This window comes from Cupressus sempervirens, chromosome 10 (assembly GCF_028749045.1).
Source record: "Cupressus sempervirens isolate cs-2001-9-10 chromosome 10, ASM2874904v1, whole genome shotgun sequence".
Classification (NCBI taxonomy): Eukaryota; Viridiplantae; Streptophyta; class Pinopsida; order Cupressales; family Cupressaceae; genus Cupressus; species Cupressus sempervirens.
This window is the reverse complement of record NC_143127.1, coordinates 845,732,633-845,876,811: the sequence shown is the minus strand read 5'-3', so window position 1 is coordinate 845,876,811 and position 144,179 is coordinate 845,732,633. Positions and strand designations below refer to the sequence as shown.

Below are 144,179 nucleotides of genomic sequence, written 5' to 3'. Positions count from 1 at the left end.
ATATATATTTTATGTGTTTTGATTTTACAAATAGGAGCATAGATATCATACTCATCCATACAGGCCTCGATATAGTCTATTTTTGACTCCATCTTATGATTATCGTGCTAGCATACCTGTAGATACATCTGTGACATTAGCTACCACTCAAGTATGATATATAAATTATATATACATGTTTAATTTATAGTGTATAAAATATTTAGTGTACAAATTATGTACTTTGTAATTATATTCATGTATATTTCATTTTGACTAAACGTTTATGTATCCATAATTTTAGGACTACGTCACCATGAGTGTTGCTGAGAGCATAGGACTTAGCTAGATGGAGGTACCTACATCGTCATTTGAAGTCAGTATTGTGATTTATGTACATAATGTATAGTTCATTATGCTCTAAAATCAAATTAAAAAAATGTATGTATTGTAAATTACAGGACCTCACCACTTCTGCATTTGGTAGTTTTGACAGTGCGCCTCCTCCCATTATTGAGGGACACCCATCTCATGTGGTATAATTTATTTTATTATGTAGTGAATATTTAATTTATTTGCAAGCTAGATTTTGAGACCCATTTCAATTAAGAAAGTACACGATGAGACGTGCCTCATGTTACACAGGGTGATACATCTACCTCACAGGGTGTCCGACATGACAAGATGACTCATATTACACATGATGATCCATCTGAGTCCTCTTCGCGTGGAGCAAAGAGGACATTTGATCAGATAAATTAGGTCTTGTTGGCACCTATAGATTGTGTTTTTATGATGTATATATATATTATTTATGATGTATGTACACTTTGTGTTAGGATAGTTGAAATTGTATGTTAGACCATGTATTTTTTCACTTCATAGATCATGTTATGATGTATGTTAGACCATGTACTATTTTTTTATGATTTCTTATCATGCTTGCGCATGTAGTACATATATTACTATGTTTCACCATGTTTTAAGTATATTCAAACCATTTTCTTTATTTTGACATATTTTATTCATGAACATATGACACATTTTGTAAGTATATATGCAAGATGAACAATAATTTTAACTATCTATAGAGCATTATTGGATAAATATCACATCAAATTTATGCATTGAGATAATTCATACAAATAAAATTGACCTACATGATTAAAAAATGTATTGATAACGTACCTAACAATGTATCGTAAGTGATCTTAATGTGTTGTTTGGTAATGTAAGACTCATTATCACCTAATAAGACCTATTATGTGGTAGTAAACATATAAATACCTATCATTGTGTATAATAGACATAATGACTTATTAGGACTCCCATGTCCCCTTAAGACACACATGAATGGATAACATACCTAACAATGTACATTATAAGTAATCTTAATGTGTTGTTTGGTAATAAAAGATATAATCAATACAATGAATACAATGAGTAATGATCTTTAAATTATCATGTGTAGGTGACTTGTTTTTAATATTACAATCACTAGTAATTTGAAACTTCAAAAAAAAATTAATTTAGACATGCTTGAACGTAAAAGTAATAGAACAAAATAGGAGGTTATTACTTAAATTGACAATTAATTTATAATAATTTATCAAGTGCATATACCTTTAAATTTCAAATAGAAGTAAACTCTCATTTTTGAATTAGTTTGTACAACATATTTCACAATATATGTAAGACAATGTCAATGATATATTTATAGTTCATTGAACTCATTTGAAACATAAAATTGGTTGAACGCATCTCTTCAAATGAGGTCCTATAAAATAAAAATGTAAAACAAAAACACACATGTTAATAAACACATAAATTAATATTCAAGGTATCTGAATTATGTAAATATATATGTGTAATTTGTATGTACTTACTATGTGAAATTGCACAAGATGTTGATGTTCGATCCACTTTAACGTTTAAATTTGCATAAATTGTAATTGAGACCTAAATAAGAGGTATATAAGTTCTCTAAATTGGTATTGACAAGACAAACATACATGTAATTAAATTATATAAGTACATATATATAAAAATAATACAATAATGAAAAAACTTACATGTGTTTGATTTAAATGTAGGCATCCCACAGTACTATCTACATCCTCTCTCTTTTGCAATGCATCTATGATTGTCTCGTGCTCGTCCATTGAAATTGTCCATAATACCTTATTGGCGGGTCTCCCTTTGTATCTTTCTAATTTGATATTTGTTTCCACAACCAAATGAGAATAGTGTAAAATCTTCTTTTTGGTTTGGTAGTCTTCAAATGTTGGCAAACCATTTCTTCTTGTTAGGTATCTATGTAGCCAAGTGCTAGCTACAACAACAGACCCGATTGGATACTCAAAACCATCATCGTCTACTTGATGACATGTCATTTTTTTCTTAGGTTCCACACATCTAGCTAGCCAATACTCAGTCTATTCATCATTATCACTAGGTGCAATAACAACATAAACATGTCCTACAAGATAAGATAAAGTATAGAAACACTTTAATCACTCATGTACATATGAAAATTATATAAATTGAAGCATGAGATCGTAAAAAAATCTAATTAAATTATTCATACTAGGTTCTATGAGGTCTAAAATACAATCATAGTCTTCTAATGCAAAAGTAACATTCTGGCCTTCATTTACTATATCATCTTCAAAATGCGTGTCAGTAGGTGCTAATGATCTTTGTTGCCAATCTTCAACCCATTCTGTATTCTCACATTCTTCCCATTCACCTGCAAGAAAAAATTGACAAAAAAAAGCAAGCTCCCTAATCCATATAGTCCAAGTTTTAGAATTTGAACTCCTAAATGAATGCCATTTAGCTGAACCACTAATTGTATCACAATCATATCTTGAAGGGATATTATTTTCTTCAACTAGGTAGAAGAAATGTTTGATTGTAGAGTTTTGACTTGATCCCGTGTATAAATATTTGTTACACCATTCAACAATCTCATTTGCATTTTTGAATTTAGCTCTTTCTTCAAATTTTAATTGCTCTTTACTAAGGGCTCTCTTCACACATGCACCAACACCATCATGTTCTCCTTTACCATGTCTAGCCTCAAAAAAACTCCACACATGTTGGATGCTAGTTTTCTTATGTGTCTTACTCAACCAATAGAACATTCTACCATTCTTGAATTGTCCTGTACAATTATCTAACCATATCCAATGCTGTGTCATTTGAATTTGTCTCTCTTTTAAATTATCATAAAAGACCTTGAAACAATATTGGACAAACTCAGATGAATATAGTTTATTATCACTTAAATAAATATGGTACTCTCTCAATATTTTTTGATCCTCCTCTGTACTATCAGGTGCATGCCTATAAACTATATGAACATAAATTGTTACTTGCACTGAATAGTAATATTGTGGTTGTACCTCTTCTTGCGGTGCAAGCATGTAGTTTTCTGCAAAGTCAACAATTGAAAGTATATTACCAATTGGAAATGTATTCTTACATATGTGAAATTGTCCATCAAGCCATCTAGAATATTGAGAGTGTTTAATATATTTTGGTATGATCAAACTCTTACACTCATCCATAAATGCATGACAACTAACTTTATCTGTAACTAGATCACACCTTCTTCCAAACTTCGCATCCTTCAATGGATATTCAATAGTTTTGAATCTTTTTACCTCAACTAATTGTTGTCCAAAAGTAGTCAAATCATTTTCATGCAAACATTCATCTAACAAAGAAAGATTGCCGCACATATCACATGTACTAGAAAGACATGCATTGAAAAGAAAGTATTAATCATTAGGTGGCTTGCAAAACAAACCTGATATGAAATCTTTTATAGTTTGAGGTGGTATTTTTATACCACATTCTTCCAACATTTCTTTACTATGCATGGTACCACATATAGATTGAAATACATCATAATGGTAATGAAATTGAATATGAGTTTTACAACAACATGTGATTCTTTCCTTGTTAATCCTTACATACCATGTTTTACACTATTCAAAAGATCTTTGACTAATGGTAATATTTAATACCTTACCATCTACAAATTTTTTAAACAATTCAGTTTGAGTCATGTCCAAAAGGTGTTTAGGATGTAGATCATGTATTTTTTACCCAATTCTCAATTTAAGAACATCTCTTGAATTAGGTGATACTCTTGTATTATCATGCCAAAATTTTTCAATCAAACTTTTGATTTCATTAGTAAGTGTCATATCACATCTCGAGAGTCTACCACTAGAAGTCCATAAAATATTTGTTGGATTACATTCAAAGTTAACCCTTCTCTTTATAGCTCTTTCTAAAGTCTTATGAGTCACATTAAGATATCCACTTATGTTGGTAATCAATCTTTTGTCAGATGTTGATTTGTTAACTAAACCCAAATTTCTTATTATAAAAAAAATGCCTATACAATCTATTAGCATGTGTCCTAATTTGTCTCCATGAAACCAATCCCTCAAGATTATCTAACACATCATTAGGAATATGAAAATTATGTTCAGACACTTTACTATCATTCTGAAATGTTTGTTCAGTAGTTGGTGTTTCTATGTCTACATTCATGCAATTTTTATTTTCAGACACTTTACTATTTTCACTATTATTTGGGATTTGAATATCATTTTCAAATTTTCTTGGCATTTCTTTTGGGGCAGGCATTTCAATTGGAGTGTTTTGTGCATGATTGTTTGACAATTACTTCTCATGAAGAAAATCTAAATCATTTAAATTATAACCTGCTTCTAAAACATCACCAATTTCATCACGAGAGAAAATTTGAGGGTTTGGAGACACACCTATATTGAATGCATAATTAGAATGTGCACCTGAATTTTCTTGTATTGGGTTCTCTTCTTTGACTTCTTCATCCATCGTGGTATCTTCAATGTCTTTCTCCTTTGAAACATTGTTCAAGTCTCTAATTCTCTGTCTTCTCACTCATTGACGTTGTGCTTCATTCTCCTTATTTGCTGCAACCTCCTCATCTGTCAGAACTCTTGCTTTCTTCTTTCTTTGTTGTTTTGATCCCATGTTTGCACCATTTTGAATTTGAATCAATAGCCTACAAATTGTATAAGAGGACAAGAAAATAGAATAAGCGTGATGAAATTCGATGTTGCAGGTCGTGTAATGTCCCCTTTTTGGACATTTCCTTACTCATTCTGAATTTGATAAGTTTTTGATAATAATCTGTATATGATATAATTTAGTCTATCAATTGCTCTCGTGTTTATATATGTTATTACAAGTGAATGGTCATAGATGGTTGCAACCCTTCAAATAATTAACTACTTGTTATGGTTAGGATTTAATAATGATTATTAACATATAATTAATAATATACATTAATATATATTATATATGTATAACATTTATTAATTATTTAAACTTCCATATTCATAGTGTATCCTTGGGCTTATGGATAATATAAGCCATCTATATAACATAATAATGTTGTCACCCTTATTACAATCCTTATTTATTATATATATATATCATATTGTATTTATATTAATTCTTTTATCCTTATTATATTGATTAATCAATTTATTATTATTAGTTATTAATATTACATAAATTAAATATATTATAATCTTTTATTATTTTAATATTTATTTATATATGTAATGAAATTACTATCGGCTAGATATATATTGCATAATAAATTTATTCATTAACGTATATTACTAATAATGTTTATATTTACTATTATTATGAATTATGACTAATATTTATTCATATAGTGTATCAATATTATTTCTTTGTGAACAATTGATAATAGCGTATGAACTATTATTATATTTTATCCAATTATAGGATTCCCTCTTAAAGTATGATATAAGAATAAGGTAATATATATGTATTAAGGTACATACATACAAAGGCCTGATATTAATACATTTGATATAATTACGTAATATTGAAGAATCATTCTAATCAATGAAATGTCGACTTGTTTGATTTTGAATATCAACTCATTTAATATTAGAATGGAGGTCGATGAATAATAATCTACAAATGATGTGATAGATATCCTTTCTCTTGGAGACAAGGACATATTAATATGTTAACTTAATGACAAATTATATCATTATTATTAATAATTAATTTATCATTAGATCTTATAAATATGGGGACAGGACAGTCCACCCTTCCTCAAATTGCTTGTCCTCAAGCAATTATTGTTTACACTAAACCTTTATTAATTCAATATACAAGTTATACACTTGAATGAAAGAACACATAAAGTATGCATGTAGTTAATGTCATAATGCATGAAGACACGAAGTATACACAATGCAGACACATGATGCATGAAGGCACAAAGCATACACTATGCAGACACATCATACATTCTTTGTTAATTTTCACAATGAAGTAGAGTAAAAGGAATGAAAAATATACTTCCCCAATACTCCTTTTGATCATGGATCCTACAAACACAAATAATTATTAGTATATAATAGCTCTAAAGAAAGATGAGTCTTGTGATGATTCCTTCCCTTCTTATTATTATCATCTTGAGATGGTAGATTTATGGTGCAAAGGGCATGTGAAACAAACTACAAGTGGTTCCCTGGAGGATATCCATCATGTGCTCAAATTTACTCCGCCTCTCCCTCCACCCACTCCCTACCTTAGTATATCATAATGTCATTGAGAACATTTATCTAATGAACATAATTATTTTACACTATAATCATTCTCTCTCCTTATTATGATCATCTCGAGATGGTAGATTGACGGTGCAAAGGGTGCGTGAAACAAGCTACAAGCGGTTCCCTAGAGGATATCCGTTAGGTGCTCAAATTTTCTCCGCCTCTCCCTCCACCCACTCCCTATCTTAAGAGATCATAATGTGGATGAGAAAATGAATGTTAATCTAATGAATAGGAATCTTGCTCTCTCCTTATTATGATCATCTTGAGATGGTAGATTGACGGTGCAAAGGACGCATGAAACAAGCTACAATCGGTTCCCTGGAGGATATCCGTCAGGTGCTCGAATTTACTCTGCCTCTCCCTCCACCCACTCCCTATCTTAAGAGATCATAATTTGGATGAGAAATATAACCATATGTACTATCTAATCACATTTCTTTCCCATCTATCATAATTGGTTAAATTCTTTCCTTTTTGGAATATTCACTTCTTTATGGACATGTATTTACTATTTTGTAATGTTAGGTGTAAAACCAATAGTCACTAAACTATGATAGGTCACTTGTTCCTTATTTCATATATTTCTAGGGTGTTTAATTCTTTGCTATTTATTTATATTTCATTTTTCATATATTTTGATTTCATTTCTTTGTAACTAGAATCATTGATTGATTATTCAATATTCTTCACAATAACAAATGTGTTAGTAATAAGAAAGATAGCATCAATTATTTCATCATGATATATGCACAAAATATATATCTTACCTCATTACCCTTATGTGTTGAAGTGGTGATTATAGGATATTTATCCATTATTGACTCTTAACTACCTTAAAGATCCTTGTAGATTCAACCACCTTTGTTGAATAGTTCCCCACTTCTATATGAATTAAGTGCTTGGGAGAATAGGTCAATCATGGAGATGTTTTGAAATACTTTTGCACTAATGATTTTTCCTTTCTTTACGAGCTTGCCTCTAATGAAATGTTTAGGCTCTTTTGCCTTGGAAGTGTCAAACTCCCTTTGAATCTAATATCAATATCCCTTTTTCTGCAAGACATACTCAAAAGAAAGATCAAAGAAAGTGCTTGTAGAGAAATACAAGAAATAAGAAAAAGATTTATATCATACTCAAGAATAAATAATTTTGCACAATAAATGATTCCAATAATATATATAATAATCTAATTGAAATATATACTTTAATACATATCTTTCCAACATTTTGTTTCCTTATCAAATAACTAACTATGAAATTCTGATTCATAATATCAAATTATCATTTCATGAAAAATATTCTTCTCATCAATTACCATATATATATACAATTATATATCATATAATTATATAAGAAACTTAAATTATATATTTCATAACAATATGAAAAGAAAAATTAAATAACGTACCATGTATATCCTTTAAGAGGATTTTTACTCCAAGTCCCTAATCATTCCCTCGACATTTTAAAAAAAAAAAACATGGCTACCTTTACTCTTGTGTATGTCCTCACTCCTCTTCATTGTGTGACTGACATGAGTTTTGAATTTTACTAGAGATATATTTGAACAATTAAGAAAAGTCCTTTTGTTTTGCGAGAATTGTGAGTGGACTGTGTTCGAAGAGAAATCAATTCAAAGCTGCCATATCCATCACATCTGTCTTATGAAATTGCATAGCACAATACTAAGTCTGACCACATAACTATAGGCATGTTGACTTCCATACAAGCTTCTAGCTGTGTGTGTATATATATAACTTGTTTGATATTTCCTAATGTACTGGCTATCTTGTATTGAGTTTTGGTTGGGAAAATGCTTTTTCATTCCTCTAACCTCATCATTGATTATTCCTTGAATCTATTTTATCTTTTCCTTGTTATGATTTTCCATGTACACGTTGTTATATCTATTTTTGGCATAAGATGGGAACATTTCTTTTCTCTTCCCTATTACGCATCTTGTCTAGTCTCTTGATTGTATTTCTTATTCTTCTATCATTTCATATTAAACCACTAATCTTCATACTTGTCAATTCTTATCAATGGTTGACTTTATCAAGATGTATACGAGTTGTTGGGACCTTCTTCAATTTTATTTCTCTCATTGTGAGTGATTCCTTAATATTTACCTTTATATTTCTTCATGCTTCTGATATTTAATAACCATTCTTCTTGGCCCATCTAAATGTTATAAATCGATTCATATTTCCTTTGTAAAATATATAATGTATTGCATGTATGAATCCTGCAATAGATTATTTCACTCGATAATAAAATTGCAGAACTTTATCAAATGCTCCCTAATATTTTCTTCCAAACTTTAGTATAAAACATCACTAATGGGATACTCAGTCATGCAGATATCATAGTTCATAGTGAATAAATAACCAACATCGCTTGATGCATAGTTTGGAGGTTTCAATCACATCGCAATATATCTTGGTGTCCAAGCGGTTACACCATCTGATAGCGTGTGAGGGTTTTATTAAGTTTCTTTTTAGCCAAAGAGAATACTATCGATTTCCTTGTAGGCAATATCATAAACTTTGTTTCCATCTTTAGCTATATATTTTCTCCTTGTTTGATTTCCTTTCAACCTACTGTCAGGCTCAATATTGAACATGAAAATGTAGGTTTAAGCTACTGCATGTGTATTATTATTTTTATTTTTAATAATAATACTTTGTTCATGGACGATCTTTGTTGTTAGTGGTGATGATTTTCAGTCTTGTGATCAACCCATTATTATTTACCAGAGAATTCTCTTGTTACATCAATAGTAGTGGACTTTCCCAATACTCGATTGATTTTTCACTGTAGCAATGAATGGCTTATTGATGGCAGTCACAATCTTATTGAACCTTATTTGAAAATTTTTCAACTTACTAGGTTCGTAGGTTGGTAATCATATTCTTCACAATGATATATCATTTTCTTAACAACAATGGCACTACTATTTCTTCCTCTAGGGTTTTGTGGTTCACAATAAGTTCCAAGTTCATAGATGCCATATCTTGTAAATTCCATTAAAGCTATCATTAAGGAGTTTGACATTTTCATAAATTTTGATACTTAATGTATTTTGTTCCACAAGATGGCAAGATCATGCTCTCATACCCATTGTAATGTCCCCTTTTTGGACATTTCCTTACTCGTTACGAATTTGATAAGTTTTTGATAATAATCCGTATATGATATAATTTAGTCTATCATTTGCTCTCATGTTTATATATGTTATTACAAGTGAATGGTCATAGATGGTTGCAACCCTTCAAATAATTAACTACTTGTTATGGTTAGGGATTAATAATGATTATTAACATATAATTAATAATATACATTGATATATATTATATATGTATAACATTTATTAATTATTTAAACTTCCATATTTGTAGTGTATCCTTGGGCTTATGGACAATATAAGCCATCTATATAACATAATAATGTTGTCACCCTTATTACAATCCTTATTTATTATATATGTATCATATTGTATTTATATTAATTATTTTATATTCATTATATTGATTAATCAATTTATTATTATTAGTTATTAATATTACATAAATTAAATATATTATAATCTTTTATTATTTTAATATTTATTTATATATGTAATGCAATTACTATCGGCTAGATATATATTGCACAATACATTTATTCATTAACATATATTACTAATAATATTTATATTTACTATTATTATGAATTATGACTAATATTTATTCATATAGTGTATCAATATTATTTCTTTGTGAACAATCGATAATAGCGTATGAACTATTATTATATTTTATCCAATTATAGGATTCCCTCTTAAAGTATGATATAAGAATAAGGTAATATATATGTATTAAGGTACATACATACAAAGACCTAATATTAATACATTTGATATAATTACGTAATATTGAAGAATCATTCTAATCAATGAAATGTCGACTTGTTTGATTTTGAATATCAACTCATTTAATATTAGAATGGAGGTCAATGAATAATAATCTACAAATGATGTGATAGATATCCTTTCTCTTAGAGACGAGGACATATTAATATGTTAACTTAATGAAAAATTATATCATTATTATTAATAATTAATTTATCATTAGATCTTATAAATATGGGGACATGATAGTTGAAACTGTTGTTCAATCATATCAATCATTGAAATTGGGTTGGTGGGGTAGCTTTTGGGACCGAATGGGTACATCAGAAACAGGTACCCGATTTCTTAAAAATCGGGTATCCGTTTACAAATCGGGTACCCGATTTTTAAAACAATTGGGTGTCCAATTTTTAAAAATTCGGTATAACAGTTCAAAGAAATCAGGCACCCGATTTGTGAATTACAAATCGAGTGCTTGATTCGTGAGATATGAGCAGGAATTTGGCATGGCTCCCGACTTTTGCATGGGGTTTTGCCTTGGGGAAAGGCATGGCATAGGCTTGGTCCCACTAAGCCATGCCTTTGTGCTCCTTTTTTTTCTAAGGCATTTAATCAACAATTTCTAGTATTTTCGTAAGTTTTTTATAGTCATTCCTATTGAATTTTTTGACGAGACAAAAACCCATTATAGGTCTTACTATTCTGATTTCAAAAATGTAAATTTTATAGTGTTATTAGTTTTTTTTCTATTTTTCCATTAATTATTAATCAAAACTATCTCCTAAACGTTAAAAAGTGACATTCACTAAAACTTTAATAACTTTTTTATTTTATAATTTTTCTTAAATTAATTTATATGTCATCAATCTACATACAATTCTTTTGATGTTAAAAAAAAAAAAATTGAAAAAAGTGAGATTTTGATCAAATTATGTTGTCCATACACGAGAGGTTTTAAAATTTACCTTTATAGCCAATTAATAATTAATAATAAAAAAATTATTCAATAAAAAATTAAGAAAAAATATTTTCATCAATCTTAGGTGTATTAGGTAACTCCCTTTAAAAGGATTTGCAAAAAATCATTTATTTGTGTCAAATTATGGTGTCTGTACATGAGCATGGTATGGTCCTGAAACAGGCATTTTGAAAAAGTGGTTTTTAAAGATCCATATCAAAATAATAATCTATCATATGGGTGCACAAATAAATTACATATTCAAAAACTAGATTCTGAACACTAAAAATTTTATTTCTAGAGTTTTTTAATATTCAATCTCTAAATACCTCAAATTTTGACATCAATTAAAAAGAAATTTCAAAAATAGGAGAAACACTTCCACTTTTTGGCCAAAAGTGAGACCCAACTTCTTGCACTGACCCTAATACATTTTCCTACCCTTCCAAACAACCTTCCTTTCTAGATATGCTTAAGGAGCTAAGGAAGTAGTTGGGTGTACTACTATTGGTCTTTGTACGGGTCAATGCTAGTGGGTCCCTATTGTGTGGTGGTATTTCGTGTATGTTTTGGTTTTGGGTCTATTACTATTTCATGTTTTATGGTTGTCAGTTCATTTATCCAATTTGTTTCTCTTTGTTTTTGTCTATTTTTTCACTTAAGTTTTTATGCTTGTATTTTTCCTATTATTGTAAGGTGTCATGACTTGTGAACCTTTTTCCTTCCATCTACTGGACTTGATGTTTAGTTTTGTTAATAGTTTGGATCCTCTATCTTTTTACTTAATCAAAACTATATCCTACTAATAACTATTGTGTGTACAGTAAGTGCACCAAGTTGTGGTGCCAAAAATATGACACCCATTTTTTTTTTCTAACTTTGAATAGTGCATACACACTTTTCAAAACCCAAAAATATTATAAATGGGTTGCAAGCCCGCAACCCATTCATTTTTTCATCATTTTGCAACTTCCTCTCATCACATCACATATGTGAATTCAAAAAATTAAAGATTTTTGCCACTCGCCTTGTCAATATGCCTCCTCATCATCGAAGTTCAAGATAGCGATCACGCCGTATGTTGTATAGCCTTATTTTTGCATTGTTTGATATGTTTTTGTATTGTTTTGTAGGTTTTTTCAATTTTTCTTTAAATTTCTTTATTTATTTAGATTGCAATTGGTTTCTTATCAGGAAATGTGAATAATGAACTGACAAATCCCCAACAAGGTGAAAACCAAAACCCTCAACAAGATCCAAAGGAGAACCCTCAACAAGATGAGAATCAAAACCCTCCACAACAAGAACAAGAAATTCTGCAACCTACACAAATTAGAAGACCTCCTCCTAGCACACAAGGCAACATAATAAATGAAATAGAAAAAGGAAAAAATGAATTAGAAACACTCATTGGTAGGTTGAAAGCTTGTGGACAAACCAATCCAATGAGAGCTCAATTGGCATCCTCCCTTGAGTCCATTATGACCCACATAATTTCTGTTAGTGGTGAGTTGAATATTTGGCAGGCTAAGAGGGATGAACAAAAAATATATTATGCAAAAAAATTATCATATAAAGATGTTAAAGAAAATAAAAATTTAAATACCAAAAGGTCGAATTTGTGCATTGTTTAGAAAGCCTAGTGAACAAAATACTGTTAGAGAGACAACTAAACATTTTCCCATCCATTGGTGCATACACAATGGTATTAGAAATAATTTTTGGGATAGATGGTGGATGGATTTTGATGCCCCTCTCTGTAATAATCATGAGGTCCCAATGTATTTCTTAAAGAAATTGTATTGTGAGTTTGTCCTTGGGGAGATCCCCAATCATTTTGATATATTAGAATATCAAAGTAGAGGTAGTGGGTCATCATTTGAGAGACTGGGGGCATGTAATGACCCTAATGTAGTTAGAGCACTTGTGGTCAAGCCACAGAGTGAGCATGTGACTATTCCTTTAGTTGTGAAGGAACATGTAAAGGCCAACACTCTAGGGACTATTAATGCTTTGACATAGACCCTCATTCATTGCACAAGTCCATTAGTTGAGGAGGAGCCTTCTATGTGTCACAGTCACATGTGCACATCATGCAGATCCTTATGGACATTTGGCAGTCATGTTGGAGATAGTGCGGCTGATGGGCTAGTCATTGATCAGTTCCTGAATGAGACATTTGGCATTGACACACAGGTAAATTACAATTATAATAAACTAATTTGATCACATTTCATATGTATAGTGAATGACTAATTAATTAGCATTTATTAACATTGTTCAAAATTTATGGTCAGAGTGTTGGTGGCCCTAGTAGCGATCCCTCGACCCCATTTTTTGTCCCATCGACGAGTCTAGAGGTATGTATTGATTTAATCGTTTAAATTAATACATATATTTATTAAGTAATCATATGAAGGATTGACAAACAAATTTTTGCATATGCATCAGTTCTCTATAGGACCGTCAACATTCACTACGAACTTTGAGCCTAGATGTGATACGAGCTTCATAGAAGTACATTTATTTCATGTTAATTTAATTCATTTGATTATATTTGTTTCAAGTTCCATGTTACATGTAACATGTATTGTATGACCTGCAACTCTTGACATCTGAGACTCCTCCTCATCTTCGGTAGTCCATCGATCATGGAGTGGCTGCAGTTGTGGCTAGTTCACAACCATTGACTTGGGTATAAAAGAATTTTCTTGGTTTTAGTTGTTGTTTATAATAGTTAGTATCAAAATTTCTAATGTTATTTATAAGTGATTATATTGATTGAATTGTTGTAGGGTCTTTTTACACTCGATCATCCATGAGCCTTTGAGGTGGACTTGCAGAGCGACTATTGATGGTGGTAAGAAAATAATTAATTTTGTGTGTACATATATTTGATTTCAATGTATAATAATTATTGATTCATATCTACTTTATTTGTATCAACTCGATTTAGAGAAGAGCCTCAACAAGAGGATGAGAAAGCGTGTGAGAAGACCCCATTATCCCCATCATCTCCCTCCACATGACGACCAAAGACCTCTAGAGATTTGTTTTCTTCCCCTCATTGGAAGGAGAAGATATTGTTGATAAAAACACATGTATAGGCATCAACAGACATTTATTTGATGCATGCCATTATTAGACTTATGACATTATTGGTTAATATATGATATGTTTGTTCATGTATGACATTATTAGTTATCATAATATATTATGTGTTTGTTAATGTATGACATTATTGGTTATCATTTTATATTATATGTTTGCTCATGTATGACATTAAATTGGTTATCATAATATATTATATGTTCCTTCATGTATGACATTATTGGTTAACATAATATATAATATATTCATTCATGTATGACATTATTGGTTAACATGATATATTATATGTTCATTCATGTATGACATTATTGGTTATCATAATATATTATGAGCTTGCATGGGTACTTGTACCCACACCCCTAGTACTTGTACCCATGTACCCAAGTACTAGGCACAACTATCCCAAGTACCAAGTACTAAGTGGAGAGGATCATGGCTAAGGACCTTGATTGAGATTTTAGATTTGTTTTTCAATTTTTTGTTTATGTATCAGCTTGTTATTTTTCAAGCTTAATTCAATACCTAATCAATTCAAAACTTTAATAGAATATTGATTAACAATAAAATTTATCACTATTCAAGCACAAGTTTATCATTTCTGATATGTCATTATCACATGATTTATGATCTTGTTCATGTTTAAATTTTTCCTTCTCTATTACTTGTTTATCAAGCTTGATTCAATACCTAATCAGTTTGAAACTTTGATACAATATTGATCAACAATAAACTTTATCAGTGTTAAAGCTAGAAATTTATGATTTGCAATGTCATTGTCATATGATTTATGATCTTCTTCTTCATGTTTAAAGCCTTCCTTCTATGTTATGCATCTAAACATTTATCATAAATTATTATTATGAACATATAACAAATCTGAGACTAAAAAGAATTAGTTACATTTACAAACTTTATCATTGTTCTTGATTTGAAAATCATTGTCATGACTCATAAATCCAAGCTTTCTATAAATATAAAAGTATAATTAAAATTAAAGTTTGACATACCAAAATACCCCCATCCCTTATTATAAAAAGTAGCTATACCTGTATCCATACCTTAAGAACCCCAAGTACCCCCATCCCTATGCAACCTTGTATATTATATGTGGATCTTGGTGTTTTATCTACACCTATGTGGTTTGTAGGCTCTCTTGCTACTTAGAACATCCCTTGACCTTGCCCAACCTCCTCACTAGGTTAACTGATCTAAACTTGCAGCACTCTTCTAGGAACAATATCCCTCCAAAGGTTTTATGGGTCTACTAGGGTACCATACCACTCCCTAGTCCAACCAAGTTTTTCATGATGTTTTTATTGGAAAACTTGTACTATGCTTGAATGGATAACAACAATGGGTTTGTACCTGATTTCAAAATTTCTTCACAAAAGGGCTACAAGGAGAGCCCCTAATTAGGCCTCCACTTGAATTTCTAGGGCCAATAGCTCCTTTGTCTTAGAGTTTCAACACATCTAGCCTTAAGAAAAATTGATACATAGGACCCATTCTTAAGGATTTTTTTAGGTCTCAGGGTGCATACAAGCTGTACAACAAAAATAGCAAAATTGAGGGTTTGGTATGATTTTCTTTGCTTCATGTTGTTCCCACTTTTAAGAAACATTCCACACTTCATCAAGACTCCTCCACCACAACTTAGAACATCCTCATACCCCTCTTCAATCCCTCAAGATGGGAAGTCTTCATCCTTCAAGCTTTTCTCTTGAGAGCTCTTTCTTTGCTGATAGTCCCTAGTTGGGCATTGCCTAGCTTACCTAGGGCTTGGTCAAAGAATTCTTTGCACTCACTTTCAAGGCCCTTGCTTTCATAATATAATACATTAGGGTCTGTAGCCTTGAAATCCAAAAGATCATGGAATTTCCACAGCATGCCCTTTCATGATATACAACTCCAAAACTGGTAGTAGACATGTATCTTTGAAGAAATTTACAAAACCTTTCAAAACTTGATCACAAACTATAAATAATGCATGGAAAATATATAAAACACAATAATAAAACTACAACATGCAACAAAATGATAATAGCCATGTGATTTGCCTCCAAACAAGATTAAAAAATAGTAAAATCTATGCTAAAACAATCACAGTCTACTGCATACATTTCAATAGTACAGATTCATACAAGAAATGAGTTGCCAACCCTTGATTAGGGTTCCTCCAAGCATAAATAGGTTGCTCCTTGGGTTAGAAATAAAATTATGGCTTTTTCAAAGCTTCTTTACAAAGTACATGAAAATATTATACCTATGTTAGAACCCAATATTGGTTTTCATAACAAGAAAAAAGATATTCTTAGTCAATTAAATATTCTTGCTTGGCAGTCTAGGAGAACTTGAGAAGATTAGCATAGAAATATTAGAGTTCTCATGGAGGAAGAGGATATAGATGATGTTCTTAGACAACTACAACAACAAAGACAAAGAAAAAACTGAATAACCTCTAGAAACTGAGAATCCCAAATATCTTAGTTTGTGAACCGTTGTTGGGAAAATTGGAGTTTGTATTCTCTAGACAATATAATAGATATAAAAAAAGGGAAGGTATCCTTGATTCTATATTTCAATAATTACAAGACCTTAACTTCTCACCAAACCTTACAGGGTCTAGGAGAAAAGCAAAAAGTAGACCTTCATCTCTTTTGAAGGAAACCCAGTCAACTTCCACCCTACTACTTGGAAAACTTAAAATTTACATGGGACAAATCTTCCCCCTAAGGTCACTATCTCAACTCTAATTTCTGCAGTGGCTCAACCATGGGGAGCTTCCACCTCTTAAGTGTTAATCTAAAAAACCTAACCAAAGGAGCTAAGGAAATCTTGCCCAAGTTCAATGGTAATTCCTATCAAGAGATTGTTGAAAATGTAGGAAATCCTTAAATGTCTTAGACTTTGTAAATTGTCATCTTGAATATAAATTTGATGTTAAAAAATAGGGCAATATCTTAGTAATGCTAGAATATCCTTCATGCACTATTCCAACAAGAAGCCAACAAATCCTTAAGACTCAGGGAAATACATTGTGCCCAAAGTAGTTGAACAAAGGTAAACATCATTTTTTTCAAACCTTTGGTTCAAAATTTCAAAGTTCAATGACTCCAAAATGTCATTTTCTTAAAAAATCCACACATTTTGAATTCATCCAAAAGTTAAAAAAATTCCCCCCTATAAGTACCTTTGATTGAACCCTAAAAAATTGGATAAGTTGATTGAATATGTCATAGGTCATCAATTTGTGCCTAAAGTTGTTGATAAATAATTAACTAATATTTTATCTTTAGAAATTGGTCAAATTTATGTAGTTCATTCCTCCATTGTTAAATTTGAGGCTAAAGTTGGTTCATATGACAAATATGTCTCATTAAGTATGAAGATCAAACCATTCTATATTTCTATGTTCATACACAACCATAAGATCAATAATTGTATAATTGACTCTAGGGCCTCTCACAACACAATGCCTTGTATGTTCTGAAATCCTTAGATCCACCCCCCTCCCCCCTAACTAAAATCTTTGGTAAATGGTCTTTTATGGATTATAAGAAGGCTCCCTAGTACAACAAATAAAAAATTCTCAATTTGCATTAGTCACTCATCCAAGCAAGACACTAAAGATAACTATTTTGGTTCTTATATCCTAGTTAGTAATGATATGTCAAGAAAGAGATTTTGTAGGGACCTAGGAGGAAAAGTTAAATTGGATTGGTCCCAAGATACTATACTAGTGGGTAAGGAAATTGTGACACTCCAACCAAATGGAAAGTCTATGTATATTCCTTTCATTAGAAGATCCCTAAGCCCAAATTCTATACACTGGGTGTTAAATTTCTAACTACATTATTTTAAGAGGGGGAAAGCTTCTTGAATCTAAAATTAATAATAAGGATTCCCTATACGATATTGAGTTCAATGATATCTATTCATCCAATAGTATAGGAGTTGGTGTAGTGTTCATATCACCACAAGCTAATAAATTCCCTTATTCTTTTAAATTAGAATAAAACAACACAAATACAACAATGGAGTACGAAGCCTTGTTGGTAGGAATTTTTGAACCTTGTTGTTAAGGGAATATTAAATTTTAAAAACCCAAGGTTGAAGAAGTATCAAAATAGGGCATGGGATGAAGTAGAAAAATTTGAGGATTACCTTATTACCATAAAAAATAACATGTTCAAAATGATGTGTATGATAACCCCTTTACCTTCTATCATGAGTCTCCATCATTGAATGAGATGACATATCCAATTGCCATAGTCAAAGATCACTGCCCTATGGCATTTAGTAACCCTTAGGGATGTTTTACTTTAGCATGCCCAAGAACATTTGAGCACTCAATAGGATGGAATGAGCTTGAGGCTAGTGTTTACCTAGCCACCCAAAGCTAACAAAATAGACTGTTCGATCCCACGATGAAAGGTGAGAGAGATTTGGTAGTTGGCAACTTTGTATTGGCCAACACTACAAGTTTCAGCATCACCCAAGATAGCATCACAAAATCAAAATCGATTAAGATCACCAAAAATAAAGAGAGGTTATTGTAGGTCTCTGCAACACAATCCTATAGGACCTAGAATCACATCCATACATCACACAAGCTCCAAGACATGCCCCATCAAAGATCACTACCCTATGGCATTTAGTGACCCTTAGGGATGTTTCGGTTTGGCATGCCTGAGAATGTTTGAGTACTCAACAAGATGGGACAATCTTGGAGGTAGTGTTTACCTAGCCACTCGAAGCTAATGGAATAGATAATTCAATCCCATCATGAAAGGTGAGAGAGATTTGGTAGTTGGCAACTCTATACTAGCCAGCACTACAAGTTTCAACATCGCCCAAGATGGCATTGCAAAATTAAAATAGAGTAAGATATCTAAAAAGTGAGAGAGGTTATTGTAGGTCTCTATAGCATGGTCCTATAAGACCTAGAATTGCATCCATACCTCACATGAGCTCTGAGATATGCCCTGTTAAATATTGATGCCCTATGGCATTTAGTGACCCTTAAGGACGTTTCAGTTTGACATGCCCAAGAATGTTTGACCGTTCAACAAGATGGGATGAGCTTGGAGCTACAATTTACCTAGCCACCTAGAGTTAATTTACTTGGCCACCTAGAGTTAACAAAATAGACAATTTGGTCCCACGACGAATGGTGAGGGAGATTTGGCGGTTGACAACTTTGTACTGGCCAACACTACAAATTTTAGCATCACCCGAGATGGTGTCACAAAATCAAAATGGAGTAAGATCTCCAAAAAGTGAGAGAAGTTATTGTAGTTCTTTGCAACACGGTCCTATAGGACCTAGAATTGCATCCATACCTCACATGAGATCTGAAATATGCCCCATCAAAGATCGCTACCCTATGGCATTTAGTGACCCTTAGGGATGTTTCGATTTGGCATGCCCGAGAACATTTGAGCAGTCAATGGGATGGGATGAGCTTGAGGCTAGGGTTTACCTGGCCACCTAGAGCTAACAAAATGGATAGTTCAATCTCATGATGAATGATGAGGGAGATTTGGTAGTTGGCAACTTTGTATTGGCCAACACTATGAGTTTTAGCATCACCCAAGATGGTGTCACAAAATCAAAACAGAGTAAGATCTTCAAAAGTGAGAGAGGTTATTGTATGTCTCTACAACATGGTCCTATAAGATCTAGAATCACATCTATATCTTGCACGAGCTCCAAGATATTCCCCATCAAAGATCATTGCCCTATGGCATTTAGTGATCATTAGGGATGTTTCGGTTCAGCATGCCCAAGAATGTTTGAGTGCTCAACAAGATGGGACAAGCTTGGTGCTAGGTTTTACCTAGCCACCTGGAGCTAACATAATAGATAGTTCGATCCCATGATGAATAGTGAGGGAGATTTGGCAGTTGGCAACTTTTTACAAGCCAAAACTACAACTTTCAACATCACTTGAGATGGCATTGCAAAATCAAAACAGAGTAAGATCTCCAAAAATCAAGAGAGGTTGTTGTAGATCTCCACAACATGGTCTTATAGGACCAAGAATCACATCCATATCTTGTATGAGCTCATGACCTTTAGGGACATTTCGGTTCGATGTGCCTGAAAAAGTTCAAGTGCTCAACAAGATGAACTTGGGGCTAGGGTTTACCAAACCACCTAGAGCTAATAGAATAGATATTTTGATCCCACAATGAATGGTGAGGGAGATTTGGCAATTTGCAACTTTGTACTGGCCAACACTATGAGTTTCAACATCACCTGAGATGGAGTCACAAAATCAAAATGGAGTAAGATCTCCAAAAAGTGAGAGACGTTATTGTAGGTCTTTGAAACATGGTATAGGACCTAGAATTGCATCCATACCTTCTATGAGCTCTGAGATATGCCCCATCAAAGATTTCTGCCCTATGGCATTTAGTGACCCTTAGGGACGTTTCGGTTCGGCATGCCAAAAAATGTTTGAGTGCTCAATGGGTTGGGACAAGCTTGGGGCTAGGGTCTACCTAGCCACCCAAAGCTAATGGAATAGACAGTTCGATCACATGACTCTTTCCCCACTAAGTTTTAAATTTGAGCAACTTTTACAACTTTAAAAAATCCAACTTTGCACAAAAAGTTCAATTTAAATATTTTTTACTTGATTCTACTTCTATGACTTGGAAAAGGTTTAGAAACACTAAAATAACTTATTTCCAAATGCTTATCACTTCACCAATTCCCAAACTCTTGCCATTCACAAATCAACACGCTACAAGAGGTCAAATCGTTCATGGTACTTGACCTAGGGATTGCTTGGAAAAATCACAAAACAAATCCTCCAATCTTGAAACCCTAGAATCTTAAAAAGGACCCTACTAAATACCATTTTCCAAGTGGGAATGAAATTTCAACCAAGGAAATTGTAGTTAGAGGCCCATTTTTGTTGTGTGCACCAAAATGATGTCCTAAAAACCTAGTTTCACTAAAAATGCAATAACTTGAGTTAGAAAACATGTAGAATGATGAGACTAGAAGCAAAAGAAAGGTGATTCAAAGATCTATCTCAAAATTTCATCACATATATTCCAAAAAATTTTAAATTTCATTAGTGTGCAAACAACAGTAAAAATGACTTGAAAACTAAATTTCTTTCTTTGCAACTTCTTTCAATCCATATATTAATGCCCTATAGACCTCACAAATGAGGTTTATATATCTCCTAGATATATTTTAATGGTTAAAACCAATATTTTAATTTATATTATCCTCACCATGCCAATAGTCCATTCCACCCTTCACCTAGGTCATTACAAAAAGTTTGAGAGTTTTACGCTAATTTCTCTTCAAAATCGAGCTAAACACATGATGATGTTCATCCTAGGGTCTGCAAGAAAAAATAGTAAAAAAAATTTTGTGCCCCTAAAACTCTAATATATGTAGGAATACAACCATTACTTTCTTCCCACCAAATGGAATCAAGATCTCGTTATTGGCTTGCATGTTAGAGGGCCATAAGTGCAATCTAGTCAATTTACAGGCTTACCCAGGCAACCCTCAATAAAATGATAATACCTTACACAAATGAATAGATCAAAAACTAAAACCAAATGAAAATGAAATTTAATTAAATACCTATCCAACCATATCAAATTTTTACATGTTCCAATCTATACACATCTGTACAACAGTAAAACATAGGAAAAATGACAGAAATTTAGGTTTTTATTGCTTCAAAAGACATCAAATCCATACAACCATCACCCAATGAGGCATGTACAGTCATCTCATAAATATATACTTCCATTACAATTATTATAAGCACATTTCAATTTTTTTTTATAACATACACTTGATTTTTCAACAAAATTGCAAAGTTGTCAGCATTTTTGCAATTTTGCTTTGACAACTTTTGCAATTTTTGACATCTTAACTCCTAGACACTTGAAACTTAATCCAATGACCCTAAGGACCTTAATAAGATTCTAATAAATATAAAAATCCTTTTTGCCTTGAAAAATCACCTATATTTCTCATTTTTTACCCCTTGGTTCAGTTTGGCACTCTTGCTTATAATGGCACCTAGAGTCCAATTGATCTTACATCTTGGGTCTTATTACATCATTTTGAAATATTTTCCCTAATTCAAAACTAGGATGACACCTATCCACTTTCCTTGGTTCCCTGCACCAATGATCATCCAACTAGACAAGTTTGGAGTGGTTGGTTGCATGAAAATGTATTAAATTTGATGCCATAGGTATAGAAACACGAGATCTACCTAAAGGATGACATGGTTTTATGAAAAAGATTCAAACTAATCATCATAAAAAATTTTTAGGATCAACTAATAGGTCTTGGAGTAATTTCTTGGTCAGATTTGAAAAGGCCTTAGTTTTTGGCCTTATTTGGTGGGGGTTTCATAAAAAGCACATATAAAGAGTTGATGGGTTCAATACAATTGAATAATCCTCACTTTAGGATCATATTAAGATATTTTACCAAGTTTTATAGTTGGGGGATAATTATTCCATATAGTTCCTTTTTAAATGGGGGGTTTTTTATGTCTAAAAAGTGGCCCATAGTGTAATAGTAGAGACTTGGTCCAAAAAAACCACACCTCATCTTTTGATATGTCATAGAGAAGCCAAATGGGAATCCTAATATTCAATTTATTTTCTTGATATTATGTATAAATGTAGAGAAAAATGCAAGAGGACAACATTTGAGGGCTAGTTGGGGCTTGTAGGCCCAGTAGGTTGGGATGATTGTTTTACCATAGACATAGGCTCTTTTTGTTTATTAAAATATTTATTTGGGGTGTATTAAGGTATTCAAAACTATTATATTTTTAAGAAGTCTTTGGATAAGTCATTTACCTGATTTGGGAAACTCAAGCCTTAAGGTTGCATTTAGAAATAAGTACCTTTAGGTAGATATTTCTTGATGTGTCTTCAAATTGTGCTAGAACTATGAAAATTTATTAAATATACACATGATGGTATTATAGGGATTACACCTTTGAGACTTCACATATATATGTATCTTTCAAGGTTTCTTTGTCCCTTGTGAGATTGTTTGAAGACTACTTCTCACATCACAATTTTTCTTGAATAAATGTTTTTTGAAAAAGTTCTTTTTGTTATTGAACTCAAACATTGTCATATTTTCAAACATTATTTAATTAATCAAAATAGTGAGTCAAGCTATTTCTTTTAGGTCAAACTCTAGGGCATCTTGCACTTTCAATTTCTTTTGTCAAATGTAGTTATGAGTTTGATTGCATAATTCATCATTTCATAACCTGCCAATCTTCCAGACTATCACTTGTCTTCTATTGATTTGTCAACATAGTTCACCATTAATATGATTTCTAAAAAGTCTAGTACCTATCTTCTAGTGATTTATTATGTTGTTGTCATTTTGTCAGCTAGTTCACAGATAATCATTGAATGATAGTTGTTCCAAGCCTCTAAAACTTCAAACTTGTTCTTGGTTGGTTAGGGCAACCTATACTTGGTGTTTCTAATTTTTGGTCTATGCTAGTAAGTTAGTGGGGTATTCACTTGTACATCTTTCTTAGCATAACTTTTATTTCTTTTTAATCTTATTTTTGCTTGCTTCACAAGTTCTGTACATAGGGCATTTACCCATGACTTCAACACCTTTGGACAAGTTATCTTTTCTCTTTTTACATCATTACTTTGGAAAAGTAGAAATATCACTAACCTAGTTTAAAAATCAAGTCTATTCTAGTTATCCTATTGAATTATTGTATCTTCTTTCATGCTAGTTACAACTAGATATAAGATTTGCCAAGGAAAGTGACCTAAGGCTATCTTTGACATATCACCTAGAAGAGAGTTAGAATTTTTGGGTTTTAATCCATTTTCTACTACCTTTAGTAGGTATACACCCTCTTTACCTAGATTTGAAAATAGTGTCTCATTGACATTATCTAGGGAAGAGCATGAAAATAGGATTGACAAACTCCTATCTAGGATGGTAAACAAATGGTTAGAGCGTATAGAATGAGGAAAACAATCTTATATGGAAGAAGCATGACAATTTTCTCAAGGGTTTACCAATTAAATTTCTAGACATTGTTCACTTTCACCCCAAAGGTCAAAACATACAAGACATTGTTCACAAGATAATGATCCAGATCCAAAAATCACTAAGGAAGAGATTTTACAATTTCAACAAGATAAATATTAACAAAAGTTCATGAAATTGAACTTAGATCAAGGAAAAGATAAATGCTTGATGCACTTATTCTCTCGAGTAAAATTTCCACAAATCTCAATGTTGACAACTTGATTCAAAAGAAGGAACCTTCACCTTTAGAAGTTGTTATGAAACAAATGGAAGAAATGAGGAAGGATATGTTACACATGAAAAACAAGGAAGAGAAACCTAAGCCATCTTTTTCACTTCAGTCTATATGTCTATTTCCTTTTGACAAATACTTATAAATGTATCCTTTTACTTGTAAGGTTGAATTTTTTAAGTATGAAAAATATGATGGTAGTGGAGATCTTCGTGATCACATTAGGGATTTTTGTGCACTAAGTATGAAATTCTTACATGAACTCACTTATCTCATAAGCCTTTTTTTTATAGAACTCTTAGTGGGCAAGGTATGGAATGGTTCAAAAAATTCTCTCCTCCACTTATGTCATTTGATAAAATGGAAAAAGGTATTTCCAACATTATTCTTACAGTATTCAACATGTGATCACTATGCTAGACTTATGCAACATCAAACAAGACCAAGGAAAATATTCTATTTCCTTTCTTCAATGATGGAGGAAGCTTTATTCATGATATCCAAGGAAAATTCCTAAAGCTGAAAAGATTGATATATTTATCAACAACCTTGTGCCTTAATTGCAACATGAACTTAGGAAACAACTATTTTTCAATTCCTTAAAAATTGATGATGTTTCAGTTAAAAAGGGTGAACTCAATTGATAAAGGAAAAAACCAACAACAATGATCAAAACAACAATAATGTAAAGGGTAAATCATACTCATGGAACAAGAAAAATAATGTGGTAAATGATAGTATAGTGGACACACCCAAACCTAAGGAGCCTAATGTGATCAACTTGACCAATGAAATTTAAACTACAAAACAATATGCTTCTCCAAGAATATTGACTCAAACAAATCTTATGACTCTAGTAGAGGTAAACCATCATGGGTTTCTAAATCTAAGCACACTTGTACAACTATAGGATACTCACTTGAATTGGTGTTGAATACTTTGATATCAAATAAGATCATTACACTACCATATAACTATAAGCCTTATGAACCCAAGGTTAAGCCTAAATTTTGGAATGACAATCACTATTTCATCTATGATAGGAATAAGGGTTATAAGACTAAAAAAATATGAAACTTAAATACCTAATTCAAGATCTCATTGATGATAAGAAATTTGGGGTGGATGGACTCATGAAAAATACTGATCATAAGGTTTTCAATGAGCTCCTACCCAAGCATGAACAAGAAGAAAGTTCTAGGAAGAAAAATAGGATGCAAAGATCAACTACATATGATTGAGCCAACTGGTGAGGACATAAATATGAATAGGTCTAATGGGAAAAAGGAAGGCTACAAATAAAACATTGATGAACCACCTATGATTATCCTTAAGGGTGTGGATTCTTCCACATAATCACAACCTTACAATCTTGAGACTAAGAGCGAACAAACATAACAACCTATGGTCATCCTTGAGGATTTGACCCTTGAACCCATTAATATGCTAAAAACTTGAATCTTGTGACTAGGAGTGAACCAAAGATCATACACTTTGGTCTTAATGCTTCCAAATAGACATCTAAAAAATTTATAAGATGGGTTTTATAAGTTTATGATTCAAAAAATAAATTTGTTTTGGAGTTTATCTAAAATAATTATAGATGAGAAAAAAATAAAAGATAAAAGCATGTTAGTCATAATATCATTATTGGTAACAATGTTCCAAATGCATAGAATTATTTGTTTGAGCTTCTAGCAATGATAAAGTGGCTTATTGAATGGCTTGATGAGTCTTGGAAACTTCTCCCATTATATCCTTGCTTTCATTAGTTTCAAGTTTCTGGTTACATGCAAAAAATCATGACTTTACATCACAAAGCATTCACATTCTAACAATTTTCATGTTCTTTCATTACATTTTGATCTAAACAAAAAATTATAAACTTTCACTTATTCAAATGACTAATCTGAAAATGGGTCTGATTAAAGAATCTAATATAAATTCAAATAATGTATCTAGATTCTAAACAAATCAAAACATAAAATCTATGATTTAAACTTATCTCATCACTTACACATAATAAAAATACTCACCTTATCACTTGGATAGTCTTGGGGGAGAGGTTGCAACATTGTATTGGGATCTAATTGATCACTCTCTCTCTCTCTCTCTCTCTCTCTCTCTCTCTCTCTCTCTCTCTCTCTCTCCCTCTCCCTCTCTTCCTATTCAATCTAATGAACCAACTAGATCTGCTCTACATTTTAATGTCTCAAGTATTGCCTCATGGTTTGACTCACAAACTTTCCAAAGAATCTTATTATGTGGTTTTCCACTATATTTTATCAAGTGGACATTTGATGCGACAACAAGGTTTGAATAATGAAGAATCTTCTTCTCTATTTGCCAATCTTCGAATAACCACAAGTTAGGGTTCTTCATAGAGTATCATCTAAGATATGTGCCTATTACAACCACCACACCAATATGGTACTATAAACCTTCACCATCTATAACTGAGTGATCCAAAAAAAATTGGCTTGGACACAATGAGACAAATAATAATCTCTCCCCTCTTCATTATCTTTAGGTGCAATAACAACAAAAACATGGCCTGTAGTGACAAATGTACAAAATGCAATCATTAATTTAGAAAATACTTAGGTAAAAGTTATAAAGTTATATATTGAAATTACAAAGATATATAAATATATATTTCCATGTTGCACTAGATCAAAAAAGTGGTAAAAGTCGATAGGTGAATCCATCTCTACTATTTCTAGTGCTTGTGGGGGACTATAGGTGTTAATTGGGTCTAACACCCATATATCCCATTTGTCCACCCACTCAGTTGACCTATAGTCATCCCAATTTTCCTCGACACATGATAGACAATAGCATGCCATTTTTCATGTGCAGATACTCCATGAACCTGCATTAGAGCTTCTAAAAGACTGCAACTCATTGGATCATTTTAGTGTACAATAATCCTCATAGGGTGCAATGTTAATATTATCTATCAACCAAAAAAATCTATGAACCATAGACTCACCTTCCTTACCTAGACCCATTGTAGCATTACACCACTGGACGATGGATTTTGCATATGTCAATATTGCTCCATCTTTGTACATTAGTTCTTCATGAGCTAAGGCTCTTTTGATGCATGCACTTACACCATCATGCTTTCCCTTTCCATGACCAACCCCTCTGAAATTTCACACATATTGAATTCTACACAACCTGTGCATCTTGCTCAACCAATAGAACATCTGTGCATTCTTGAATTGAGATGTGCAATTGTTTGACCAAATAATGTTTTGATGATATGTTATGCCCCTATTAGCCAAATCTCCATAAAATAGTTGAAAACAACCATGTACAAACTCTATAGAATGTGATCAATCATTGCTAACATAAAAATGGCACTCCCTCAAAATCTTCCTGTCATCCTCTGTACTTGTAAGTGAATGCATGAATGTTATGTGAACAAATATGGAAACCTATTGAGAAGTATAATACTTTGCTTGCACCTCATTTTGTTGTTGTAGTGTGTAGTTCTCTGCAAAGTCTACAACTAAAACAATGGTATCCAATGGAAATGTATCCTTGCATAACTTGAATTGCAAATCTAGCCATCAAGCTCTATGTGTATGCCTTGCATACCTGTAAATAATCTTTTCATGAAAAATTTTCATGAACTCATACACTAGAATATTTTTAATGACTAAATCACATCTTTTACCCTATTTCCCATCTTTTCGAGCATATGTCACTATCCTAAATTCTCTGTAATCTACTATTTCATTTTCGATTTCATGTATACTATCCATATGTTCACAAGTTGATAAAAGTTGCAAAGAACCACAAAATAAGCATGTACCATCCAAGCATGATGTCATGTAAAAATTTTGGTCGTCCCCTATTTCACATAAAATGTTGGATATGAATTCCCTTGAAGATCTTGCCAGCTCATTCATGTCACAATCTTACGAAACAAACTCAGAATGCAAAAACACACATATATGCCTAAAAACATCAGAATGGTTAGAAAATTCAATATGTATCCTACAAAAAAAAGTTGTGCGTGTGTGATTTATCTTCACATGAAAAGGTTTAACCATCTCAAAAAATCTTTGACTTATTCAAATTTGAGGATAGATACCAATAAATTTTGCAAAAAATTGTGTTTGAGTTGAGTCCAAAAAATGTTTTGCATGTGGGTTGTGATTTTGGCTACCAATCCTCCTTCTTACAAAATCTCTTTGATTAGGGGAAACATGTGTGTTATTTTTCCAAAAATATTTGATCAATGATTTCAAAGCTTCACTAATTTTTTTATCCTTTCATGATAGTCTACCACTAAATGTCCATAACTCATTTTTTGTTGGATCTTCCAATCTCTCAAACCTTAGCATGACTCTCCTTAGAGTACCTCTACCAATTTTCAATATTTTTCTTTTCTTTTTAATTAGTCGAGCTTTCTTCATTTGGGTACTTACTAATGTTGATGTAAGTACTCGTCTTGTGATATTACTATCTTTGGTGCGTGATTTAGAACCCACTTTGTCATAAGAACTCATTAGATTCTTTACAATGTTTTTTTCATTTAAATTATCCATCATTCTTAGCCTAAGAATCTTCATGATGGGCCTAAATTTATAATTCCTCATCATTTCAACAAATAATTGACATTGACCTGTAATTTTTAATTCTTCAAAGAATAATCTCCACATACAATTAACTTTTCTTTGACAAGTACGTTTGCTAATCTTGTCAAGTATTGATTTCAAAATGTTAGTATCAATATCAATCAAATATTTTGGTCTTCTAAAATGAATTATTGAAGGTGTTATAATCTCTTTCATTCCCTCAACATTTTGAATATCAACATAAGGTCGAGTGTTTTGTGTACCTTGAACTGAAGATGATGTGCCCTAGCAATAAGATGCAAAAGATGGAATATCACCTACTTGATATGTTGATGTTGTGCCTTCAACATGACATGATGGAGTGCGTACATCGTCGGATCTATAAATTAGTGTCTGTTCAACATGAGAGGATGATATGACTCTAATATTGGAAGATGGTGTAGCTTTACAATTCAATTGTCTTCTTGAGCGTAACAGTCTCATTCTTTCTCTTTGTCTTTCAATTTCTTCCTCTTTGTTTATTTGTATTAGTGGTTCTTATTCCTCTTCAAAAGTCAATTCTTCATTATTGCTTTGCAATTTTCTTTGTTCGTGTAGTAGTTTCATTTTATCTCTTTTAATTGCCAAATCTTTCTCCCTCTCTTCATTTGTTTGAGTTTTTGGTTTCTTCCTTGGCATGATGATGTTTTCTACATGTCAAATTATTCAAACATCTGAATTACTTACAATTTTTAAATTACAAATCATTCAAATACATATAAAAATTACAATTATTTCAATTAATACACAATATATATCAAACAACTTGCCAAATTTCTAACCATTTCCAAATAACAATTCATTCAAACATACAAATTTTAATGAATTCACTATATATTGAACAACATGTCAAATTATAATAAAATTTGTCTCTATATATCAACAAACAATATTTAAAAACGACTACACTAACCTTTTCTATAGAAATAATATTCACAAAGCCATCAAAATAGTGTATCTAATAATTGAATTTGGTGTTTTCTAGCTTCAAAAAGTCTTCAAATAGTGTTTGCTAACTTCCAATAGCTTGAAACCCATGTTTTCTGTCAGAATAACATAATGCACAATAGACAAAAAGCAGAATATGGATCAAAAGGGACCCAAACTTTTTTTGTGACCATTTTTTGGTGATTTCACATAGTGCGTATAAACTATAAAGTGTGTATGCACTACGTGAAAATACATCTCTCCCTATACCACCATTCCCCATCCCCTACTCTCTCTCTCCCCCTACTCTCTCTCTCCTCTTCCATCCCCTACTCTCTCTCAGTCTCTCTCTCCTCTCCCATCCCCTACTCTCTCTCTCTCTCCCTCTCCTACTCCCACTCCAATTACCTACTCTCTCACTCTCTCTCTCCCATCCCCTACTCTCTCACTCTCTATCCTCTCCTATCCCCTACTCTCTCTCTCTCTCTCTCTCTCTCGCTCTCTCTCTCTCTCTCTATCTCTCTCTCTCCTCTCCCACCCCCTAATCTCTCTCACTCTCTCTCCTCTTCCATCCCCTACTCTCTCTCACTCTCCCTCTCCCACTACCTACTCTCTCACCCTCTCTCCTCTCCCATCCCCTCCTCTCTCTGTCTCAGACATGCTCATCCCCTCCTCTCTCTTTCTTGAGCTACTCTCTCTCTCCCCTCTCCCCTCCCCTACTCTCTCTCTCCCTACTCTCTCCCCTCTACCATCCCCTACTCTCTCTCTCTCTCTCTCTCTCTCCTAGCTACTACTCTCTCTCACTCTCCCTCTCCCACCACCTACTCTCTCTCTCTCTCTCCCATCCCCTACTCTCTCTCTCTCTCTCTCTCTCTCTCTCTCTCTCTCTCTTTCCCCTCTCCCATCTGCTACTCTCTCTCTCACTCTCCCTCTCCCACCACCTACTCTCTCTCTCTCCCATCCCCTACTCTCTCTCTCTCTCACTCTCTCTCTCTCCCTCTCGCATTGCCTACTCTCTCTCCCATCCCCTACTCTCTCTCTCTCTCCCTCTCGCATTGCCTACTCTCTCTCCCATCCCCTACTCTCTCTCTCTCTCCCATCCCCTACTCTCTCTCACTCCCCGTCTCCTACTCCCTCTCCCATTGCCTACTCTCTCTCTCTCTCTCTCTCTCTCTCTCTCTCCCATCCCCTAATCTCTCTCACTTGCTCTCTCCTCTCCCATCCCCTAATCTCTAGATCTCTCACAGACACTCCCATCCTCCCCCTCTCTCCCTCTCCCACTCCCTTCCCCACCACCTACTATCTCTCTCTCTCTCACTCTCTCTCTCTCCCTCTCTACTCTCTCTCCCATCCCCTACTCTCATTCTCTCTCTCTCACACTCCCTCCCATCCCATACTCTCTCTGCCACCCCCTACTCTCTCTCACACTCTCACACTCTCTCCCATCCCCTACTCTCTCTATCTTACACACATTCCCATTCCCCCCTCTCTCTCCCTCTCCCACTCCCTCTCCCATTGCCTATTCTCTCTCCCCCATCCCCTACTCTCTCTCTCTCCCCCTCTCCCCTCTCCTATCTTCTACTCTCTCTCTTCTCTCCCATCCCCTACTCTCTAGATGTCTAACAAACACTCCCATTCCCCCTATCTCTTCATCTCCCACTCCCTCTCCCACTATCTACTATCTTCCTCTCTCTCACTCTCTCTCTCTCTCCCATCCTATTCTCTCTCTGTCACCTCCTACTCTCTCTCACTCTCTCACACTCTCTCTCTCCCATCCCCCTCTCTCTCTCCCTCTCCCACTCCCTCTCTCACCACCTTCTCTCTCTCTCTCTTTCACACACACATACCCATCCCCCCACCACTCTCTCTATCCTCTCCCATCCCCTACTCTCTAGATCTCTCACACACACTCCCATCCCCCCTCTCCCTCCCTTTCCCACTCCCTTTCCCACCACCTACTGTCTCTCTCTCACTCTCTCCCTCTCACTCTCTCTCCCATCCCCTACTCTCTCTACCACCTCTAATCTCTCTCTCACACTTTCACAACCTCCTTCTTACACTATGCACTAATACTTGGCATCCCACTTGGTCCTCTAATCCAAGTTCTCTTACAAGAAAGGAAAATAACTTTCCTTTATACTATATCTTCATAATAATTCCTTGAGCTGGCCTTGAGGTTTTCCCAATTAATTAAAATAAGAAAATTAACTAATTCACAATTACAATAGCACTATCAACTCATAGTCTATAGAAAACTTCACATGTGTGAAACCATGTCTTGTGCACATGCTAGTGTCATGACACAATTTTTCTCTATCATTGTGTAATTGCACATCTCTTCATTATATCTTAGATGAAAAATAGTGATAGATCATCACAACTCTATTTTCTAATTCTCTATTTCTGCACTACTTCTAGTAAATCAAGCATAACTTCTATATACCATTGACATAGACTTAGTCCTCTTAACCAAGTCATTAGGAAAAACATAGAAACATGCACTCCAATATAGCACCAGAATTGAGAAGAGCTAAATTTTTTATTTATAAAGTCAATTTGTGCACAGGTATCCATCGGTTTGAGATATAAGCCAATTTTTTATTCCCAAGGCATTGATGGTAGAATAGGAAAATTTGATCATTAAGCATCAAAGTTTGTTAAAGAGAAGATTTGAAGACCTTTTGAAGCTTGAATGTGGTAAAGATAAGCTGGAAAAGATTATTATGCATTCTTGAGGCCATTTTCAACTTATTTGTTACTTTTACCTTGCGTTCAATTTTGACATTAGAAATTAGTTATTTCTTCCAATCAAAATATCTAAGATTCTTTATGCCTTGTATGTTAGAATTCTTTAGAATAACTGAGAGGGGGGGGGGGGGGGTGGTGAATCAGTTATTCAAGGTCCAAATGCCCTATTAATACTTTTAATAATGAATCCATACTCTTTTCATCTGTTCAAACTTAAATCAGTCATATAAGCAAATTACTATAAATCAACATGCAAAGATAAAACATTCAAGATCAACACATGACACAATGATTTACATGGAAACCCAATTTGGGAAAAACCACCAGTAATATGCTACTTGATTCTCACTCTTCTGAAGTGATGCCCTATTAAAAGCCTTCCCTGTTAAAGGCTTACAACACACTGTTAAATGTGACCTTGTTAGAGGATTTCACCAAACTGTTAGGAATGGGCCTGGTTAAAGGTCTTTAGAACATTCACTTGGAATGCCACCCTGTTAAAGGATTTATCTAATGGCTATTAAACCAACCTAAGTCCATAGGATTTATCTTACTATTACAATTGCTAGAAAGTAACGATAATGGTCTTTTGATCTGACATAACTTACAACATACTTTGCAGATTTCAGATCACTCTTTCAGTTCAATCCTTATACTTGGCTTCAATCACTTCAGCTCCGACTGCTTGTCTCCCTCTCAAGCTTCATCTCCTTGAGTCTTCTTACTCATTCTACCAATACAATCATCCTTGTGGTCATCAATTCAAACAGAGTTCCTGTGTAATCTTCTCCTTAGCACATTCTTCAGCATTTCATGCTTTTTATGCTTGATTGCTGCTCTTTATCTCACTATCCCCTCTATTCCACTCTATTTCTTCATTAACTTATGTCTTCTTATATACAAGTCTGATTTGCCTTTGCCATTCAATTCTCCCTCTCCAATTTTAGGGTTTCAAAATGGATTAGGTAGGATACAATGTATCTACCCCATATCTTGTTCTTTTCTTGAAACTTCGCTAGTTGTATCTTAAAAATGTTCTACATGGTGTTCTATGCCACCAACTCATCATTATTATCTTCCTTTTTAATTCACAGATTTCTAGATAACAACTTTGTCGGCTTAGATCTGATGAATGTTCGATTTCCTAAATAATGCAACAACTTGACATTATTTAGTTACTAGTGCTCGGCACCTCTGTGTTACTCAGCACTTGATTCTGCTCGGCACTTGAACTTACTCGGCACTTGAACTTGCTTGGCACTTGAACTTGCTCGGCACTTGCTAGCTAGCTTGGCTCTTACTAGCTTGCTCGGCACTTGAACTTAGTTTGAGCTTTTACAAAAGACTTAGCTAAAACCTTAGATCTTTGATATGTTTCAGTGTGTTCATTCTTTGTATCTTTTAGTATGTCATCCAATACATTGTTTCATCAATGGCTTAACTGATCCTTGTACTTCATTACAACATCATAACTTCAACCTTTCTCTAGGTGTTCTAGTTACATCTTATTGATTGCCTCCACCTTGACAATCAACTAATTGATAGTATTTGGATCACTAAAGCAATTGTCATCCCTACAAGTAGCAAGTTTGACATCAATGACAAAATAATGATTGAGGACATTCTTTACCAGTTCCATAAATTATTCCAACAACTTTTCTTATGATCATTTCAATCATTTCCAACATTATAGAGGCCAAATGATGGGATTTGATGTGCAGTTATAGAGAGAAGGTAGAGAGAGGCTTTTTTTATTTTCTGGGAAGGAATTCTGAAGGGACACATGTCAGTCATAGATTCAATCTGAAAATTTCTTATTTTCTATATATTTCTTCCTTCTTCTCTTTTGTGAGTGTTGTTGGCAGTTTTCTTTTGGTAATACTAGCAAGGTTCCAGTGTTTTACTATCAAACCATTCTTTTAGCACATTCTCTCTTGTATGAATAGCATTAGGAAGGATAATACTGATAGTTTAGATCTGTTAGCTATTTTTTGTGTTGTCATTTCATGCATATGAATGTATAATTTCAAGGAAATTAATACAAAGAACAATAGATGGTTGAGTTTCATCTTAAATCTTATCTCCTTCATCAGTGATTGTCAATGTTTTATAATCTTTGACATAGAGCTTAGGTTGTAGTTGTAGTCCCTTAAGGCTATATGTTATTTCATTGTTGCCTATGACACAAAGGGTTATGTAAATGCTTTAGAGAATTCAACAGGGTTGCAAGTTTACTAATGGGGATATCATGTAAGAATGAGGTTTAGATTGAGCACAGATGTTTATTTACAAGGTAAATAGATAGATAGATAGATTGTATATCTAAATATATAAATAAGTATTAGATATCCATATGCATGCATTTGATTCATGAATTTTCATAATGGATTAGGCACTGGTCAACTACAGGGTCATTAAAGTCTTACTAGGTTTTTTGAATTCAACATTATTAATCAAACGTTCTTTCCCTTTTATGTTGAAGAACTAAAATGTGATGCCCTCACTCAGCTTGTGCATTCCATAGAGTTTTAATTTGCTACAACACTTCTTTGTTATTGCATAGGTTATTAGGAGAAATAAGGGCTTTATCTACATAATTAGGTTCAGATTTATGTTTTAAATGTACTGGTACCATATCTTAGAACCTCAAGGTTAACCTACCTAGGTCTTGCAAAGCCTAAAGTGAAGAAGGGTCTAGCCCAAGTGCATTAATCATAGAAATTTTCTAGCCTTAGATGCATTTTTTTGATTTCTTGGTTGTTTGTAAAACTGTTAAATTAGGAGCCAACAAAATGGCAACTCTACTGAGGAAGCTGTGAAGTAATTCATTGTTAAAAGGACAAGAATCTTTGGTGCAAGTTGAATATTTCAGTCCTACTCTCAGTTGGGTTTTGCCCATTCGAGTCACCAAAAAAATGGTGACTTTATTGGGGAGTCTATGAAAGAATTCATTGATAAGGAGCTGAAAATATTTGATACATTGTGCATATTCAGTTTTGTATGCAAGGTTTCATGCACCCCAGTAAGTTTTATCCCTTTATGGCAGTATGTTGTGAGACTTGGATTTAAATTGTGTTTTATGAATGCCATAAGTTTGTATTCAATTAGTGCAGTCTCTACAAGTGTTGTTATAAAGTTTTAGAGTCAAAGGATTGATCAATATCTTGTTCTCTTTTCAAAATATTTGAGGATCTACAAGTTTGTTTCATGTTGGAAGTCTGGTTCAAAATTAGATCAGCAATAATTTGTGTTTCAAAATCTTTTCTCACAATTGTGAGTGGCAACTCCATCTCTGTAACTAGTGGCATTTATTTGTTTGTGTATTTTGGTGAGGGCTTTCAACACATTGTGAGGCAGATCTGAATTTTTTGTTGAAATTCTTGTTTGAAATGAGAAGTGTAGTCCTAATTTGATGATCATTGAGAGAGTTATGTTTCAGCTTTGCTTAGAAGTTTCAAATTCAAGATAAATTTGAAGAAGGTTTCTTCTATTTGTTGTTGTTTCAAATCAGTTTGTAGTTCTATTCAAATTTAATACAATTCATGTCTCACTTAATGTGAGTGGCGACTTGAAGTTAATCTATGTACCAGTGCAGTATTATACATGAATTGTGATTAGTTGTTGCAAGAGAAGAACATATTTGAAGAGGTTGAAACATTTAAATGGTTGCAAGATTTGTGACGTGTTGATTCAAAAGGTTTAGTAAGGACTTGATAAGATTTTGGGTCTAATCTTGTAAATGGTAGGTAGAGAACTTTTAGCCATCTGAATCTTGAGGTATTCTTACTTTCATGTCTTCTCATTTCATGAAAATTGATTGTGAAAAGTGTTCTCCATCAAGTGAGCTTCAACACTAAGAGGAGGAGAATAGTTTGAAAAGTTTTATACATTTCATGAGAATAAGTTTCAGCTTGTTGTATTAAGTTTGTGAAGTGTACTTGAAAAGAGTTATTTGGTAGAAGGTGTTATAGATCTACTGCAAATTACAAATCATAATTTGTTATGGGTGAAAGAGTTTTGTATCTTTGAATAATGTTAAGCTTCATTTCACCTGAGATGCAGTCGATTAGTGTAGTTTCTAGGTCTATTTTTACCAAGAGGTATATGCCATTATGTTTTGATGGTATTTATGGTTTCTCGAATGTTATTCCTAATGATATTAGAAAATGTTTGCCTAAGTTTAGTGGGAACCATCTTGTTTCAGCTAGTCATCATGTTGAGTTGTTTAGTGATTTGATGGGTGATTATGAGATTGCTCATGAGGACATGCACATGAAGTTATTTGTTCAAACCTGGGAAGGTGATGCTAGAGACTGGTTTGCTTTTTTACCAGCATGTTCTATTTCAGCTTGGGGTCAGTTGCATTTCACTTTCATGGAGCAATTTCGAGAAAGGGTAAGCATATCTAATTCTTATGATAAGTTCTTGAAGATTCACATTGAGTGTGATGAAATAGTTCCTCAATTTAATATCAAATTTGCAAAGTTTCTGAATGAAATCCCTAAGAGTTATAGACCCAATGATCAAATGTGTTTAGTAGTGTATTTTGATGCATTTGACAAGAAAATGAATTATCTACCAAGGGATAAAGAACCACAGACATTATATCAGGCTTTTATGATAGCTAGGGATATTGAGAATAGTATGAAGTATGGATTGATTAGAGGTCATTTTTCTATGAATGATTGCCAGTATAATGTGTTTGAAAGAAAAATGGAATATATCGTTGATTCTTCTGTTTGAAATAAGAATATCAACACCCCTATTGTAGGTTTTAATCAAGTGGAAAATTCATATCAGAATATGTGTATAAGTAAGGTTAGTTTGGTTACAAATGACGACACACATGTTCATGATGTTACAACAATAAGATGTATTTCAGACTTTGATAAGGATCAACATTGTGGTGATTTTATAAATCAAGGTTTAGTTACAATAGTAAGTTCTTCTCATGATAATTATATGTATGATGATGTAACTAATGCTTCTAATTTTGAGGTTGTTGCACCTATATCTCAATCTTGTACAAGTGAGGAGGTTGAGAGTTATCTCTCTGATTATGAATTTGGTATCATTGATTTGACATGCTATGAAAAGATAACACAAGACAAAGAGTGTGAATCACATGTATCCCAGTCACAGTCAGAAGAACAAAGTTCACATCTTTGTAATGTTTCAGCAATAGCTGATAAGATGGATTCACTTGACCAATCAGATATGCAGGAAATGAATTCTCTTATTGAGAGATTGCATTATGTTGAGAATGTTATAAAGGTTGAAGTTGAAAGATATGCATCTCAATATAAGTACAAAGAAGATGAAAGTTATCTTCCAAGTGATGATAATGAAATTGTTGATCCAGTGTATTGTGAAGAAGCATCATGTGAAGATAATGATGATAGTGGTTGCTCAAGTCAAGAAGAGGACAATGCTAGTACATGTTCATCTTTATGTGAATTAGATGCCAATTGGGAAGAAGAAAGTAATGACAGAAGTGAGTATTCTTATGTCAGTAAAGGTATGAGTTCTATTTCTAAATCTGAAAGTGAAGTTTCATTTCAAAATTATACAAGTCAGCTAGATGTTGAAAGTTATGAAGAGTTGTTTACACAATGCGAGGATAAATAAATTGTTTATAAGGACATATTACCTAATTGTGTAAATGAATGTCTTGAGAATGAGTGTAGTGATGATCAGTATATGAGTGATCCTAAGATTGATGCATCAACACCTATTCTTAAGATAAATGATGATTTTCTTGCAAGATAATTGAATCACCTACATGAAGACAATGAAAGTAACTTTGATTTATATTCTACATGCTTTGTTGATGAAGTAGAAAGCGAGTCTACATGTAGTCTTGATTTTTCTTCACATGCTAAAAGCCTCCATGAAGAAAAAATGGGTAATGGTTTTAAAGTGTATATTGATGCTTTATATGATGAGAATCCTGATGATGAACAACCCATGTTTTGTCAAGATGTTCAACAAGGATCACTACATGGAGTTATTAACCCATTGTTTGAAGAAGACATAGAAATTTTAGATTTGATTAAGGATGGATTTAATGATGATACCTTGTCTTACTACTGTAAGAGGTCAAATGATTTTTCTTCTAAGTATGACAGAGAAAATGATTATGATGTTGCATCTTACGAGATAGATGACAAGGTGTTTGACAAAGTTGTTTTTGAAAATTAGCATGCACCTTGTACTAAGTTTTATGGTGAATAATTTAATGCAAACACTAATCTATTTCTTGATTATGAAGAATCATTTGAAGATTGTGGATTAGCTTCAGATTCTGACATTGATGACATGTGTGAATACTAGTCAAATTGTTCCTCAGAATACCATCCGGATATGCATAAGGAAACACAATTTCAAGGTGTGTGTGATCTTTTTCCCTATGTTGAATATGAAGCCTTCATATTCAAGAATGATAGCATGCATGATTTCTCTAATAAAGAAGAGTTTCAGTTTCAATCTAATATGTTTGAGCATGCTAATCAATATTTTCATAATGAGCAAATGGTTGAGAATGAAGCAAGTTTTTATATGCATTATGGAAGTAAGAATGAAGATTCAGTTTTACTAAGTGTTGAGTTTTAGAATGCTGATCTAATTGGTGAAACTAATAGGAGAATTATTTTTAGTTTACCTCATGCATGTTCAAATGAGATTCAGGTTTATGAAAAAGGTAAAGGTTTTTGTTGAAGTTTGGTGGCTCGGCGCCATTGTTTGTACATAATCTTAGGAGAAGATTTCTTGCTAGAAATAAAGCTATTCAAGAGAAGTTCTACTATCAAGTGTGTGGTCTGCTTCTCCTAGAGATGTAAAATCTTGCCATGCTCGCAAGGGGCATGCATCACCAAATAGAGCCACTGTTGGCACTCAAAATTGAAGGCTCAATTTTGAGCACTGTTGAGAAAATCAAGCCCTATAAATGCTTTTGATTTGATTGTACCTGGCTGTACCTTTGAGGCCTAAGAGGTGTTCAATGCTTCTAACACCTTGCATTTAGTGCATCTACTTGTTACATGAAGTTAAATCACCATTCTGAACCATTCTATGAAGTCTCATTTAGAGAAAATTTCAAATCTACATTTTACCCAAGTGTCAAATAGCGACAGGAAGCTGTGTTTGCCATTGAATATCTTGCACCCAAAAATGTTTTTTTATTTTCCACTTTGGGATTATGTAGTGTCTATACTTGAGAACCTGTGTTTTAGATTTCGAGTCGTTTCGAAATTGTTTGATTAGGTTTTGAATCCCTCAAAGTTGGTCAGTTATTGTTTCATGCTTTTGTGTAATTGTGCAAATTTTTGGGAAGCCCTGTTTGATGTGTTATAAATTTTTACCAGTTGACCAAAATACTAAAATTCCTTTTGTGTTGCATTGTAAATGGCAGAGGCTTGTTATGTTTCAAGTTTCAGCTCACAATGAATCTATTTGATCAATTTTTAAATGGGATTCCAAATGCAATTTTTATCTTTTTACTGGTGTCATGAAGTGCAGATTTGTTGGAACCATTGTTCGTGATGTCATAATTCCTGATCTGAGATAGGTGAGATCAAATGGATTGTACCACTGTGTTGTCCTCTAAAAATACTTCAAGTGTGCTAGTTTTCAAGTCATGACGAATCCATTTGCACACTTTTCCAGGTCAATTCCATTTGCAAAAAATGTTTTTTGTCAGTGTTTCCAGTTTACAAATTTCAAGTAGCCTACTTTGACTACCCACCAAATGCACCCCGTGATTCCTCATGAGCCCAAATTATAGACTTATACTCTCCTCATGACAGAAAACCGATGTCCTAGTTTTCATCTTCCCAATTGTTAGTCTGCCCAGTTTTTTAAGCCAATTCCGAACCCAATTTAGTGTTTTCTAACATGTTTATCTGTAGGTGATTTTGAGAGGTCAACTTTGACAAAAACTATCCTTTTACCCCAAATTTTTCATGAGATGAGATTTGAGGGGTAAAAATATGTGGAACAAAGAGTTAGTGTGCTAGCTTTCAGAGCTCAGTCAGGTGTTTGGATCAATTTTTAAGGCCAGTCAATGGACCTCTTGGTGCAAATTTGATAGTTTGACAAAAAGTGATAAATTAAGTTTTAAATGATTAGTCAGGGATCAAATTTAATTCTAATCAGTATGATGGGTTCAATAGATCAGTTTAACAGTTCAGTTGTTTAAAAATGAATTTTTTTTTACCCCAGCCCACTTTGGGGTCTGACTAGTCCTATTAGATTGATAGGGTACTAACCTTTCATTAGAAAAAGCTAAGTTGGGTCTAGCAGCTACATGAAGTTCTCACAGTGAAATAGATGGGAAATCAAATTTTATGTTTTCTCCATTTCAAACTAATTTCATTTCAACTTGGAGCTTTTACTCAATGGTGAAGGTAATAAATGTTGTAAAATCAGAACTTTCAAATGGGGATCTTATTCTTGCTTCTAGAGCATCACTAATAGGATTGGCATCACCTTCTTCATATCTAGTTGAGATCGTTAAAATGGAAAGGTTGTTCAAACTAAGCATAGACGATGCAGTTGGTTTTCTTGAAAATATTTCTAAAATGAGTCCAGATTCTAGTGGGCATGTCAACGTGGATAATTTTCTAGCTGTGTTGGGCATGCCGAGAACTACATTTTCAGAGCAAATATTTTGCTTCTTTAATGTAGAAACCCATCATTCAATTAATTTCAGTGAGTTCCTATATGGTTCAGTGTCAATCTTGAAACAACAAAGATTTCCTCCTGTTTGTGAGTTTGCATTTAAATGTTGTGACATAAATGACAACAACTTTCTTTTGAAGGAACAGGTGGGATTAATATTTGAACTAGTCTTCCCATGTATTTTATATAACACTATATATCAAATTTTTAAACTTTTTTGATGTTGGAAGCATTAAAGAAGAGCAAGGGTCTACGTGACAACACTCATGTATCATAGAGAGGAAGGCACCAGTCAGAGTTTAAAACAAGCACATAGCATACTACATATTTCCCAACATTACTCATTTAGTGCCTGATATGAAGGGTTCATATAGAACCAAGACAATGCAGGCATAGCCACACGACCAAGTTTTTATAATTGCACCACCCAAAATGAAGTTAAAGAAGAAAAAAGTGGTAAAATGTGTAAGAGAGGGGTGAACATCTCATAGTAGTGACAGAGGATTCTCACGCCAATAAACAAGAAGCTGCAGCCTATAGGGAGCCACCATAAACAAAGACAGAAGCCGCCCTCAACAGTTATAAACATTGAAATGGAAGTGCAGATGTGAAGACCAAATGAGCAGAAAATTTGTATTCAAAGGCATTATTTGTAGCAGAAGAAGATGCTGAGCTCAAAGAATGAGCTCACGCCTGACGTCAAAGCACTCCACATGAAGAAAAGTCCACACAAGGCATTTTTTGAGTAAAAGAGGACATCATGGATGAATGTGTTCTTCAATTTAAAGGTGCTGATGACAATGAAAACTCCCAATCCTCCTATGTATGTGTTTTTAGCTTTTCTCAATTAGTGTTTTTCCAGCGTGAAAATAGACTAAGGTCCATAATGAAAGATGGAAAGGAGATGAAGCTTGTGGGAGATGTGACTCATTCAAGCCAACCTTCTACAAGTATAGTGCAAACTGTAAATTTGAAGAGCTTTAAATATAATTGAGGGGGAGTCACATCTAATGGCTTTTGAGTTTAAATTTGAACAAGTCCTTCACCTGTTGAATGACCCTGCTTGCGCCTGTCATTGCTGTTGTTGGTATGGGTAGCATTGGGAAGACTTTTTTGATGCAAAATCTTTTCAGCAAATAAAGATTCTCGCGCTTGAAGAGTAAGCACCATTTAAGGTGCAGGTCAATGACATAGCAAGAAGTCTTAAAGAGCAAAGGTGTCAGGAATAGGAAACCATTACATGAAATAGTTAAAAACTCTTATCCCACATTAGCTACACGAGAGTATTTTCAATTCTTTAAATACAATCGCACATACCCATATAGTGTCTTGAAAAGAGACGCTTTTTGTGAGGCATGTACTCGTAAGTGGGGCCCGTGGTCTATTAGGTCGAAGAATATATTTTGAACAAAAATCCATTGAAAAATTGGTGATGTTAGCATGTTCAAGGTTGCCAAAAAACTCAAAAATTTGGTGCCTCACTACCTTAATAGCTAAAAAATCTAGGATTTTCAGCTAGCGACATAGCGAGTCGTTGGAAAAACTTAGAAATACGGCGAAGCCTATGAGAGAGTCGTGGGCCCATGTGGCAGTGATGTGGCACCATTAATGAATTAGGTAGTGCCAAGTGGTAGTTAGCAAGATAATGAACGATGACATGGAACTTGAATGCTGAGATTGTGCCACGTGGCAAATCGTGCAGCCATCGCTATCTCACCAAGGATAAGTTGCTTACCTATTAGTATAGCAACATAGTGAGTAGGACATGGCACGATGAGGCGATGATGTGACACCCAATTGTATAAGCTCGAGCCAATTACGTGATGACATGTGGCAGGATGGTCAAACTAAGTTTGACTCGGATGGAGAATGGTGGAAAAATTTTGAGAAAACATAAATTTTAATATTTTATTGTTTTCTAAACATGCAAGTCATTTAAATCATTTCTAAACTTTAATATAGTTTGAACTTTATGAAAAGTTTAAATTTTTGCAAAATGTGTGCAAACCTGTGAATAGGAGCCTGAAACTTCAAAGGACCATAACCTGAGCATTTTTTATCAAAAATTAGCACTCCAATATACCACTGGAACTGGGAAGAGCTGAATTTTTCATTTATAAAGTCAATTTGTGCACAAGTATCCACCTGTTCAAGATATAAGCACATTTTTTATTCCCAAGGCATTGGCGGCAGAACAAGCAAATTTGATCAATGAGCATTAGAGTTTGTTAAAAAGCAGATTTGAAGACCTTTTGAAGCCAGAATGTGGTAAAGATAAGTTGGAAAAGATTATTTTGCTTTCTTGGGCCATGTGGTAAAGATAAGCTGAAGTGAAGAAGGGTAAAGCCTTATAGTTGGCCCAAGACTGTAGTCGGGTGCATTCATCATAGGAATTTGCTAGCCCTAGATGCATTTTTTTTGTTTCTTGCTTGTTTGTAAAATTGTTAAATCAGAAGCCTTTGCAAAATAATCTTTTCTAGCTTATCTTTACCACATTTAGGCTTCAAAAGGTCTTCAAATCTGCTCTTTAACAAACTCGGATGCTCAATGATGAAATTTTCCTATTCTATTGCCAATGCCTTGGGAATCAAAAATTGGTTTATATCTCAAATCGATGGATACGTGCACAAAAAGACTTTATAAATGAAAAATTCAGCTCTTCCCAGTTCCGGTGGTATATTGGAGTGCCAATTTTCGATGAAAAATGGTCAGGTTATGGTCCTCTAAAGTTTTAGGCTCTCATTCATAGGTTTGCACACATTTTGCAAAAAAAAAAAACTTTTCATTAAGATCAAACTATATTAAAGTTCAGACATGATTTAAATGACCTGCACGTTTAGAAAACAACAAAATATTAAAATTTATGTTTTCTCAAATATTTTCCACCATTCTCCATCTGGTCGCCACATGTCATCACATGATTGGCTTAGTCTTATACCACTAGGTGTCACATCATCACCTCCTCATCATGCCACATCATACTCACTATGTCACTATACTAACGGGTGAGCAACTTATCCTTGACGAGATAGTGATGGCAACATGATTTGCCACATGGCATGATCTCAACACTCGGGTTCCATGTCATCGTTCATCATCTTGCTTGCTGCCACTTGGCACTACCTGATTCGCTGATGGTGCCACATCATGGCCACACAGGCCCATGACTATCTCACAAACTTCGCAAGATTCCTAAGTTTTTCTAGCGACTCATTATGTCGCTAGCCAAAAATCCTAGATTTGCTAGCCGAAAACCCTAGATTTCTTAGCTAGTGAGACGTCAAATCTGTCAAATCAAATTTTTGAGTTTTTCGGCAACCTCGAATAGGCTGACGTCACAAAATTTTGCCTGTGTTTTTGTTCAAATTATGTGCTTTGACCTGGCTGACCACGGCCCCCACCTACAAGTACATGGCTCACAAAAAACGTCTCTTTGTAAGACACTATATGGAAATGTGCGATTGTATTTAAACACTTGAAAGTACTCCCACGCAACCAATGTGGGATAACAGTTTTTTTAACTATTTCATGGCATGGTTTCCTATTCCTGACGCCTTTGCTCTTTAAGACTTCTTGCTATGCCACTGACTTGCACCTTAAATGGTGCTTACTCTTCAAGCACGGGAATCTTTATTTGCTGAAAACATTTTGCATCAGAAAAGTCTTCCCAATGCTACCCATACCAACAACGACAATGACAGGCGTAGGCAGGGTCATTCAGCAAGTGAAGGACTTGTTAACTTTAAACTCAAAAGCCACTGGATGTGACTCCCCCTCAATTATATTTAAACCTCTTGAAATTTATAATCTGCGCTCTACTTGTAGAAGGTTGGCCTGAATGAGTCACATCTCCCACAAGCTTCATCTCCTTTCCATCTTTCATTATGGACCTTAGTCTATTTTTCACGTCAGCAAAAAACTAATTGAGAAAAGCTAAAAACACATACATAGGAGGATTGGGAGTTTTCATTGTCATCAGCACCTTTAAATTGAAGAACACAGTCGTCCATGATGTCCTCTTTTACTCAAACACTGCCTTGCGTGGACTTTTCTTCATGTGGAGTGCTTTGACGTCAGGCGTGAGCTCCTTCTTTGAGCTTGGCATCTTCTTCTGCTGCAAATAACACCTTTGAATGCAAAATTTCTCCTCATTTGGTCTTCACATCTGCACTTCCATTTCAATGTTTATAACTACTGAGGGCGGCTTCTGTCTTTGTTTATGGTGGCTCCCTGCAGGCTGCAGCTTCCTGCTTATTGGCGTGAGAATCCTCTATCGCTGCTATGAGATGTTCACCCCTCTCTTATAGATTTTGACACGTGTTTCTTCTTTAACTTCATTTTGGGTGGTGCAATTATAAAAACTTGGTCGTGTGGCTATGCCTTCATTGTCTTGGTGCTGTATGAACCCTTCATATCAGGTACTAAATGAGTAATGTTGGGAAATATGTAGTATGCCATGTGCTTTTCTTTAAACTCTAACTAGTGGCTTCCTCTCTAAGATACATGAGAAAATGGCTTCCTCTCTATGATACATGAGTTTTCTCATGTAGACCCTTGCTCTTCTTTAATGCCTCCAACATCAAAAAAGCTTAAAAATTTGATATACATTATTATAAAAAATACATGGGAAGACTAGTTCCAATATTCGTTCCACCTCTTCCTTCAAAAGATAGTTGTTGTCATTTATGTCACAACATTTAAATGCAAACTCACAAACAAGAGGAAATCTTCGTTGTTTCAAGATTAACATTGAAACATATAGGAACTCAATGAAATTAATTGAATAATGGGTTTCTACATCAAAGAAGCAAAATATCTGCTCAGAAAATGTAGTTCTCGGCATGCCCAACACAGCTAGAAAATTATCCATGTTGACATGCCCACTAGAATCTGGACTCATTTCAGTAAATTTTTCAAGAAAACCAACTGCATCCTCTATGCTTAGTTTGAACAACCTTTCCATTTTAACCATCTCAACTAGATAGGAAGATGGTTATGCCAATCCTATTTGTGATGCTCTAGAAGCAAGAATAAGATCCCCATGTGAAAGTTCTAATTTTACAACATTTATTACCTTCACCATTGAGTAAAAGCTCCAAGCTGAAATGAAATTAGTTTGAAATGGGGAAAACATAAAATCTGATTTCCCATCTATTTAACAGTGAGAACTTCATGTAGCCGCTAGAACCAACTTATCTTTTTCCAATAAAAGGTTAGTACCCTATCAATCTATTAGGACTAGTCAGATCCCAAAGCGGGTCCAACTAAAAAAAAATTCATTTTCATACAACTGAACTATTAAACTAATCTATTAAAACCATAATACTAATTGGAATCAAAATTGATCCATGATTGATCATTTAAAACTCACTTTATCACTTTCTATCAAACTATCAAATGTGTGCCAGGAGGTCCATTGACTGTCCTTAGAAACTAATCCAAACACCTGATCAGGCTCTAAAAACTGGCACACTAACTCTTTGTTCCGTATTTTTTACCCCATTGAATCTCGTCTAATCATGAATTTGGGGTCAAAAGATATTTGTTGTCAAAGTTGACCTCTGAGAATCACCTGTAGATAAACATGTCAGAAAACACTAAATTGGGTTCGGAATTGGCTTCAAAAATAGATGGACTGACACTTGGGAAGACATAAAATGGGACATCGGTTGTCATGAGGAGAGTATAAATCTATGACTTGGGCTCATGAAAAATAATAGGGTGCCTTTGGTGGGAAGTCAAAGTAGGCTACTCGGAATTTGTAAACTAGAAACACTGACAGAAAACATGTTTTGCAAATGGAATTGAATTGGAAAAGTGTGCAAATGGATTCGTCATGACTTGTAAACTGGCACACTCAAAGTATTTTTAGAGGAAAACACAGTGGTACAATCCATTTGATCTCACCTATCATGGATTAGAAGTTATGACATCACGAACAGGGGTTTCAACAAATCTGCACTTCATGAGACCAGTAAAAAGATAGAAATTGTGTTTGGAATCGCATTTGAAAACTAATCAAATGGATTCCTCATGAGTTGAAACTTGAAATATAACAATTATTTGACATCTAAAATGCAACGCAAAAGGAATTTAAGCATTTTGGTCAACTGGTAAAAATTTATAACACGTCAAACAGGGCTTCCCAGAAATTTGCACACTCGAAATGACTCAAAATCTAAAACATAGGTTCTTGGGTATAGACACTAGATACTCCCAAAGTAGAAAATCGAAAAACATTTCTGGGTGCAAGATATTCAATGGCAAACATAATTTCCTGTCGCTGTTTGACACTTTGGGTAAAATGCAGATTTGAAATTTGCTCAAAATGAGACTTCACAGAATGGCTCAGAATGGCAATTTAACTTCATGGAATAGGTAGATTCACTAAATGGAATATGTTAGAAGCATTGAACACCTCTTAGGCCTCAAAGGTACAACTAGGTACAGTCACATCAAAAGCATTTATAGGGCTTGATTTTCTCAACAGTGCTCAAAATTGGGCCTTCAATTTTGAGTGCCAACACAAACAATCAACTATTTTCCTTAAATATGGATTACCATTTTTTTTAACCTTTAATAAGTCCAAGCTTAGAGAAATACCTGTCCAACCTTGCATACTAGGGTCTAGGTGCTTGCTTTAGAACATATGTAGTGGTTTCTTTAGTCTACATACAAACTCATTTTCTTCTGTCAGAGGGAATCCATCAGGTTGCTCAATGTAGACTTCTTTTTCAAGTTCTCCATTCAAAAAAGTTGACTTGACATCCATTTGATAAACCTTGAAATTCCTGCTTGCTACATAAACCAAGAACATCCTTACCACTTCTATTTTTGCCACAAGTGCATATGTCTCTTCATAATCTATGCCTTCTTGTTGTGAGAAACCTTTGCAAGCAAGTCTGGCATTGTTTCTCATAACTTATCCTCATTCATTCATCTTATTTATGAATACCCATTTTGTTCCTATCACATTCTTGTCTTTAGGTCTAATAACTAATTCCCATGTTTCATTCTTCACAATATGATCTAAGTCTTCTTTCATTTCTTGCATCCAATGATTATCCTTACATGCCTCATCTATTTTTTTAGGTTCTACTTGAGGAAATAGACAGAATTCCTCATTTACTCAGTTCCTTGTCATCACACCATTATCCTTGCTCCCAATTATCTTCTCTAAAGAGGGATTCCTTTTCATGTTTCTACTAGAAGTAGGAGTTGACATCTCAACTCTTATCTCTTCTCTAGATTCAAATCTCTATTCTTCTCTATGGTCAATAGATACATCATTCTGCAAGCCATGGTTAGTATCAAAAAGAACTTCAACATTCTGTCTAACAATTCCAAAATTATCCTCTTCTTCATTAGAATTATAATCTACGCTCTTCTCTTTAGTACCAAACTTTTCATCAATCCTTACATTTGCACACTTAACTATTGTTTTAGTTCTATAGTTGAAACATCTATATGATTTACTTTTCAATGAGTAACTAAGAAACATACCTTCATCACTTTTAGGATCAAACTTACCAATATTATCATCTCTCTTTACGTAACACTTACTTCCAAATATTTTAAAATACTTGACTAATGGTGAATGACCAAATCATAACTCATAGGTTTTCCTACTCATGCCTTTTTTGATCTATACTTTATTTAGAGTACATACTATAATGTTAACTACTTCTTTCCAAAATGTCTTTGAGACATCATTCTATAATTAACATCACTCTCGATGCTTTTGCTATTGACTTGTTCCTTCTTTCACATTCTATTTAGGTGTTCTAGGTGAAGATAACTATCTTTTGATTCCATTATCTTCATAGAACCTTTTGAACTCTTTAGAGGTGAATTCTCCTCCTCTGTCTAATCTCAAACATTTAATCTTGACACGAAATTAATTTTCAACTCTATTCTTAAATATCTTAAATATCTCAAAAGGTTTAGACTTCTCTTTAAGAAATGCTACCCACATCATCCTACTGAAATCATCAACAAAAATCATAAAGTACCTTTCAACATAGAATCGTTTGGTTTTTGTAGGACCACTTAGATTTGTATTAATAATCTCTAGTTTCTCTGTAGTAAAGAACTTCTTGCTAGGAAAAGATGCTTTCCTCTACTTAGCCAAAATATATTCCTTGCAGATAACATTTGTAGGATTAATAATCTTAGGAAAATCTCTCACTGCAAATGTACTGCTAACTTTCACAATATTTTCAAAATTTATATGAAACAAAATTCTATGCCATAACCAACTACTATCAACCTTTGCAAACAAACATGTTATTTGAGTAGGATTCAACTGAAATACATTACCTCTAGATTTGGTTCCAATACCAATTATCTTACCATCTTTTTCTTTGATAATGCAAGTCTTCTTTGTGAATTGCAATAGATATCCCTTGTCTACCAACTATCCAACACTTAACAAATTATGTTTCAAACCATCAATAATGTAAACATCATCAGCCTTAGTTTTACCATCAAGAGTAATAAATCCAACCCCTATAATATGATAGGTTACATGGTTACCAACTCTAACAATACCTTCATCATGATTTATGAACTTAACAAATTTGTTCATATCACTAGTCATGCTGTGTGAACATCCACTATCATTTGTCTAATCTGATTTGTTCTCAACTTGGGTAACTAGAGTTCTTTCTTTTCTAATTTCTCTATCAAGATTATCTTCCTTGATAGTGACAAATCCTAATTCATCATCACTTTCACTTTGACCTATTTCATCATATTCTTCATCCTCATTGGCATATAAATAATTTCTTTCCTTGTGTCTTCTAAACTTAATTTTTTCTCTATACTTTTTCTCTCTTTTAGGATATTTAGATGCATAATGACCATATTTAGCACAAGTCCAACATTTAAAGATTTTCTTACCATATTTATCTCTTCTTACCAGAAGGTTTATTCCTTCTTCATTCTTCTTATCTTCTTCAGATACACTACTACTGACAAAGTTTCCTCTTGCACTTATAATTCTTGATAGATTAGGTTGAATGTTTAGAGCATTGAAAGCTGTCTAAACTCTAGCTAATTCTCCAGACTATCTAATTTCTTCTTCTATAGATTCTAATATTCCAATCAATGTTTCCTTTGTGAAATCTTTGGCTCACGATACTACTAGCCTAAATCATCTGAGTTGTTTGCTTGAATGGTTGTGTTAAAATTTTCAAGATCTTCCATATAAGCTAATCATCTTCTTTACTTCCACCAAGGGACCAGATTCCTGATTGTATCAATTCTCTAAAAGTGTTGATAGTAGGGCTTCTCTGGCTCTCATGTTGCACATGAATAGATCTCTTTCTTCCTTGCTACATTCCTCAAACTTTGATTCTTCAATAATTATCTTCTTAGCTTTTGTTAAAAGGCAATATCTTGGACATAATGAGTCTTCATCTTTTCCTTCCAACTATAATAGTTGGCCACATTGAATTTTGGACTATCCTTCCTGAATATATTCACCATCAATCTCCCAAAGTTATTAGGCCTTATCTTCAAGGACCTAATGCTCTAATACCAATTATCTGAATATATAGTCCACTGATATAACTTGGGGGGGGGGAGGGGTTGAATCTTTTAACCAACTACTATCACAATCATTAACCTTAAAAAAACTTAACCATGTGATTAATATAAATTGAAACCACAACAAGATACTCATTCACAAAATTTAGTACATATGGATCCTTGTTAGGAGACTTTGAATCCCTATTAGGAAATTCTAACCTTGTTAGGTGTTGTACGAACCCTACTAAGAGTTGTGGAAGACAACTAGATCCACTGCCCAAACCACTTCAAGGTTAAGATCAACAAACCCAATATCCAAATGATCTCTATATTATTCCTTGCAGAATAATAAAATTGAAACGTACTTCTTTTCTTTGTTTCTATCTTGTCATTTAGAATTTTTCTCCTTCAGATCTTGTAACTAGACCTCATCTTGCACATCCAATGATCACTTGGAATGCTTACAAATATTCAATAAGCATTATGATCCTTCTCGCATTGTGCACCAATACTTCACATCCCACTTGGTCCTCTAATCTAAGTTCTCTTAGAGGAGAGGAAAACAACTTTCCTTTATACTATATCTTCATAATAGTTCCTTGAGTTAGCCTTGAGACTTTGCCAATTAACTAAAATAAGATAATTAATTGGTTCACAATTACAATAGCATTGCCAGCTCATAGTCTATATAAAACTTCACACGTGTGAAACCACATTTTTCAAACACACTGGCATCACCACAGAATTGTCCTCTATCACTACATATGTATGCATCTCTTCATTACATCTTAGATGAAATATAGTGATAGATCATCAATAACTCTATTTTCCAATGCTTTGTTTCTAAATTGTTTGGACCAGCAAATCAAGTGTAACCTCTCTATACCATCGACGCAGACTTAGTCCTCTTAACCATATCATTAGGAAAACCTTAGAAACATGTCCTCCACTATGCATTATAAGATTACTAACTACTATTCTTCCATTCTTTATAGAATTACTACTATGTTGAAAAATACATTCATGAATGCAACATATCAATACTCTCCAATGCTTAGGGTATTCCCCTAATGTAATATCATCAATATTCATACTAACATTTTATTGTCCACCATCACAAGATCCCCTATTTGAAACTAAACATCCCTTTTTGCTGCATCCACCTTTTGTTTTAGTTTGTCAACATTTTTAGATAGTGTCCTCCTCACATTCTGATGGACTTCCCTCATGGAGTGCAAAAATTCCTCAGGATAGCCATTACCTTGTGCTCCATCGTTCAACTCTCTCAACTCAAAAAAATCCTCTAAGATGCAAACCATACACTATTTCGAAGAGACTTTTTCCTGTGGATCTTTTCACTGTGTCATTGTAGGCATATTCAACCTACCCAATGTGTTGGTCCCATGTCTAACCATACTGCTTTGTGAGATACCTTAGTACATTTCCAAGACTCCTATTAGTCATCTCTATTTGGCCATCAATCTATGGGTGATAGGAAGATCAAAAAGACAAACTAGTCCCAAACCTTCTCTAGAGGGTCTTCCAAAAGTGGCTCATGAATTTAGTGTCCCTATCTAAAACAATGCTCATAGGTAGTTCATGGATCCAAACCACCTCTTGGAGAAAAAATGAGCAATCTAACAAGCATCATGTATGGTCTTGCAAGGTACAAAATGGGTCATCTTACTATCCACAATCACATAAATGCTATCATACCCCTCCCTTGTCATTGGTAGACCAACTATAGAATCCATAATTATACATTCCCATGACTTGCTAGGGATTGTAAGTGTTTGGTAAAGACCAACATTTGAGGATTTTCCCTTGGCTTTTTGGCACACTATGTAACTCTCAACATAGTTAGTAATGTCTTTAGTCATCCTAGGCCAAAAATAGAACCTAGTTGCTAACTCTTGAGTCTTATTGACTCCAAAATGACCACTAAGTGCCCCATTATACTTTTCTTGGACTAAATTTTCACTCATTAACCCTCTAGGAACACGAATTTGACTTCTTTTAAATAATTAAAAAAATCTACAAAGTATAATTAGAAAACTCACCATGGAAGTTATTTTAAAACTCCTTGCATACCTTGTAGATTTGAGCAAAATCTTTGTCATCCTCCTATAGGTCTTTGAAGCTTTCAATGCCTATTATTTTTATTTTAACTTCTTGGGCTATGAGTAATATCCTACTCAGTGCATCAACTATCTTATTCTACACCCACTTCTTGTCTTTGATGGTAAATGTGTAGGCTTGTAGATATGACCCATTTCATATGCTTGCTGCTAAGTTTGTCTTGGGAGTTAAGGAAGTTGAGAGCTTGGTTAGCTGAGTACACAAAAAATTCCTTTGGAAGAAAATAATTCCTCCACTTCCTCAGGGATTGGACGAGAGCATACAAATCTAATTCATAAGAGTAGTACTTCCTCTTTGCATCATTGAGTTTCTCACTATGAAAAGGCACTGGCCTTCCATCTTGGCATAGAACAACCCCAATGCCTACATTTTTGGCATCACACTCCACTTCGAAGAGTCTATAAAAAAAAGGAAGTACTAGTGTAGGTAGTTCTACTATCTTCTTTTTGAGTGTCTCAAAACCATGATCAGCTTGTAGGATCCAAAGGAGCTTTGTTTTCATTCCTCCCTTGATTGTATCCAATATAAGAGCACATATTCCACTAAAATGTCCGATGAACTTTCTATAATATTGTGCCAAACCATGAAAAATTCTTACATCTGATGTAGTCTTGGGAGTATGCCAACTTCGAATGGTATCCACCTTATCTCGAGATCCATTTTGAGGTTACCTTGAGATAAAAAAAAAAGCCAAGATAAACTAGCTCTTCTTTCACCAAGTCACACTTCTCCAAGTTTATCATTATCCTTTCTTCATGCAATTTCTTAAAAAAAATTTGCAATTTCTTGATAGGCTCCTCTTTAGTTTTTCTAAAAATTAAGATGTCATCTAAATACCCAACAACCAACTTACCAATGTAATCTGTCAATACCTCATGCATTTCCCTCATACAAGTAGATGCAGCATTGGATAAGCCAAATGGAATTACAATATACAAGCCTTCCGTAGTCTTGAATGTTGTTTTCCATTCACCCTCTTCATTTAATCTGATTTGATGGTAGCCACCTTTTAAGTCTATCTTAGTGAAATACATTGCTTGCCCTAAATAGTCCATTAGGTCTTCAATTCTAAGTATTGGGACCTTATATGTAATGGTGATTGTATTAATGGCTCTATAATTAGTACAAAGTCTCCAAGTCCCTCTTTTCTCAGGTGCTAAAATAATAGGGACAAAACATGGGCTAATTATTTTCCTAATTAGACCTTGGTTTAGAAGCTATTGGATTTGTTTGGAAATTTCTTCATTTTGTTGAAGGGTCATCTTATTGGAAGCTTTGTTGGGTAGGGTAGCTCCTTGATTAAAGTCTATTTGTTGGCTAACAAGTCTCTTAGGAGGTATGGTGCTAGGTTGTTCGTCACTAACAATAGTTTTATACTCCTCAAGTAATTCTTGTACCTCCCTTGGGATCTTCGATTTCTTGGTAGTAGTTTCATTTTTAGGTTTCAAAACCAATGAAAACTCAACTCTATCTCCTTCCTATAGGGTCTTTAGGAACTCCTCCTCACCAACCATGAATACATGTGGACCTAAGGCCTTCCACTCTCCTTCTTCTAGGAAGGATTGGATCTTGAAAGTTACCTCATCCTTCTTGAATGAGTAGGCATTTTTAGTTCCATCATGTATGGCTTGGTTATCAAATTGCCATGACCCTCCAAGTAGAAGGTGGCATGCATCCATGGGAAGAATATCACATATCACTCTTGTTGGATACAATTGATTAATTGTGTGTCATCTTTGATGTTACACAAATGTCATATCAGTTTCAGTCATTGCTTGTTGAGCTCACTTGGGCAGTGAAGACAATTTTGTATGTTTACTGAGCATTCCTGTATTTTCCAAGTTCAAAAGGTAGTGTCTATCGAGCAATGTCAGTGTCTACCAAGTTCACTTAGGAGATAAAGGAAAGTGTGTTGAAGATGAGTGTTAACCAAGCTCACTTGGTTAATGAAGGAAAATTGGATGAAACTAGTGTTGAGCGAGCTATGTCACATGAATCATGTTTCACAGTATTTGTTGAGTCGCCAGTGCAGGCTAAGTTTGAGACTACTTGAAGGTGATCAGTATGGATCGAGCCTCTATGTCTACCGAGTGCATGATGATACTGAGTATTGACAATGGATACTATGTATCAGAACCTCATCAAGCTAGTCTTCAAAACCTGAGTGTCTACACTTTGGCCCACCTTGTAATTTTGTGTAAACTTGTATTCTAGCCAACTAAGGTGATAAATGTATATTATTATAAGTTATATTTGAGCTTAATTGACAATGTGGATGATATAAGTAAATATTTAAGTTGAGATTTCTAGTGTGTGCAAGTGTGTTGATTGAATTGATAAGAAAAAGAGGGTGCAAACTTGAAGGATAAGCAGGGATCCTTATGGAGCAGAAAAGTAATATTTGATCAGGAAGGATCAAGTTTGAGTAGAAAAGAGATCTATATTCAGCAATTTAGTTGCATCACAATTAGGTCATTTCATTTTTACTCTCTAACCATTTTAGTAATGATCGAAAATCTCTTAACAGAGTTGGCTTAACAGCTATTTGTAAATCCTCTAACAAGGTGACAGTTCTATTGAATTGTTTCATGACCTCTAACAAGGCCACTCCTAATAGGGTGATTAAATCCTCTAAGAGGGTCAAACCTAATAGTGTGTTTTGTAACATTTAACAAGGTTGGCTCGTAATAGGGCTCACTTCAGAAGAGTGAAAAATAGTAACTAGTTGCAATTGGTGGGTTTTCCCAAATTGGGTGTCCATGTTAAATCTTGGTGTCAAATGTGTTCATGCTATTTACTTTTATGTGTTTGCAACTATGTTAAAGTAATCGTAATCATAGATAATATCTAAAGACATGCATGTTAGTGTTTACTGAGCAAACATAGTGTTTACTGAGTTACAACATTTTATTTGTTTACCAAGCATCAATAGTATTCAGTTTTCAGAATTTGTGTTTGTACTAACATCTAAGGGATCTAGGATTTATTTTAGTGGTAACTGATTCACCCCTCCCCTCTCAATTACTGCTCTTATATTTCCAACAACTCTATCCTTGTATCTCCCTATGGTGAACTCTACCCATGCTTGTTCTCCAACAAGAATATGTTGTCCTTTATTGAGCCATGTGACCTTATATGGGTTGGGATGTGGAATTCTCTTTAGCTTTAACTTTCCAACTACCTCTCCATTAATTATGTCATTAGTTGAGCCTGAATCAATGGTGACTCTACACACCTTCCCCATAAATTTGCATTTGATCCTAAAGAGTTTCCTTCTTTGACTTGGTTCTTCTTTTATGGGTTCCTTGATCAAGGTCCTCTTGATCATTAGGTTTTCCCCATCTTTTGATTCTAGGGGTACCTCAGAATTCTTATTATTGCTACTAGATTCTTCTTGCATATAGTTAACCCTTTTTGTACTTCCTTGGGAAGTTGAGCCCTTTTTAGGGCACCTATATTGAGGTTGTCCTAACTAACTACAATGTTAAGACTTCATGGTGGAAAAATAGGATCCCCTACCTTGGTTGTTGCTCCTTCCTCTCCAACTAGGTCTAGAGCACCTACCTATGTTAGCATTCCCTCTTCCTGAATCTCCTTCTTGTTGTTCAATCAACTTGTTGTCTTCTTGTAACCTCGAATCTAATCCTCTTCCACCATAGCCTCTTTGACCTCTTCCATCTATTCCCTTACCTCTACCTCTAAAGGTTGAGTCTCCCTTCTTCTTTTTCTTGTCTTCCACATTCAAAGCAAGTTAGAAGCACTTATGGACTATGGTAGGAGTCCATAGGTTGATATCTTCTTACGTGTTCCATCTTAAGCATCCTAGATACTTGGCCACTTTGATAAGTTCATTTTCTTGTTGTCTTGATCTTAAACACAACTTTTGATACTCTTCAGTATATGTTGCCACATCCATGTCTTTTTTTTTTCAAATCTTCCATCTTCTTGTGTAATTGAACCTCATAGTCCTCTAATAAATGTGTTCCTTCATCTTTGTTAGCATGATTTTCATATTTGCAATGGGCTTCTTTTCCACTTTCTCCCTCTCTTCTTGGAGATACTTCTACCATGTTAGGGCTGACCCCCTTAGCCTAGATTTGGCCACCTTTTCTTCACTTACCCCTTCACACTCAAAGGGATTCACCATTCCTTCAATCCATTCCATCACTAGTTTAGGGTCCATACTCCCACTGCACAAAGGATCTCCTTCTAGGGCCTTTCCACCTAAAGGTCTGATAGCTTTTAGGAATGACTCTTCATTTATAGGAGGGTTTTGTTTAGGGATAAGGTCTTCTTCATCAACCCTCTCTTTACCCTTACTGCTACTTTCACCTTCTTGATTTTTCTTCTTAGCTACCTCAACAACTTCTTCCAACTTGGTCTTCATTTCTTCTAAGACTTCTTTAAGGATCCTATTCCTCTCCTTTTATTTACCCATTTATTTTTTCAACTCTTCATTGGTGACCATGATTTTTTCTCCAACTGATTCTTTTGTTTGAAACATCTAAGCACAAACCCAAATCTTCTATCTCTGACACCACTATGATGTAATGCTATGTAGGTAGCTTGCTTTGTCCCTAGATTCTCAAGTATTGGGTTAAGCTTTCTCTTAGCCTCTTAGGATTTCCTTTGAAACCCAAAATTCTAGAGGATCTCTATTCAATCCTCCTAACTACTCCCTACCCAGATACACCCTTTGGATTACCTCTTGCAATCTTCCTTGTCTCTTCAAGCAGATTTGCCAACTTCAATTTTTGAACCTTCTTCACCACTCCTACCACTAGAAGGGGTGAGGGGTTCACTTGTGAATTTTTAGATTCCATCCAACCTTCTAGATTCAACATCAATAAGTGATCTTACTAATTCTTGCAAAACTATAACAACTGCACTAAATAGGCCTAATTGTATTAGCCCTCCTACTTGGGTTTTTGGACTTTAATTGAAAATTTTTCAAAACAAGGTGGAAAAAAAATCATGGAACCAAATATAATTTTGGGAAACCCATAATATTCTATGGGTCTTAGGTCTTCAAGTCATCTGTAAACCTAAAAGCAACTTTTAAGCCTAAAATCAAGGGTTTCATAATATGAATGACATTGCTAAATAGGGTCTGATCATTTCCTTAAAAAAAATGTTTTGAATTTGTCTCCTCTAGAATATAGGAACCTCACTTACCCCTCTCCATTCCATAGCTCCTGGTTTGAAGTCTCTAGCACATTCAAACCACCTTTAGCCACTTGCAAACACTAAATTTGCCTAGCCAAGTGTTGAAGACTCACCTCGGGCATCAATTTTAAATTTTTTAACAAAATTTCCAAGGCCCCAAAAATTGTGTACAATATATAAACTAGATCCACTCCCATTTCCCTTAAATCCATGAAGAACTCATGATAGGAATTCATGAGGGAGTCATTCTTGCAAAAATGGTCAAAACTAGACTAGCTCATAGAGTCTTCATAAATGAATTTCAAAACCTATATAAATGAACACCTAAAAACTTGCATTATGAATGGAAAAGTAATCTAATTGCATGAAAAATAAGGATTCAAAAAAATAATCAATTTTTCAATCCATTATTCTGTATATGAAACCAAGAAACCTTAAAACTGTTAAAAACTGAATTGAAATTCATTGATCCACTTGCACAAAATTGTTGATTACAATTCCCAACCCTTGGGATGGGTTTACCTCGTAGTTTTTTAAGTTTCCCAAGAGGTTTTAGGTAGTTTTAATAACTATCCACCTCTTTCTTGCGCTATGCAACTTCCCTATCAAAAAGTTATCGAGCAACATGTCAAAAATTGCCGACAACTTTGACAACTTTTTGCATTTTTAAGCACCTTTTCTTTCCTTCACTTGGGAACTTCCAAACCTATCCATTGTGATCTATTAATGATGTCTAGGCATGATTTGCCTTCAGGGCATCAACTTACATGATTTTTTTTTCCATTTTTTGCCTATTTGACAACTTTTGCACATTGGACATCTTTTTGACATCTTCTCACTTTCTTGCTCCAAATAACATGTGGGATCGCCAATTCAAATAATAGGATGTAAAAGCATCAAAAAGGACAAGATAGGTTAAAACCTACATCTTCCTCATGCTTTATTGTCTTAGACCCACAACTCAAAACACAAGCAACCCTAAACAAGCACACCAAAATCTCCTAGAATGGAAACTTCACTTAGGAACAAAGTCAAACAAAGAGATGACCTAGTAAGGTCCAGCCTAACCCTCCTAACTTGGATAGAGTCAATACAAGCCAAAAAATATATAGAAACCAAAAAAACGAACTTATTGACTGAGTTCTCCTACACCACACACTAACCATTTGGCTATAGGAATAAGAATATGTGAATAGGAATATGTATTCTAGAATAGAAAAATAAGAATATGTATTCCTATTCTTGTTTGGTTCAAGTAGAATTTGATGGGGAACTCATAGACCCAAAAATTTATGTTTTCTAAAATAAATAAAACTGGAATAGGAATATGTATTCTAGTTCTACCTATTTAGGTGGAATTGCGAGAGCTCATTTTTGGGCCAAAATTGGAATACATATTCTTGATCGCAATTCTGATTTGGTGCACCCAAATGGAAGATTTGAAATTTTAAAAATTAACATTTTCCTACTCCACTCATATTCCCACTGCGAAATGGGAAAGGCAGAAGCTTTGGTGCTTTCGCCCACTGTTTAAATCGTTTTATAGGAACAGACCAATTTATTTTTATTCATTTTTAATTACTGATGACGACAGCATTTTTATTACTGTTAAGCTGACCGTTTACATTATGAAGGCACATAAGTTTCCAAATTTGAATAGAAAAATGTTGCAAATGGATAAAATATTGAATAGGTCAATTTTTTGGTTGATGATTGACTGTAGACTTTTCGGATAAGTGTTGACTTAACTGCTTACTTTCTCTCGTATTATTGAGTTTATATTATTCTATAGAAAATGTTGGCATGAGGTGATAGCTCATTCAAAACAAAATAAGATTCTATAGCATGCAGACCCATTTGGATAACCATAGCTGCGCTGCATTTTTAGTACTTGCCGGTAGGCAAATGCTATTAATCAAATTAGTTTAAGTGTCTATTATTTGAATTTTTTTAAACCAAACACTGAAAATTAAATTTCATATCTGTAAATTATTTATTTGCATACTAATGTTTACTGACTCATTTTAAAAAAATTTCAATTTATTTTAATGATTTCCTATCTTTTCATTGGACAATAGGGCCTGCATCTTATACACAAATTTTACAAATTTTACGGGGTGCTTCCATAGTGCTAGGGATAATTATTTTAGTTCCTTGGATCAAGTGGATAATGGATGAAAATGTGCCTGCCCTACTCTTCTCACATTTATACGGAGTTCTCATAGCTATACGGAGTTATCTTAATATATTTGATTTTTTTTTCTTTAATTCAAGATTTGATTCACATAACAATCTCTGTCAAAAAAATCTCTAGGTATGTATATACTTTTTTCAATTGTTTTTGGCACTCTATTTAATGGTTTTGCATGTTTTTCAGTCTTTGTTTTCTCTTTCATTCATTTGCGTGTAATTAAAAACTTCATATCTCTAATACTAAATTATAGTTTTACCTCTTTGTACATTTACATATTTTAATATACAAAACTATGTGGTTACCAAAAAAATTAGTAATATCTTTTCTTTATACCATTTGTAGGAATAGATTTACAGGCTCCCCAAATAATGTACTCTTCTTAATTGAGAAAAGAAAATAATTTAGATTTTGTCAAAGTATGTTTTCTTTTCTTTCTTTTCGAAAAACAAAAGAATTGCAGTTGACATGTGTCTGAAGTAGGAACGTATTAGTTTAGAAAGATGTTTTTGTTGTTACTTTGATTTAGTTTTCTGTGTGGTGATACTGCTACGTAGACTTTTTTTTTTTACAGTTTTTTGTTGTTTGATTGAATTCATTGATGAAAAATTCAATCAATCCTCTTCCTATAATCTCATCAATGAATAATGTAGAGCGAGGCACTCAACCTTCCATTTCATCTTCTGTTTAAGTCTATAATTATTGATCTAGATCAGTTTCCACCGATTTATGAGCACAAAGCAACTACCATTGAAAATTCATAATTTTCATTGAGTACTCCAATTTTTAATCATCGTAATGCACAATCATATTAGATTTCACTTTGTTTTATAATTTCTGCTAGTGTACGACGAAACCCTAAAAAATTTCCTTTATTCATTTTTTCGTTATTTCCATTCTTTCCCTGCTAACGCCAAAATTCACAGATTAATAGTTTTTAGTACTTACGCGTAGGCAAATACTATTGTAATAAAAAACAATACTAGATTGATCCATTGACTGTAGCAATTTCCTCAGACATATAATTACAATTTAATTTTAATTTAAAAATAATTATTAAAGTTTTGTATATTATATTTTATAATTTAATATATTAAAATAGTAAAATATGTCAAATACAATATGTTATTTTAGAAGTAAATAAAAATTCGATTATAATTGTTAATGACTTAGAAATTTTTTATAAATGACATAATAGCCTTTATTTTTAGTAATATTAGATATAGGTTCAAATCTAATAATTAAGTTTTTCTTAATTAATCAATCATAATACATATAATTTAAAGAAACTAATTTAAAATATATATATTTATGACAATTATTATTACTAAACAAGTTACTATACTGCTAAAACGACAAGTAATAATTTATTTAGTTTAAGCGAAAGGATTAATTCCCACCAGTTATGATTTAAAAGTATTTAAATCTATAATGGAAAAACTAAAGAAAAGACCGAACGTGGACAAAGTAGTGCCATGGATCCCGCTAATATTGGATCAACAAATGTTTTGATTATTTTCTTCAATGTAGTTTTATATTTTGCAAGACAGAAATTATTTGACTCTAGCACACGTGTCATTTGGTATTCTAAATGAAAATCAACATTCTCTCAATAAAAATGAAGTCAATACTGACATCCCTACGGGACTAGTTATGAGACAACATATTAGGCTGACAAGAAGCCTAATTAGGGCCTGCTCCTCTTTGTTTTATGTGTTTTTTGCTTTGGTGGTATGTGGTTTTTGCTTTGGTGGTATTTGGACTTAGTCATTTCTAAGGTTTTATTGCCTTTTTTTAAAAACTCTTTATTTAAAAGTAGTACTATTACAGGTTATCTTAGTACAGGATTCCTGGTACATATTATTATCATGTTCTTTTGAATGATGTTTTTTATTTGATAAGCAATCTTAGGGGGTAATCTTTTGTTTGCTTGGTAATTTGCTGGTTGTAGGCCAGTTTGTCTTCTATAAGGGCTAGCCTTCCTATTTTGACTGCTTTATTATTAAAAAGACATATTACATTCCATGGTCATAGCCACTACTAGTGTACACGGGTATCTATGAAGCAATTTATTTGGACCAACAATCATCATGTCCATCATATGCCATAGACATTCCCACTCTTCTTTTCAATTACTGATATGTTTTGTTTTAATTTTTCTTTTATATTTTTAAGAGTATAGCGTACTAGCAATCACGTCTATTTGTGCAATAGATACACTAAAGAGGTATGGAATCTCAGTTACAGGAATGTTTGGTCCATTTTTGGGGGGTATATTAATGAAGTGCAAGATGTCAAATGGTAAACTATAATATGGAAGATGGTGTATGTGTAATAAACATCTCAATTGAGAAGTGATAGCTTCACACACACACACTTCATGTCTAACCCCTTATTATTTCTCTCCCTCACTCTCCATCTCTATCTATACATTTCTATCTCATATGAGAATTGGTAGACAAATCTTTCATATGGGTCCAGCCCCAATTATTCATTAAGCTTCAATTTTTCTACTGCCAACTTTTTTGGCAAGCATAAAGTAAATTTTTGCCTGTGCCAATGATTGTTGGAAGAATGTTGGTAGTGCACATGGTGTTTAGTTGGTTCATTTTTTTTAACTAGTGAGCAACACTAATGCTTGACACTTTGTGGTGGATCATCATCTTGTTACACATTTCCTACATTCTTAGTGAGAGAAACAATGACACATAGGAAAATATCATTGAATGCCTCCTATAATTGTTTTGTCAAAGAATCAATAGGTTTGAAAGGGTCCCACTCACTCTTCCTCTTTATGTATTTAGCTATATCTCTTGCTCTTTCCCCTCTTCTTCATTCTCTTCACCTTTCTCCCTCACTTTCCTCATCTATGTTTGTGTATATCTCTTCCCCTCCCCCTCTCACTCTATTATATCATTTTATCCCTATATTTCTATCACACTATCTCGCCATCTATATCTCTCTCTCCCTCTCTATTGTACTATATATATATATATATATATATATATATATATATATATATATATATATCTTCCTCTCAATTTATCTATACATCTATCTATATATAGAGAGGGATGAATTTATTTTATATTCAATAGTATATTTATTTTACATTGTATATAATATAAATAACCATATATAAATATATTATATTTAGATATTTTAAACATTTATTTTAAATATTACAACTATTTATTTCTAAGTGAGACATTACAAGATTAATTTCAATATAAAATTATATTAGATCTTAGGTGAAATTGTAGATGATGTACAAATTAATCTGGTTTTTATTTACATAATAGGATGAACCATTACTAAAATTTCTTGAGTACTAACATGAATCACTCTCTTAAGTAATGTAAATTTTTAAGTGGGTGTTCATTGGCTCATTACGTGCAATATGTTGACAACTAGTTTTCTTTTGGTAGATATCATAGTAACTGACTACATATTATGGTTTAAATAGGATTGCCTAGTTTTGTTTCCTTATATACATGTAGTTTATTGTCATATTTTAAAGCATTTCCTTTTTCTTTTAGAATCTTTCCTTGCTTTTTTTTTCATATTTTTAGTCAAATCTAAGTGGTGCAACTACAATGTCTTGTTGCATCAAATAGTATGAGAGATGTGTACTGACAAGATAGGATTTGGCAAGGTTTCTTCTATTCTAGTCAATTTTTTTATTATATAATTATTGATAAGATGGTATTTATCAAGGACTCTAAATAGTTTCATATGGTGCATCATTACCTCTTCACACTGTAATCTTTCTCAATCACCCCCTATATATCTCTATTTTTCTCTCTCTCATTTCTCTCCCTCTCTCCCTATTAGTTATGTATTGTGATTCCTTTTATACAAACACCATCATTTCCTACATTGGCTACCTATTTAACTCATGCATTGCACAAATATATACAAAAATTAGACTAAGGTTTTTTTTATTGGCCTTCCACATCTCTTCCATGCACCCATCAAAAACTAAAGTACAATTACTAGTAGTATTGATTTTTTGAAGTTTTGGGATTTGCATACCATCATGTTCAAAGTATGTATGATAACTATTTTTTAATAATACGTCATCATGTTTAAATATCTATCATAAATCATGAGAATGAAATGAATCAAAGAAGATAAATGATCATGAATAAATAAATAAATATACAATTAAATCTAACATGTCATTAGATATTCAATTTTTTATTAGATATTAAAAATGAAAAAATAAATCAATTAAAAAATTAAGGCCATATGTGAAGTGGCCTTAATCATCCCAAAATAGACCCAATATAATCTACAAAATATAACCATCTTTTACCATATAAATTTTTTATATGACACAATTTCTTTCTTTTAAGTTTTGATAAAATGAAAACCTACAAAAAAGAGAGGAAGAAATATACTATCATGTATCTCCCAACTCAAGAACCAAATCATGTCCCTTCCAATGGGCATCCATGCCATGATTGAGAATCCTTTTGCAAGCCTATAATTAAGAAGATGCATTATTTTAGGAGAAATAACTAAATTCTTTATTTAATTTGTTTTATAATTTTTATTTTATCTTATTTAATTAAATAATTTAAATATTTTAAAACTAATGTATTTAAATAATCATTTTTATCTTATATGTTTAAAAAAAATTTATGTTATCTTATGAGATAAATTTAAACTTAAAAAATAAATAATTTAGATGATTTTTTCTTTTATATTATTTTACTAAATAATTGAAAACTTCAAGATTTTAATAAAAGATAATAAAGAATTAATTTATTTATTTATTTTATATATTTACATTATAATTTTTAGAACATATTTTTGGATATTCTAATATTTACCTTTTTAATAACAATGTATCAATTATAGCCCTCTTCAATCTTATGTCTCTGATACTCATAAGAACAATACCCTTGATATGCCACAAGTGAGAAGGGGGAGACTCTCACCTCCCCCCAACATCCTACCAAAAAGGTGATCAAGCCCTTGAGAAGGACACCCCATAGCCCCCACCTACTGGTGTTCAAAATGAGGATTCAAGGGTCATTAATGAAAACCTTAAAAGGCTGGAGAAAAGGAAGGAGATCCTAGAAAAGAGGTTTGATGAGGTCACTAGATTTTTTGTGAGGGTGATTTATTTGGTGGCCTCCACCCTTCACCTTATGCATGTGGAGAAAGAGAGCCTGACTTTTGTGGTGGAAGTGAATATGGATATAGGGCCCTATCTATATATGGGGAAATCGATCACTACAAGATAGAGATAGGGAGGTCTCAGTATATAGGTTTTCTTTACAAGTTCTTGGTGAATGATTGGCTCCAATTGCTATTGGATAAATTAGAAGTGAGAGAGAAGAACAAGAGGAATTAGTTCTCCCTTTAGTTTAAATTTTAATTTTTATGCTTATTGTTACAATACTTGGCCCCTGAGGGTTCTGCTAATGGCACTTTTATGGACTCACATTTACTATAATGTTTTTATATTTGATCTTGTATACTATTTGTAGTTTTATTTCTAATAGTTGGTACACTTTAGTGTGGGGTTTATTAAAATTGAAAAGAGGGGTTGGTTAATTCTGATTTTTCCTTATTGTTAGTTGTTTTGTAGCTTCATGTTATTCAGATCAGCTCCCATTTTTTACTACTTTCAATTTCAAAAAAAATATATCAATTATATCATATATATTTTTATTATCATACTTAATAGTTTTTATTTATTTCTTTATGGAGCGTTATAGAGGGCTTAGCTTAAACATCACACTAAGCCTTTGACAGCTTAGGTGGTTGTGGGCCCAGTCCTATCAGTCAACAACCCATTGTCATGTGTTCCATCTACATAAACAATGCCACTAACATTCAAATATGTTAACATTCAAATTTTAATTATCCCACATAAATGTTTCTCCCTATGTAATAGGCCTCTTTCATCCACATCAATTTTATTTGGATCATGCTCCTTTCCTTTGACACATGGGAGCTTTCTAACAGGGTAGAAATCTATCCAATAATGGAAGGCCAATATTACAGTTAAAAATGCTTTGGTAGACATTCAATTAAAATGTTGAAGCATAGATGATGCATGAGAACTGTTTAATTAAATGCCTCAGAGAAATATGGTCTCACAAAATGATATGATTAAAGTATCTGCACAGTATGCATTCTTGAAAAGTTTTTGGAGTTTGGAAACTCTCCACCGAATAGGATTATCAGGTGTAAGGGTGTGTTAATATCCTTTTGCCTATGTGAAAATGGGGGCTTTGGAATAAGGTGTGGATGTTCATCACAAGATAAAATATATATTAATTTTGTTAGTGTTGTAGCAATTTACCTTCCAAACTTGTACGAAAAATGTGTAGGATTAGACAATGCACATGAATTGTTTGACAAAATGCCACAAAGTAATATGCATGAGGAAAATTGAATTCATTGCAAAGGCTTAGAAATTTTGAATCAAATATTATTTTCATGGTTAAATTCTTTGCCAACATCCTTCCAACCTGTGCTAAAATGAGAGCTTATGAACATGGTGTACACATCTATTACACACTAATTAATAGGGAAGCGTTATCACATGCTATAGCTGCAACTACTTTGGTATACATGTAGGTGGTGATGTGTGAGCCTGCACAAGGCATGTGAACTGTTTGACAGAATGCTTCAAGATATTTTTATGCTCCTAGCTAATTTGTTAAACACATATATATAGTTTTAGTTCATATTCATTAATATGATTTATGGTTTAGGTAATTGTAGTTAAGATTCACTCTACAAATTAGAGAAGGATATCTGAGATTAAGAGAACTTGGTAAAAGTACAAAGTAGTGTCACCTTTCAAGTTGACTTATCAGAACGACTAAATTTGAGTATTTATATCTAAAAATCAATTTTGTTCAAACACATGACCTTAATAAATTTATTCTAGCTAAGTTATATATAGTCTCACACTTTTCCAATTGGAAATGTCTATTAAATGCATGTTTTATACTAGTTAGTATTCAATTACTAAAGAAATAAAATTATTTCAAAAACTTGATGTTTCAATAACTCTTACTATTTTTTATTATATTTTTTTAATAACATATAAACACCATTTAATAGAGCTCAAAGTCATGAATATTCTCATATAGAGTTCATAGTGTTTTAATTAGATATAGTATATTGTAATTAAAAAATTCTACAATTACATATTTAACACTTGAGAAGATGTCAATTTTGAGAAAGAAAAAATATTAAATTATATCAAAAAAAAATTAAATTATATGACATTCTAGAGGAGAGAGTCCTCTTCTAGAATCTATAAATTTTTTTTTAATTGGAATACATTTATTTTGGAAAATGTGGTGGGAGATGAAAACTATCTATTTAAATAAGTTGAAATATGAATCGTTATAAAAGATAAAATATAGTTCTAAAGCCAATTTTTATTTTTGATTGTTCTACCTACATATGTTATCTATAACATGTAAGATCAAAGGAGAATAAGTTTATTTCCATGTCATTTTGTGGTGGGAACTAGACCCCTAATTTCCAATGTTTTTTAGCAACTAAAAAGTTATCTTTAAAAATAGAAAAATATATCATTTCTTATTCAAAATAATTATTAAAAATAATAATCCTAAAATTCATCCATTTCTACACATTTCATTACTTTACTTCATTTTAAAATTCTAAATAATAATACCAGCTTTATGTCATTGGAGGTGAATAATTATACTTTTGTTAGCTTTTTCCTTTGTAAAAGGATGACATAGGTTTGTGCTTTTACCCAACTATGAATGTTTAGGGAGTCCAAGTAATATGTTTGGGATGAAATTGATAATATAATTGTTTTATAAAGTTTATTATGTTTGTAGAATTTGTGATGTTATCAAATTGTAATGATCTATATTCAGATTAAAGTTATTTTTTTAAAGTTGAATTTATTATACTTCTCTCTATATAATTACTATCATGATTTCTTATATCATTCTTCCTTGTCATCTTATGACAACTCTTTATTTATGGTGTGATCTTTCCTTGCAATATCATTTAATTCTCTCTTATGTCTCGCTTTGTTTAGATATCCCCCCTTCTTATACTTCTCTTGAAAAATCCTCTATGCTTCCCATACTTCTTATACTTTTTGTTATCTACTAATAAACCATGAGTATATATATATAAACACAATGCAAGAATATAGATAAATAAAAAATATAATGAAAAAAAATCAAATAAATGTATGTGTGTCTATATATATAAAAACACGATGCACAATATTCGTGCATAAAAAATAATATGCATAGAAATATGACTAAATATTGACTTAACCTAATATTTCCATATAAATCTATATAAAAGAATAAATTATGAGAAAAGAAGAAAATGAGGAGACAAATCCTTAAGGATCTATAAAAACTAGATGCATAAACAAAATAAGGAAAGAACAAAACAACCAACAAGGACAACATTAAAATGCCACACTCAATAAAGTCACCAAAAACCTAAAAGACAAAAGAGGAAGCTAGTAACACCCAAGAAAATATGACAAAAGGCCAAATTATATATATATATATATATATATATAAACAACCAAATATCTAAAATGATCAACACTAATGCATGAAAAGAAAATAAATAAATACTACGAGTGTGTGTCTAGATATGTACATATGTAGGTATGCATACAAATATATATATATATATATATAAACAAATTAATAATTAAATAAACCCATACCTACACATCAATTTAAGTTAATAAATGTATTAAATAACCAAAGATATATATTGAGTGTGAGTGTGTAGGAAAGAGAAGGAAATAACTAAAAGAAGAAGCAAAAACCAAGAACCACCGAACACAACGGTGAACCAAAACTTAGAAAAAGAACATAAAATAAGGAAAGGGAGAGAAGGAGGCCTAAACAACAAAAAATTGATGCTGACAACATGGGGCAAGACAAAATCTAGGGAAGTGGGAAACAAGGAGGAAAAACAAAGGACAAGAGACTAAAGGGCAAAGGAATGCACTAAACCAAGAAATATGACAAAGGAATAAGGAGCAACATGAAAGCAAGTTGGGGGAGACATCAAGAAGGACATTGGATATCGATCAAACACAATAAAGGTTGTTTAGAATATTTTCATTCTATTTATTTTTATTATTATTTTTCTCTTCTCTTTTCCTTATTCTTCATGATTCCCTTCCCCCTCTTGTTCTTTATAGTCCTTCTAGGGGAGGCTTGATCTTCATATCTCACTATTCTTTCATTCTCTCATCCCGATGATGGATCACATAGTGTGAACCAAAATGTTGATGCTTAAAAAACATACATAGTCAAATCCATAAGCATTGCTTTACGAATATGCCAATGTTAACATTGTGTGAAATAAATCCTCTAATGATATCAATCAAACACTTCTAAGTGTTGGTATAAATAAGAATTCACTATTTACACTTACTTAAGTTTACTTAGGTTACTGCATTATTTTATTATTTTTATTTGTGAGACACTTAGGAGTTTGTACACCTTTTTGAGTTGTCATGTAGACAACACAAGAGAATGCAACTCTATTTTTGCACATGGTGTCTACAACACTGATTTGCATGTCACACCCTTGTAGGCTTATCCTCTCATCATCGCACATACTTTTGTGTTTAATGCAATATAATCCATATTTGGTGGACATGTGTCTAGTTGTATTACTTATCATGTAGCTAATTATGAGGCATTCTAGATGTATCTCAGAGGCCTTTATATACAGGCACTCCTAGTGTGCTCTAAACATGGCATATTGAATATATTGTCATTATGATCATACTCTCTCTCTCTCTTGGTCTACAGTTGTGCTTGTGTTTGAGTTCTTAGTTCCTAGGTGAATTTTTCTCTTAGGAAAATTCTTACATAGTATTAGAGCTTGGAGATTTTCTCATCACATAGCCATTCGAGACCATCCTTGCTTCAGCATCTTAGCCTGAATCTAGAGTACTGTAGAAATTGGGAGTGCTAGAGCATCTGAACTTCTTATTGTGTCTGGAATGCTAAATCGGTGAAAATCAACTATAAACTTGGTTACCTTGGCCCAAAGTTGACCATGAAGAAAAAAAAAATTGCAAATCAACACTCGGAGGTCCCAATTTGCTATTCGGGTATGGTCATTTTTTGTAGATTTAATTAATTTTGAATCTGCATTATTTTATTTTCTCTGTAATATTTTTGTCAGAATTGTTGCAAAAATTGTTTGCCCAGCAAAGAATTTTTTTTTAGCAAAACCAAGCTGTCAGATCCTGGCTCTGTAGTGTGGAGGGTTTACTATTTGTTCCCAAGAATTTATTATTTAATTCAGCAGGTAATTTTATTTCTACCATTTTTGACACACATAGCCTCCATACAAATTAATTGTAGTAGGAAATTATTCTTTTTCGATGGCCTTCATTCAACAAATTTCGACCAAGACCCCCAACTGACAGCAGAGCCCACAACATTGGCAGCTTGCCTTTATTTCAAGGCTAGCAACTTTCTCTTTTTAAAGAGAACTTGAAGCACCTTTCCCATACATGTGGGATATTTCCCACTAACCCAATGATTGATAATACTTTCTAGCAGTCGCATTTTCAAGAATCTGGCACCCATCTCCACCCCTCGGCAACGTGTATTTCTAACCCCACATGTTGAATTTGTTTGGCAATGCATTAAACATTTGGCCAAACCTACATATTTTTCTAGCTATGGAGAAGTAGATTTTGGCACAATAATAATTTTCCTACACGCATGTTTTTTGCCATGCGTTGCCCTTCAAACTCTACCATGCGGCAACATTCTACAAGACAAATGGACCCAACCCTCCATGCCACTTTTTCCACCATGCACCACCACATAAGTAGCCTAGAAACATGGATAGTGATGTCAGCAGTGCCACGTAAGGATCCATATAGTACAAACAACTGAGTCAACTGCCACATCATCCCTGGTATGCTAATTTTTTGCCTGCATCAGTATTTCACTATCTTAAAATTGATGGCCATCTAACTGTGAAAACTAGAGAATTTACAACTATAACGATGGTCATTTGACCATCAAATTTAGACTTGTCATTTTTTCTCTAGAGCCCTCTCCAGATTGCTTTTCAATTTGGCAGCCTAACTTTGCGAGCCCATAACATGGACATTCAAACTCCAATTCAGGTGCAATTTTTTTTGAAATTAGGTTGAATTTCCTAGATTTTCTAGTGGTGATGCTATTTTCTAGTTTTGGTGCATAGATTTTGCAAAAATTGCATTTTGGCAACTGTACCTACATAATTTTGCATTTTGCAACTTCAAACACCTCATACAGGCACATCTATTCACTTTTTTAGGTTCTATTTTTTTTTAAAGTGTGTATTTTTTTGTCCATCTTCTAGATCTAAACTTAGATTCTAGGTTTGTGTGGAAAAAATCTCCCTTTAAAAATTAGGCCTTTTTTGGCATTGTAAAGCTTTGATTCTTTTTCAAAATTGTTGTAAATTTTAGCTACATTACTTAGTGATAGATTTGAGCCTCATAAAGCAACTGTGAAAGAAAAATTAGAAAGTCCACTTTGTTCATTTTTAAAAGTGGCCCATTGTAAATGCACTACTTATAAAATGCCAAAAAGTATCTTTTTTGGGGGGGTCTTTTCATTGAGTGAAAAGGTGGGGTGCATATTGTGTTTTTGTGTCTCTCAATTATTCTCTTTTCATTTTCTGCATCATGGGTTTTGAATGTCCTCCTCTAGCTTCGCACAACTATTCTACATGGAAAGATATTACATGGAGTAGATTAAAGGAAAAAGGATTTAGTCTTTACGTTGATGGTATAATTCTTAAACCTGCTAATGCTAAAGAACTCATTGATTGGAAAACTCAAGACTGAAAAACTTTATGAGTTATTATGAGTTGTGTACAAGGGGATCTTCTCTTTCACATTAAAAATTGTTTCAGCATCAAAAGAAGCTTGGGAAAAACTTGAACAGTTGTATGGTAAGGTGGATGAAGAAAAGGGATTTTAGATTGAAGATGATCTACTTCTCTTGGATTTGAAAATTTTCACACAATTCAAGATTATATCATCAAAGACAATGAGTATAGGGAACTTTTGAAAGATTGTGGAAATCCCATGAAGGATGACAGGTTGATTCATCACATTCTAAAGAGGCTACCTTCTAAGTATGCCTCCTTTGTTTTGAGTTTTAATAATCATAGATTGACCATGGGATCTGCTTATCAGATGCCTTCATTTGATGCATTTGTAGAGATGTTGATTGCTGAACAATCTCACTTGATGGATTTAGGACTTCTTAAGTCATCAAAGACCAAAGCCTTGGTGGCTAGTGATGAGCACAAATCAAGTCAAGAAGGGAAAAGAAACAACAATAAGAAGTAGTGGAAGTAGAAAACACAATCTAAGACACAACAATCCTCCCCACAACAAGGTGATTCTTCTTCAAACAAGAAGGGAAGTAATGAAAAGAAGGACAAACTCTTTTGTGCATATTGCAAAAAGCCAAATCATGATGAGCATCATTGCAAGACTAAAAGAATTGATGAGTTAGAAAATCTACTTAGGAAGAACAAGATTAAAGTGCTAGGTACTTCCAAGGATTCAACTCCAACCTCTTCAAAGGGTAAAGGGCAAGCACTTATGAAAAACATAAGTTCTTCTTTGGAATGGATACTTGACTCAGGTGCCTTCTACCATATGGGTTCTTCAAAGGGAGATTTCTCTTCATTGAAGTAGTCAAAGGTACCACACATCTTCATGGGAGATGATACAAAAATGGATGTTGAAGGGAAAGGACATGTGGAAATGGAAAATGGAGAATTCAAAGATGTTCTCTACATTCCAAACCTTAACTCCAATCTCCTCTCAGTTTACCAAATCACTCACCTTGGAGATGGTCACAAAGTTGAGTTCCTTCCAGATTTAGTGATGGTGCGAAGTCTATGGGATGATTCATTAGTTGTAATTGGGAAAGTCAATGATGACAAGAGGCTTTATTCCTTCTCCCACTTTGTGCCTAAGTCTCCTTCTCAAGCCTTTTTGACTCATTCACATTCACACATCAACCTATGGCATGAGTGGTTTGGTCACCTTGATTTTTGCTCTCTTCAACAACTTTTCTTAGAACATATGGTCAAAGGTCTACCTAATATCAAATTTTCTAAGGGAGAATGTTCATCTTGTTTAGTGGATATGAATCTCAAGGAGAAGTATGATAAAGGGAAGTCTTCTAGAGCTCCAGTTGTTCTTTAGCTAGTTCACATGGTTTTAACAAGACCCTTTGTAGTGACTTCAGTCAGCTAAGGCTGCTACATACTCACATTTGTTGATGATTTTTCAAGATTCACTTGGGTCTACTTCATTCATCATAAGAGTGAAGTAGTTCATAAGCTTCAAGACTTTAAGATTCATATTGAACACAAGTCAAGGAAATTCATCAAGGTACTAAGAGTGGACAATGAGAATAGATATGTAGACAAAAAACTTAAGAACTTTTGCAAAATTGAGGGGATTGATCTTTAGAACTCGCCAGCATTCAGTCTGCACAAGACAAATGTTGCAGCTATGAGGATTAGGATTCTCAAGACCATGGCAAGTTGCATGATAAAGGCCAAGTCTCTTGATCCAACATTAGAAGTTGAAGCCATTAGCAGTGCTACTCATACTTAATAGGTCTCCTCATAATGTCTTAGATGGGAAGACTCCTTTTGAGGCATGGTGCGACAGAAAACCAATTTTGAGTCACCTTAGAGTCTTAAATTGTCTAGCATGGGCAAACCTATCTTCCAGGAGTTGCAACACACCAGCACCTAGGCCTTGTACCTTCATAGAATATGAAGAGAATGTGAAGGCTTATAGACTTGTGGATCCAGAGATTCATGAGATCTTCATGGAGAACGATGTTCACTTTGAGGAAAATTCACCTAGCTTATCCTCTAATCCTCTCAATACATCATACATAGTGGAAACTGGTAGTGACACTAGCGATAGTGTTTCAAAAAATTCAGACATGTGGGGTTCTATTGACAGTTGCAATGAGAGGTCAAATCGATCCAGTCCACATGCTTACATTACCATAGTGAAAGGTCCAACACAACATGCTACATCTTTTCTTCCAGCTCCAGCTTCACTTGACTTGGGAGACAGACTTGAGGACTTACATCTTCTCATTGATGAAGGTGATCCTTCTATAGTTGTTGCAAGGGCTCACTCTAACCCTCATGTCCATTCTCTACATGATCAATCTTTTTAGGTTGGTGTGACTATGGATCCTTATGAATAGCAATTAGTGGAGGTCTCTTTGTTAGTTGAGGAGATAGATGGTTCAGTGGAATAGGTTCAACAAACATCCTTGCCTAATTTACATTCATTCTTTTCAGCACAGTTTGAAGGGGTGAGCATCAGCATTAGCACAGGGATACTTGAGAAGGTTTTAGGGCCATCATACATCTTTAGGATTGTACCTTTGCCTTTGTTTCTTCCTAAGGGAAGGAACACCATTCTACATTCTTGCATCAACTTCTTCATCAGAGTAGCTTTCACTTGTCGACACTCTTCTTTGGGGTGAGAGCCTATTCTGTCTCTCTTCCTTCTTTCATTCTCTTATGTATATATTGGATGTATGTCATAATGGGGGGGTCTTGATTACTCCATCCATCAATGCATCCCTATTTATTTAGCTTTTTGGGGGAAGGTTATTCCCATGATTTTTTCCCTCTTTCTCCACTTTATGAGACATTACATCTTCATTATCTACATGGGTACCTAACATGGCCTAGTAGCCGAGACCCATCTTACATCTTCATCCTAGTTTTGTAAGCTTAAGGGCATTCCCCTAAGTTGCACTTAAGGGGGGGTGTTGGTGTAAATAAGTATTCTCTATTTACACTTACTTAAGTTTACTTAGGTCAATGCATTATTTTATTATTTTGCATTATTTTATTATTTTTAGTTATGAGACACTTAGGAGTTTGTGCACCTTTTTGAGTTTTCATGTAGAAAACACAAGAGTACACAACTCTATTTTTGCATATGGTGTCTACAACACTAATTTGTGTGTCACACCCTTATAGGCTTATCCTCTCATCATCGTACATACTTTCGTGCTTAATGGAGGATAGTCAATATATGGTGGACATGTGCCTAGTTGTATGACTTATCATGTAGCTGATTACGAGGCATTCTAGATGTATCTCAGAGGCCTTTATATACAGACACTTCTAGTGTACTCTAAGCATGGCATAATGAATATATCATCATTCTAACCATACTCTCTCTTGGTCTACAGTTGTGCTTCTGTTTGAGTTCTTAGTTCTTGGGTGAATTTTTTCCTTAGGCAAATTCTTACACTAAGATATGAGTGTATTGAAGTTTTAAAATAAGGTGGAGGTAAGTAAGGTAGAAAAATATTAGTGATGATGTTAGCAATATTCTTTTAAATGCTTTGGTATTTTTACAAATAGACAATGAAGAATTCAAACTAGTTCATTATAAGATGAGACTTCTTCATAATGCATTTATAGATATATGGTATGTATTGGAACCTTTCATGGAAAATCATAGTAAGTCTCATGTAGACTTTCCTAGAAACTTTACAACTTGAATATTTTTGTAACTAAGTTCCATATAGAAAAGTATAGGAAGGATATGTTTCATGAAATAGGTTTCTATTACTTAACCCTATAATTGTTATTTCCTTGAGGAGTGTAAAGTAGAAACAAACTGCAATAGAGGTTAAACACCTAGTGGATTCTAGTGTGTTATAGAGAATTCAATAAATATTTTTCAATTAGAAAGTTCTTTTAAATGTCTTGGCATCTATGATTTTATTAGTTTATTCTTGACTATTTGTAGGTAGATATTTATAAATTTATATTTATTTTGATTATTTTTTCATGTATATGGTTGTTTAAATTGTGTATTTTATTCCCTTATATTTTTGTATAGGTATTTTATAACTAACTATTATGGTGACTTATTCTCTTATATGTGTAATCTTTATATTATATTCATTTCATGGTAAAAAAGGTACTAATATAATCACCAAAAAAATTTAATCTAGAGACTACTAACACTAAAAAACATAATCTAATCATCATTTCTATGTTTATTATAAAATTTGAGATATAATAGGTCAAAATGATATTCTATCATGCATTGTAAGATATATTAATGGCAATAAAAATAATTTTATTAGGTGAGATCTTGAATAAACATTTTAATCAAGAGGTCATTATCTTCAAAACTATCACTATATGTTCAAAAATTCCATTATTCAATCACACTTTTTCATAGGTTTTTAAAAAATCATATAAAGTGCTCATCATTGTAACACATTATTTATCAAAGTTAACTTGTTCCAACACGAGAAAAAATCTTAATTTAGAATGTTATTTAGAAAGAAACTTAAATCTATCAAGACACTTTATAAGTTCACATAATAAATGACACAATAGATTCAACAACAAAAAAAACTATCTACAATATAAATACCCAAAATATTGTGAGAATAGGTGTATACTATAAAAACTATGTGTGAATACTCAATTCCAAGTTCAAAAAGTTATTTGAAAAGTGTAGTATTGTCTCCTCAATAATCCACATCAATAAAGTTCTTAAGAAATAAAAAATTAGAATTACGTAGATTTAAAAGAATAGTTTCTAGAATATTAGATTTTATTATTTTAATTAATGTTATTATTCTATCTTTTCTTTAATTGTAAATCACTAGTGCCTAAATACAAGGATTTTTTTCATAAATAGGAATAATATTTTTTTCTCATAAACAATAAAAAAATGACTATACAGCCCATATGAATTAAACCATTTTTATGATAGGAGAGGGTCCAAACCTAAGTCCTATAGATAGCACGGAAAAAGCTTCACAAGTTGTGAGACCTTACAAAAATAGAACAAACAATAGATGAAAAACTATAACAAAAATTAAACATGAGCAAAGAGAAAAAAACTAGATAAACTAGCAACCAAACATCAACCACGAACCCTGAACCAAGGTACTCATTGAAGGAGTTGGCTATACCTTCATGAACATCCTCATCCCATAATTCTAGAGGAAAAACCAAGAGAAAAACCCAAGTGGAAACGCCTCCCAAATGATGCACAACTAGGTCAAAACCCAACCTCCATTTACATAGTTGAAGTAGTTGTTTCCCTAAGAACAATGTATCAGAGGTGAAAACCTTCAATAAATTATCCTTTAGAGAAAAGGAGAAATAGAAGCATCCCTTAGGTAGATCCAAAACCACCATAGATCCTTTTAGGGGATAGGTACTAAGAATCCACTTGTTGATGAAGACAATATCTAGTTTCCTATCCCTAAACTTGCCAACTAAGGAGGAGGTTGTCTTAGTCAAGTTTCTAGCAAGAGATAAAATATGAATTTGGATACAAGTACTTTCCTTTGTTTTCACCATGGAAACCCCACCTTTCTCAACTAAAGGCTTCTCCCCAATTAATTTTTTCCACTTCCTTGAAGTAGGACCTCTCAAACCTGCCCTAGACAGATCCTTTAGAGTAGGTTGAGGAGGACCCACATCTACCACCCACCCAACAATATTTGGAAATAGAAAAGAAGAAAACTATTCTATAAACTCACCTTCAATTACACCCCTATTGTCTTTTGTAGAAAGGCTTTAGTCTCTTTTGAACATTCTTTACCCTTTTGTAACAAAGCCTTTTTTGCATATGCATCGAAGCCACCATGTTATTGCATGATATTTGGAAAACATATTTCAAACTCTTTTTCTTGTTATTTGGTATAAATATAAAAACCATTGTTATAGAGAAGAAGAAAAAAACTATGTACAAGATGCAAATATAGGATGTGACCAAATTGAAAATATGATGTTTTTTTATTCACTTTTAAACATACTATTAAGATATAAAAATGTAGATTTTATAATGATCACATCTTTTTATTTCATGTATGCTTTGATTAATTTCTAAATTTAGTGTTCCATTTGAATCTCTTCAACCAAACCACCCATTTTCTCACTCTATAGCTCCATATTGTAAACAATTATGGGAAGTAGTAATTTAATCTACTTTTCTTTAGAGGTTATTCTAATGACACTAGCACATTTGGGGATAATTTTCAATGGTAGACCAATTTGGCTTTTTTAATTCATTAAAAAAATGATCCCAATAACGTCAGAATTTCAACAACAATTAAGTTTTGCATCAAACTTTTGATGTTGTTAGGGATATAAACAAAAAGAAAAAGAAAAATGAAAATTCATTTCATCACATGACAAAGTGCAAGTAGGAGGCTTTGTGCATGACCAATCAAGAGATTTTTAGCACCATCAAGGTAAGGTTAATGGATTAATTTTCATTCTCTGTGTCCTCTTTTGTTTGGAACTTGCTTTCAAGGTAAGGTCCCATCCTCTTCTATTTGCAACTTACTTAATTTCAACATAAGGGTTCAAGGTAATTTTTGTTTGCAACTTTCTTAATTTCATGGTAATGATTCAAGGTAATTTTAATGTTGGCCATTGATTATGGTGATTAAGACATTGTTCATATTGCCCAATTTCTCGATTGGATTCTGTAAAGACCTAGCCATTTAAGATTTTTAAGTGTTTGACTATGATAATAAAGGGTCTATGATTTCATGGTATTTAAAACAAAGCCACATTCTTTGCACAAAACTTGCACCAATTTCCATCTAATGTTATTTTTGCCATTGATTCCCATGACTCAGTTACTTTAGCAAAGATCAAAATGTTATAAAACAGAAAGAATTGAAAATGAAAATCAAGAACATAATAATCAAATAAAGAGCAATACTAAATGAGAAAATAAGATAAACCTAGGAAATAAGACCTCAGAAAAATTTGAAATGCCAATGGTTGAAACAAAGAATCCTAAACCAGTAAAACATCTTATACACAACCCTCTAAAAAGGGTGAGAAAATTTTCAATGATTAATATTATTATCCATATGAACAAAAATATCATATTTTTATACACTAAAAAATTCAGTTGCTTTTTTAAAATGTACGTAAATATTTTAGTTCCTAAATTTTCATTTGAAATTAAAGTTAGTTAAATGAAATGATAAAATTGCATATGTAGATGTGTGTACGTATGTATGTGTATATATATGTATGTATGTATATGATGTATGTATATATTTATGTATGTATATATGTATATATATATATATATATATATATATATATATATATATATATATATATATATATATATATATATATATATATATATATATATATATATATATATGTATGTATGTATTTATGTATATATATATATATATGTATTTATGTATATATGTATGTATGTATTTATGTATATATATATATATATGTATTTATGTATATATGTATGTATGTATATATGTATATATGTATTTGCTATGGTGGGATGAAGACTGAATCAGCAAGAGTAAGGAAAAAGAAAAAATCCACAAGTTTCAATGTAATGAAATGACCTTTAATGTCTCCAACACCTAAATGATTTTTGAAGACCTATACTATGATCCAAGGTGGTTTGAATGGTCTTAAAATATCAACTATAAGGTGATTCAATTGGTTCTTCCCTTCCACAAACTCACTATGGTCATAAACTAGAAAATGCACAAGATAGGTCTAGTAACCCTGCCAATTAGGTCTCCAACAAGCTTCATTCAAAATCTCTTAAAAAAAATAGTCCTAATAGGTTGTATTGAAACCCTCTAACAAGGTGCTTACTTAAATATGAGTTAAAGCCCTTTAGCAAGGCACACTTCTAACAGGATGTTGAAATCCTTTAATAGGGTGAGACCTAACAATCTTTGTAAGTCCTTAACAAGGCAGACCTTTCACATAGTAGATCATGTTTTATGGTCAAAACATTGTGACCTTCATTGGATGCACTTTATTACTATAGTAGTGAATATTTTTGGGTGTCATCCCCACTCTAGTTTTACCTTCTCATTGGAGGGTTTCTGGGTAACCATAAATGGTGTTATATGTGTGTGAATGTTTACTTGCTTACATGTTTTAGATGTACATGCATTACATGATATTTCAGTTTAATCATTGAATGTATGAGATGTATGTGTGGTGAAAGTTTTATGGTTCCAAGTTTAAATTACTAATTCACTGCCCCTCTTAGAAGTTTACTGAATCAGTAAGAGTAAGGAAAAGCAAAAATCCACAAGTTTGAATGTAATGAAATGACCTTTAATGCCTCCAACACCTAAATGATTTTCGAAGACCTATACTACAATCCAAGGTAGATACAATCCAACATAAAATTAGCCACCCTTTAAGGAAAATGTTCTACTATTGTAGCGTACCTAGCAATTTTAATGTAAAATTCCTTAAATTAGCTATGGTGATCACCAAAATACTTCATTCCCTCCTTCACAAATGCATGTAGAGTGGTTAGTTTCTATAAGACATATTAGAAAAAAGCCATTCCATGAGAATATGAAACTTACATTCATCAAATGACTATTTCATAATTGAGTCATCAAAACTACCTACAAACTAGAGAGTATTATGACAATCAACAAAATATGAATAGAAACACTTTTGGAAACCTTCAATGAAAGCATCAAAGTAGAATATTAGATCATAGGTTAATTTCCTTGTTTCATTCAAGATGAACTTGCCTTCAAAGATAACCAAAACAATGAAAAAACTCACAAATCTTGCAAAAATAGAGGTTTTCTTATTAAATATGTGTGCAGTCCATATATGATCTCTGCAATGTAATAACAGTTTGTCAGCATGTCCAACAGTTTGACTATTGAAACTTGAGACTTAGATGTTGAACATATAGTATAGATAGGTGGAATTTTTTAAAACACAAACTCAACAAGAAGCATGGCCACAACTTTTTAAACATAACTATATAAGGAATGAGTTACGATTTCATGTCCAAAATTTGAACAAGACACACATACACACATACACAATATTCAATTTTAATTTTTGAAAAAAAATTAAGAAATCATTTCAAATTATTAATAGCTTATTTTGCTACAAGTTTTCAAATCCTTTTACTCATTTTCAAGAAATATTTAAACTGAAATATATTCACAGTATTGAAAACTCCTTTCAAGTATTATAATCATAATTGTATCCTTCAACAATTCAAAAATTACATGAAGATCTACTTTTGATCTTTTACAATACATAACTTTTACAAATTTTCATAATAAATCATCTTCAAATCTCCAACAGAAAAATGAAAATCTTCCAAGCTTTTCTTCAACACATATCTATTTAGAAAACCTATACTAAACAACTCTAAAAACCATGGAGAGCTCACCTCCTAGCCTAGGTCTCTAAGAGGCCACCCATCGATCTTGGAGAACCAAGACCAACTGTGTAACAATCAAACACACACATATAAATAAACAATACATGATACAACATTTAACACCCTTTTTGAGCTTACATAGTAGGTTACCAGAGAAACCAATAGAATGGGTGAAGGCATGCCTAAAACCCCTAAGGAGAATCCAAATATAGAAAACCAAATCTGAATTCACAAGGCATACAAAATAAATGCCAACTCTCACAAAATTTCTTCCCTCATTACCCCCAAAGTGCATAACAAAGTACTGGCACATGTAGCCCATACTACATGCTTATCCCTCTTCCTTCTAGGGAAGAGACTCTACACTCAGGGGATAGGCCTAACTAACCCCTTCACTCTAGGACCACTTCTTCCCTCCCAAGGGTGAGTGATTTCCTTCCACACCCATAATATCATACTCTCAAAATCAAAATCAAAATAAGGTAATAGAAACTCATCCACACCCAACAATACAACAGAGACAATGAACAACACACATATGCATGTTGAGCAAATTTACACATCTTTTATTTAGAAAAACAATACAATACAGTTTCCAAAATATGGTAGAAGCTCCAACCTTTCTCTAAGCTATGGTAAATGAGCTGATTTGAGAAGAGCCCTCTATCCTTCCTTACTCCAATCTCCAAAACCAAAAATCTGTAAAACTAGAGAATGAGTGAATCCCAACTCTATTTTCCAATTCCCCTCTAAAAGAAAAACACTCCTAATTCCTCTCCATCATGAAAGAGAAAAAAAACTTTATCAACTCAACCTAAGTTCCCCTATTTGGTTGGAATTATCAACTCACTGAGGATAAGGTGGGAATTTGGGTAAGTCATCTTCCATTTTCGCAATACTTGAAAATTGGGATTTTGAAAGTGTTAGAAAAGAGATTTTAACCCAGGTAACATCAAAATTAATACCCTAACATATAGTGCTAACATGTAGGTAACTTAATCTCCCTAAACAAACACCATAAGACTCAAATAAAGCCCTCTAAAGTCACCCTAAACTTGAAATCCGGAATTTAATTTAATTAAATCTGAAGTCATAAGATATTCTTATGCAAGGGGATCAAAACGTAAACATTTCTAACTGGTTAGGAATAAGGTTGGGTGTCTTTTGCCAATATCTCAACCTAACTTGCCATTTAAACACATAACAACACAAGTGTCAAGTGACACTATAAAATATACATTTAACATTATGTGTGGCAAATCAATTTTCACAAAAAGGAATCTAATCGAAAACATCGATTCACTTTATGTTCACAAAGTAAAATACTTAACAACAAGGTTAAGATCTCTTCATTAGATCTAACCTTGGCATTCTCAATTAATACAAAGGTATAGTCTTGGTTCTCCGTTTTAGCATGATTATTTCCTGCACACTCAAACCACATATTAGTAGTCCAAGATAAATAAATCATATGCATATATAAATCTCAATTGAATTTCAAATATCATTTTTCCATTTCTAAACCATTGTGCATATATAATACTACCATTATCAAACTAAACATGATATGACCCTTTTGCAACATTTCATGATTTCCAAATATATATAATCCATCTCATGTTTGTATTCAAACATAATTTCCTACTCATTAAAAAAATAACCAACCAAGTACATGAATGTAAATAATCATCAAGAATCATAAATAAGTTCTAACATCATAAATAATCACAACAAAATAAAGTGTCCCATAGTGTCAAATAGCCGAAGCACAGTCCAAAATAGTGCAACATATAACAAGGTATCATAATATAAAGTATATAAAATGAAAAATAAACGGTTATGCTATACTATGATGGGTTAGGGAGGAGCCTCACATAGGACATATATAGGTCAATTGGTCTAGTTGTTGATTAGCTAGGTTGATTGCAAATTCTTGTAGAACTATCATCTAATTAGGTACAATAAAATGAACAATCAGTTGTTCCTAGCTAGCATTAACTTGAGTAGTCTATTTAGACCCATTGATTATTGTCACAAGCTTTTAAGCATAACTATATAAAGAGTGAGTTAGGACATATAGAGGTTAACCTCACATAGACTGTAAGCTACAATATAAAGGTTGCACTAGGGTATTAATGGATTGTAATTGTAGAGAACTACTTAATTTGCCCGAGTGGGTGTATGATGGAAAAGAGTTATATTAGGTGAGTAAAGCTCACCAGTGGTTATAGGAATATAGCTACATCAAAACAATTAGAAAAAAAAACTACATATTCATTAGAGAGTTTAGTTCAAGGGTCTTGATCCCATGTATATAGGTATGTAGGCAGCCTGGTAGGTAGAGTATGTGTCTAGTGTGTAGACACCTTGGACATAGTTAGGTAGTATGGATTGTCAAAATGTAGTATGCACTTTCTCCCTTACCTCATGGGTGTAATAGTTCAAAAGCTTTCTACCGTGTTGAATTAAGTCTAGAATCAATGCTAATGATATATTGTTCAAAATCAATTCCAATATTTATATTGTATAATTCATTTGATTTGTTTAGATGCCATCTATATTGAAGAGATAATAATATTTAATTATTTAATTATTATCAATTATATACAAGATACTACCTATGCTTGTATGTTTATATTTGTCATGATTTTATAGCCTAGATATTTTCTTGTGAAGAAAGTCCATGTCTAACAATATGAATCCAGAACAAAATAAGGTGACAATTGATAGATTGCATTCTTAGTTCAAAAGACATGGTGATGGAAAATTTTATTGTCCTTGTAAAAAATGCAAGAGTTTAAAGAATAGAAGAATTCTAATCACATAAACTAAGAGACATTATAGGCAACATGATCACATTGAAGGGGGAAATTATTTTCATCCTTTAGTGAATGTGGATTTTGAACTAGTGGAACATGGAGGTGTGAATATCAAAGCAAAAGGTAATACTACCATGGAAGCAAATGATCCTAAGGCAAGGAACACAATTGAAGATGTTGGTATTGGTACAACTAATAATGTGCTAGAGAACAGGATTGAAGAAGATTTTACTAACACAATAGATAAAGATGATGAAGATGATGATAGTCATGCATCTAATGATGATGATGAAAAGAACCTTGATATACCTATAATTGAAAAGGCATGCAAGCCCTTTTACCAGGGCTACCAAGAAACACTTATGTCTACTCTATTATTGCTAGTAAACTTCAAGGTTATGAATGGTATATCTAATGTAGCAATCTCATGTATGTTAAGGTATAGTGTCATTTTTGTCATCTTACATGTTAGTGTAACATTAATGTTCTTTATATTTATATTAATATTTTTCCATAGGTTGATAGGTGAGTATTTCTTACCACCACCAAACATTCTATATCACTCTTACCAAGAATTATAGACCATTATGAAAGATATTGGAATGGAGTATCAAACAATATGTGCATGTATCAATGATCATATTATATATTATAAACAACATGAATTTGTAATAGAATGCCTTGATTGTCACATTAGTGGATATCAATTAGAACAAATAATGAAAAGGGTGTCTCACAAGGTTCTTTAGTACATTCCCATTATTCGACATCTACTTCATCATCATTACATGGTTTGGGCTTATTTTCCATGGATGACATAAAGGTCAATTATAACAAGGTTGTTGAATTGATGCAGTATGTATGACCTTGTTACAATTACAAAAACTGGATGTAGATAGTTCATTAAAAAAAAGGTATGCATAGATATACACCATCAACAAATTATCTACAATGGAAAGAAAATTATAAAAGTAAAAGACGTGTTGTGTACATTGATAGAAGGTCAAAAGTAACAGGGAACATTGCAAGTTTTATAAATAGTACACATCCTGGGTCAACTAATAAGAGACCCAATTGCATTTTTTAGGCGCATGAGGGAAATCATGTTTTTGTATGTGCGATGAAATAAATAAGTTTGGGGGAAGAGTTTCTAATAGATTACAATTTGAATCACATAGATAGAAAGAAAGTTACTATCATGGGACTTGTAAGTACTATATATGTAAAATTTAAACTAATTACTTCCAATTAGAACTCTAAAGTATAATATCCCATTTTAATAATAAGTTATTTTGCTAAGTGGACTATTCCTTTGATTATGCTGATGTTTTTATATATATTCTTTGTCACAGGGCAACATGGCTGATTCATCACATGATAGAGGCAGGTATGTTGCTCTAGCCCCTTCTCCAGCACAGGTAAACCTTCTATATAAATATTAATGCAATTGTAATTTTACAAAATGTCAAATTATCATGTCACTTTTGTGAAGGTTTTGGACTTGTTTTGATTGTTTTACTAATATTTTTTGTCACAATTTGATTGATAGGGAAAGGGAAAGGAACATATTGCACACCAATAATTACTTGTTGATATGGCAACCACTATATTATGTGGTGATGATATGACATATAGTAGTGATGCTATTAGCCTATGTAAAAAGACCCTAAAGAATGTCAATCTACAAATTCTTGGGCTTGTGATGGATCCACATCCATCAAAAGAGAAAGAGGCCACAAGAAATGAATTGTGTTGTAGAGCACGTTGTTTAGAATTAAGAAACAATGAGTTTTTTTCTAGGACAATAGTTCAATAAAGCTTTATGTTTTATACTAATTTATGGATCATGAACCATAATATGTACATTTTGTTATAGGATTTTTTGATACCACACTGAGTTCATCCACCTGACAAGGGTACCAATGTATGTCCTGCATGTGATTTCAATTCTCAATCATCAGAAGGGACATTATTTTCTTCATGATTATTATTGATAATTTTATATTACTATTTTCATGTTCACTTTTCTCCTTTATTTAACCACTTGTAGATTGATACAATCCATTATCCATACTCTATAATTGATACTAATTCCTAATATGTTATCTTAGCTATATGTGGAAAACTCATATATCTTTTCTAATTATAATTGTTGAACCTTTATGATGATATAGTCTTAAATGTATATCCTCTTGACCAATTCCTTGTCCATGAGCTTGCGATGATATGATTCTAATATATGTGTTGTACATAAAAATTAGCTTAAAACTTTCTATTTTTTCCTCTGATATGATTTTATTGTCATTGTCATAAGAACTTACAAATCCATATAAATTCATTTATGAATGTCTTTTTCGTTACAAGCTCCTCATTAATAATACCCTTCATGTAATGTATCCTTTTATTAAAATGTGGGAAATAGGTACAAATAACTTACAAAACTCAATTGTAAGAGACTTCTTTCCTCAAAGTCTCAAATAACACTTAAACTGATAATGATTGATGTAAGAAAAATAGTCTACAATATCACTTTTAAATGATTATTCTTATGTATCTTTGATACAACAATTAGGTATACATTAGATGATTTGGGTCTATATATCTACACTTACTCTAATGCAATGATGTTAAGATTATCTCTATTGTTTCTTATATGATTGATAACAATTATGCAAGGATGATCTTTAATTTGAACTATGAAACTAATGAGATTGGCAGCTATCTATGATATGATAGTGTAAGTAAGCTACAATCTATTCCTACTCTCACTATAATTACTATCACTCATAGTGATGAATTTTCTATTCTTCATCTATTGATGAAAACTTCCAAGTGTTCTCAATGATGCTATCATTGCGTATGATTTTGATCTTTAAACATATGCAATTATCTTTCAAATATTTCTTATCATGATATGATGATCTATTGCTCCTGATATATTGCTATAGCATTGGTTCTACTTATTGTGGCATAATACTTACCTTTGACTTGAGAATATTAATTTGGAATGACTCATGGGTGGAGAGTTTCTCCCGATAGGGGACATGACAAATGCATTGTGTGTGTGTGTGTGTGTGTGTGTGTGTGTGTGTGTGTGTGAGAGAGAGAGAGAGAGAGAGAGAGAGAGATTATTTTTTAGGTGTTGATTATTTCCATATGCCTACTTCCATGAGGCTGGCCAACACTCTAAGATTGCTGAGCACAGGATCAACAACAAGGAGGATGTGAACATCCACACTTGGTGCAACTAAAGCTAGTAAATCCCTGTTTTGCTACATTTTTTTATGTATTAAATATGATAATATTTGTACTTTCTTGTTCATTTTAGTATATTATGGCATTGATTAAGTTTGTGTAGGGACAAGTACACCTTCTTATGGTGATGATATAACTAATACTAGTACTACTAATAATTTACTAGGTTTTCCTAGAGTAACCCGTGTTTCTTGTATTGGATTGTTCGAGGCATCATTGTTGATGGCTCAGAAAGATATGATTTCCTTAAAATTTCCTAACCTTCCAAGTACTTTAAAATTATAATTATTTAGATTGTAATTGTAGTTTACCTATTCATAACTCATTTTTTATTAATGATGTGGTGATGATTTTGCAGGAAATGATCTTTTTTATGAAACTTTTTATGATTTAACATTGAAGATATTTGGGCCTACATTATGGAAAAGGTACATAGCTTGATATAATTGGTTTCTACATTTTTTCATTCATCCATTTCTTGTAATATATTCAACATACATAGTTTAAACTAATTTTTTTATCTAACAATTTTTTTTATTATTAAAAGATGGACTGAGCAAGCCCTTGAATTAAAAGATCATCTCATAAAAACAATGGAGGAGTTCTTTGGTCAAAATATTTTGAATAGAACCCAACTTCTAAAAAAAGCTTGCAAACATCTAAAGACTGTGAGAGACCAATACAGAAGGGCTCTAAAGCTCAACCCAAAGTATGAACATCCTCCTATGGTGCCACAACTAGAGTGGAATGAAATAATTTGAGATGCAAAAGAGAAGGGACTAAGGGATAAAGGAATTAACCCACCACCCAACAAAAATAGGTTTGTGTCTCATAAACTTCAGTCTCTCATCTATTCCATCCTTCCAAGAGAATCTTCAAAATCTCATGAATGCACACCAACCTTCAAATACACATGCACACCATAACTAGGCATCTGTCACATTTTTTTTCAAGATTGTTGATTCACTATTTTTGCTTGCAATATCAATTAACATGTTGATTTGTGGTCAACTCTTCACAACGGGAAATGGTTATTATTCAAACCCATAAGATAACTATCAAGACAACCAAGAAATAATTAACACCTTCCCTAATCCCCATAGAGTGAGAATCATACAATCAATGTATTATTCATTCTAAATTTTCACATTTACTATCTAATAGTGAGCAGTGAGGCCTTTTTCCATTATATGTTATTTATAAGAAGGTTAGTGCATTTTCCTAAAAGATGTGGCATGATGAACATATGAAAATACAAGGATTTGGAGATATTTGGAGTTAGAAAATATTGTGTTGACAGAAACCCATAAATTTTGATGAAGATGCAGGGAAGGAGGAGAGTATAGCCTTGTAATATGTCAAAATGCCTATCCTAGAACTTCTCCAACATCCCAAGGAGGTTCTTAATCATTTTTTATGCCTCTCCACATGACTTGTAAGTGTGTTTGAGGAATGTTACAATAGTCAAAGATATATAGTGAAGGAAAAATTAATAGATTCATTGAGAAAAGTGAACAATCATTGAAGTTTCATAGTAGTGCTAGTATATAACTTAGGAAAGAAAGATCATGTATCATAGCCAATCATTAAGGCATCGAATAATATTATGATGATTTCATAGTAAGAGAGGAAAGTTAACCCATTAATTTTTTTTTACAATTTACATGTTTAATCCATTTTTGGATTTACATAATATAACATATTTCTAACATATTTCAAAGTTTACATATATAAGTTGCAGAACATATCAAAGGTGATGCAAGCTAGGAAAGAGAATGTTGGTGAACACCATCTTGGCTTTGGTGGATATATGAAAATTCTCTCACACCTTGTAAGTAGCAGTAAATGAAATTTTTTATCAATTTTTTAATATAAAATTACAAATAAGAAATACATTAGTTATTGATGATATTATGAAAAAAGTGCAGGGCATTGAATTTAATCTAGCACCCATAGAAGAGGACAAACAAATTGGCTTCAAGAAAGGCTATAAAGAAGTAGTTTCCTGCCACTGCAAAGATTCCAATGGTCAAATAGGTGTAAAAGATTCTGGTATAGTGGTTGACACATAGGTAAATAGGCCAAATGAATAATAATAGTAATTGAAAACTTCATGACAAATAATCTATTTGATGTTAATTTCAAACAATGATAAAAATGTGTGCATGACATTTCACTACAACTTGCTACTCCTAGTACAGAGCTTACTCATGATGACAAAGGCACAGATCCTACACATGATGAAAATCTCAATGTGCATCACAATGATATAGGTACATATTAAATTTCTATTGAAAATTACTCATGTAATTATTAATAAAATTTAACATCTTATATTGTAATTGGTGTAACCTTTATGTCATAATTTTTTAGTATGCAGAGTGTGATGTTAGTGTTGAGCATGTTGAGATTAGGGTTGAACAAAATGTGATAGTAGATGATGTGGCACTATTAGGTAAAGGAAAATCCCTATAATATTTTTTAGATTAATGAAATATTTAAAACATTACAAAAAAGGTTTAGAATTAAATCCATTTATTTCTTATTACAAGGGTGCATCAGTCTTGTCCTCGACAAAAGAAGAGGAAGCCTCATATCATAAGATCAAAACCTCAAGAGCCATAGGATGGTAGAGATAATTAGGATGTGCCTATTAGCCTTTATCTTTAGGAAAAGAGAAAACGAAAGAAGAAATGAATGTTAAAAACCTTGTTTGACGATGAATGTGTTGATGGATTTTTATGAATGTTTCTTATTAATGGATTTTTATGATGATGATTGTTGCTTATTAATGGATTTTTATGAATGTTTCTTATTGATGATCAATTTTGATGGATGTTGGAATTATTTTAATAACTGAGAGGCTAGGTGAATTAGTTATCCAAGGTCCAGATGTACAAATAAAACTTTTCACATCTTAGTGAACCCATTTCCATAAAGCATATTCATCATGCATGCATCCATTAGATCATACACTCACTTAAACTTATAGGTTACTATCAAATCAACTTTGTCGAAATGTAAGCATGAAACATAAAAGGTTCAATAACACATTTGACAGAATGATTTTACATGGAAACCTAATTTGGGAAAAAAACACCAGTAGCATGCTACTAAATATCACTCTTCTGAAGTGATGCCCTATGAAAGTCTAACCCTATTAAAGGCTACAATGCACATTGTTAAATGTGATCTAGTTAAAGGATTTCAATCACCCTATTAGGAGTACGCCTTGTTAGAGGACTTTAGATCATTCACTTGGAATGTCACCCGGTTAAAGTATTTACAAATGACTATTATGCCAAACTTAATCCAAAAGATTTACCCTAGACTGAGTACAATGATTAGAAAGTAATAGTAAGGCTTGATCTAATAACAACTTGAAACTCGCTTTGTAGATTATAGATCTCTATTTCAGTCTTCTATTCTACTTGGCTTTCACACACTTCAACTCTAATAGCATGTGCATCCTTCAAGCATCCACACCCTTAAGTCTTCTTACTTTGCATACCAATTGTAGATTCTATAGTTTGGCCACCATATGAAAAAAACCCCAGAGTCCTTGTCTTTCTTGGGTTCTCGCACATGCCAACTATTGTTTCATGCCTTGTATCCCTTTATGCACATAAATTAGATCTTTTTTCATTGATCCTCCATCTTTCATTTTAGGGTTAGGTCAGATTAGGTAGGATTCAATGAATCTACCCAGCTAAAAGCACAAAGCTGTGTCACCATTTTACAAAGGAAAAGGCTAACAAAAGTGTAGATGTTCACATTCAATGACATAAAAGTGGTATTATTATTTAAAATTTTAAAATGAAGTAAACTAATGAAATGTGTAGAAATGGATGAATTTTAGGATTTTATTTTTTAATAATTATTTGGAAAAAGAAATTATATATTTTCTTATTTTTTAAAGATAAATTTTAGTTGCTAAAAAATGCTAGAAATTAGGGGTCTAGTTCCCACCACAAAACTATATGAAAATAAACTTATTTCCCTTTGGTCTTAGATTATGTTATCAATAATATATGTAGCTAGATCAATCAAAAATAAAAATAGGCTTTAGACCTATATTTTCTCTTTCATAACAATTCAAATTTCAACTTATTCAAATTGATAATCGTCATCTCCCACCACATTTTTTGATATAAATCTATTCGAACCAAAAGAAAAATTATATATTCTAGAAGATAACTCTCTGCTCTAGAACATCATATAAGTTTTTATTTTTTTGGATATTAGTTAATATTTTTTCTTTCTCAAAATCAACATCTTCTCAAGTGTTAAAATACATACTTATAGATTTTTTTAATTACAATATACTATATCTAATTAAAACCCAATGAACTCTATATGAGAATATTCTTGACTTTGAGATCTATAAAATGGTGTTTATATGTTATTAAAAAAATATCATAATAAATAGTAAGAGTTATTGAAATGTTAATTTTCTAAGATAATTATATTTTTTTAGTAATTGGATACTAACTAGTATAAAACATGCATTTAATAGACATTTCCAATTGGAAAAGTGTGAGACCATATATAACTTAGCTAGAATAATTTTATCAAGATCATATGTTTGAAACAAAAATTAGATAGAAATACTCAAATTCAGTAATTCTAATAAGTCAGCTTGAAAGATGACACAACTTTGTACTTTTATTCACCTTCCATCTTTTCGTTTTATTCCCTTCTAGAAACTTCTCCTTTAATCATCTTTGAACTCATCTCAAAATGTTTAATTTTGAATTTTGTGCCACCAACTCATCAAGCTTATCTTCTACATGGTTCACACAATCCAAGAAATCAAACTTGTCAACTCAGATTCTTCGAATTCATGATCTTGTTCATGATGTTGACACTTGGTATTAACTTTCTTCTGATACTTGGCTCATACTACATTGCTCAACATCCACTATCAAATTTCTTGGCACAAACTAAAATTTACTAGTGCTCAACATCAACTAAACTTTACTCAACTTACACTATATCACTCAGCATACACTAAAATTTGACTTTTCTCAGCTCCAACTAATTTTCTTCTCAACTTGCACTAATTTTTCTTGGCACCAACAATCCACTTGGTCAAGCCTAACAGATTCAATTATTCTCTCTTATTCTTCTAAACTTAATCACTGTATCCATATTTTGCAACCTTAACTAAATAATCAATGCACTATAATTTCACTATCTTAATTGATCTTTGTACTCCTTTTCCATATCATAAGTCCAAATTTTCTCTAGGTGCTATTGTTACCTCATTTGATCAAATCCTCTTCATCAATCAAATAAATGATAGTACTCAAATCATCTAAGAAATTGTCTTACCAACAAGTAGTACGTTTGACATCAATGACAAAACAATGATTGAAACACATTCTCATACTTGTATCAATCTATTTTCAATAGATGGATTTTTATGAATGTTGATGAATTTTATTTCATGTTATTGAATATTGTTATGTCATTATAATGATTGATGTGCTCATGAATTATTGATGAATTTTTATAGGTATTAATGAATTATATGTCATGTTAATGAATGTTATGTGAATATAATGATTGATGTGTTCAAAAATTATTGATGAATGTTTATACATAAATTAATTAATTGTATGTCATGTTAATGTATGTTATGTTTTTTTAATGATTCAATGATATACATTTAAAATGAATGAATGAAATATTTACTTTGTTGTTAATGGGGAATTTAGAGTGATTATAGGGTGGCTAGAGGCCAAATGAGCTTCCACCTTCATGTGGTTGGCCTTGTTAAGTAGAGAATATGAAAGGATTCTCGAAACCAATTGAAGCTCAAACTAAACCCGTTAAAAACATTTTAGTTTTAAGTTATTTTTGTATCATGTCATTATTGTCTCTCACATGCATTATTGTCATTATTATAGATCATGGGGATGCTCAAACTTTGAAGTCTCCAACATGGTACTTACTTTTAGTGGGTGAACATAGCATGTTCCAGTTGAACACCTTAAAATGGTCTTAACATAAGTACTATGAATTATAACATGTTTCTTTCTCTATAAGTTGTATGCAGATTATGATTTATTGCTAATTACCAATTGTTTCTCTAGTAGAAATGGACAACATGTTGCTTTCTCTATAAGTTGTATGTAGACATGGAGCTACTCTTGCAAGAGATTGTGTATCACACTTGTCCACCAAGGAGGAGAAATTATTTGATTGTCAATATTAAGGTATTTTAAATCTTCGAAGTTTACTAGCTTTAGGTTTCTTATACTATATTTTTTACTGTCAATATCTTATGAGACTTTGTACAAGTATAAGCTATGAATTTGTATAAGTCAAATGAAGGTGAATGAATGTAAGTCGTAGGATGAAAGATGACTCTAAGATTGGAGGGGTATGAGATCATTAGGCACCACAAACCATAGATTTTATTTAGTTGATATGAAGAGTTTCTTCTAGGATTTAATTTATTATCATCCTTGTTTTGCCAAAAATAAAAAAGAAACCCTAAGATACCCATTCTCCCCAACCTCCTTAAATTTTATCATAGAAAAAGTTATGTCTATATTAAGATAAAAAGGTCAAGAATTCTATAGGCTATAAAGACAACATCATGACTTTATTAGTATGCAAAAACTGTGCATCATTACTTTATTGTAGTTAATGTCATAACTAGTGGAAATGATATATAATGATGTTTATTTTCTATTTGCCACAATGGTGCTATATGTTATGAAAACATTTGATTATTTATCATGGAATGACCCTATGAAGTAACTTGCCACTATCATTTTTTAAAAGCGCTCTCATATTCAAAGACCTCCTTTATATGCTTTGACATAAATGGATTTATGTTGTTATAGTTCTCTAATTCAATCTTGTTTATTGCCACTATGTGCATTATTCAGATATATTGATGATTGATATGCTACATTTAAAATTTGTTAAAAAATCACCACTATTGGACTTGGAAAATACAGTCCAAAAATTGGCCCTTGAGCACAAAACTATAACTTTGGTTTCTCATTGAAAGATATGGTCTGTCAATGGAAATCAATTTAATTAGTGTCAAAGGGTTTTTTTTTCTTTTTTAAAAAACTCTAACTACCATCAATATTTAGAGGCATACTACTATCAATGGTATAAGCAACCCATTGAAACATCTCTACAGGTCATCACTATTTCGATGCATCCTATCGTTAAGAGTATGATAGACCCATCAAAAAATCTATTGTGGTCATCAATAGTTTCATGAATTCTACCATCAATGATGTGCAATACCTATTGAACCATCTCTTATGGTCATTGATAGTTTGACATTTGAAACTAGTTATCTGATGTCACCATTTGACAATGATGGCAATATTTTTTGACAGATTTTGGCATCGATATATTGACACCTGTCTAGTGCATCAAACTTTCAACTCCAGTTTAGTGATAGTATTTTTTGACACTTTTGAGTCATAATTTTGACAAACAAAAAATAGGTCCAAATTTACTAGTGTTAAAATATCATTAACTCTAAAATACCACCATAACCTATCTTTGAACCAATAGTACATTTGAATGATGTTGATCATTTTACTCAACTCATCTAATTAATTTTTGGCATATTCATATTTATAGTCTCTTACTTTATTGATTGACATCCAACTCTTCTTCTTCTCTATATTCTATCATAATAGGTGAGATAGAAATATATGTAAGGACTTATATAATTCAACAAAATAGTATAACTATTCATTGTAGGTCAAATTGAGTCCACTAGACTGTTATACATTATAGATGATAATCTTAAAGGGACCCTTGAGATACTTTACTTAGTGTCATCTATAATTTCCAATAGAATTATATGAAATTAGTGTATAAGATAGACTTCCTAATGTAACTTAGTATATTCAAGATTTTTTTCTAGCTTATGATGATATAATGGGTGAGCCTCAACTGGGGCATTTATTCTCTATTAAATTCTAAATAGTTTCATGTATATTATTATATTTTCAATAGTATGTGGATAATTTCATTTAGAAATGTTATAGCAGTTATTATGCATTCCCATAACTCTTGTAATGAGTAGCCCATGGAGTTTCTATCAACTAGGGTCTTAAAGGTATCTATAGTATAATTAGCTTCTTATGTTTGGCATGTTCATCCTCAATCCCCTCCTAGTTATCCTTCGTATGAACATGGCATGCTCATCTTTGATACCCTCCTACTTTTTTGTTGTGTTGGCATGATCATCCTCAATCCCCTACTATTTATCATTCATCAATGCTATTTTACTTGTTGTGTTGGCATACTCACCCTTGATCCCATACTACTCATCATTCATCCATGGTATTTAACTTTTTATTTTGGCATACTCATCCTTGATCCCCTACTACTTATCCTTCATCCATGGTATTTAACTTGCTATGTTTGCATGCTCATATGTCCCTCTCCCACTCCTACATAAAAAAATTTAGTAGAGAGGGTTGCAATTTAAAGGGATATAATAATGCAACAAAGTGAAAGTGATTAGATTGGTGTGTAATTTTAAGGCTATATTATAATTTAATTAACGTTTAAATTTTTGTAGTAAGTCTAATAAATGACTATGGAATAGCATATAAGGGATCCCATTAAAAAAAAGTGAGGGGTTTCAATCATTACATCAAATTGTGCAAGCTTAAGTATATACATGAGTATGTTAGCTTTTGCAAGATATTTGTGATGTGTGTGTGTCTTATGATGACATGCTACTTTTAAATAATCATTCCTTAAACTCAAGTTTAATTATACCTTATCAAGAGAAGACTTAGTAAAGTGTTTCTTATATTAAAAATTCAACATGAATATGTTCCTCATCAATCATAAAAAGAAGGTACCTATAATAGTTTCAAATATCTATCAAAGTATGTAAAGTCTACCAAATGACCAATAAAAACTCTTCTAGGCAACTAGCATCTTGGTTTGACTATACATATGACCTATTTCCCTCATGCTCATGAGATAAATATCGAGATTGTTTATTATTCCATACAACCCATCATAAATTAATCCTACATAACATGTTAATATTTTACTATAATATTAGCCTCAAATGACACAAATGGTGGAATAATAAAGGGTCAAAATTTTATTTTAGTTCATTTATCTAAATGAATACACTTCTCAATTTAACACAAAAAAATTGAACACACATAGAGAAAAAAAAAAAAGGTTGAGTTTAAGAAAATAATTTTTAAATGATATATTTTGTCTTTTTGGAATGGATTGAGTATAACAATTTTATAAAAAGTGAAACAAAGATGTTCTTGGATCTAGATTACTTTAATTAACTTTATAAGTCACAAAAGATTAACTAAACCTATTATACACCTTCAAATTAAAATATATGTACTTTAAATTAGTGCTTCATAGATATCAAACATTGATGCAGTGAACTTCTAAAAATAAGAAGCACAAAGGCACACAATCTAGTAAATAACTCGATCCTAAAACATCCACAACAATGACATCAATTTTCAATAACATTATGTTAAAAAGAAAAGAATTCAAATGGAACTAAACACTTTTGATGAATCAATAGTAGCTAAAGGGAAGAAATATGGTTAATAAATGAGGAAATGTTTTCTTAGATAACAACCAATAGATGTCCAAGAAGAAAAATATCTAGATAAAATTAGCTAGATAAAGGTTAAAAATAACAAAACATTTTCACAAGAAAGGAGCTATAAAAATAATTTATTTCAAACCTCATAGAGAAGAAATTCTCTTTCATAAGTTGAATTCATTTGAGCCAAACCAATCTCCATGTTTAGTTAATTACTTGGAAGTTGGTTGAGGATTAAAACTTGTAGGATAAAATAAACATCTAACAATTCATTCCTTCATCATCAAAAGTGAAGGTAGTAAAACAATAGTGTCTTTTACTAAGGAGGAGATCAATTTAGATTTTTATAAGTGAATTACAAAAATTCCCTAAGGCCTAATGAGGGTTTGATTTTTCCTTTTTAAGAAATGCGAGCATATCATTAAGATATAAGTTAGTAGCTTGTAGTGAAGCCAATAAAATATAAAAGGTACTAAAAGAAATTGATTGTATTTTTATTACACTATTCCTCAAAAATTCTTCCCTTGACTTTTTTAAATATATAAAAATCACAATATAAAAGACTATAAAATCATTTAATCTAAAAGTAGTGCTTTCTTTTTAACCTACAAGAAGTATAATGTTGTGATCATGGACTGCATGACCATGGTGGAAAACTCCACCAAAGTTTTGAATCTCTAGTAGATACCTATTTCATTGTTGGCTAAGTCCTTCATAGACTACTCTAGCCTTTCTAGTTTGGCTTTACTGTGGTCGTGCTTCCCTTTCTTCCAAGCATCTTTGTTGGTTTTTTTCCTAGGGGAAGTGATATCCTCCCCCCGACTTCTAGCAAGGGTAGCCTCCAGGGTGTCAGAGATATGGGAAGGGCTGAGAGGGCTAGGGGAAGGCTTGTTGTTAATTTTGTGATTGGATTCTTTTTTCAAATTTTTGTGTGCATTATTTTAATAATAATAAACCAAAATGGAAGTTAATTTTACCTATAATAATTATTTCAACGTATTATTTGTTAATATTATTTTGGATTATCATATTTTTCATATCTTTGACACCTTAGAGGCTACCTAAACTAGAAGTGGGAGGGAGGAAATCACTTCCCCTAGGATATAAACCAAAAAAGATGCTAGGAAGAAAGGAAAGCACAACCATAGTAAGGCTAGACAGGAAAGGCTAGAGTAGTCTATGAAGGACCTAGCTGATAATCAAACTAGTATCTACTAAAGATTCACAAATTTGGTGGAGTTCTTTGCCAAGGTCATGCACTTTGTGCCCCCAACCTTATACTTCTTGTAGGTTCATAAGGAGTATAAGGACTTGGGAAATCCTACTGAGACCACTCGGTCCATCTATCATTTTCTTATGGAGGACTAGCTAAAGACCATCCTAGACAAAATGGTTAATATGGAGGGGGAGGATATGGACAAGGATGTTCCCAAGGAAAAGGAGGATAAGCAAGGGTAGGAAGAGTGTAGATAGCCCTGGTTCTGGTGTTTTTTTGTGTTTGGTTTTTATGCTCATAACTATGAACTCGGTACCCCATGGGGTTTGAGTTTTTATGTTTAGGTCAATTAATAGAAACATTTTGTTTAGGAGCTATTGGTCTATTTTATAGTTTTTTATGCATAATAGATTAATGACTGATAGTACCATCAATTATGCTATGGAATTTTTTTTTTTTGAAGTTTAAAGATGGCATAGGGTAGATAATTGGGAGATTACCTTTGACTAATTCTTCAACTTTATTGTTACCTGGGGTTACCCCCCATCTTTATTGGTTGGTATCTAATACTTCAAAAACATAGTAATTTAAGTTTATGTTTCATCACATGTAAACAAACATACGTCCATAAAAGATAAAAATTTGTACCAAAAATATAGAATCATTTTCATAGTTGTTATTGTAATATCCCTTTTAAAAATATACCCTATTTTTCCCTAAAAGTCACAATTCCAAGAAATAAGATTTATCTACAAGAGACTTAGACTTTCCTTCTTTAGTTTACATAATTATAAATGAACTTGGGAAAAAAACCAATTAATAAATCACTGAATATCTAAAAGCCCATATGTAGTCACTAATCTAATAAGTGAAATATATAGAGTGTGAGGATTATATGAGGACTCTAGACTCATTAAGTGTAAGTATCATTTGTGCTTTGGTCAAAATCTCTAATGTTAGAGGGGAAATTAAAACTTCTATTACCAGATGGAGATATCTTTCCTAGAATGGCTTAAACATTCCACACTAATGTTGATTCCTAGGCTTAAAGTGTTAAATAGTCATAGTTGACTTATTTTTCTAGGCTTAATTTTTCCATTAGTGTGTGATGTTTAAGGCTGACTATCTTTACCCATGGAAACAAGTGGAACCAAGGTACATATAGTTTGAAAAAGAATATATAGATATCACAACCATGATTCCAATTTAGAACTGTTACATGTTGAATTAAAGAAGAAGTGTGTCATGACTATGAATAGGGGGAAGAATTTAAAGCTCTCATTATTTTTCAAAAACAATTGCTCAACTATACCAAGTCATCCCATAATGCACTTCTTGTATCAAGCTAATGTTGATGTAATTCTAGTGAACTTAAATATTTTATTTATTAGAAAAGAGAATGTGAGATAACAACTATCTAAGAATATTTCTCTCAACTCACAAATTATGAGAAAAATATTTCAAGCTGAAGTCAATCTATTTTCTCCAAAATTTCAATAAAATAAGGTTTTTGTAAACTATATTTCTTTTATCCCTTCCATGGGAGAAGTCTAAGAAAAATATTCTGAGTTGAATTCAATCTATTTCCTCCAAAATTTCAATAAAATGAGGCTTTTATAAATTGAATATAATTTATCCCTCTACTAGAGTAGGACACTGTACATAGCTCCATTATAGTGTCCAATGCACAATTTCCCCTACTTGAAGAGTTAGGAACTGATTTGCAAACTCTATGACCTAAAATTCATTCATTATAGTTGTGTTGAACCAATCCTATTCCTATCTTAATGTATAGTATTTCTCAAGGAATTTGGAGAAATTGGGCTTGGTTTATTAATTCCTCTTTTCATAAATTCTATCAACTAAGTCCTTGCATGTCATATTTTAAAGTCTATAGTAGGTTGGTAGGTTAAAATGAAACTCAAGTTCTTTATCCATCTACCAGATGATGGCTTGATCAAATACAAGAGACTCAAACCTTGAACTTTCTGCAATTTCACATGCACAAAATGTGAGGTACTTAAAAATTGTTTCTTCTCATATGGTCTACCAGATTTATTATTTTTTGAAACAAAGATCTACAAGAAATTGAAGAAACCCAATGGACAACTATAATGATTTACATGGTCATTCTTGCCTCTATGTCATAGTTGTCCATTTATCCTTTCCAATTAGGGCCTCTTCTTCAAATAGGAAACTCCTTAGGCTTAATTAATTTCCACATAGTTTGTAAACCTTTTTATTTTATAATTTCATTAAATGTGTCAATAAAAGTGTGTATGTATGTGTCTCATTAAATAATATATTCTTTTTGATAGGTAATGTAATTCAATATATTATTACTATCTTTTTGTTTTTGATCGATAAATAGCTAAAGCCTTTTATTATATTTAAATAAAATGTTACATCTTAGGTTTATTTGCTCAAATGGGCACTAGTAGGAAAGAATGGAGAAGAAAACCTCCAGTCTTGCCCAAGACCTTAGTCCTTTAGTATTACAATTTTAAAGGGGCATACCCCAGTTTCACAAATGAATGTTTATTACAAACAAAGCAGACCAGAGTCCTAATTAGAATATGACCACTCTAGAGAGATCTAAGTTAGCCAAATATAATTTGTCCCAAAATAACCATCTAACTAGAGCTTTAGATTCGTAGTAGGAATCCCTTCTTTCTTTCTTTTTCAAGAGCTCACAAATATATTATTACTATCTTTATTTTACATATTATTAAAATAATATTATTTAATTTTTTTAGATATACACACACACACACACATATATATATATTAGTATTATATAATTTTGTAATGGTTAATATAATTTATAAATAATATATTATTATAAGAATAATATCTTATTCTAATTCTAAAAAAATGGCTCTACCTTGAAGAGTAGAAAAAATAACAAAAAAGTTGGAGCAGCATTTTTTGAAAATGAAATATGCACAATCTTTCCTACAACCTGTTACAAAAAAATTCAATATTCTTCAATACATATCCAATTAAGATCTAACCCTAAAATATGATAGCACTCGCAATCATAATTTAGACAATGATAAAAATCCTCCTCCAGCAAATTCAACCTCTAGGATTTATCTACTCAAACATCAAGAAAGAAGAAGGCCAAAATGGAAGACTATCATTCCATCCAAAGAACATAGAAGGAATACAAGATCTTTGCAAAATCTGAAATCTAGGGCCAACAAGAAGACTCAAATTGTCAATCAAAGCAAACACTATCTTTCCTTCACTTATCTGGTCAAATTACATAGCATCAAAGAGAAAGAAGTTGCTAAAGTGGTAGCCCCAATGCCTTACAGACCTAAACAACTAGAAGGGGGATGGATTCAGGTACAGAGTCACAAAAAAATACAAGATTAAGGAAATTTGAAATTTAAGACTCACTAGGAGATGTCTCATAAGCTTGATGTCCATAGATTTGGTAAACAGACTAAGATGTTTGCATTAACCAAATATGCGATCAACCCTAGCTCTACCATGATTTCAACTAACTCAATCATATCCTCAATAGATCATCTGAGCTCATCTACACCTTTGAAGGTTTCTTATTGGCCCTAGGATGCCCTCTTCGTTTCCTTCCAACCCGTCCAACTCTGTCTCTCTATCTAGATGTACCCAACCTTACATCCCTCCTCATAGGAAACTCGATCTATTACAAAATTTCTCAAAAAGTTATTAGTTGAACCCCAATGAACCCTTATGTATTTCATATAAAAAATTGCTCTAAACCAGACCATATAGATTTCAAAGATGTCATGATCATTAGCAATGAGGATATGGAAGATAGATGGAGGGAATGCCAATCTTAGGTATCTTTTCAATTTGGAATGGTCATCAAGACATATATCAGGATTTTATTAGATGGTTAAGGAATCATTATGAACAGCAAGTGACTATCACTATCCATTTAAATAATGTATTGTATTTGCATTGTCAAAATTCAAAAATTAGAAATGACTTAATTGTGATCCCATATTTACTTTATAAAGGACATTTAGTTATATTTTTAGCTTGGGAACCCAATTTTAACAATCAAAAATTGGAAAAAATTATTATCGTGTATTGGTATGAGTGCATAAACATACCACATAAATTATATAATACTTATATTTTCTATAAAATTAGTTTATGAACCAGGTGAATTTATAGGCTTAAGAATTGATCACAATCAAACCAACCACATCTGTTTTCTCATTCACACAAAATCTAGATGTAAGGAACCTAAAAAATATATATTATTGAACCAATAGATTTATATGCAGGCTTGGTTTTAATAGGTACAAGGGAAAAACCAATAAGATCAAAATTTTCCAACCTACTAGGGTTTCAAATCACATAAAAAGGACATCGGATTTCAATAATTTCTTAAAGAAGAAATATAGATCAACTTCAATGGATAAAAAATCTAAGATCAAGGAAACTAGGAGGGAAGGCACAAATAGTTCAAATCAACACTAGGATAGAAACATTGAGATAGGGAGGTTAATGGTATGAAACATTCTCAAAAAATTGCTAGTATAAAACTCGACTCATATTAATCCATCACTATTGGAGAATTTGGAGATATGGAAAGAAAGTGAGCTCAGTAAGTATAAAGAGGAAATAACCAACTTTGTAAATGCCTTGAATAAATGTTACCATTGTAAGATCAATAATAATTTCATCCTTGACTTAAACTCTAGTCTGAAAAGCTATCATAAACAATGGCATGATATGCTTCTAACTCAAAACAATATATATGACCAAATATCTCTTAGAAATGAGGAACATATGACACATCCCATCCAAACACAAGGTTTAGTAGTGGAAGAATTTTATAGAAAAAAACTCAAAACTCACATTACTTAGCAAAAATTTGTAAGGCAAGAGATTTATACATTTTGTATCAAATTGAGGGATGCACAAAAAATCTTAAAGTGAATGTTATCTCAAACAAGGACATAGACAACAATATTATGCAATCCATGCTAAAGGAAATTTTTAGACAAGATAACAAAACTGAAAATATAGAATCTAACAGGGATTGGGTGGAAGGCCAAATTCTTACAACTAAGAATTTGGATACATTTGATAAGACTTGGCCACTAGATAAATTTCTACATTGTAGAAAAGGTTGTCTACATCCATCTTTAAATATCCCCCAGCTATAGTAGAGCAATGGAGCAAAATCACCATTCAGAAAGAAATTCTAAGAAAAGATAACTCAAATTTTGAAAAACTCAAGAGAATGGTAAAAATCCTTTTAAAGATCTAGAATTGGCCAATAACTAGGAAAATGACAGCAAGGGGGGTGATGATAATCTTAATTTTCCCATAGAGTTTTAACCCATATTAAACAAGATAAATTCAGTAGAAACAAAAAATCAAGAAAATATAAAAGCATCAATATTAGAAGAAGAGCATGATTTATAAAATAGCCATAGTAATAGATAGCAAAAAATTGAATTCTGATGAACCTTTCCATTTCAGACCTATAGCACTTCGCAACGCTATTTATTAAATCTGATCAAAACTCCTAGCCCTTAGAAATAAAATAGTTCTTCTAAAACTCGTAGCAGAAGAACAAATTGATTTTGTACCAAACAAATCAATTCTAGATAGTATTATCACTATTTAAGAAGCTATCCATTTAGCAAAATGCATAAAGAAGCATGCATGCTCGTGAAATTAGATATCCAAAAATCATATGATATGGTAGATTGAAGATTCCTATGTAAATCCTTAGAAGCTTTCATACTTTCACATCAATGGGTTAACCTCATCTTTAATTGTATGTCTACCCCCAAGATCTCTATCCTTACCAATGACACACCCTAAGCTTTATTTAATATTTAAAGAGGTATAAGACAAGAGGACCTCATTTCATCCTTCTTATTTATCATCATGGAAAAAGATCTATAAAAAAAATCATAGGAAGAAGGATTAAATAAAGCTATAAAGGTAACTGAAAACATCCCAAATATAACCCATCAAAAATTTGTAGATGATACTATTTTAATGTGTAATAGTTCTTTATTTGAAGATTAAAATTTCAAAAAAATCATTTTAGACTATATGGGAGCATCTAGATAGAGGGTTAATGCAGAAAAATATGAAATCTTATTCATCAGTACTAGGGCTGATTTTGAATTTTTTTTTTGCAATATTATGGGTTGTAAGAATGGAAAATTCCAATGCAAATACTTGGGCATTCATGTAGAAAATTATTCAAGTAATTCCGAAGCATGGGATCAGACATTAGATAAAATAGATCACCAAATAGTTAACTGGAAAGGGAAGTGGCTAATCAAAACAAGTAGAGTTACTAAAATTAAGGTAGTTCTCTTGGCTTTACTCTCTCATCAAATCTCTTGCCTCCCTCTTTCTAAAGGTATTAATATCAAAACTCGAGAATAAACTAAAAGTTTTTTCTAGAATGGTTCAAATGAATATAAGGAATTAGCCTCAATAAAATGGGATAACATGTGTAGAACCAAAGAACAAGGTGTCTTAGGATTCAAAAATCTAAGTTGGAAAAATAACACCTTTGGAACAAAGCTCATTTGGCGTATGTATCAGGAAAAGGATGGTAAGTGGACTAAGATCCTTTACCATAAATATTTAGGAGGAGACAATCATATCCCATTATTTCGAGTAAAAAGCCCTCTATATGGCTCTAGTACATAGAATTTAATGATAAGATGTCACTGTCTCATCTTTAAAAATATTACTTGGGATATTGGGAGAGGAGAAGAGGCCTTATTTTGGGAAGACTCGTAGGACGGTCTTCATCCCCCATATTATTAGTAGTTATCTGCCAATATCAAAAGAAATCTTTCCCAAAAATTGGAGAATCAAGTAGCTAACTACATATGTATTTCGGTATTGAATGTAGAAACTTAATGTGAATGGAGATGCTTAGCAGAAACCAATTTGTCTCAAAAAGAAAAATAGGATTTTCCACGTTTTTTAAACCAAAGGTCAACATTGTACAAAGATAGATGAGATAGAATAATTTGGAGACCTTCTAAGGATGGGAGCTATAGATTTAGGAAAGGCAATGAGATCCTAAACAACACCCTTGTGGAGGAAACCTTTATTCCCCTTAACTTATGTCAAGATTTTGATTGCCTGCCTAAAGCAAGTTTCTTCTTATGTGTCGCTATCCAAAAAAAGATTCTCACTATAGATAGATTCACCAAATTAGGTTATGAAGGACAATACAAGATGCTTATTAAGTAAATCCCAGTCAAAAGGTGCAAAATATTTTTTATATCGATGCTCTTACTTTACACAATATTGGGAGTGGCTTAGATAGAAACTGAACTAGTATGCTCCCCTACATAAAAATTTATAGATACATCTTAAAACTTGGCCCAATAAATTTTAAAAAGGGTATACAGTACAAATTGTGGAACATATCTCTATCTATTCTTATATGTGGAACAAGGAAGGAGAGAAACAAAGGACTCTTCAATAATTTAGATATGGACATCAATTCACTTCTCGATAAAGCAGAGGCAAGTATCCAAGAAGTCATGAAAAACTATCCAAAAAAATTAGCATAGGAATAAGAATTTTTTTTGGATTGGGATGTCAAAATGAAGAAAAAATAGCCTAGTTTGGTCAATCTCCCTTTGTTATACACTAATAAAAACCTTCAAGCATGTAGGGATTATAAGTGGGAAACACCTCCAATGGGTTTCACAAAGTTAAACTTTGATGGAGCCTCAAAAGGGAATTCAGGAAAAGTGAGAATCAATTGCATTCAACATGCAAATAATGGTAACTAGATAGTAAAAGGATCAAAACTTATAGTTAACTCTTCTAATAATGTGACAAAACTAGAAGCCCTTAAATAAGGGCTGAAGCTAAGTCTAGAATGAGATATTAGGAAACTCATAATCAAAGGAGACTTGAACAAATTGTCATCAATTCTTTAAGAAAGAGATCTCCTCCAAATTGGTATATCAATTCTAAACTTGAAACTGCATTTTTTCTTTTGGACTCATTTGAAGAGGCTAGACTCCAACATATTTATCGAGAGGGAAACATAGAATTCAATCAATTAGCCAACAATGGGGTGAATGATGTAGATTCTACTCTAATCACATGAAGCCCTCAATAGTTGCACTTTCTCTTATCAATTCTTAATATTTATTTAGAACTCTTATTTCTCTTATCATAATCTATATCTTAATCAACTAGTTCTCATAGCTATTTCTTGTTAGTTATATTCTCTTCAAAATATCACACACTTTATAAACATATCTTAACATGGTAAGGATACTCCTTCTCATTTTCATTACATTAGTTTTTCCCTCTAACACCTAGTCCATGTTTTCTACCTAAGTTTAACATGATTGTCACTTTATTATTAAAAGGAATTAGAATTGACACATAGTTATAATTAAACATTCATCATTCACATGCACAGAGCTCAGAGATTTAAAGATTCATACTATATATGATGCAATCATACTCTCGACCTGGTGATATCAACATTTTTCTAGAGGATTCAAAGGTGATATTATAAATGAGAAAGTTGTACCTATCTTGCAATCGATATTTCATTTTCTATTAGTGATAGATGTTGTTAGGTTAAGAATAATTAAGAATTGAATTAGCCATTACATTGTTTCACTCTTTTGAATTTCAAACTATGGCTTTTAAGGGCTCTAAACTCTTGAATAGGATACTTAACCCTATCGACAAGATGTCTAGGGTAGCCTAGATTAGGGCTCTTGGGGAGGTATTTAAATTATGACTTTTCTTGGTGCACAAATGAGTCAATTATAGGCACCTTTATCTCCTATTTGGCATATGCCCAGATTCTCCAATGGGATATTGTTCAACTATGATACAACCTATTTGATCCTACATGGATGGAATGTTTGGAGCAAGTTGTTATGAATATTGATGGGAACTTTAAAATCTCTTATGATGAAGATTATATGTCCAACCCCCCTGACAACTTAGATCATGCTATTGTGCTTAGGTACCTATTTTTCACATTCTTGACCAAAACATTTTCCACAAAGTATGGCCAAAGATGAAAGAAAGCATTGAATTTCTGCTCAGATGGAGAGGCATTGTGGAGTGTCAAAGATTAGACTGGCTTATCAACTACCTCTGACTTTTTGATTCCTACATTGAACCTAGGGTTAATTTCTCATACTTGAATAATTTGGACTTCTCTATGCTTAATTTTAACAAGTTTAGCTGAGAAAAGACAACATTCATCTTGGCACTTGGAGAACAAAAAGTTGATATTGATGAGATTCAGGATCTCATCATGGTTTTTTGGAAAATTGCATATCATGGTCACTAAGTCAGGGTAGGTCTTGTCTCTCCTACTCTATTCCTGAGCCCTTCGTTTGGTCTTTTTTTTCATTTTTGTCTCCTTTTCATTCTTTTCTCTCCTAGGTAGGGCTTGCTTCTTTTTTAATCCTTCATTGGATTTTTCTTATCACAATCTAGTTTTCCAGATAGCTTTTTGTATTCAACTATCCTAGATTGTAGGCTTCTTTCTAAGTTTCATAGGTTAATTTGAAGGAGCTATATGCTCCCTTCTGATTCTTTGTAAAAAAAAATTAAAAATTTAATATAATATATGTAACATGGTTTCTCAACTTTTTTGACATTTATGATGTTTAATACTTTCAGTTTAATTTGGTATTGCTTGACATCAATGTACTCTCTATAATTATCAAGGATTGGTAGGAAGCAATTACATAAAATTCAAATTTGGATATAGAAAAAATATATAAATCTTAGTAGTTCAATATGGTTTGTCACCTTAACAAATGGTTACAATGCATTTCAACCTTTAAACTATAGTACTTTTAAGGTTAGGTTTATTTTTTAGACTACAAACTTGCCTATCACGTGAATATTATGTTAGCCTTTCTTCTCCATTTAAATGAATTGTGTCTCTTAATTTATGCTTTGAGTATGATTTCTAAGGAACATAGAAATAATAAATTTAAGAGAATTTTCATGTATAGAATTACCAAATACATTGAATTTTGGGTAACTCTTAGCCTTAAATTAGTAAAGAGAAAATTGAACTAAGATAAGATCCAAGGGCACTTTCAAGAAAATCAGAATTAGCTAAAGGTAAACAAAATGTACCCAATTCATAAATCATACACTAGAAAAGAATAAAAAAAATCTCTACAAGGTAATTATGTCACATTAATGATCTTTGAAATTTCTTATTCTTGGTCACCCATAAAATTTGGTAAAAGGTTATCCACTCTACCTAGTCCATTCTCACAGTCACCTAGTTAGCCAATAATTTAAAACACAATGACTACTTGAAATTAGGTCAAGGAAATTAAGAGTATATCACAGGAACATTTAACCCTTTATGGACCATTTAAGATATGGAACCATAAAATTAGGCTAATCAGCTCAACTAAGGGAACAACAACATACAAGAAATCAAGTAATTGAAAATATACTTAGGACAAAAGTATTAAAGGGGAAATAAGGTTAGATAATTAATCTAAATTAGTTAAAACCTATCAAATATAAGGGAGTTTCAACATATATCTATCTACCATAGTAAAGAATTAGTATCAATCATCTCTATCTTGACTAACAATTTTAAGGATTCTTCTAAAAGGATATATGATAAGTATGATTTCAACTAGAGTTTTAATTTTCTAACACTAATTTGTTCAATTAAAGTGTTTCCATTGTTTTAAAAAAGGAAAATTAGGTAGGATGAAGTACAGCAAAAAAGTAAAAGCTCATTTTAAAAGGATAAGTTGAAATTTAGATGGATCCTTGTAGACACATTTGTAACAGGAGGAATGCTCTCCTAAGGATCAACCTATATTAAGGGAAAATGTAATTACCACATATAATCAATCATTACGTTGAAGTGCTTCAAATTTTATGAAATTGGACACTGTCTAAGTTTTGAATACTAGGGCATGCCTCTTTTAATTTTGTAAATTTAGGACTTGTGCCCTAGGCTAGACTGGAGGTTTCCTTCTCTGTTCTTTCCTACCAATGCACATTTGAATGAAGACAATGTAAAATGCTTTTAAAATTAATATATCATATATAGCTTCGATGTTTTATCGATAAAAAAAATTCTAATTTAAATAAATAATTTTATATTATATCAAATTAAAATATTTAATTTTATTATAATTATAATTAAAATATTATTTGTAATATATTAAGCATTTAAAAATGATAAAAGAATTTAAATTAAGTGTGTTTTAAATTTTTAAGAAAATATTGATTACTTGTAATAATTACATTAAATTTTTATATAATTTGATATATAAATAATATGTGTTATCTATTTTAACCAACTATAAATGAGAGTGAAGATATATATATATATATATATATATATATATATATATATATATATATATATATATATATATATATATATATATATATCATAAATTTAAAGTTTGTATATATAAAATATTTGTTTCTTTAATATCAAACAAGTTAATCCTACCTAAAACATATAATTTAAAGAATCTTTTCTTCAATCAAATACATGTGGAAGACTTGCTTTGTGTTGGGAGAACTAAAACACTATATATAAATATTAAATTTAATATATATAAAAAAATTCTCCCTTGCTCTTATTTATTGTATACTATAAATAGTATACAATAAAGGACACAAATATAATTAAGGGCCAAATGATTAAGAAAGTGAAGTTTCATAAGCAATAGAGAGTGCAATAAGAGTAACAAAAGGAGTGAATCTATGACAATGGCAATAAACCAAGCCTAGAAAATTAGTTGCCATTGGAGTAGGATCAACAAAGCACAAGAAGAAACAATTGACGTACATATAAAAACTATTCAAATGGATGAGCTTAGAGAAATAGTCGAATAGGAATGGGTCAAGGACAATGAAGTAGCAATTGGAAACAAGTGGAAGTGGAAGAAAACATACAATTGTATCCCTCAAAGAAGTTATCAAGATTATGAAAAAAATATGTCAATATCATGGAACAATTTTGATGATAATAGGCACACACCACAATGATTTTATCAAAGTGGTCATTGGGTAGATATAAATGTAATCCAATCAAGAAATATCATAATTAAAACTCTGGGATTATTAAGGATAGGGTTAGGAGAAGAAATAACGAAGGGATGCAAAAAGAAATTCCATGACAATGACCTCGTATGGTTCAATGAGCACAATATAGCAATAATAATAAATATATGACATTAGATTTCTTGAAGAGTCATAGATTTCAAAAATGAAGGAATGGAGGGTTTTAGTATAGAAACACACAAGGTTCTACCAACTTAGAATCTTGGAGGAAGAAAACTAGCCAACCACCAACTTTGGACAACAAGGTTGAATACATGATCATGGAAAAGGAAAGGATCAAGTAGGGATAGAATCAAGATTCATCATAAGAATCAATCTAGATTTAAAAATTGAAAATGCTAAAAAAAGGTGTTTTCAAATTTCAATGTTTCTAGCTTTGTAAAGTTTTCAACCAACAAATGTCCCCTTGAAAATTAATATGATCTTTAATTGATTTTCCACACCTTTGACCATGACCTTAGACAACCTTTGGATTGTATAGATATTGTAACTATTCTATTGGTGATAGCTCTGATAGTGAATCCCAATCATTTTTTCTTTGTATTTTGTAATGTCTAACTATCTATATTCTTATTGTTCCTCTTCCATAGTGTATGCTTACCAAGCAATGTTAAAATGGAATGTTGAAGCTGCAATATTGTAACAAAGATTAAGCAATAGAGATATGCTCTGCTTGAAGAGTGTGGATGTAGTCTAGTTGCTAGATGAACTCGTATAAATTTGTGTTATTTCTATGTGTTATATTTCTCAGTATATTTATTTGTTTTAATTATATTTCTTTTCTTCTTTACTACAATATTTTAAGTTCAACAATTCATATCAGATCTCGTTTGGCTTAAGCAGAGATGGAGGAAGAAGAAGATGATGCTATTTTTTTATTAGAGAGTTTCTTGAAAATCCAAACCTGGGTGAAGAGGAGTGTGATGATGTAAATGAGGATGAAGTTAAGGAAGTTGAAGCTAAGAGTCTGGAGGACTACAAAAAAGAAAACAAAATGATATCGAAGCAAAAGAATTTCCCACTAACAAACCAACTATTTTGTATGGACCAGAAGTTGGAGGTTTTGTGTCATAGAAAATATTGAAAAAGATAAATTTGAGAAAGAGTGGGAGTTTTTTTAACATACTATGTTTTAGGAAGAGGACAATGATGTGATCTTGATAGAGGACTCTTTTCTCAAATAGAGTCGTTTCCCCTTTCTAGAAAGAAACCACAAGAGGATTCAACATTGGATATATTAGGAGCATAGAGATTATAGAGCTTAAGGAGGCCAAAGAGAACTACAAGCTAAAGGTTGTCGGTGATTCATAAGCCTTTGAGAAGTCTGAGAATGAGGTCCTTGATGATTTATCATTGAAGATTGTAGGAGTAAAGGAAAATTTGAATGCATTGACTATAGGATCCTATCCCACACCTTCAACCAAGGAGTTGGGTATTATTGTGGTGTGAATGATAAGTGTTACAACAAGCAGGTGCTTAGCTTTGATGGGAGCAATTACTCGATAACTTGGTAGAGGAGCTGCATAGGCTTCTTGATCTAAGGAAATGGGACTACAATGAGAAATAATGGGTGAAAGCTAAAGAGGATAGTCATGACCATCATGAATTTGAAAGTTCTCATATGGAAATAATTATGTTGGACAAAAATATTGAGTAAAATAAGGTTTACGAGATAAGCCTTGGTGAACATGGTACTTTTTTACCATTGAAGGGGAGTTGGGTTTTTTTTGTGATTGACCCAATGAAATCCTTCTTTGCTAAGGATATTACGTTATAGAATACGGAAAAGGTAAATGCTTATGATATTTTAAGTCCTCCAAAGCTTGTTTATATACTTGGGTGGTTTGGTTACCTCCACGGTATAAGTGAGGAGGCTTCACAATTAGGAGAATTTAGTCATGTTCTAACCAAGGTTGTAGAGAAAGGGAGGAGAAGAGTAAGTTATTTGAAGGACTTCTCTATGGATGGAGGAAAGTATTTTGAGTCTGAAGAAAGTGGTAAATTTAATTATGGATCGATGAACTAAATTATGCTTGAGTTCATTGTAAGAGAAGATATTTTTTCCTTTAATTTGAATTGGAGAAGACTCATTTTGAGTTTCCTAGAACAAAGCCTACAAATGTTGAAATCTTCTCAAAGCCTACATGTTTGTAGTCAATAAATTTGGAAAGTGGGGGATGTCGTTGTGAAAGTCATAGTATTTTTTGGAGTTCAAGTTGGAGATTGCAATGGTTATGTTTGTAATAGCTCTAATAGTGAAGGCCAATCATTTTTGTTCTATTTTTTTGTTGACTATCTATATTCTCACCATTCCTCTTCCATGGTGTATGCTTAGAAAGCACTATTAAAATGAAATGCTAAAGTTGGAATAGTGTAATAGAGAATAAGTAATACAGTTATCCTCCACTTGAAGAGTATGGATGTAGTCTAGTTCTTGGATGAACCACTATAAATTTGTGTCACTATTTTGTGTGTTATTTTTCTAAGTCTATATGCATGTTTTAATCTGATTTATTTCTTCTTTTTTGCAATTTTTAAGTTCATGAGACATGACACTCAACACATCTCATTACTGTAACTATATTCTAGTTTCCTCCATGAATCAAAATTATTTATTAAATATGTCAAATAAATAAAAATATATATAAGAAATAATAATAAAATATATATTTCATACTAATATTATAAATTAATAATATGTATGTAAAAATCACTAATAAACTAAGCAAAATGGATTCTAAATTCATATGAATAGATAATAAGTATTATATATATATATATATATATATTATTTTTAAAAAAATTATTTTATATTCAGGGGCTTGGGATAATATGACTATGTTCAATTCTAGTTTGACACAAGACTTTTGTAAGATGTTTGTAAATTAGAGACATTTGTAAATAATTGTACATTGAGTAAACTTTGTCATTTAATATTTATGTTTGTTAATTTTACTTTTTGTATATCTTAATTTAATATCTATATTCATCACAAATGTGACTTTAATGTTGTTATTGCTTATGATAACTAATAATTGAATAAAATCTTTTTCTTAAACTTAACTAAATTACATGAAAATTATAAAAATATATTTTATATAATGTTTATTAGTTAAACGACACATTAACATGTTTACATTAAAAAAGAAATTCATAATCAAATAATAAATGAGAAAAAAAAAATTAAAATATTATTATGATTTTTTACATTAATTTTAGAGGGTGAAAAAATCTTTATTGTATTATATATATATGATTCCTCAAAGCCTTCATATGATTTGTATGTATTTTCTAATGAATAGATGCATAACCAATATTAGTAACTATGAAAAAAATGAATGTATTTAATCCTAGAGTTGATCAACTAAAACATAATAATTTCAAATATCTCATAAAATGTTGATAGGGCAAGAACGAGCACTATTTTAATTTACCATGAAGTCGACACTATATGCAAGAATGTTGACCAAATATATCCCTTATATGTCCTCCTCTTATACCAGCTCTTTGATGTTAAGGTTTAATTTGCACAGAGTGAATCACCCGGCAGAAGCGTATCTAGCGCAAATGAAGTGCAACTATTCAGTGCTGTAATCATGACAATTGCTAGCACCAGATACTTCATTGCCATTTCGATAACCGTAGAATTATTCAGAGATTAGGCTATTTACATGCATGACTCTATCTCCTCTTATTCTATGCGGGTACATGTCTCCTTTAAAAGTCTACCAACTCTACAATTCACTATGATATAAATTAATACAAGGATTGCAGGGCTGCATAGTTCCTGTCTAGCACTAGCAAGGCATTTTGATTGTCCATTGTTCAGTCTAGATTTCATATGGCTTGTCTTTGTATGGTCTATGTAGGTGTTCTTTGCCAGACTTAGGAAAATTTTAGATTATAACCATGATTTGTGTAAAGTCGTATGATCTATTAAAGAAAAGTTTTGGTTGAAAACTAGTCACTGAGCTAATGACACATCCTAAAATGTTAAATGCAAATTTATCATTTCATGTTTTGGTGCGAGAAAAAAATATTATGGAGAGTTCTCAGAGCCAAATCAAGCTAGAAATTCTCTGGTCTGCCCTTTCTACATTTTTTGAGTTTTGAAATGGTGAAACTCTTGTTTCTAGTCTAAATCATAAAACTAGACCAACATGTCAAAACAACTTCTTCAGAGGAGAAGCCTAAGTGGGCTCTATGTTCTTGAGTTACACCATATGATCATAGCCTGTGGTTTAAGCCTACTGACCATTAACCAAGCATTAGCTAATCATGTTATGGCCATTTCCAGGTACAACAAGAACATGATCACAGTTGAGAACTTTATGCGTTGTTCATTATTAACACTGGTCTAATATGTCGTGATATGACCATCTTTAGATATAAGATGTTGGAATATTCAAGGTCAGTTTAAGAGGAAACCTGAAAACTAGCAATAAGCAGATGTTGAGCGAAATCTAACAACACTTAAAAGTTGGCATTCCTAATCCATTCAACCATATACAAAGTAGTAGAAGAAAGATAGTGGTGGCGTACTCTAACCGCTGTGGGATGTTGACTACAAATTATGTAAAACCATAATAGTTAAGAAAATGTGATTTAATGTAATGTTTCCCAACGTAGCTGAATTCCCAAAATGCACTAATATATACCAGCTAGCATTGTTGGAACAATGGTTTCATGAAGATTTGAAGGACAACAACACAATTATAACCTCATTACAAATAAGAAGCCACAATGAAATATTAAATACCAAAAGCATGCAACGATAAAAAAAATAAAAATAGATAATTCTATTTACACGAATAATATTGATAAGTTTATGATGATTATCTTACCATAATGAGGAAGATATGATCACAAAATGTAGAGCAGAGTAAAATGTTTGTTTAAACAGAGAATAACTTGTCCCGAATGTAATACAAAATTTAAGACTCAGTCATTCGTTAGCTGAAGTGCCAAGCAAAAAAGTGAATTCACTGGTTTACAATCTTAACAAGTGTATTGTTAAGAGCCAACGTAATGTACGATAGAGTTGTAATTTTTGTAGTGCATATACCATTTTTTCTCAAAATTTTCTATAGTTTCCGGCCATAACTGGCCACATGCCAAACTTTTTGTGATGCTGAAGTACTATATAAATATTTTCCTTTGGTAACCAGAGCTTGGTGATTTTTGCAGGAGTCACCTGAAATACATCAAATCATCAAACATAGTTTTCGATCGAGCTTCATAAATCACATTATAATCCTTTCGGTCTATATGCAAAGTGAAACTTATAATTCTACAAGGTTTTAACAAAAAACTGCACCCTTTTTAAAATTACTTGAAATTGCGGCTCCATTGATACCACTGCGGCTCCATTGATACCACTGAGCTATAAAATGAAGAGATCTATATTTGATAGAAGATAATATATGCAAGATAAATAATGGTAAATGATGCTTGCATACATTTAAGTTTCAATTATACTTGTACTTACCTGAAATACAATCAATATCAGAGCAAAGCGTAACTTCAGGTACTGCATTAAAATAAGTTGTAACAACTCTCTTGAATTGAATAGGGTTCAACAAAAGTAATTTGAACAGCAACAGAGGGTTTGTGGGAATTTTTCTATGCTAAAACATCTTTTGATTGCAGACTTTTGGAGGGATTTCTTCTTTGAGACAACACCATCTATAACTTTGAAAAGAAGAGGCACACAACCATTTGGTCCAAAAGCTTGGACAATAAAGTATGTTTCATTGACATAACAGAAACTATTTAGAATGGGAGAATGATAATGCTCGATGGAAGAACCTTATTAGCCTGTGGCAAGTTCAATGTGAAGCTAGAAGAATTAGGCATGTCTCTAAGAAGGCGGTTACCTCTCTTATGAACTTGCTCCCCAATCCCAATGTCTTTAATCAAGCACAGGAGGACAAATGGTTTTGGAGATAGAATAGCAATGGTCTCTTCTCTGTTAGTTCGGCTTGTTGATCACTTGAAGATTGTTTATCTGTTAACAATTTCTGGAAGAGTATCTAGACCCATAATATTCCACCAAAAATTAAATATTTTTGGTGGGCGTGGTCTCATGTTAGCCAACAGATGTGCCCTATGTGAAAAGAATCTTGAGTCTATCAGTCACATACTTATACATTGCCCATTCACAGTTGAGATATAGAATCTCGTGTTCATGGAATGTCATCTTGCTATGATATTCCCTAAAGATATTAAGGATCTAATGATAAAATGGAAGATCTCCCCTTTCCCTCACCCTATCTTTGCTAATACTTGGGAATTAATAGTTATGGTGGCCAGCTAGTGTGTTTGGAAAGATAGAAACAATAGAATCTTCCAAGACAAAAAGATGGAAATCGGTTCCATTTTCCACATCATAAAAAACATCACCATGGATAGTATAAATTGTGCTCACTTCCCCAAAAGACTTATGTTCCCCAAGCTTCTTGACCTAAGGCAAAAAAAAAATTGGAATATAAAATAAAGTTTGATAGATATCAACTAGCAAAAGATCTAGAAAAGAAAAAAGGGCTACTAGATTCTGCCTGAGAAAGGATTATTGAAACGTAATGTAGATGGATGTTCCAAAGGAAACACTGGTGTTGCTGGAACCAGAGGAATTATCAGAGACTAGAAAGATGATATTATCCTTGGCTTTACCAAGATGTTGGGAATTAAGTCCAACAACTATGCTGAGGCTATAGAACTGTGGTTTGGTTTTTAAAATCTGCAGGACTAAGAAGTGGATAAAGTTGAGTTGGAAGGAGACTTGAAGCTCATTATTGACCTTCTTTTAAACAAATTCAAATTCCCAAGAGTATGGCCCCTTTAATTGAATATTGTAAAAGAAGACTCTCACCTTTCAATAGTGTGCTAATCAAGCACACACTTAGAGAAGGGAACAAAGTTGTGGGCTACCTAGCTATGTGGGGTCTAAATCATGAGGAATGGAAGATGGTGGCTTAGATAGAGGAGAAGCAAGAGTTAAATCTAATAGTTTTAAATGATAACAAAAAAATTAATGGTACGTGGTAAGAGTATAAGAGGTGCCAAGTGGACTGTCATGTAGTCAAATCAGTAGGGTTCGGGCCCTATGATCATTAATGGAAACAATTCTATTGAGATGTGTTTGAGCATCATTAGAAATATTCACATTAATGAGGTGCCAATCACCATGAACCCAAAAGGGATGCTCCATATTGTTTTAATAAAAAGGTTTCATCGTATGAATCTTAACACATATCTCTCTCTTTTATTTCCCAAGATGGTTAATAATCTCATTGCTAGACATTTATGGGTTCATGCTTGAAAGTTCCCCAGTCAACCGAGGTGTTTTGTGCTGTAAGCCATCACAATTTACTACATGTGTCACATCAATGGTAGAGAAAGGGCCAGCTTTATAAAATGGTGCGGAGTTAGGTTTGAGAGAAAGATTTGTGGCAAGATTTTTATTACATTAAATCATATGACTTATAGTTTTTGTCACCCTTACCTAGAAACAAAAAGTTCTTCTTTTCACTCAAAACTCCTAAATAACTTCCATTTTCTTCAATTTTGGAGAAAGTTTCCATAATGAACAATGTTGGAGACAAAGGTGTTCACAAGCTAATCTTGGGTCCTATGAAAACTGACCAGGTTTGAAAAGGAGAACATCATGGGTGGTCTATCAAAACATGTTGAACCTAGAACTTGCCACAGGCTAATATGGTTCTTCCATCGAGCATTATCCCAACTTGATATCTTAAGGACAACTTTTGTATAAAATTTGATTGGTATGATTATCCCAACTATGCATATTAAATGATAGTAAGTATTTTGTAAACTCCTTCTTGGTTGTCCTCTTGTTGGTTCCAAAAAGTTTTGTATTGTTCATTTTAACAAGTTAAAAGGGGCACCATTTTTGTAATAGTGAATAAATGAAAAAGCACAATAGAGTAATATGTTTAAAAGCTGTAGTAACAACCTAGAACAGGGGTGTTCACTGTGTTTATAGTTGAAGTTTTAGCAAGTGTAGTAGCTTTGTAATATCAATGTAAGACTTATATTATGATAGTTTTAAAGTAAAAAAAAAGGATTAGATTTTCAACAATTTGCTATGTTTATCTCTCAAATTTTGTTCTCTTGCTCTATTCTCTATCCTCTGTCTCTTCCTTCACCTAGTATCAGAGCCATTGATTATTACAGTTGAAGGGTTTTACTTTCAAATTAGATTTGTAGTCATCCATGGAAGCTTCAAGCACAAGTTTAACAAACCCATAGATTCCACAGCTGAATGGGAAGAATTACAATTATTGGGCAGTCAAAATGAAGGCATTGTTTTGTTCTCCAGATCTTTGGGAACTTGTTGAGAATGGCTATCAAGAACCAATGAATGCAGCAACATACAATGCATTGTCTCAGGCAGAGAAAGACAGTTTAAAGGAAAATAGAAAGAAGGACTCAAAAGCCCTCTTCTTTATTTTTCAAGGAGTACCTGAAAGCATCTTTCCAAGGATTCAAGCAGCAACAAAATCCAAGAAAGCATGGGACATTCTTCAAACCACCTATCAAGGAATGCAAAAGGTAAAGATAGCGAAGTTGCAAATATTGAGAAGGGACTTTGAAACAATCTATATGAAGGATAATGAGTTTATAGAATCTTTTTTCACTCAAATTATTGGACTAGTAAATCAAATCAGGTCTCATGGAGAGACACTTGAAGATATGAGAGTGATTGAGAAGATTTTAAAAAGTTTGCCTTCAAGATTTGAGTCTATTGTAGCAGCCATAGAAGAATCTAAGGATCTTTCACAATTTTTAGTTGACGAACTCTATGCTTCACTTATTTCTCATGAACATAGACTCAATAGGTCGACAACTTCAAACTTGGAGCATGCATTCAAGACACAAGTCTCAATCAACCACAGTAGAGGCAGGGGAAGAACAAATTTCAGAGGAAGAGGAAGAAATTCATATAGAGGTGGAAGAGGTAGCCCATCAAATTCAAGTAGGAGATGTTATAGCCCATCAAGCTCAAGTGGAAGAGGCAACAATTAGAGCTTAAGTTACTATCCAAGCCCACAATAATCACAAGGTCAAAGATATGACAAATCCTTTGCTCAATGTCATTATTGTAAGAAGTATGGTCATTTTATGAATGAATGTAGAAAGAAACAATATAATTCTAGACAACAAAATGCAAACTTCATGAAACAAGATGAGGTTCAAGATACTATGTTCATAGCTTGTAATGTGGCACAAGAAAGTGAGAAAGACATATGGTTTTTAGATTCTGGTTGTAGCAATCATATAACAAGGAATGAAGAATTATTTTCTAGCATAGATAAGACTGTAAAATCAGATGTCACTTTGGGAAATGACAACAAAGTTTCAGTAATGGGAAAAGGAAAAGTTGACATTCTAACAAAGAAGGGGGAGAAAAAGTTCATTTCTAATGTATACTTTGTCCCTAGATTAAAACATAACTTGATAAGTATTGGACAACTCGTCCAAAAGGGATATAGAGTACTTTTCAAAAATGGAGAATGCATAATCCTTGACAAATATCCAAGCAAATAGTTGATTGCAAAAGTTCCAATGAAAAACAATAGAATGTTTCCTCTTCACATACAACCAGATTTGAATGCAAAATTTTCTCAAACACAATAACTTACAGACAAAGAGAATGGTATAGAAGTTCTATATTTCAAGCTGAAATCAAGGACGAAAATTGGTTATGGCATCTAAGATTTGGACACTTGAACTTTGGAGGTTTGAATCTTCTACATAAGAAGAACATGTTAAAGGGATTGCCACCAATCAGCAAACCAACAAGACTATGTGAAGGATGTATTCTAGGAAAGCAACATAGAGAATCATTTCCAATAGGAAAGTCAATGAGGGCAACAACACCATTAGAAATTATCCATCTAGATTTGTGTGGACCTATGCAAACACCATCAATTGGAGGAAGATATTATGTTATGACATTCATTGATGATTATACAAGTAAAACATGGGTGTACTTCCTTAAGCATAAGGGTGAAGCATTTGATCTCTTTTGTGAATTTAAGGCTCTTGTGGAGAAGCAATGTAGACATAACATCAAGATATTAAGAATAGATAGAGGAGGAGAGTATATCTCAAATAACTTCATACAATTTTGTAAGGATCATGGTATTAAAAGACAATTCACTACAAGATACACACCACAACAAAATGGCATAGCTAAAAGGAGAGATAGAACAATCATGGAAATGCCAAGAAGTATGTTAAAGGAAAAACACTTATCAAATCAGTATTGGGCTGAAGTTGTTTCATGTGCAGTATATATAAGGAATGAAGAATTATTTTCTAGCATAGATAAGACTGTAAAATCAGATGTCACTTTGGGAAATGACAACAAAGTTTCAGTAATGGGAAAAGGAAAAGTTGACATTCTAACAAAGAAGGGGGAGAAAAAGTTCATTTCTAATGTATACTTTGTCCCTAGATTAAAACATAACTTGATAAGTATTGGACAACTCATCCAAAAGGGATATAGAGTACTTTTCAAAAATGGAGAATGCATAATCCTTGACAAATATCCAAGCAAATAGTTGATTGCAAAAGTTCCAATGACAAACAATAGAATGTTTCCTCTTCACATACAACCAGATTTGAATGCAAAATTTTCTCAAACACAATAACTTACAGACAAAGAGAATGGTATAGAAGTTACTCAAACTATATTTCAAGCTGAAATCAAGGACGAAAATTGGTTATGGCATCTAAGATTTGGACACTTGAACTTTGGAGGTTTGAATCTTCTACATAAGAAGAACATGGTAAAGGGATTGCCACCAATCAGCAAACCAACAAGACTATGTGAAGGATGTATTCTAGGAAAGCAACATAGAGAATCATTTCCAATAGGAAAGTCAATGAGGGCAACAACACCATTTGAAATTATCCATCTAGATTTGTGTGGACCTATGCAAACACCATCAATTGGAGGAAGATATTACGTTATGACATTCATTGATGATTATACAAGTAAAACATGGGTGTACTTCCTTAAGCATAAGGGTGAAGCATTTGATCTCTTTTGCAAATTTAAGGCTCTTGTGGAGAAGCAATGTAGACATAACATCAAGATATTAAGAACAGATAGAGGAGGAGAGTATATCTCAAATAACTTCATACAATTTTGTAAGGATCATGGTATTAAAAGACAATTCACTACAAGATACACACCACAACAAAATGGCATAGCTAAAAGGAGAAATAGAACAATCATGGAAATGCCAAGAAGTATGTTAAAGGCAAAACACTTATCAAATCAGTATTGGGCTGAAGTTGTTTCATGTGCAGTATATATAATGAATAGATGTCTGACTAAGAGACTAAAGAATATGATTCTAGAAGAAGCTTGGAGTGGAAGAAAACAAAGTGTTTCTCATATGAGAGTTTTTTGATGTGTTGCTTATGCTCATGTTCCAGATGAGTTGAGAAAGAAGTTGGACAGCAAAGGGGAAAGATGTATATTTTTTGGATATAGTGAGGAATCAAAGGCATATAAATTATATAACCCAATAACCAAAAAGGTCATAATCAGCAGAGATGTACAATTCATAGAAGATGAAGCATGGGATGGTAGCTTAGAGAAAACAATTAATGTAACAACACACTTACGACAAGAAGATGGAGAAGAAACTATGCCAATAGACACTACTCCAAACATGACTCCTCCCATTCCAATTCAAAGCCAACAAAATGTTCTTCAAGTGACACCTTCAACAAGCACAAGAATGGCCTCACGTGTTCAAGCAAACATGCCTTCAAGTGGATATCAAACACCTACAACAACAAGAACTCATAGTGTAGGCCTATCAAGTCCACAATCTACAAATTCATTATCAAGTGACACATCCAATCCAACTTTAGCAAGCTTCAAAAGACAAAAATTCAGAAGTATAAGAGACATTTATCAGCAAGATCAAGATGAAAATGATACAGGTCTGAATTCTCTTTTTGCATTATACTCACATGTTAATGATCCCATACACTTTGAAGAGGCAATCAAGAATGAAAAATGGATGAATGCGATGGATGAAGAAATTGATGCTATTAAAAAGAATGAAACATGGGAGTTAGTAGATCTTCCAAAAGGAAAGGAAGTGATAGGTGTAAAGTGGATATATAAGACAAAATGCAATGTTGAAGGAAAGATTGAAAGACACAAAGCTAGACTAGTTGTTAAAGGATACAAAAAATAACCAGGTAGAGACTATGATGAAACATTTGCACCCATTGCAAGAATGGACACAATAAGGATAGTCTTAGCCATAGCAGCTCAACATCAATGGAAAGTATACCAAATGGATGTAAAATCAGTATTTTTAAATGGGATATTGAAAGAAGAAGTCTATATAGAACAACCACTTGGATATGAGGTTCATGGACAAGAAGACAAAGTCTATAGGCTGAAAAAAGCACTCTATGGATTAAAGCAAGCACCATGGGCATGGTATAGTAGAATTGATGGATATTTCTTAAGTAATGATTTTGACAAGAGTGACGGTGAGCCTACATTCTATATCAAAGAAGCTGATGGTAAAATCTTAATTGTTGTTCTATATGTAGATGACTTAATATTCACCAGAAGTGATAACATTCTAATAGCTGATTTCAAGGAAATAATGAAAAATAAATTTGAGATGATTGATCTAGGACTGTTAAGATACTTTCTAGGCATAGAAGTGGAACAAAACAAGAATGGTATCTTTATTTGTCAATCAAAATATGCTGATCAGATTTTGAAGAGGTTTAAAATGCACAATTGTAAGCCTTTATCTACTCCAACATCCATAGGGATGAAACTAAGCAAGGAAGATGATAGCAGGAATGTCAACCCGACTCAATTCAAAAGAACGGTTGGAAGTGTAATGTATCTAACAGCAACAAGGCCAAACATAATATATGCGGTGAGCTTAATTTCAAGATTCATGGAGATGCCAAAAGAGACTCATTGGCTGGCATCTAAGAGAATTCTAAGATATGTAAATGGAACAAAGAGATATGGAATTCTATATGGGGTAACAAACAATTTCAAGTTAGTGGGATACACAGATAGCGATTGGGCAAGAAATTTAGATGATAGAAAGAGTACATCAGGCTATACATTTCATTTGGGCTCAGAAGTAATATCATGGGCTTCCAAGAAGCAACCAATCATTTGCTTATCAATCATTGAAGCTGAATATGTAGTAGCAACAATGGCAGCATGTCAAGCTATTTGGATGAGAAAAGTTTTGAAGGACCTAAGGCATGAACAAGAAGGAGAAACCACAATCTTTTGTGACATCATGTCAGCAATAGCTCTATCAAAAAACTCAGTCTTCCATAAAAGAAGTAAATGTATTGACACATGATATCATTTCGTAAGGGAACTAATCCATAATGGTGAAATTATTTTGGAACATTGGAGGTCTGAAGAACAATATGCTGTTATCTTTACAAAGGCATTGACAAAAGAAAGCTTTGTTCATCAAAGAGACAACCTAGGCATTATGGAAGGCAGTAGTTGTGATTAAGGGGGAGTGTTGGGAAGAAATCCCAACTACCTTCTTTAATTCTATCATTGTATGCTGCAAGTTTTGGTCACATCAAATCTTTGAAAATCCACTTGCGTATAGGCAACTTAATTACTCTAGCTCAGTTTGGTTTTTTATTTGATATCTTAAGGACAAATTTTGTATAAAATCTGATTGGTATGATTATCCCAACTTTGCAAATTAAATGATGGTAAGTATTTTGTAAACTCCTTCTTGGTTGTCCTCTTGTCGGTTCCAGAAAATTCTGTATTGTTCATTTTAACAAGTTAAAAGGGGCACCATTTTTGTAATAGTGAATGAATGAAAAAGCACAGCAGAGTAATATGTTTAAAAGCTGTAGTAACAGCCTGGAACAGGGGTGTTCACTGTGTTTACAGTTGAAGTTTTAGCAAGCGTAGCAGCTTTGTAATATAATGCAATGTAAGACTTATATTATGATAGTTTTAAAGTTTTAAAAAAAATTAGATTTTCAACAATTTGCTGTGTTTTTCTCTCAAATTTTGTTCTCTTTCTCTGTTCTATATCCTTTGTCTCTTCCTTCAAAAAGGTATATGCTTATATTGCTTGCCATTTATTTTAATTAGTCTATACTAGGATGATCATGGTTAGAATGAATCATGCTGAAGATAAAATATTTAACGTATTAGAATGAAGTACTATAAGATTTATTAACAAGATTTGACTTTTATAGTGGCCAGAGAAGAATAATGGCGTCTATCAGATTTTTATTCAAGGCAGAGTAAATCAGTCATTTCTATTCAATATTTGCAATAATTCAATTGCATCACGAAGCCTTTGGCAAACAAACTAGACATGAAATTGATAGAGCAGTCTCGTATACAAAAGGTATTTCAACTTTCTTTTTTCCCTTCAATGCATTTTATTATTTTTTGGGAGTAATCCTTTAATGCAGTCAAATCATTATTTTTAGACACTTCTGCCGATCCAGTAGCTAGTTTTGATTTTGAAGCTATGTATGATCTGTTAAGTTGAGCAATGTTACAGTTATTATCTTACAGTAGGTCATTAATTTGTTATATATGTTTTGTTAAATTGAGCAATGACAGAGTATGAGCACAATTGTTCATGAACATAATTGCGTTTACTCAGTTGTTGTTTAAGACAGAGTATGGCTACAATTTTGTTGATATGGTCACTGCTTTCTAGCTTTTTAATGTAAGTTTTCTTCAGTTGAGCAGTGATAGAGTATAGATATAGTCATTTTTATTCAGCTGTTGTTTTATGAAACTATAATGTACATTTTGTTTAATTAAACAATAAGAAGGCGGGGATAGAGTGTTCCTTGTCAGGCATTTACTTCAAAAAACATTATGTTTTGTTAAGTTGAGTAATAATAGAACATGGATATAGTGGTTCTTATCCAGCCACCAATTTTCTTTGATTTTTTAGTCCCTGCTATGCATATGGCAGTAACTATGGTATTAACTGGTGATTAAACTTTATTGGCAGCAACCAATCATAGTTCAAACTTTTATTCATTTTTATTCAATGCTACATTTGAACTAAGAAAAGTGCAATTTTTTTAATCGTAACATATATTCAAAAGGTTTACTTATTATTTGATTGGACTAAAAACAGTGTAGGAGAAACCATCAAATAAAATTTCAAATTTCAAAGCTAGAGAAGGCATGTCTCCTGAGATGGTTGGCAGTGCTATTGGGTTGCAGAAGGCAGCCAAACAGGGTCTTGGGATATCCGCCCATCCATTCTCCCAGTCTGTTATGTTGCTTTGTATTTCCACCTGTCCCACTAAAAAGTAAATCTAAGTGTCCATAGTAATAAAAGAGCATAAACTTAGCTGTTAGGAATCGCATGCTCTATATTCTTCCAATAATTTCATAATAATTTTTTATTTCATGCCTGCACATATCTTATGGAGTGGACTATAATTTCTAGCTAATGGTCTTCAAATTAGCGGCCAAAAGAAGGGAAAAAAATGCGTAACAGAAATAAATTTCCACCATGTCAAGAGATTTTCCCTGCATAGTGTTAATTTTAGGGACACTTGTTATATAAATAATGTTTCTTGCCTTGCCCTTGTCAGGTGTGGAAGAAACGATAATAAAAATGTTACCTTTAAGGGCATTATATTTGATCCTTCTGGATTGCTATCATGCTAGAAGGTAAGCTATTCGGCCAACATCTGCTACTATTTTGCATTATCGTACAAACAAGAAAATCAGATGGAGTGGAAGCTTAATGTGTTGTGAAACAATGTGTATCTTGTTATCAAGAATTCAATTGAATCTAGTTGTGCATGTCATCTCAATTTCGTTGTTTCTTTATTCTTTAGTGGTATCAGAACTATCAATATTCTTATATACTAACATGGGTTTTCCATTTGTAAATTTTGTTGTAGATGACATTATTGTTCATTCAGAATTTTGTTACAGATGTCATTATTGTATAACCTCACTTGAAATTTGGGCTTATATGCAGGAGGAGATGAGTCATGAACTGCAAACATGTGGTATTTCAAGTGAGTGTATATTTCAGTCCATTGTTAACTCTTAGCTATGCACTTATGAAAAGCCTGATATTCATGTGCTTCGGGGAATTGGATCAAAATTCAAATGGCTTGAATAACATTCTAGTATCAACAACCCATTGATTAAATGACACACACTATTGTTGGGCATTATGTTGATTGAATAACATTCTAGTATCAACAACCCATTGATTAAATGCCAGCGAATTGACAAATTTGGGGTTTATTAATCCAAAGACTGGGCACCCAAAACTTGTTCATCATGTCTATTTTACCAAATCAAGAAGCGAAGGCATCTTTTTGGGAAAGAAGTGGTTACCCCTAGAGACTACTAAAAAAGATCATTTTTTGGAATCCGTTATCTTCATAATAGATACAAAGACTAAATTTCCCTTGAGTTCATAGAAGATGATATCGATAACAAAGTAGTGAGTTCTCTGCAACACCGTGAAGCCATGGAAGCTCTAGATTTGAAAAATCTTCGATTTCCACTTTGACCTGTCATCTCGGCATGTCATTTTTTTAATGAGTATTTTCAAAAAAAACTTTATTCTGGTTGTCTCTAGATTTTATTTGCAACATTTTTGCAAATATTCTGAGTTTAGATTAAGTTTTAATCCTTGAAATGTTTGCAACATTTCACCCATGGAGCCACCAGATGTTGTCACTGCATTTTACAACCCCGCCCATTCAATGGGACCCCCTTTTCATTTGCAAGCTTGAAAAGCTTCTTCACTTAAATCAACAAGTCCCACCTGAACTTGGCAGGAACTATGCTGCCCTGCAGCTCTTGTTTTTTATAAATGCAATAAACAAATTATTATAAATAAGTCAAATATTTTGTGTTCGGCTTGACAAAATGCATTAAAGTTTATTATAAATAATGTTGGCACCTCGGATATTGTAAATCGTCCTCTCAGTCAAGTCTTTTTGTGAGCACCAAATTGGATGCATAATGTAAAGTAAGTGTGTTTAAAGAAGACAAAATTAAAGTATTATTAATAATAGTAAATGGTAACGATTTATGAAAGAAAATTCTTGTATACCTAAAAACAAAATATAAGTAGAAACCAACAACGCAGAGATGCCACTCGATCATAATCATAATTTGATCTTCTAAATAAAAGCCCATTTTTTCTCTTTTCAACTGTTTCACTCTCATCACAATGAAATTGTAGAACATTCAATATTTTTGTTAAAATGAAATGATTCTTTTTTTTTTAAACAGGAAAAGATGACATATTACTATTAATCATCCGAAGGCATTTTTTTTTGGAATAATTTCATGACAATCAAATTGTATTTTTTAAGTGAAGGCATTTGCTATGTGAGATGTAACATATTTTTATTTTAAATAAATAGTATAGAATTGCAGAAAGAGAGAAAATAGAATTATTTTTAAGAAGATGTTAATTTTTATAAATTATAAAAGAAATATTTATAATTTTTAATATTATTTCTCTTTTAAGATATTATAAAATTGACTTTATTTCTTTAATATTATTTTTTATTAATCATGTAATCAATAAATAAATTTAAGTTTTCTTTTGGTTAGGTAACGAGTTCAAGTTTAGATTAATTATTATTATTGATTAAATTTGAGTAGATTCAAACTCATGATCTTTCATATGAGATGCTCAAAAGTTACCATTTTGTTGTAGTCTCTTGTCAATTAATTTAAGTTGATTTAATAAGTGGTATTTAATTGAATCTAATAACTACTAACTAATTATTTAAGTATAAATTATAAATTGGTACATTTAAAAGATTTCTAGACAAATAATAGTGCTTACTCATTATAAATGAGATTTTGTTTTCAATAGCATCAACATCGTGGTAGATAGGCACAAGTTATAAAAAAAAAAGAATTTTTTTTTAATTAATTAAAATAATTTAATTTGGTTAGTAAATATAACATAACATGGTTAACAAAACAAATTAAATTCATAATAGTACAACTCATTTGCCATCATATTAATTAATATAGACAATTGGCTATAACCTGGTTGAATAATGACCTTATATTATATTGGGAGGCATTGTAGAAGTAAGATTATTTTTTATTAGAGGAAAAGTACTTTTGCAAGGATAAGAAACCCAAAGTTTACAAAAATAAAAGGTCCATCCTATCAAAAAAGTAAATAGTCACTAACTAGACAGGACCTAGATGCCAACCAAAAGCCAAAATAGAAGACTACATCCTCAAAGAAGCTTACAGATACTTTTCCAAAGATGTATCTTCCTAACAGTATCAACATTACTATCCCTAACTTTTCTGCAAGAATATCCTGAGGAGTCAAAGCCTTACTCTTACTCCTTTGTCTTATGGCTAGACTTGAGTTGATCCCTAGAGTTGTGTGACTCTACATCTCCTCTACACCTTTATCCACCTATTTGATTATCTTCCTCACTTGAAAATTGATAGTATCATATGTAATGTCTCTAGAAGTGGAAGTAGGAGAATTAGCTTTAGACGATTGATGCACAACTTCATCTTCTTGATTAAGCTATTTCAAACCCCCATTTAATAGATATTTAATACTTAATACTTTATTCAACACAATTTACAACCATTAAATTTATACTCTAGAGTTTTTATTTTTCCTACATAATCTTCTTTTAGATTAGTAACACCTTTGAGCATCTTTTGAGTGTTTTCAAGTATTTCATTTGATTTCAGGGAGGTGAGGGAACTACTCCCAATGTCTTTTAGTTGTAAAAAAATCCAATTATAGAGGTTCTATTGACATACTAAATTATTACTATGATTTTTTTCAATTGAGGCCTCATCTTTAAAAGATGAACCCTTTGCAACAAGCGTACCATTTTCAAATTGAATGGGAACATCAACATTTATAGCCTCTGTGTTGTCCAAAGGTTGATCATGCATTACATCCTTGAGAAAGGGAGGAAAAATTATCTTCTTGGGTGGGGATTTGATAGTGATAGAAAGGGACCTAGTGGATTTACCTTTCATTGTGGACTAATCCTTGCCACTTAGGCCCTTTCCTTTTATTTTTATTTTTTTCTATTTCAAAAAGTCTAGAACACAGTCATGAGAAGGAGCATAGTTAATCTCATCATCATCCAAATAAATAAACCTCTTTCTACAAGAAGAGGAAGGATTAGAAGTTGTAGGAAAAGTGATTTTCCTCCTTTTCTCATTAATATGACAAAGATCACCCTCATCTAAACAATACTATCATATTATGTGCCATCGGCATCATAATGAGCCCTACCATTATTTATAAACTCTCATACAATTTTAGTAGGATGGTTAATTTCAATGTCTATGGCTTTGGCTATTATTATTACCAACATATTCAAATCCTTATGTAAAATGGGGGATGACTATTTCTTCATGTGAGCCTCCAAAGTATGATTTAAAGAAAAAGCCAAGTAATGTGCAATTGAAAAGTATAATTATCATATGTCTATATTGATTAAGAATGATGAGGTGATATCCAAACAAGCTTTAACATTTACCATCCAAAGTTATATACTATTTAACTACTTCCACAAAAATCAATCATATCATTGGTAGAGAAATATATTTAAAATCTGCATTAGCAGTTTTGGCGACCTCACATTCACTAGGTAGCAAGAAAAAATCTATTACCTTAGTGATTGACTTCTTGTCTTTGTAAAACTTGGTGTCATCACTTTGCATATTAGAAAGAAAAGAAACAAGCTCCTCATTAATAAACATTTCTAAACCGTAAAGCCTCATTATACCATTCTCCCACCTTCCACAAAGTGCTTATTTGATCGTGCCTTAATTGAAGTAAGATTATTAGTTTCTTGCATGACATGCTTATTTTATCACATTAATTTTCCTTTAATTATTCTTGTGTCCTTTTATTATATTTATCAATTCCTTTTAGTGTTACACTTATTTCCACAAAATCAACTTGATTTTCTTCTAGATTTGAATTTTGTTCTATTATTGTATTTTCATATCTCTTGAGGCCTTCCCTTATTTTCCTTAAACAAGGAATCATTTGAGAAGGACCCTTGATTCTTCTTTTACATAGATTTTCTGACAAAATTACTAATCATGTCATCAAAAGATATTTTCCCTTTTCTAGATATTAATATTTTGATCATCGTTACAACAAAATCATAAATATCTAGTAATGAACATAATCACAAGATAGATTTAATTTTCCATCTAAATTTATCCTTACCAAAATTATTTGCTTGACTATAGTATCAAACTCATTTAGGTGATTTTCCAAGATCCATCCCTCATTCATTTTTAAATTATAAATATTCATAATGCAAAAATTATGTAAAGATGAATCCATCTCATCCATTGAAGTAACATAAGTCCACAAATACTTCAATGCCTTCTAAGATGAGATATTATAGAAAATTTTGTAGAGATGTAATTTTTTAGTCTAATTTATCCTACACTTCATTAGTCATCAAATTTGATTTCATATATTTCCCTGTGAGAGAGAGAGAGAGAGAGAGAGAGAGAGAGAGAGAGAGAGAGAGAGAGAGAGAGAGAGAGAGAGAGAGAGAGAGAGAGAGAGAGAGAATCAACAATGATTACATTTATCCATGTCCTCAAGTTTTCTAGAAAATTTTCACCATTCTCCTAATAGCTTCAACATTGACCTCTATTATCAATAATTAATGCTGAAATAAGAATAAATGATTATGAAAATCTTGAAATAGAAACTAAAACTAATGCATAATCAAAGATACATAACATCACATTTATAGTGTTTTTCCATTAAAGACTACATCCACTTTTGAAGAAAGGAAAATATCTTATAAATGTTGAGTTATTACAACACATACAAGAACATATAACATTACAATAAATAGATAATAAAAACCTATTCAAAATACAAAAATATAACATCCAATTGAAGGAGACCAAAAGATAATGAACATAGATCCCCTTAATTGAAGCTTATATTCTACACAACAACCTTCATTGTCAAAAAAATTATATGCACCTATAGTTTTCCTTAGATTTCACATTAACTTAAATTACATTCTTAAGAAAAATTTCCCACTATCCAATGTTGAGTTCATTTTTTTTCTTATGAATAATACAATGATATTATCACATAACATTTCAAAATGAATTTTTGGTTTAGATCAAGTACTAATTAAAGCTTCACCAATTTTTCCCTTTGTCCATATTTCAAACATCTTAGTTTTTTAGAGATTAGTAAATTTATTATGTAAATTTATGCTTTAATGGAGAATCATTTTGTCATTCATGTAAAATTTAGGGTGTAGATAGATCATAAAAATATATTTATGATTTAATCTCTAATATGAATATTTTAAGTTCTAATAATTTACTCTCTATATTTTTTATTATGATAAAAATAGGTTTTACTAGGGATCTAGAACCCCATCAATCATGAAACTCTACCACAAATAAAATAATAAATAGTCTAGTAGTCAAAGGGAAACCAACAATCTATAGCCAAGAAAAATATTTATAGAAGAGGACTAGGTTGTCAGAGAAAAATCAACAAATAGAGTTGGTCACACATAGAAATACTTTCCTAAGTATACATCAACAAGGTTTTGAGTCACCCAAAAACAAAGAAGTGAGAACATTTGGTTCCTTGATCAATCAAACCAAACCAATCAAGTCCCACAAAATAATAGTCATAGAAATACATGGACTCCCCCTCAGAATTGAGAAGACCCAAAACCTACAAAATTCCATAATAAAACAAAGCAACCACTAGGAAGAGCCCTTGAAAATTAGTAGCATCCTTCTAATCAAAGACCAAGAAAAGTACAAAACTAATTGAATTTGGACTTTAAAAAAAAAAGCCTATAGAATCACTCCCAAGTTCAACCATGGTATTGGGGACACATGGAGCCCTACCCATCCACTCTAAATAAATGACCATAAAAACCCAAGGACTAGCAAAAAAAAAAGGGGTTGAGGGAAAATCCACTATGAACCATAGGTAGGGACCAAAAAAAATAAACAGACTCCTTCCCTCGATCAAATAAGAGAGACTTGCCTCAATAGCAACAATGAGGACAAGGACCAAAGAAAAATATGTTTCCATTTGGATCCAACCATTCACCATAAGGTCCAGAGAAGAAGTATCCCAACAGATCCCACTCCAAACCTTTATAGGCTAGTACCAAGCCACCAAAAATGGCTACACCTCCACCTCTGATGGAATGTCCATCTCAACACAATGCATCCACAAGGAGATAAGGAACATTGAACCAATGACAACCACTGAGCTAAATAGTGAGAACTCCTTTAAATAGGGATCATAATCATAAAAAAAGAGACATTGCCCAGAAGAATCCAAGCAAGGAAAAAAGCTTTCCAATAGAAAGTCATAGAGATGAATAGGGGGAGAAATAGTAATGCCTAGATCCAAGAGACCCAACACTGAAGCCTTAACAAGAAAAAATCCCCACACCATAAAGAGGTGAAACCTCATCTCCATGTTGGTTATTTTATAGCCATTTAAAATAGGGGAAACCAAAATTCCTCTTTATGTGATAGTAAACTAGAGGGTTGAGAGAAAAAGGAGTCCTCAAACCCCCTCTAGAGAAGAATTCTCACACACCCTCTCTCATAAAGCACCAACTTGTAGCCAATAGAAGGGAGGCACCAATAGCCTAGAAATCTTTGTGGCCATGGGTAGGTATAGACCTAGAATGTTCCACCAAATGTACCTCTAAAGGGATCCCAAGAGATTGCAAAAAGAGGAAAATGTAGGCTCCATAAGAGAAAAGAAAATAAGGAAAACAAGCCCCCTTCACCCCCTCATAGTCATCTCCATCATCGTCACCTTCCTCGTCATCTTTTGATGAAGCCATAGAAACCCTAATGTCCTGCCCCATTTTTGTTATAATTTAATTACTCTCAATGTTAAAGGCATATGAATTTAAAAATATTAGTTCTTAAGATTCATATTGGTTGTCTTGTATTTGCATGTTAGGCTCATGAGAATATTTAGAAATAGTAGATTTTCAATAGTATACTAGTGTGTCTCTAATAGAAAAACATAGTATACTAGTGTCAAAAGGTAGTGTGAATATTATGCTTTTATTTAAATTTAATGCATCAATGTCCTTGTATGTGTAATATTTCAATTGAAATCTATAAATGGCCCTTTTAGTATGATTATTGAGAGATACACTTGTTTAAAATAGATGTATATATGTGTACATAAATTTGGTCAATTTAAAATTAATTTATAATATGCTATTGTTACTTTATTCTATAGTCTTAGGAAATACATCAGTTGAAGCTTTCTCACATGGCCAATAATATTTCATACATGACTAATTTGAGAACCATCAAAGGTAAAAATTTCATTTTTTATTAAAAAAATAAAGTATTGTCAATTCCAAGCTTCAAAATTTTTATTAATAATAGCCTATGTATAATAATTAAAAATACCCCTCTAAATGATTGTTTGACACACCTAAATGTTCAAAAATTTAACTACTTGACATGAATCCTTTTTGTCCACCAGATTATTATTCCCTTCTTCTAACTTATTCACTCCTATAGCAATAATATTTTACATGGAATCCCAAGCAACATATCTCACACAAAAAGATCTAGAATTTCCCTAAGATGCTTCATCACAGTTAATTTTTCACTACCACTATAAATTTAGACAAACTAAGGTGCTCCTATTTTTTCTGCCAAATTAAATTGGCTAATATCATTAATAGGTTATACCCACTCAATTATATTTCTAATCTTAAAAAATCCAAGTTAAACAGTAGCTCTAGCCATTAATTTAGAACTCAACAACTAATATTAGCACCTTAGGCCAAATCTATTTTTCTCTTAAAATCCAACATCCTCTTTATCATAACATAATATTTAAATATAAAGTGATTTCAAAAATATTGAACTTACTAGAAATTATAGTCAACAATGCTCTACATGTAGTAACTGGATAAACTCCTTAATTTTTTATATTAATAATGTTCAAAGTATCAACTGAATTGAAAAGTGCCATTTTTTTTACTTGACCTCTGGATTTTGTTCTAATATTTACACCCAACAACTTCAAAAATGGTGTCATTTCTCTTTTTCTAAATAATCAAACAAATAATTGTGCTCTTCTTAACAAAGATTTATTTTCAAAATAATTATCCCACATATTTTTAATATACAATTTGAATATATTGTTGAGTACCACATATTTATATGAAACTTGACTTGAAAGAAAATCTTCATTCATTTCTATCAAATTTTGCATGCCAAGAAAAATAAAATAGATCAACTACTATGAATTTCTTCCCCTATTTGAGTTTCATCTTCTTTAACATCAACACATTGTTGTTGATTACATTTTGTATGATCTTTCTTTTTGACATCCCTCTTTCAACATATTGTTATAATGATATAGAATAACTAAGGCAAGTGAATTAGTTATCCTCAAGTCCAGATGTACCAATTAAACTTTTACTAACTTCAAAAAGATTAATCTATCTCAAAAACCCACTTAGTCTATATAGCATATCATTAGCAAATCAAGTTTTCATGTAGTTATTTAACTCTATTTTTCTAATATGTCAAGTGCGCATAAATAAATTATTGTAAAATATAACATGCATATCAATAATATCCACACATGAAAATAACACTTTGACACCAGGATTTAACATGGAAACCCTATTTGGGAAAAACCACCAAGTAACATGTTCCCAATCTTTCACTCTTCTAAAGTGAGCTTTTTAAAGAGTCAACCTTGTTAAAGGATTTAATTGCCATGTTAGGAGTGGCCTTGTTAGAGGAATTTGGATCAACCCATTAGAATGTCACCTTGATTAAAGGATTTACAAAATGATTGTTAGGTCAACCTTGATTAAAGGATTTTGACTGATACAATGGTTAGAATGTAATGGTGGCTTTGATCTATAAAGTACAACTCATTTTACAAATTTAGATCTCCATTCGCTCATCTATTGGTTCATTTATTGGCCTCCATTGATATCTCCATCTCTGATATGCTTGGCACCTCCTCAAGAAATCACTCTTCACCAAACTCTTCACACTTCTCCTATGGTGTTCTACTCTTCATAGTTTCTTCTTAAGGTCACCAATCAACAATGAAACAGCCTTGAAATTTATTCTGTATGCCTCCTTAAATAGGAAAATTTTGATTTTTTGTCTCTTAAACATCACTATTGATGTTAGGGTTAGGTCAAATTCATTGAATCCTTCCATCTTTTTCTCTCCTTCCTCTTCTAGAAACTTTTGATCAAATCCTTGCCTTTGATCACCTAAAAAACTCCCTTCACACATTAAATATGACAACTCATCAATTGTTATATTTTACACACTTTGACTAATTTAAAATTCCAACTATGTTGACCTCAAAATCAACTCTTTCTCAAACTATAACTTTTGTTGTCACCCAGAAATCACAATCTTCTTCTTCTCTATCATCATTGTATATCTCAGCATACACTATATTGTCTCTCTCAAGATCAACAAGCTCACTCAACCATTACTATGCTTGGTCACTACTGACACTTCTTCATACATTTTCTCGAAAATAACTTACACTTGGTTCAAACTATTTCTTTTGGATTCTACATTAGTTCCTTAATCTTCTGCTTCCACTTCTTCATTGAACATCCAATACTGATACTTGGTCAAGCTTATCCTTTTGATTTTTTTAAACTATAGGCTTCAACCAATGGTCTTCTTCACTCTGTGTATTGATTGAACAAAACATTATCTTGTCAAGGACTAACTTATTAATTGCTCATCAAGTATTTCCATGATATTTAACACATCTCAACTTAGCCTTTCACTAGGTCATCTCATGATCTCTTGTCTTCAAATCATCTTCATCAATCAAATGATATGACACTCTACACTATTAGTAATTCTCTCTCTAGTAGGTTTGACACTTTGTCTTACCAATAGGTTTGACATCAATTACAAGATAACAATTACTCCAACTGTAGTTTCCAAAAATCTCCCTATTTGGCATTGATGGCAACACCACTCTAGTTACCATACAATCCAAAAATCTTCAATATAGTATACTATCATCTCCCTCTATGTTTATGTTCTCTCTTTCTTAGTTTCATTATAATTCTCATCTAATGCAATATTAGGATACTCCATCTATCAGTTCACTAGCTTGCAATTATGTCATAAAACTAGGCTCATGATCTTTACAATAATATATACAGACTCAACCTCATTCTATTAGATGACTAAGTCAATGTGTCATGTCAACAACCCTAAACTCAATTGGTGGCATGGAACTAGGAGGTTTTTTGATTTTGTTTTTCATCAATGCCAATCAATTCACGTTGCCGGCAAAACCAATATTCCCAACTGCATGAGACTTTTCTGGCCGACAAATTAAAAATAGCACTTGCATCTTTAAAGGATGCAAGGGTTAAGCTGGTAGTCTTATATACTCTTAATGTTCTTCAACAATTATTACTATATTTGTCATTATAGTTAAGTTGTGTAGTTCGAATAAAACATTTGATAGAACATTTCCACTTTTATTGTTGGTCTAAAAATTTACCTTTTCTTTGTAGTATAAAATGATTTGGGTGAGAGTCATCTTTTTTCTTGTATAATTGTATCTAAATTGATTTGCATTTTTTAGTATGTGTCAAAGGTAAAAGTGAGTCAAATATTTGGGCCAATATCCACTATTTATTTTTTTAGTGTGAGCCATTGAAAGTTGTGTAGTATGATTTCTATATAAAATTAAACACCTTGATATTTGAAATCATTAATTTGAATACATTAAGATGTACTTGTCTAATGCAAGATTAATGTATGGTTATCAATAAACATTTTAATGTAAGAAATGAATCAATGTTAAAATGTTAAAACACCATTACACTCTATCTTAAAATGTCATCTCAAATGACATAAGTTATTATTGTTGTGAGAACTCACCTACAAATATATATAGTTATGCCCTAACTATTGTGATAATGAATTCATCTATAGTTCATTATACGAAAATGTAGGAATAAGTTCACATAGAAATGTCATGTGATGATACAACAATATGAATAAAAATACATATTTAATTTTAGATCAATGCCATAGATTTATATATCTATATTAATAGTTCCAACTTATGCAATTTTTTTATGATAGGATTAAAAAAGGAGAACAATCCAACAAAAAGTAGTCATTCATGAAATATAACATAAAACTCTACAAATAATTTTTATAGAGATATTTTGAAAGAAAGAAAATGTTATATTTTTAAAGAATTGTAAGAATGCATACATTTGAGGCCTTCAAATATCAAAGAGTTAGCAACCTTATTTGATTATCTATGTTTTTCAAACATATCAAACATAACATTTCTAATTACAGTTTTGAAAATGTTATTTCTCTATGTTTTAATGGATATCACTCTACACCAACTATTTCCATTTATTTGTATTGTTTCAACAAAGCCATTACCTTCAGGTTATGTGTAATGCCCCGCCAAGGGATCCAAATAATTTCACTAAGTTTGCCAAACAATTTTTTTTTTTTAAATAACATGAAAGTAAAACCATTCATAACATTTGCGAAAGCAATAGTAACATCCAACTGAAAGTAAACATTACATAACAGATTACATTCTTTAAAGATCCCTTAACGTTGAATTACATCTAGACTAACTATTCATCTAACACCACATCCTTAGCAATGATACATCCAATGTTCTTAAACAATATACAAGTGTCCTTTAAGTAATTACATTTCAAATTGCTCAATTATCCATTGTACATGTTGCAGGGTATGAAAGACTTGAAAGAATAAACATCCATGTAAATAAAGTACATCATCATCCAATATTAATCTATGATACAATTAAAGTAAATGAAACCATAAACCATACATGATACATCATCACAAAAGATATAAACATCCATCATAAAAGATAATCATATATCACAAACATAAATAACTAGTGCACGGTTCCTCCCAACCATTAATAGCATCATTAGACCATCGTGGATCCTAGCCATCCCTTCATGCGTAACATTTCAAAGCACCGAAATGATCATCGGTATTAACATAGTAGGAATGCCACTCCTAAAACATCCTACTAACATGCAAAGTAAAGCATAAGATAACATCAAAATAAGAAAAATACTAGTAAATACATCCATCATAGGGTATATCATCTATCATAATGATCTAAGAACATAATGAAGATAAATACCAACCAAGAATGCATCAACCACGGTGTCTCAGATGGATCTCAAATGATAAGAGTGGAAAAACACTACCACCCGACTGCGTGGAACCGAAATGGTCTACTCCCACCATGCTGAGGAGATAATCTCAAGTCCCAAATAGGCTATCAAAATCACATAGAATAAATCTCTATAACTCCAGGAATCCTAAAAGTATACTAACTCAAAGGTTCCAAATACAAAATCCGACATCTAATCCCCAGAGGCACAATAATAAGTACACCACCAGAGGTACAAAAAATCTATAGAGGAGACTCAAGCTACATACTAGGGAGTGTCATCACATGGTTGCTTGAGTTACCCTGGACTGGTCTCACATTAGACCCCGAACCCTCAAGAATTGAGTTATCCTGGACTAGTTACTCTGAACCCCGGACCCTCAATGTGGCAAATGTGGAAACCAAGAAGCCCTCTCAAGAAGACGAGGCACTTCTCCCATCCTTAGTCTATACAAGCACTCAAGGCATGGGTGGTTCAAATATCTCTAACTTATCTTTTTAGTGTGTTTCCCCCCATAAATTTTAATTACTAGATTATCACTTATTACATAACTTGCATTAGGTTACCCTGGTACTAACCACTTTGGGCACCGGACCCCTATGCAAGCCACTCACATAGTCATGTACCTAGACAACCTCTCCTAGGAACATAAATCCACAATTGTGTCCCATACCACAACACTCATAAAGATCAAACTCGGTTCCTTAATAGGCAACCTGATAATAAGATGGTTCTCCCATCCAAGAATACATAAACCTCATAAATATAATCTCCAATATGAATCACAATATCCATTGGTTCTTAACAAGCAACCAAGAATATCTCAAAATCATACTAATCGAAGACTCCAAAATGGTTGAGTCAAAACGTGTCACAACATGGAATCATCAAGAAATAAATCAACATTTCAGTCCCATCAAGGTGACTAGAAAGCAATCCAAGGATAACTGATTGATGACTCAAAAATGGTTAAGTCAAGTGTCTCAGATACGAATAACTCAGCTTCACACAAGAAGACTGATAAGCAATAACAATCAGTAATACAATCATCTCATAGAGCTTACCATCACATAACCATGGTTGGGTTTATAAAGATTAGAATTAAGACATCATCATGACATCACAATCAATCCCCTGAGCCTCTAGTAGACGTCTTATAACTGGTCAACACTAGTCAACCCAAAATCCAAAACAAGAAGCATATAGAATACACAATGCAAACATATGTTTTGGTTTACTAAAATCACATAGCTGAATAATGTGTAGAGCTTCAATTTTTGTTTCAAATATAAATGTGTAAGTTTTTTCATTTGACCTACACGTCAACCCGTTTGTGTCCTTGATAGCATTATCCTTCCATTATTAAGAATTACATTCTAAGAATAACCTAAGGATAAATATTCACTAAACTGATTATCATTGACCCTTAATTAACTTGTTCTCTTTATTTAACCATGATCCATATTCTAATTGATTAACTCTTCTTTAATGTTACTTCAACTTTTCAACATAATCAGAGGATCATTATTCGTTAAATAATAAGAGAGCCAATTTATCAATCTTTGAATAAGAAGATTATAACTTTATTTATCTCAATCAATTAACATGGGTACACAATTCATGACCTATTTTCAATTAGAAACTTAATTAAGTATTACTAAAGTTTGAGTCTTTTATTTTAATCGTTATCATCGTTGACAACCATATAATATCTAAAGTCATAATTCAAGTAATAAGACTTATCAACTTCGATATAGATAATCTACAATCTTGTTAAAAGAATTATGTCAATTAAATCTCTATTACATAACTTAATTATTAATTAAATCTAATTAACTCTCATTAATTGATTTAATTAATAATTGCATAACCATAGCAATGTTCCAATTTAATATCAGTTGACTAATAACTAACTAGAATTATGTAAGTTGAAAGTCAACTATAATTCAATACTCAAATGATCATATTAATAATTCAATAATAATAACTTGTTAATATTTAATAACAAGTTATATTGAAAATCTTAATAATAATTTTGTAATGACCACATTCATCACTCTTTAATGAATACTGATGTTTCCTTAATTAATCTGTATCATCCATAATCATTTAGATCATTACTCTATTATTTATTAATAATTTTCTAGACCCAACAAACATTGATAGAACCTTTACATAAAACTTCATTGGCTAACTCTAATCACCATTAAGGTATATCGACAAGTTATCTAATAATACATAACGTATTAATAATAACAATTCTACTTATAGTAATGTTATAATAATGACTCCATGTCAATTAATCCATTATCATTATAGTCTCTTCATTTTAAATTACCATTTCTTAAATTATTTAATATATATATTAAATAATATTTAATATACATTAAATAATTAGTATTAAAAGTCATCCATTCCTTATTGAATTCAATATCTTGTTCCCATTAAAATCTCCATTAATTCATTTGGAACATTCTTATTAGTCTTTAGACTAATTAAATAATTATTAAATTCTAACTATATTGCTTTATGGAGATTTCAATAAAATTTATTAATAATATATATATATATATATATATATATATATATATATATATATATATATATATAACGATTAATATCCAATACTTCATTATAATTACAAAATCGAATTACAATATATATATATATATATATATATATATATATATATATATATATATATATATATATACATGCATACATTTATACACATATATATACATATATTAATAATTGTTAACTTCATAATATAAAAATCAAATTTCAAATCCGATTTCAACCAACACATATCATATTACATTTTTATAAAAGCAAATATATCGTTGTGTTTCACTATGGCCGTCGGCTTGGTAAGCCATGTGGCCCATCCAATTGCCATATTTGAGTCGCAGGTACCTTACCCTGCTGTCCTGCAAAGGCTTTAATACCCGTCGTCGATACAATTAAACCCTCTGCGACAACGCCGGTCGCAAATAATAAATGGGGTAGGGATTGGTGTATCCCGCCCCTATATATATGTATACAAACGTTTATCATTATAACATTTTTGTAAAACATTTTTTCCACATAAGCATTTTCGGGTCCTTCAATATGTATATATATTCGAATTTAATAAAACATCATTTAGACAATTACATACATACATACATACATACATACATACATACATACATACATACATACATACATATATATATATATATATATATATATATATGTATACGTATATGTACATATGTATATGTGTGTGTGTGTGTGTGTGTGTGTGTGTGTGTGTGTGTGTGTGTGTGTGTGTGTGTGTGTGTGTGTATAGATTGTAAATCAGCACTACTATTTAAATATATGTACGCAGATTTGAATGTATGTGTACTTTCTAGAGAGAACATATTTATAACATTTTAAATAAAAAGGGGTTTTCTAATTCTAAGAATTTCTCTTTTAAAATAATTTTTTTTTCCTCAATATCACCATAGTCCATCAAATAGATTCGTCCTTATGCATGATTTGATAGAAAGATTACATCTAACTATTCACAATATAATTTCGAACCCAAACCCGATTTAGAACTAATTTCTTTCCTAAATTGGATCTAGGGTTTTCTATTGTTTTCTTTGCAACCAATATCTAAGTTCCAATTCAAATTGCAAATTCATTCATGGAATATAATCAGACACATATAACAAACATGATGAAGATAGGAAGAGAAAGAGTGCAAAGGGAATATGCGAATATCACGAGTGCACCTGGACACTGATGCTAATTTTCCATGCCTCAAAAGTCCATAGAAAATCCCTTCCTTCTCCATCATTCGCAATTCCTCCAAGATCCAAGCCAATTGAAATTTCCACGTGACTAGAAGTGCTTGAAGAAGCATAGAAGCATGTAGAAAATATATGAGCATGTAGAAGCATATGAGCTTCTCAAATGCATGTAAGCTTTGAAGCTTCCATTGTAGCTTGTAGCTTGTAGCTTGTACAAACACACTAAGAGAGCCTCTATTTAAAGGCCTCTAAGATGCATCTAGTCTGTCTATAGAAACAACTAGAAGATAAGCATGACAACCAAGCATGGGTCTTCTCCAACCTTCTAGATGAGTCTTAAGGTTGTAGACACAATGTGCTCAAATAAAATGCTAACTCCTAAGTGTAGACAACTTATGCATTCTTAGAGTGCAAACCCCTATGTTGTCTACATGACAACTCTCAAGAATTTGCCAACTCTTATGTGATCAAACATTAAAATAATGCACAATAATTAATATAATATTTAACTCTTTCCAATTTAATTTATTTATTTTATTAAATCTCATGCACTAACTTTAATATCTGCACTTTTCAATCTTAATATATTTATATTTTAATCACATGAGATCTAGAATCTTTTAATAATTTTAATATATTTTCCCCTTTTAAATTTTATTTTCCAAAACTTAATTGCTAAAATATTTATTAGCTTTAATAATAATATTATTTAGTCGTTTATTTAAAAATGAGCTCCAAATATATTATTATTAAAATAAATATTGTCACATTCCAAATTTGAACTTATAACTTATTTCCAAATTTAATTATTTTATTTAATTAATTTCCCAATTAATTAAATAAAATAAATAGTAAAATATGATATTAATTTTCCATTAAATTAA

The 144,179-nt window shown here is 32.3% G+C and overlaps 1 protein-coding gene and 1 pseudogene across 1 annotated transcript; one reads left to right on the top strand and one right to left on the bottom strand.

The window, feature by feature from the left end:
• The first annotated feature begins 41,565 nt into the window (after positions 1–41,565).
• On the top strand, positions 41,566–42,120 carry LOC149536641 (lysophospholipid acyltransferase LPEAT2-like). The gene has a single exon (XM_089806322.1). It carries the CDS (start codon positions 41,566–41,568, stop codon positions 42,118–42,120), a length of 555 nt encoding a protein of 184 aa, XP_089662448.1.
• A 4,358-nt stretch (positions 42,121–46,478) lies between these two features.
• LOC149536640 (lysophospholipid acyltransferase LPEAT2-like) lies at positions 46,479–114,830 on the bottom strand (annotated as a pseudogene).
• Between the last annotated feature and the right edge of the window lie 29,349 nt (positions 114,831–144,179).

Coding starts and splice junctions, on each gene's coding strand:
- LOC149536641 (XM_089806322.1), top strand. CDS start 41,566: ATGTTTTCTCCATTTCAAACTAATTTCATTTCAACTTGGAGCTTTTAC.